Raw genomic sequence first — 127,891 nt, 5'->3', positions numbered from 1 at the left:
AAATGAATCGTTTTCCTGAAAGATATAATCAAATGCATAGTACTATTCATTAATAGAAACCACGTCTGTTTTTTTCTTCATGTATGTTGGCCTGGAGAGGGATGGGCGCCACCAAGGCTGTACTTGCCCGAGACACAAAACTGGAAATGGTGCCCCTACAACCCTAGTGGTTAAGGGATCCAACCAACCAACCAACCAACCAACCAACCAAACAACCAAACAAACAAACCAACCAAAATTTAAAGATGACTTTCTGTTTCTTCATTTTCTTACATTTGTTTCTGGCACCGTAAAAATAGTGTGATAACGATATAAAATTGAATGTATTTTCATATATTATATGTATCACAAGTGGTCTAGTGGTCAGGTTTCAGGGTTTTCATGGCTGCAACTTGGGTTATATTCCCATTGCATACAATGATTTGCGATTTTGGACAGCGATTGTTGTAATATATACCATGTTAAAAATGCGCAACGGTTATACATGGATAAATATGGTAGCTCTTCTTTTAGTTTAAAAGAGATGCAAGAAATTTAGAACTGTCTGACGCCATCTCCTAGCTATTGTCATCATTGCAGCCTCAGTCACCTCATTCATGATACTCGTGCAAGTACCTCAACTTCTTCGATGCACTCAAATCAATTCTTATTATTTCATCGTTCTTCAGGTTTTAGTTGGTGTTTGGACTCTACTTGAAGCAGGACGATTTTTATGCTACACTGACAAATAGAAATAAAATAAAAACCTGCGGGGACGAGAACATCCCTAATGTGCTCTGAACTCGAACAGCTCTGATAAAAGTAAGGGAATTGCAAATTTAAGACTAAGGGCTCTTTGAACTCAGTTTGGCATTGTAAACGCATACTTGATAGAGAAAATATTTAACCTTCAACTTTTTAGGTATATCTCAAATGACTCACTCCACCTTTAAATTCCATGTGTGTTATAGTCCAGTGGGCCTTAAATATCAAAAATCTAAGACATAAGACCACTTTTGGATCGTACGCCTTATAACCCAGTGTGCCTCGTAGTGCGGAAAACATGTAAGTCAAAGCATGTACTTACCACCCCGAGTAGACTCCGCAAAACTCGCGTGCTCACAATGTACAATCCTTTCCAAACACAAGACCTCTCTCTTTATAATTCTCTCTCTCCGCTCTCTCCCTCCCAAGATCTCACCCTGCATGCCACTGCAGAAGACTTCCCAGATGACAAGCGTCACCATAGAAACGCCCCCTCAGCCCTGTGCAAAAATCAATCCGCTGTTCGTTCAGGGCACCTGACCCTGTGAAGAACCCCCTTTGTTGTGATAAGGTCCCTTTTTACAGCTTTGGGTTGCGCAAATACGAATGAGAATAGTTCATCACCTCCACCTCTCAGACAATGTCCAGTGGTTCTGTGACACTTTTGTGTCTTTATCTTCCATTCCTCCCTCTCCTGTACTCGCGTGAAGGTAAAGAAGTGCACCAAAGAAGGATGGGAGTTCTTTCTCCTCTTTGGTCTCATTAGTCAACACCACGTTGTGCTCTCTAGATAAAGATCCCGTAAGCTCAGACAAATGTGCATCAAAAAAGCAGGGTCCAATAGCTGTCCTTGCCATTTGTGCAGTCCACTTGCTTACAGACCCTTAATTTCTGATGTGATTCTTCCTGTCAGGATGCCAGTGTCACGGTCGCTATGGCTACCAGTCTGCCGCGCCCCCGAACTCAGCTGCAGCAGATCAGCTGATTGCTGGTCTGCTATTTAAGGCTGGATTTTGGGTTTGGCGGGCGCTGGCTCATTACACAATCCCAGGTCTGTTATGCCTTTTCCTGTTTTAGGTTTAAACATTTTGTCCGTTCTGTTATGCCTTGTCCTGTTTAGTTGAGTTGAAAGAATCAACTGTTTGTTTTGTCATGTCCCAGAGTTTTGGACAACTTTTATTTTTGTGAATAAAAGTTTTTGGATCGTTACGCAATTGAGTTCTCCCTTCCTGCCTCCTGCCTCCGTTCTGGTCCGGTCACCCATTCCACTTCCCTCCACCACGCCTCGTGACAGAATGAGCCAGCCACGACAAGAACTCAGCGAACGATCCCAGCGCGATTTGGGGAGACCTGGAGAACGCAGCTTGGCAAGCGCCCACTGAGTCCGACTTCGACTCCCTGCCCGTTCGAACCACGGCCCCGCCCGTCGTGGCCATTGCTGTGCCTCGAATGGGGTCCCGGGAGGAATTGACGCCTGCCTGTTCGACTCTCATGCCTGCCTGCCCGACTCCCGTGCCGATTGCCTGCTATTCAGTCTCCCCTGCGTGCCGGGCCGACTCCGACTCCGCTGCCTGCCGGGCCGACTCCGACTCCGCTGCCTGCCAGGCCGACTCCGACTCCGCTGCCTGCCGGGCCGACTCCGACTCCGCTGCCTGCCGGGCCGACTCCGCTGCCTGTCGGGCCGACTCCGCTGCCTGCCAGTCCGTCTCCGCTGCCTGCCAGTCAGACTTTGCTGCCTGCCAGTCCGACTCCGCTGCCTGCCAGTCCGACTCCGCTGCTCCTGTTTTGCCGGTTCTGATTTTGACTCTCTCCTGTTTTGCCGGTTCTGATTTTGACTCTCTCCTGTTTTGCCGGTTCTGATTTTGACTCTCTCCTGTTTTGCCGGTCCTGATTTTGACTCTCGCCTGTTTTTGCCAATTTTGACTGTCCTCTGTGTTTGCCGGTTCTGAATCTCTGTCTGTCCTCTGTGTTTGCCGGTTCTGATTCCCTGTCTGTCCTCTGTGTTTGCCGGTTCTGATTCCCTGTCTGTCCTCTGTGTTTGCCGGTTCTGATTCCCTGTCTGTCCTCTGTGTTTGCCGGTTCTGATTCCCTGTCTGTCCTCGTGTTTGCCGGTCCAGTTTGCCTACCGCCCCCCCCCCCCCCAACCCTGCCGAGCGTCGAACCATTCCGGGGCGTGAGGTAGTATTTTATTTTATTTTTTCCTTTTTTGGGGACCTCAGGAGCTGTCCCTTAAAGGGGGGGCTCTGTCACGGTCGCCATGGCTACCAGTCTGCCGCGCCCCCGAACTCAGCTGCAGCAGATCAGCTCATTACACAATCCCAGGTCTGTTATGCCTTTTCCTGTTTTAGGTTTAAACATTTTGTCCGTTCTGTTATGCCTTGTCCTGTTTAGTTGAGTTGAAAGAATCAACTGTTTGTTTTGTCATGTCCCAGAGTTTTGGACAACTTTTATTTTTGTGAATAAAAGTTTTTGGATCGTTACGCAATTGAGTTCTACCTTCCTGCCTCCTGCCTCCGTTCTGGTCCGGTCACCCATTCCACTTCCCTCCACCACGCCTCGTGACAGCCAGTCCCTTTTTCCCATCATGCCTTCCAAACTCAAACTGCATTTCCAAACAGTTCTACAAAATGTACCCCATTTATTTTGTTTGATTGTGTAATAATTAATTTTGCACAAGTACAACCTAAATTGGGTCACATCGAAAAGATAAAAAGACTGTTGGAGCAACAGACAGACAGGTATACAGGTAGGTAGGTAGGTAGGTAGGTAGGTAGGTAGGTAGGTAGGTAGGTAGGTAGGTAGGTAGGTAGGTAGGTAAATAGTTGGTTGAAGTGGGTCATTTTTTAACATTTTTTTATATTTGGTCAACCAATTACCTAACTGGGTCCTTTTATAGAAAACAATTCTGAAGGGTTGTCCCAATTTAGTTGTAGTGTACACCTGAATGCATTCAGAGTGTATATACGCTTTTAGCTCTAGAGCAATAAACTAATCATTTTCAGTGTATTATGTTTACTCCCAGACATGAATGAAAGACTTATCTATCTTAATAATTCAGCATGCTGGCTTGGTGGTTCCATGCAGGGCTGAAATCCATTTACAATAGTAGAGCCACTGAACCTGGAACTAAGCTTGCAAGCTATTGCCTATCAGTGGGAGTGTTGGGGCAATAACATATCCTGCAATTAAACAGACTTTGTCCCTGCTGTGAGTGCATCTAACACCTTGTCACTCACTATGTGGCAAATGATGCAAGAGGTGATTGACACTTTGACCCCATACATACTAGTTCATGACATGCATTTCTGTTCTCTCCTAAATAGTAAGAAGTAAGCTAAGGTGTCCTGTTTTATTCACTTAAAAATTGGGTACTATTTCATGGCGCAGGCACCCCAGCCTCAATTTATTTACTGTCATTGACAGTTATAGACGTCAAAGATACAATTTGGCCTGGTCTGCTACACTAGTGCATCTTATTCCAGTGGGTGCCATTAATTGCTAACTATAGTTAATCAATCGATGACGGAAATAAATTCCTATAGCTCTTTCTTTGAGTTCCTCACTGAAATACAATCTGATATTTTTCCCTCTACACAGTTACATAAATGCTGCTGTGGAAAACAACCATAACAAGTTAAATTTTGCACAGATTGTCACTACTTTGAGCATTGTATTTGGATTAATAATCTGTTTCTAGAATTTGAGTTAAGAAGCAAAATTGTATCAAGTGAAGAACACAATCGAGTAGGCATCTGCTAACAACCAGTCATTTTTAACCTGCTCTCTGTAGCAGAACACTAGTAGCCAAGATGGCCAACCTCACAGAGGTATCAAAAAGTGGCTTCTTAACTCTCTACTCTCATACTATACAAACATACAGCAGACTAATAAGAACCCATACAACATAATAATGTTGGGAAGGTCTTGAACATGCTGGATGACAAAAAAGGACCGATAAGAAATAAGACGGAAAAAGAATGAACTATCGAACTGTTTTCAAACAACTCCCACCTTTTAATGCCTTCTGACATCGACAAATCCCATTGGAAGTGATCAAGTAAGACAACCTGATTTACAAACACATTTTGAAAGGCCAAAAGAAGCCAGATATTGTTCTTGATGACTCCACCCCAACAATTTATAGTGAACCATAGATGTGGCATTTACACACACAGCTGAATGCGCCTTCCCAACACCTATTAGTGCTGCAACATGTCAAGTCAAGTCACATTTATTTATATTGCCCTTAATCACAAAAATGTCTCAAAGGACTGCACAGGATTACAATTACAAAATTACACAATTACCTGATCTTAAACCAGCATGATCTTAAACCAGTCCATAAAATCCACATGACTAACTTTTGCTCTGACTTGTGAGGTCATGCGTAAGAGTCCACAAGTAGGCGTCCGTCACACAAACAAGTAGCACTGGTTCTGAGTTCTACTTGTATAGCGTGATGTTCTCTCATGCAGCAGCGAAAGAATGTAGGCATAAGATTGGACATGTAAGCAATTTGAGTTTATATAATTTAGCTAACAAGTATTTTCTCCTCCACCCTATTTCTTCTTAAGCCTTAGGGGAGTCAAGCTCTAGAAAAATGAAACGATGCATACAATGTGCTATTTTCTTAAGCACATGGTGTATGTGTTGTCTAGATTTCACACAGAGCCCTGTTGATAAACATCGGTACAGTCACATTTTATCTTGTTAAGCTGCATGATTTACTTCCTTAAACGCTTTGTATACTTATTGTTGATTTTATTTAAAGGAAAGCAATTCTATAAAACTTTCTAATGACTACAGACAGGACTGTTCACTTCTAATGGGAATCAAGCATGAAAATCACATCCTTTCTGTTAATCTCTCCTGACCTGCATCTGCAGGGTTCGGGTCAAAACGTGTGCAGTACTTACTACTTACAGACGAGCGGCGGACGAGTGGAAAATGCAAGTGAAAGAAATGAGAGAAATCTCTGTGGCTTTCCCTTGTTCTCTGTCTCCAGTCAACAGTGCGTCTTTATCTTTTGTTTAACCCTCCAGCGTGGCTCTGAAAGTAGGCGAGGGCGGGTAGGCGTGTATGTGAATGGCTTGTGTTTGCATGTGTGAGCGTGAGCGCACACTTTAGAGCTCATCAGGGAGATGGCGCACACTAATAGTTTCCATCCGCAGCTGGAAGTAATCGAGCTTCCCATTCAGGCCATTTGGGCTCTGCGGTACTGCCTTTATTCTCGGGTTCTAAGAGATGTGTCATATAATTGCCAAGGCCTATATGAAAAGCATCACACAATCATATACATATACAATCGTACAGAAGCAGTGGAGTCATATGGCATCAATATGGACCCATGTTGGTGTGTTTGAGTCCTGTGAATTAATTTATCTGTTTGTTCTTGTCCTGATGGACCTGTGGCTTCTGCCAAGGGGACAGTATGTCACCTATGATGTCCTCATCTCCTCTAAGGGAACAACACAGCAACAGTTATACTCCTGACCACTCAAAGGAGGTTTCTTTGTGGTTGGTGTAAGTTGAGCGCCCAAAAAACTGGTACGAGATGTCAAAATGATCTCAGTAGCTGGATAAAAAAGGATGGAGCGGAAAGAATTTCTGTCTTTTCACCACAGGCATAACTTGTTTGAACTGTTGCCCTCATGTAGATAATTTAGGAACTAATGAATTGAAAATCAGCTTCCTACCCTAAGGAAATAATCACCCCCAATGCTGCAAAATGCTTAGAGAGGAATATGCAATTCAGATCTTTATTTTTTTACGTGTTTATTGTTAATCAATATTACTTGTTTTTATACTATCATCCATTTACCTGTCATTTTACTCAGTAGTATTTTTCTATTCTATTCAGAGAGAGAGAGAGAGAGAGAGAGAGAGAGAGAGAGAGAGAGAGAGAGAGAGAGAGAGAGAGATTGTCAGAGACGTCGCAGTCCTTTTTTTAAAGATAGAAAATATATATCCTTGTAATCCTTGTAATTGTTCTTTTTTTGTTCTTTTGCTCATGCGTGTTTGCATGTATTTGTGCTCTTCGGTAAAAATCTTCATAGCACTTTAGCCGTGTATTTTTGACTCCTAACTGACTCAGGTAGTCAGGAAACGAGCAGAGGTGAAAGGCAGATGTAGCGGTGTAATACCAGATTCCAGCCTCATCAACAAAAAATGACAATAAAATTGGTGGGGAGGGGAGGGGCTGGTTGATGGGCCCTGTATGCATTTAAAAAATGGAAAACAATCAACATTACAGTATTTTGCTTACTTAAGATGAACATGAAATATACAGTATTCATAGATTCAAGGGGAGACTAAAAAAACTCAAGCCTCTCCTCATTTATGAGGTCCGCATGACTGTGGTAAAAGGCCTCGAATAGAAGGTGAAAATTCTCTTTGAAGGTGGCGGGGTTTGCCTTGAAGACTAAGCAGCAACAACAAGCTCAGTGAGAACACATAGTCGTGGCGGAATCATACTGTAAGGCTAGCCTATGGACATTGGCATGAGACAGAGCAGAATTTGGAAACCGACCTGCAAACAGTTTTGCCTGTGCCAGTGATAGAGACATGGTGCAAAGATGAAATAGGAGCGGGCAGAGTTATGAGACACCTAAATTGACATCTGGTAAAGGGATCCCCGGAAGAATAAGTAATTGTTCCACGGGGTATATAATCTCCTTCCACGACCATCTGACCTCAGCAAATAGGGCAAAATAGAAACACCTGCATGGCCCGTGTTCCCAAACAGGGACACTGGAACATATCCTGAGCAGCTGCTCCAAGGCGTTGATCAAGAGCTAGAGGCATGACCAGGCCCTCAAATCAATCGCTGCAGCAATCAGCAAGGAAAAAGCAGCCGATACACACAATAAACGACATCTAATTTATCAGAGAAGGACAAGCACTTGAAAAAGCATCTGCTCTGTAGGTTCGTTCTCCATGGTCTGAGCGTGAGGGATGACACTTCACCTTGAGAGGCAGTTGAAGATTCAACCACACTTAACCCAGTGCAGATTTAGACCTTCCATTATCTTGATCTCTGAACCTATAAAGCCATTTTTCTTGCTGGAATTGACAATTCTGTTGACAAGAAGATCGAGGAAGCCTATGAAAAATAGAAAAAGTACCAGGAGCAGGTGAAAGACAGCCATAGGAATAAAATAGCAGGCCCCGCTATGCTGTAGCCCAACATTGACATTCAAGGGTCACGTCATGATGGCGTAATTCTGTGAAGTTGGTGCACTGGGTCACTGGTGGGCTGTTCCACTGGGCACATTTTTGACAACGGTGATGCAAAATATTTAGACTGGTTTCGACAACATTTCAAGCAGAATGAATCGCTGGTGTCTGCCTCATAGAAGAGTTGCTCTCATCACATTAAAAGCTATCAACACATGTTTATTGATGATCGAAGGGACCTCCAACTAGGTCAATATTTTAGAATTGTTAACAGATTTTTGTTTTAAGCTTAACATTTTGCGGACATCTGTCTACTTCCAGATAAACTGTACACATTGCAAGCCAGGATAAACACGTAATAAAGATTTTTAGGTGTGGTGCATGGTTTAAGGTTTCCTTAAAAAGTTTAAAATAAATATTTTCTCTATTAAGTTTGTGTTAACAATGCCCAACTGAGTTCAAAGATCCACCGTACCTATCTACTTTTATCTTAATTTTACCTTTGGTGTTTAAACCACAGAGCGCATTAGTTAGATAGATAGATAGATACTTTGTTCATCCCCGAAGGGAAATTCACATTTCCAGCAGCATCCCTGAGCTGAGAACAATCGAGAACAATCGAAAATAACACGGGAGCTGCTGGAGTGGCTGCCATTCGTGAGGAAAGGAGGCATGAGTGATGGGTGGGAGGAAATGATTTCACACACTTGATAGATTTTCTTTTAATCTAGGATGAAAATGTTGAAGGAAAGAAAAGAACTGTTTACAATACGGTACAAATGCAAACCCCCAAAAAGATGATGAAGGAAACGTTTTTTCAAGCGCATCTAAGAAACTTACATACATGCGCAACAAAAGACCCTTTACAGAAGCTACAATGATGATTTCAGCCAGAAGATGACATTATTTTGAAGTTATGTGTCCACCATTAAAAGAAAAAATTAAGTTAAAATGAATGTTAGGATAAATAGGCAAACTTTTTACAAGTGTTTTGTGGTTGGAGACTAGCCTGTGGTTGTAAGTGTATTGTAACAATAGTGCAACACAATAATACAATTTTTTCTATACATAGGCAAGATAAATATTCTACACAGTCTTGTGTGCTTGTTCAGGGTGGTGATGGCCCTTTGGACAAAACTGTCTCTGAGCCTGTTAGTCCTTGTTTTAAAGGACTTGTAGCACCTACCAGAGGGCAGCAGGTCAAAGAGGCGGTGGCTGAGGTGAGAAGAGCGTTGGGTAAAGCCAGATTAGATTTTTTTCTTAATCACAGAAATCTTGTAATCATGAATAATAATCCTTACCTTGGTAACCTTGATGAATACACGTCACTGTTCCATGAAAATTATATTCTTGATAAGCTTTTTGCAATATTGTTGATTTTCCCCATGTGATACATTCTTATGGAGCAGAATGTTTCGCCTAACATTCTGATGAGACCGAATGAATGGTTCTCTATGTCATCTAGGTTTTTCCGTTTATTTGACTTTGTTGAACAGCTGTTTGTCTCCCACAGTTGCAATCACCTGACTGACGAATCTGATTTTCTCCATGGCAGAACTGTCAAATATATGTCAGAACTTGTTCACTCAAAGTCACCGGTAAATAGGTTCTTAACTGAATTTTCAATATTTAGAACGATGGTGTCAGGAAGGACCAGAACAGAGCAGGAGACCCCAGAGCGTTCGTACAATTCTTTATTTGGGGAAGCGTAAGGGTTAGCGGGAGACGTGATCAATCATAGCATGGGGGCGGAGGCAGGTCGAGTTTACCAGGACTGAAGAGAAGATCGTAGCGTGGGACGAAAGCAGGTCGAATCGGAGGCATGCAGGCAGAATCAGGTAAACAAGAAGGCACATGTAATCGGGAGAGTCTTACGGGGTACAGAAGTAATCCTCAGACCCAGAGTTCTCCGCGTAACGCGTTTAAAAAGGGAGCATTAACCAATCAGGAAGCACATTCCAGCGCGCCACCTGATTACCCCAGGTGGCTCCACTTGGGTAATCATGACAGAACCCCCCCCTCAAGGAACAGCTCCAGAAGTTCCCCAGGAAAAAAAATAAATAAACCCACGGCACGTCACAGGGTAACACAGGAAAATCAGGAGAGTCGGACTCAGAGGGGTCGGACTCAGGGGGGTCGGACTCAGGGGGGTCGGACTCAGGGGGGTCGGACTCAGGGGGGTCGGACTCAGGGGGGTCGGACTCAGAAGAGTCGGATTCAGAAGAGTCGGACTCAGGGGGGTCGGATTCAGGGCGGGCAGGATTCAGAAGAGTCGGACTCAGGGCGGGCAGGTTCAGAAGAGTCGGACTCAGGGCGGGCAGGTTCAGAAGAGTCGGACTCAGGGCGGGCAGGTTCAGAAGAGTCGGACTCAGGGCGGGCAGGTTCAGAAGAGTCGGACTCAGGGCGGGCAGGTTCAGAAGAGTCGGACTCAGGGCGGGCAGATTCAGAAGAGTCGGACTCAGGGCGGGCAGGCAGCGGAGTCGGAGTCAAACAGGTAGGCATGGGAGTCGAACAGGTAGGCATGGGAGTCGAACAGGCAGGCATGGGAGTCGAACAGGCAGGCATGGGAGTCGAACAGGCAGGCATAGGAGTCGAACAGGCAGGCATGGGAGTCGAACAGGCAGGCATGGGAGTCATTGCGCAGTCATACGGCCGGAGGTGCCTTAGCCAATTTTGCCACGTCGGAAAGGACTTGCCGAACTGCACATTCTGAAGGGGAATTGCGCTGCTGATTCAGGCTTTCATAGTAGTCAGGGGGCAAATGTACGAACGCGGGGTCCATTCTGGTCAGAGGATTCTGTCAGGAAGGACCAGAACAGAGCAGGAGACCCCAGAGCGTTCGTACAATTCTTTATTTGGGGAAGCGTAAGGGTTAGCGGGAGACGTGATCAATCGTAGCGTGGGGGCGGAGGCAGGTCGAGTTTACCAGGACTGAAGAGAAGATCGTAGCGTGGGACGAAAGCAGGTCGAATCGGAGGCAGGTCGGATCGGAGGCAGGCAGGCAGAATCAGGTAAACAAGAAGGCACATGTAATCGGGAGAGTCTTACGGGGTACAAAAGTAATCCTCAGACCCAGAGTTCTCCGCGTAACGCGTTTAAAAAGGGAGCATTAACCAATCAGGAAGCACATTCCAGCGCGCCACCTGATTACCCCAGGTGGCTCCACTTGGGTAATCATGACAGATGGTTCTCAAGTAGTCTGATGAAAGGACCCACCATCCCACACTAATGACAAGCTGTGCCCCAAATCAAGAAAAAGAATCCATTTCTCAAATGTATCGCATGAAAGGATTGTTCAGTTTAAAGCAGATATAGTAGAATATATTCACCTTTCTTTTTGAACAAATACCATACGTACTTGCATATAATCCTACTTCACATATAAGCCGATAAAATGTGTGCATAAACAACTATATTTCTATTTAATTATATAGATGATAAAAATGAATACACACACAATTTAGGTTGGATCCTCGTTTTACAATCTAGGAGACTTAATAACAAAGGACTCAAGTGAGGGCTTTTAGAACAGGTTGGAATTTATTATCTGAAGTTTGGGCCCCCTTACCGTTTCTCCTTGTAACTTCTAAGTCCATTGATGTTTTCTCTCCTTATTTTAGACTTTAAATGTGTCACATATGTATTTCTGTGTTTGTTCTGGCAGCTATTTGTTGTATTTGGCTTTTTCTTTATCGGTGTCTCAAATTTCAAAGGCACTCGTGAATAAAGCAAGACAATGAAATATTTGTACTTTGTTTCTTCCACCACCAGGAGGCAGAACTTCAGGAAAAAAAATTAAGAATGTTGGAAGTACAATGCTTTGACATTCGTCTGTGTGTGAGTGTGTGTTTTTGCAGGAGGGCTTATCATGGCAAACTCCTCACTGACAGGAAACACCACGTGCATGCACATGTCAGAGGCCACATGCTAGAACGACTGGGCCCGAGGTTTCAGCCGTTTCAGCTGTAGGTGAAGGCATTTTTGACCATCACACTATGCATAAAACTAAAAAATGAGAACTTTTTCCTGAAAATATCTGCTGGAACTAGTTCTAGGACATTAATTGAGACGCAGGAAATCAATAATTTTGGTTCTAACCCTTACAGATTGGGAGAAAAGTGTGTTCTTAAATGTGGTTTGGGTGTTTTAGCTGATAGTGAGGGCATTTTTGACAGTAACACTATGCATAACGGCTCAAAACTAAAAAAATGACAACTTTTTCCAGGAAAGTTCTGCTGTAACTAGCTTGAGGACATTACATGCACCATGGAATTTTGTTGTAGCCCTTTCAGTTATGTGAAAATTGTGTTCTGACATGATTGATTTTTAGCTGTTTTATCTCAAGGTGAGGGCATTTTTGACAGCTATACTAAAATTTCCAGGAACTTTCTGCTGGAACTACCTTCGAGACATTAAATGTGTAGGGCAAACAAAGCCCATCACAACATTGACTATTCCATTCTTCTTTTTCTACTTTTTATGTTAGTCACGGACCCGAAAGAACCCTTTTTCTTTACAATCCCTCCTTTTTTTCGTTTCAATTAAACTATTCGGACTACGTACGCCTTCGTTTCGTCAGGATCACCTTTCCCCCTTTTTTTCCCGTAACCACAACAGAACTGAACATTTGCATTCCACCCCAGTTCAAAGAAGTCAGGCCTTTGGGATGGACAGTTCCTTGACATTCCCTGGTCTCCACACAGAGACCACAAATCCGCAGTGGATTACAATAAAGTATGATACAATGAAGTTTGTGATTGTAATTAAAACATTAATGACTATTTAAGAAAAAATGATGAATGTTGCAACTTGTTATTAATGTGTGTGTCATGCTAAGCTATTCTTATGACCAGCTATTTAATTTGAATAATCCGCCATAGGCTACAAAACTATATATCATCAAATGGATTCACCCCTGAAGCTCACTGGGGAAGTATCAGCTTTCCCCCAAACACACCCCTGGGTCTGGATTAATAAACTCATGTCACTGCCCCTTTAAAAGGAATTTAACTCTTTTTACCGGTCAGGCAAATACATCTAGTAACCACAGAAGCCATATGAATGATTAGTTGCTCTAACAGCATGTTGTCTCGCACTGTAAGACTGCTCAATCCCGACTGCCATCCTCCTTGTGTACCAGCCGAGACGTTAAACTTCAAGGCATAAAACAACTCAACAAAGTGACAGTCTTAATTTATAAACTTTATGCTGTGAGGTTCTATAGGCTGGGTAACATTAGCAGAAACTTCTATACAGTACAAATGAATATCTTAAATTAACCCTATCGGAATTCAAATCTCGTTCCATTTAGATAATATATTTATTTTATTCCCTTGCTCCTACCCTCGTGCCAGACACTCACCAAAGCAGGAAAACAAAAATTTAGCTGTTTCAGCTGATGGTGAGGGCATTTTTGACAATTACTCTATGCATAACGGCTCAAAACTAAAAGACAAGAACTTTTTCAAGGATTTTTATGCTAGAACTAGCTTCAAGACATTAAAGCAAACACAGGAAAGCTAGATGTCTGCTAGAAATATTTTCAGCTTAGTCACTGCAATACAGGACAGCAAGAATTTAGTTTCTTGTTTTGGATAAAATGCGTTCTTAGATTATTGTGTTTTAGCTGATTCAGCTCATGGTGAGGGCATTTTTATTTTATATATTTTTTTACAGTTTTTTCATCCAGGTTACGCTTTGTAAAGTGGCTTAAAAGTAAAAATTGAGAACTTTTTCCAGGAACTGTTTGCTGGAACTAGCTTGAGCTTTTTTTGTCTGTTTCACGTCGAGAAATGCTCAAATTCACATGTTTTGACAACCAGTCACATATTTTTAAATCTTTACATAACTAAAAAATGTAAACCTTTTCCAACAAATCGCTGCTTAATATACAGTATTCAGGTGATTATTATCAATGGAAAGTATGTTTTGTTATTCAAGTACTTATTGTTCGGGAGAAGATATTTAGTCAATACACTGAGATTTGTATTGTTAAAAAATAATATATATTTTTTGCGCTCCTCTACAAATTTGTGTTTGAAAGTCCAATGTAACTATTATTGGCAACTTTGTGTGAGCTCGTTGATTAAGATTGTCAGCTCCATGCGCAGTCTGCAGTGTCTTACTCATGATACAAAGTGTTATTTTAAATTATTAGACAGTACTAAATGCTCTAGTTTGGCTTTGTACTCCTTTGGCATGTCATTACTGACATGAAGTTGCTTTAGTTTTCACTTTTCTCTCTCTTTTTTGTTTCTCTCTTTCCTTCAATTTGTTTTTCTCACTCACTTTCTCTTTTGTTGTTTTTCCTCTTTGTCTCTTTTTTTTCTATATTTTTCTCTCTTTCTTTTTTACTCTATCTTTTTATATATTTCTCTTTCCCTCTCTTTTATTCTATCTCTATTTCTTTCTCTCTTCACCCTTTCTCTCTCTAATTTACTAGTCCAGCCTGTTAGTGTTTATTCTACCATATAGCCCCTAAGCTCAAATGAGTTTGACCCCCTCTTTCCTCAAGCAGTGCTTTTCAATTATTTTCTGTCAGTTTTTTTAATCGTTTACCATGAAGGAGCACACATGCAAATATGAGCTACCACGTTTGCTTAACCTTAAAAAGTAGCTGTGTGAACCAATTCAATTTTTTCCGTCCAGCTGGCGCTAAATTTGTTCATCGTCCGCAAATCTCTGACTAATCAGTGGTTGGCAGTGACTAATGTATGTTTAAGTCCCCAGGACAGTGTTTTGGAACCTCGATAGAGGTGGTACGAAAACAGTGGTACCTGGTACCAAGAACCAGGTACATTTTCATTATGGAAAACTAAATAAGGGTAGGCGAGGCAGGCTTGAACCGTGTGGTGGAAAAGCGCTATTAGCCTCCACTCTGCTATATGCAATGGAGGCTACATGTAAACAAAAGACTATGCCAATGAAAGAGCCACTCCCTAGTGTATTGGAGGTGCAATTGCACTTGAAACTGTAATGTATTGCTTTCTGATCTCCCGATGTCTAGCATTAAAAGTTTGCAGCTGGTTCCGAATGCGGCAGCTAGACTTTTGACTAAGACCAAAAGGTTTGAGCATATTACTCCTTTATTGGCCAACTTGCACTGGCTCCCAGTCCACTTAAGATGTGACTTTAAGGTTCTCTTATTAACATATAAATGTTTGCATGGACTTGCACCCTCTTATCTCTCGGATTAGATTTCCCCCTATGTTCCCGCACGGAGTCTGCGCTCGGAAAATACCGGTGTACTTGTGACTGCGAAAGCCAAGAAGTCTGCAGGCTCGAGAGCGTTCTCCATCTAGGCCCCGGTGTTATGGAACACCCTGCCTCCGGAGATAAGATCTGCGACCTCAATGGAAGTTTTTAAATCGAGGGTTAAGACACACTTCTATTCCAAAGCTTATGATTAATGCCCACCTCATATACTGTATTGTCCTGTCTTTTTCCGACTGCCTGCCTGGCTGATACGAAGGAGAAGGACGATTTGAGATGTCAGTCAGCGGACCAGCGTCTGACCTGAAGCATGTCAACCCCTGCATTTACAAGCTGGCAGAGATGGGAAGCTGCGTCGTGGCCGTCATAGACTTTCTGGACTAGTTTACAGGCTGCGGGCGTCGTTGGTGTCATGCTTTTTCCGGACATCTTCAACATCTTACCTAATGTTTACTATTCTGTGTACAGTAATGCTAATGGTAATTCACCCTGGTCAATCCTGGACGGGGGATTACCACGTGTGAGGTCCTTTCTCAAGGTTTCACTTTTTTCCTCACACTGAGGTTTTTGAGTTGTTCCTTGCCCGCATGCGGGCTAAGGATCGGGTAATTGTGCAATTTTGTAATTGTAATCCCGTGCAGTCCTTAGAGACATTTTTGTGATTAAGGGCTATATAAATAAATGTTACTTGACTTGAAAAGTAAGGGGAAAAAAGTTCCCCAGGGTAAAACGCGCCTGCGCCCCCCTTGCCAATCAATATTCCTAAATAAACACATAATACAGACTACCATCACGACAAGCATAGTTCAGGTGAAGGGGAATCAGATTTTTCAAGGGAGTCGGATATAGCCTTAACTTTTTAGGCACAACACCGGCTCATAGAGCCGTTTCGTTTGCCCAGTTACTGTAAAAATAACGCCGTTACATAACTTACCGTTATTCCCAACACTGATGAAGATCATCTCAGGGCCCGTAGAAAACCTTCTCGCCAGCTACATCTGACTTCGATATAAGTGTCATACCGGTGTGTTTAAAAAACATCAACATCTCGTTCTCGTTTTAAAGGGCGGGGCTGGTACCATGACAACCAGCTCTTGGTCACGTGACATCGATTTCCTTAGCTACGACGGTAAGCGTCGCTGACTCTTTCATCTCTAGGGAAGAAAACTCGTTAAAAACTTAAGTGTTTATTTATTTGTTGTATTTGTTCAGTTTCAAACAGCCATGGCATCCGTGGAGAAGAATTCAAAGGGGTTTAGATGAAGATTCGAGCGAGTCTGAACACGTCAGAGCGCCGAATGTGAGGGTTGAAGCTTGCTTAGCATGCTTGGTGGCTAGCGGAAGACTCGTGGCTGGAGTGTAAGGTACACACAATACTATATGACAAATATTGTACAGAACACCGACAAACTTTTCTAAACGTCTTCATTAATGTTGGTATAAGCAGCTGTCAGTTTGGTTGGCGGTTTGGGTTTTCTAATTCCCTGCAACAGTAATAGGATTAAAATGCTTAAGAAGCTAAGAGGTCCACTGAGTGTCTGGGGCGTGAGGACGTCACCACAAATTTATAAAAAAATGGTCAAGTCCAAATTAGTCAAAGTTGAACCGTTAAACTAATACTTAAAAATTAGAGATGTTTTTTTCAGATTGATACCCAATCAATACCAACATCACATATCAATGCTATGATTACATAAACGCAATCTTCCCCAAGACTGTCTGCTATTTAATTGTTCAATATATTGGACGTCAGTATTGGTATTGGATTGGTAAAAGCTCCAGAAAACTACTGTATTATAAAAAAAAAACCATAGCGAAATAAAAGTAAAATACTACTGTGAAAAAAATCATGTTGGCGTTTATAACCTTTAATTTTCTGTGTTGTTGTGGAAGAAAGTCGAGTCATCTTTATTTCTACAGCTGTTAATCACAAGAAATTCCAAAGGGCTGACAGACTATCGCAGAATAAAGACTAATATAACACCAACTATTACAGACGACAGACTCTGAATATTATTAAAACAATTATATGAATGACTAAAAACGTGATACTGTTTTATACTCCGCGCTCTAGATAGATGCAAATAATGTATTTGCGATTTTGAAAGTTATCTCATCTGTAAAAATAAACTAAAGCTGATGATTAAAGTTATTAAAAGTTATCCGATTTCTTGTTCAAACAAATTGATCTCGGTGTACTTAATAAATTATGGTAGTAAAGAAAAAGTAAGTGTTTTTTGTACATCCCAAATTCTCTGTGTGTGGCCCTTAGAAGAAAATTAATTTTACTATAAAAATTGATCCCCGCGACCCTTCTGAGGATAAGCGGCGCAGAAAATGGATGGATGGATGGATAAGTATTGATCGACATCAGCTCTGATATCGATGAGCAGTATCAGTACTCACTAATTAATGTTTACCTGTATGCTTGAAGAAAGAAAATATAATTAAAATAAATATAAAAACAATCATTATTGTTATAAAAAGTCTGTAAAAAGTTCCCAAAAGTATTTTGAGTTTTATTGCAGATCACAGGATCCAGATATGGGAAAATTGCAGAGCAAGTTCCGCAAGAGGTCTGACTTGTACAGGTTAGTTTTCCTTTACTTTGTATCCAAAATAATCAAATTATAACATACGTTATTGTGCTCCCTTGTTTTTTGCCGTTAATCTATTCCACAACCAACCACATGAAGTAAATTTCTAGCAAAGAAAACGATACAAAAATCTATACCAAAACTATAACTGGTTCTAAAAATATCTCATCATTTGATATCAAACTGGCACGAGAAATAATTTAAATTACTAGTGTCTTAAATTACATAACAATTTTTACCATATTTTTAAATCGACTATAATTTATATTATGTAAAAAATTTAGTGTGTGTATGTACAAGACAAATGTTTTAGTGGTTGACTGTGCCAATTTTAACCGTACTTTTAATTATATCGACCTGGTAATAACATAATAACAACATAGTAATAACATGGTGACCCCACTATAGTATAGAGCAGGGTTCTCCAAAGGATGCCCCCTAAGGACAGATGAGGTGCCTCGGGACCTGTTCTGAAAATAGCTTACTAGTTCTAGGTCATTGTGATTTTCGAGTAAAATGATTGTTTTAGTAGTTGACTGTGTTTATTTAACCCTACTTCCAATACTAAATCTTGTAACAGATAAGTACAAAATAGTAATACATTTACAAGTTTTTATTTAAAAAATGCATATCAAACTGGGTGCCCTATTCTCTAATTAGTAACAAAAAGTAGCCCTCAGCTTGGTTGTAAACCCCTGGTATAGAATAACATAATTTGTTTAGTTGTGCAGTTTCATTCTTTAAGTCTAATCTCGAAACGGCGAGGGAATACTTTATGAGGATATCATATATTTTCTCAATGTCCAGGGCCCCCGAGAATGAAAAAGCAGACATTGCATTAGACAGTCAAGTCGTTCAGTACGAACCGGCTCACTGTGGCTCCGTCAACACTGTCACAAACCTCAGCGCTGATCTGTGTGTTTCCGGAGGCGCTGATCAGGTTGATAAGTTTATGTCTGTTTTCACTTGGGTAGCTTGTAAAACTTGTCACAATTTTCTAAAGGTTGTGGTGGTGTATGACTGGAAACAAGGCCATGCGTGTCAATCATTCCCGGGCCACAACAGAGAGATTACCAAGGTAATGGTGATGCATGGGTAGGCCAGAAATGAATTGTTTTAATCTATAGGACGTCTTTTTGCGTTTTTTTGGATGCAGGTAGTGTGTTATCCGGGCAGCACATGGATCTTCAGTGCCTCACGTGACAAGACGGTCCTGATGTGGGACTTGAACCAAGGGGACGAGCCTATTCAGGAGTTTTTTGGGCACCAGTTAGTGGTCAATGGGATTGCGGTCAGCCCTGGTAATCAAGACACAAACACGGTACCTTCGCTATATAGTAGACCCACCGACCCCCCCGCCCCCGAAATAAAATGTTCTGGCCTTGCGACACCTTTGGGCACTAATTTCATTGTCTTTTTTTTGGGGGGGGGGGGGGGGGGGGGATTAATTCAGAAAAAGTGAAATACAAAAATCTAATTGTTCCTGTGTAGATGGCAGGAAACTGTGTACAGGTTCCCGCGACAACTGCATGTGCCTCTGGGACATTGAATCTGCAAAATGTGTGCACAGGCACACCATCTCCAGAAACCTGGTGAGAAAATATAAAGCATGCTTGTTCTGTTAAATTTGTTGAATGCTTTTTAACCATTTTACCTGTGCAGGTGACTCACGTGTGCTGGGTGCCCGGCAGCTCCTCAGTGGTACAGACGTCAGAGGACAAAACCATACGGTAGAGCACACAGGTTGACAAAAAAACTTAATTCCATAATATACAATATTGATTTGAATAATAAGAACACATCATCCATTCATCCATTACCTGCACTGCTTGTCCTCAGTAGCGTCGCGGGGGTGCTGGAGCCCGTCCCAGCCGTCTTCGGGCAGTGGGCAGGGGACACCCTGAAATGGTTGCCAACCAGTCGCAGGGCACACAGAGACAGACAACTCACTCGCTCATTCGTACCTAGGGACAATTCAGACCGGGCAATTAACCTGACATGCATGTTTTTGGAATGTGGGAGGAAACCGAAGTGCCTGGAGGAAACCCGCGCAGGCACGGGGAGAACATGCAAACTCCACACGGGGAGGCTGCGATAGCTGGGCTCAAACCCTCAAACCTCTGCACCGTGGAGCTGTGCGCTAATCACCCAGCTGCCGTGCCGCCAAGAAAACATCATTTATCATATAAATACTCTTCGATTGAGAAAATAGTACTTATTTTACATAACGTGAGGCTCACCTAAAGGGGGCTGACATGATTGTCCGCCATCTTGCTGCTAATTGTACTCTCAAAAAACAAATCTTTCTGAATGGCTGGGCAAGAAAATAAGAAAAATGGTGAAAATGCATCTTCATATAATACCAGATTAATGGAATAATAGTAGTACAGTAGACCCCTGTGATCAAGCGACCCCGCCTTACGGCATTTTCACTTTACAGTGTTGAATATTGTGTTTTTTCATCCGCTCTTTTATTTTACATTTTTAACAATATACAACATCAACAACACATTTTCACGTAGGCTATTGGTTGTGATCATAGAAAATGCTGGGTCACTATATCATGAAAATGCAAATACGCTATTGAGTAGAATAGAATAAAATGAACTTTATCCTCATTAAACAGTACGAAATTGGATGGCCTCTAATAAAAGTAAGATTCAGTTAAAAAGTTACAAATATGTAAAAAGATAAAAATGTAAAAAACAATTTCTTAAAGATATTGGCTTAAACAACCTCCCACTATACCCTTCTATGTTCAGTTCAGAATCTTGCATGCTTCACAGTGTTTGTGAGTAGGAGATACCGTATTTTTTAGATTTGAATCCCAAGGCCTGCAGTGATGATAAATGGAAAAGCCATAACATAAACTTAAAACAAATTGAAGATCAGGACTATCGTTAAAAAATAACGAAGCAGTTGAAGCAAGGAAATATTTTAAGGGTAAGACGATACACACAAGGGGAGGTTTTAAAATCTTTTTTATATATACTAGCTAAAGCACAGGTGTCAAACAGGCGGCCCGCGGGCCAAGTTAGGCCCGTTAGGGGATTGAATCCGGCCGCGAGACAACACTCAGAGAAGCGCAAGAGAAAAACAAGTTGCAGGTTGAAATATGTCAACTCGATGTTGCCAAAGAAAGGTGCCTCGAACAAAGACACTGTACTTGTATTTCTTTTTCTTTCTTTCTCTCTCTCGCTCTCTCTCTTTTCCACCCCTTTTCTCCCACTCTCGGTTTCTGTCTGTTTCACTCTCTGTGTCTCTCTTTTTCTCTTTGTTGCTCTTTGTCTCTTTCTCTTTTCTGACACCTATAGTAGAGGTGCAATCTGTGTTTATTTTGGGAAAGATAAAAAAAGGTTCCTGAGGTCAAACACACCTGCGCACCACTCGACGGAGCCCTGCGCCTCACTATTTGAGAACGACAGTGCATTAATATAGCCTTCTATCACCAGCTATACGGCAATTTCACTTTACAATTCTCACCTCGGAACAGATTAATGTCGTATCCCGGGGGTCTGCTTTATTGTACGGGTGGAAACGACAACGTGTGGTCATAGAATTTGCCACTTGGGGTTTTGCATCTTTTGTAATGGGTGACAGTTGACTCTTGTTGTCTCTACAGAGTCTGGGACAGCCGTGCATGGCAGGTGACCAACACATTCCCGGCCAAGCAATACATCCAGACTCACTGTGACGTTTCTGATAATGGAAATTACCTGGTGTCCAGCAGCAACGGATTTGGAGGCCAAGGTTGTGAAGCCACGGTGAGAAAAAAATGAGGACATATTTCTATTTGATTCTAAATTTCTTGAAACTCATTTACCTTAAATCCCAGATTATAAGCTGCTACTTATTTTTTGCATTTTAAACACTGCTGTTTTAATACGGTGCAGTTTTTTTTGTGTGTGTAAAAATAAAATCCACTCCTGCTATATCTTTCTCTGTGAAAAGCTGAGCAATACTTATGAAAACAAGAAGTGCATGTGTAAAAAAACACACCTCCCATAAATGCTTCGTACTGGATTGTTAAATGATAGCATGCATATGCTAACATCGACAAGAGCAAGTAATTAGGGAAAGCAATTTTTGAAAGAATTGCTTGGTAGACCCTCTCAAAGTGTACTTGATCTTATCAAGTTTTTTAAAACTTTTTTGGTGAACACCACAAATGACGCACCCTACCTTTAAGCCTGTGGCTTAAAACTCAGTGAGGCTTGTACAAAGACAAAATTGAGTTATGTTCTTAAATTGACTCATGCGGCTTTCAATCAGTTGCGCTCTGTAGTACAGAATATACTGTTAAAATTTACATGAAGTTTTATTTCTCAGCTGTGGGATCTGCGTCAGCCAGGCTGCAAAGTGACAGAGTATCGAGGTCACCTGCAAACCACGGCGTGTTGCGTCTTCCTACCGCCAGCGACAGGCCGCAGTGGAGCCGCCCTGGTGGCCACGTCCTCCCATGACAGCTCGGTTAAAGTGTGGGATCAGAATTCAGGAGGTAGGATGTGCATTTTTAGTCCTCAGTTTTAGGTACATTAATGAAAAACAGTAATTAGTTACAGTTACCTGTTACTCCATTTTGTAACAATGACCATAAAGGTATATTCTATTCTATTCTAATGCAGTTACCCCCCAGATTACGGACACCAAAAAGTAGCGCGTTATCCTGAAAGTAACTATCTTGTTATAAATTATCGTATATACTCGCATATAATCTGACCACCTAAAACTGCTTAGTAACAGAAATAGAAGAAGATGTGTACACAAACCTCTGGAAGCAATAAAGGCTTCATATTTCACGGCCTGTGCTATCTTAAGTGCTTCCAACCAAACACTTAGGCGAGACACTCCATAACCATTTTGTCTTGGGTTCAAACCACATCTTTTACTTTTATGGGTACTCTCCTTGATCTTTTAATTTTTCTAAAGGCGTGGTTTATGGCAAAAAATAATTTTTCAAATTAAACAACTAAAATTCAGCACACTTATGTGCTTATGTTAGCCCCATTGATTTTGTTGTTCCTGTGTAAGCCACGCCCGCTACCCCACACACTGCCGATACTTCGCTAGACACAACCAAATATGCGCATATGAACTGACCACGGATTTCAGTATTTTATTTTATAGTTGAAAATTCTGCTTAGATGCAAGTATTCCTTTTAACCTGTTATTCCCAGCACTGGTTTTTACTACTGGCAGTTGTAATACAGTCATTGCTGTAATAAAAACAAAGTAAATCAACAAAAAGAAAACTAAATCACGTTTTTTCCCCTAAAACTGGGGTCGGCAACTCATAATTTTGAAAGCAATATTGGACCAAAAAACAAATTTGTCTAGAGCCGAAAAATAATGAAAAGCCTTATATAAGCCTTATGCATCTATTTTAGTTATATTAGCCTACTGTCAAAATGTCTGAGTTGGATGCAGCACCTTCTGTGGGAAAGGATGCACTACGTGAGTACTCTGTTGCAGGATACCGCTTTAAATTTGACTTTGAAATTAATGAATAACATTGTTTCATTGCTTTGATAAATTAAAGTAATGCAATTGTTAATGTCATTTCTTTGAGGCGAATTCGGAAAAAAAACAAAAAACATACATAATAGGCCCCTTATCTGAGCAACAAAAAGAGTGCAATAAAACACATACTTTTATAGAAATAAATTAGCAACATTTTAAAAAGTTAAGGTGAATATTTTCCTCTTTTTACCCTTGGGGTCCATGGCGAATCAAACACCCAGCAGTTGGTTTAAAATGACTTCCTGTCTGGCTTGTGATGGTGCCCCTTTAAAAGGGGCGGAGCTTGGGCTGCACAGCTCTTGTAAAACATACAGTGGAGGGAGAGGAAAACGTGCCAAGGAGAGCAGTCCCAGTGTTTAGTATTCAGGGTTCCTACAGCTTAAGGCAGGTTAGATTTAAGACTTTTTAAAATAGTTTTTTTAAATCAAATGTAAGACCCAGCCGACAAAGAGATAAACAACAATTGCGACAAACGGAACAAAAATAAATAAATATATTTCTTGCACACAATACATCGTGTCTCATACACATGACCTGGCACAGCTTTTAGCCATGGGGTAAAACGTTCGTCGGACAGCCACTTCTCATTAAATGGACACTTTCCGGGCATGGTCCAAAGTAAACGTCTCTGTCCGAAGTTGCTATGTGTATTGTAGGTAGAACTAAGACATGCGTTTGCTCTAAAAGGCCCGACTGAAACCACATCACCGTTTTGACAGTTCCGGTATTGTGGTCACGCCATGCTGCCATGAAAGTAAATCGGTGAATTATTTAAAAATAAGACAAATGATAAATCTTACTAAATCTTTTTAGTTCAAATAAATATATGTATTAATGTGTTTTTATTTGTACAACTGTCGAAAATTGGATTTAAGACATCTAGTTCAGTCATTAATTGGATTCAAGACATCTAGTTCAATGCCTTTTAAGACTTTTCAAGGATTTGCAGAAAACCCTGGTATCTCAGCAAAGTTCTCCAGCCGGGAGTTCAAACCTGAGAACCACGACGTTACGTCACAATATATCTTTGCTACGTTCGAGGTGACAATCTGTATCCCGTGTTTTTACTACCTGATACCAGCTGGAGAGCAACTGTCAAACCAGTCACTTCTTGCATGTGAACTCATACCAGATGATCTTCCCTCTCATCTCCAGAAGTTGTAGTTGAAATGTAATATTTGTTCTATGCATTTTTACAGCATTGGAAAACGTTAAAAGTGGTTGTATCATGTTTTGTCCTCCTACAGAAACCATATTGAAAGAAAAATACATATTCCCACCCCAATATTTTTCAATTGATAAACATTTTTGGAAAAGTTCCAGTCAGCATCAGGTTGCCAACCCCCCGCCCTACATTGTGCGGTACTAGCACTAAATAATATAACCCCCTCACCTATGTTGCTCTCTTCTAGCGTGTTTGGCCACATTGTCGCTAGATGGCGCTGGTCCTCTCGTATCTTTAGCGCCCAGCGACGCTTCCAACGTGCTCTGTGCCAGCTTCAACAGTGGAATTTATCACATCCAACTCCTCCAAGCCTCAAGCAGCGCCACAGGAGCAGCCAACAATGCAGAACTTAGAGTGCTGTCCCGCTTCTAAAAGGTACTGGTTTTAGGGAGAAATGTGAGTCTAAAATCCAGATGTACAAGTAACAACTTCTGTGTTCCTGCGATTGGAGCTGCCAAGTCAAGTCACATTTCTTTATCTAGCTCCAAATTCCCTAAACAAAGTTTTATTTAATCGGTATATTAGAATATTTACTTTAATTTTGACAACCTGGAAGTCTACCTGTGCAGGATTTTTGGGATAGCAATACTTTCAATTTTATTTTGACATTCTGTGGCACAAACAGTGCTAGACATAGACGGAAGCACTTAAGGTTTAAAGTGACTCAAACTACGTGAACTGCTTGACTGCCATTGACCAAGATTGCTTGGGCATGAACGTTGAAAATGTGAATTATTTTGTAATGCTACTTGCACTTTAGCCAAATAGAATAGTTTTGTAGATTTTTCTTCTATTTTTTATGTTTACATATAAATGACGCAGAACTACTATGCAATGATTACATGAAGTGAATAGAACCATGTAGACTGACTGGGAAATGCAAAATAAAACTGTTGCCATCATGCTATGCTAACTGTTTGATTGACGATAATGTTTTTCGATGCGTCTTATCTGGTCCTAGATTCATTTAGCTAATAAGAACGGGGGTTTCTAACATTTTGTTACTGACTGACATGCATTCTATTTCTATTTTATTATTACTTTTTTACCATTCTGTAATTATTAATTGTAGGGTAAAAAGGTTGTCAACCACTACAAATTCTGCTTTGTATAAGGGCACTGAGTGATTAACATATATAAATAATAGGCAAATTTAGAAAATTATTTTATGGCCATCTAGATAAGACACTTTAAAAAATGATTTCTTGACAACGACCCATCACTTGTAAGCCATTTTCAGAACTGGTCCATGGGCAACATTTATATTTGACATTGTCCGATACTGAAATGTATACAGTAAATTAAAAAAAATATATATATATATTTATTTACATACATATATTGGCACCCTCTTGTGTACCAAAAATGGGGTCGTCTTCTTGAAAAAAAAATCTGAAAAAGCTCATTAACTGACAAAAAAAATTAGCTTCATTGTCAATTAATTTGTTTAAAAAGAGCATTTTTTTCTCTCTACTGAAAATAAGCTTCATCTTCTGCATCCAACATTTTGTCTTCTCCCCAAGAATGTGCGCATTTTATATTTGCATTGAAAGACACTGATTATAATAATTGTGCATGCCAGTTTGAAATCTAATTTTCTAGATCATTTCAATATCGCATGCCACTGAGAAATCAAATGTCTTAGAAAGTCACAATGACCCACCACTGGTCAACTCTTTTCAGAATCAGTTCACGGGCTACTCTGGTATTCTTCGGGAGCTACCTAGGGTTCCCTGGTGTAGAATCTGGAAATCTGAGCACAAAACACACTTTCCATTTTGCATTTGAATTTATTTAAATAGGGAAAACAAGATTCCATCACCATGTTTGCATATAAACTCACCAACACATACACAGAAAATCACAGTTTTCAACTTTCCACGTGGACTATTTCTACATATACAATATATAAACAAATGGAGAAAAAAAGATAGAAATTTGAATTAAAAAACGGCTTTAGGTTCGTTTATGTGCAGGTAATAATCAGATCGAAAATTGACTGTTGAGAGTATTTCAACTGTGAAGCCATGTACACACGCACACTAATCCAATTAAGCTCTTGATCCGCCTACTAGTATTTCAATTGAATTGAATGGGTTACTCTTTGCATTTTCTGGGTAGTTGTTCACAGCGAACCATTGTTTATCACGTCGGCTACGTTTCAAAAAGTACACAATCTAGGAAAAATCTGTCGATAACCTTTATTTCTGCAATTATTATAAAATTTAAAATTCAATAGTACATTGAAACCAAATAGGAAACCCTTTTAAATCCTCAAACATTTGTGAAACAAATCAAAGTATGGTATTAACCAGTTTTCTTTTTATAGAAATAACTATTGTGCTGTCAAATAACATTTAGAAGAGTGCTTAGCCAATCAAAACGCAGAACACATTGCAAATCAAGTTAAGAAGTGAGACAGTGAAGAGTAAGCCGCCTTATAGTGGGGGGTTCACTGTATATGCATTAGGGTAGTCTGGCGTGCAGTTTCCCCTCATTCGGGAAATGCTGATGCTGCAAAGCATTGTGGGAGTTGAAGTACAGAGATGAATCAAACACGCAACCTCCGCTCTAAAAAAAAGTCATGTGTATCAGTTGATTCCTCTGGGACGTTCCAGTTCTATTTTCAATTCATTCGTATCCATCCAGAAATCTCAAATTCAGTTTCCGATCCGATTATTGCCTGGTGTAAACGTAATCATTGATTCAAGTTGGCACATAACATAAACAAAGTTGTATGGAATGACAATAACAGCAAAGAGACTTTCCAATGCTTTTTTATTTTTTTAAATAAATGCAATATTAACCATTTTCAATAAATTACTGTGCATTTATTCCTGTTACTAGTTACTTCACTTCTCACTAATTCTGTAAACCTGACCCTTTTCCAGTGTAAGACCACTACTATAAATTCAGTTTCATTGCAAAAAATAAACCAACAACATGCCGTTAGTACTAAAACATCAGTCATACGCAACAAAATGAAGCTAACTTGTACATATATACAACTACAGGTGACCAGCTAGTCTACGGGACACAACATTCTGCCATGCGGTTCTCCAAATCTTTACGAAAGCACCCCGAAAACGCACAATAAAAATGTTTACTTCATAAATTTCGCTTTATGAAAACAAAGCCCAACACTGGAATACATACTTTTTTTCTTGTATTTTCACAAAAATAAAAATCTTAAAACAGTAACCAATGAAAGAATTGTTTTTGGGGACAATTTAAAAAAACTTTAAAAACACAACTTGTTTGGACTACGCCATAAACAAAAATATTTCAAGCAGAGACAACTAAAAACAAAACTTAATTTACTTTTGTATTTTTCCAATCAGTCCCTGAGAATAGTTTTTGTGTATCCACGATGGCAGACTTTCCAGTAAGATATATTGACAGTAAAATATTCTTAACCATGGGATGTTTTGACTTCCTACTTGGTGGGGCGCCCTGATACTTTTGCACATTTAGGTTAAAATTGAAAACTATTATTCACAGTATGCACAGAAAAGAAAATTGGTCTTTTTGGGGGGAGGAAATAAAATGTACACATCGGCCCGTGTTCTTGCATGCACCCATAGTTTTTGTGATAAATAGTATAATGGTACCTACAAACTAACTTGTAAATTGTAAGGGGAAATCATCCTTTAATAACTATACAGTCTATGATGTCAGCGACCTTCATTTAACCCTAGTCAGCATAAAAACATTCAAGCTAGTCAACCGATTGGTTTGCTCAATTGAGTGAGTAAACTTGTACAACCCAAATTTATTAACTTGGCCATATTAACTTCAGTCTGGTTCACATTAACCCTTGCCAAAATTGAAAAGATCCTTTATTTTTTCTCTTATTTTAATAAGAGCACCCCTAGTGGTCAAACAAAATAAATCACAATGTGTACAGTACCCTAGGGAAAGTGTTTTTCAACCCTTTTTGAACCAAGGTATACTTTTGTTTATAAAAAAAGTTCGAGACACACTGTCCGTCAAAAATGTTTGAAAATGAAGTTATGTCAAATATTTCACTGTACTACCTCATAAGCAGATAATTGGTATATAAAAAGAAAATACTTAAAATAAAAAAGAATGATGTGCTTTGTTTTTATTTTTTACAGTGCAATCTTGAACTGCTTTGTTAAACAAATTAAGGTATTAAATGTACTGTGCTACCTCAAGAGCAGATAATTAGTCCATTAAAAGTATATAAAAATCTACTGCCACCTACTGACATGGATGACTATTATAGTGAAAATATTGAATAATGGCGTGCTTTTTTGGAAAGATAAAATTGGGCAAATTCCAGCGGCACACTAGGCAAGGTCTCACAGCACACTAGTGGGCCCCGACACACTGGTTGAAAAACACTGACCTAGGGTACAATGTTATTAGTCTCTGAGGTTGAGATGGCAAAGTGAAATTGCCGTAGAGGGGGATTATTAACTAATGAGTACAGTCTGCATAAAATCATTAAAATAACAAAATTCTATGTTATATTGTTGAAATATTGTGAGTAGGTTGTCAATATTAGTAAAATACTGTTAAACCTCCCGCTTTGCTGCTATTATGCATTATATGAATATTGTTGGCAAAGACTTGGGCTAATTTTTCTTTTAGGAGGTCATTATGAATGTTTCCGGGCTCCACCAGGTTGTTTTGTGTTTAGAGCGCATGCGTTGTGGAAAAGATCAGCTCGCAGCTTTCCTTGGTTCCAACCCAAAATAAAAGGAATAAGATTTACGTATTTAAAGTCGCAGTGTTTAAAATGTAGCCAAAGAGTGGCGGCTTGCAGTCCCGAATTTACGGTAGTAAACACGAGGCTAAAGTAAAGTCTTGAAATCTCAAGGAAAACATACGAACGTGGTGTAACGGCCGCTACTCTTCGACGTGCTCCAGACTGTCGATAATCCGACTGAGTCGTATGTTGAGCAGTCGGATTTGCGTGTCCATGTGGTCGATCTTCTCCTCCAGCGATCCGCTGCCGCGACGCCAGTAGACTCCTACCGGGCCCGTCATGAAGTAGAGCGCCATGATGGAGCACAGCGGCAGGACGGCGCGTTCGGGGTCGCCCTCGAATTTGTGCAAAACGTACAGGCAGGCTAGCGCCAGCAGCAATACCCTCGCCAGCCAGAAGAAGCGGCCTAGGACTACCTGGAGGACCTGGAAAATGGCGCCCAGGATCACCGACGACAACCAGAGTGCTGCCAACCCGCCCGCCAGGACGGGCAAAGCCCGAGCTGGATTGCTGCTAAGGGATGCTGGGCTCAGGTAGTGGCTCAGGTTGGAAGCTGTTGAAATATTGCAGATGAAGATGTCAAACATCAAAAATTGGAAATTTTGCCAAGTTTTGATAACAACTTGGTGACAATTATAAGCTTTCCAGAAATATTCCCATATTTCTAAATTTAGTGTTTTGCGGAATTAAAATCATTACTAGGCCCTTAATCGCTGCAAAATTTGAAAGATAATTTTATTTAATAAAGTATTTAAAGTCCATTATGGTGTCTGATCTTTTTTCACAGCATGTTTTCTGTATTATAACTTTATGATATATTTTTAAAAATAGTTATTATTTAATTGTTTTTTTTCTATCCCTTAACGTATACATATTTTTATTTTAATGTTTTAAAAATGTTGGTGGGTATCCTTCTGGGGCTAAAAATTACTTTTTATGTTTAATTTGAAAATAACTACAACTTTAATTGTTTTTTGAATCACCCATCATTTTAATAAACAGCTGCAAAATTAGGAACTGAATTATGTTGTTTAAAACTGAATTGAATTATCTTTATTGTCCTTGATATAAACGTTGTGAAAAATCGTATGCAACAAGATTGGACATGGCACTCCTGGGTAAACATCTAATAAAGACTTTGAAGAGAGAAGACTATCAGGATAAAAGGCAGAAAAAAATAGTCACAACATAGATACTCTTGGGATCTTTTGGGTCTGTGTGAGACCCAAAAACTTTGCAGAGACGTCAACTGATTATAGTGGGGAAGCTATATGGTGTGGGATTCATGGTCCACAAGAACATCTAGGCTTCTGTATTAGGATGTGGCCCAATCTCAAGAAGGCTAATCACAATAGGCCTCAATGCCTTGCCGTTCAACATCACAGTCATCCAGGGCTTTGCACCAACCTTAGAACACAGTGACGAAGAAACAGAGGGTTTGTATGCCCAGGTTCAAGACATCATGGACAAAGGACCAAATAAAGATATAATCATCCTGTAAAGCGACTGGAACACCTAAATTAGTATAAATGCTCATAGAAACTGGAAGAAAACACGTGGTACAAGCTGTAACTCACAAACCAATGTTAGAGGAGAAAGTATTCTTGAACTTGCTAGCTACAACAACCTGTCCCTGGCAAACACACTTGGCAACCACAATAACTCCAGTAAATGGACATGACACCACTGGGATAGAATCTACCAAAGTCAGGTTGACTACATCATGATCCAACAAAGTTTCAAAATTGGTATCAAGACAGCAAGCACACGCACATATCCAGGGGCCAACGTGGGAAGCGATCATAACTTGGTCCACGTTCGCCTCCAGAAGCTCAAGAACTCACATAACCCTCTGATCTAGTTTGACCTTTAGCGACTGAAAGATCCACTGGTGGTAGAGAGCTTCCATATCTGTATTGGCAGGGAGTTTGCTCCTTTGCTCACCTTGGAATAAAATGTCAAAATCTTTACCACCAAGTTCTCAAGAGACGATGACTGAAGCAGCAAAAATAAATTGTAGGAAAACATCGAAAGAAAAAGAAAGCTGTGGATCACAAATGAAATTCTCCAACAGTGCGACACAAGGCGAGAACTAAAGAAAAGAAACAGCAATGGAGGAGCAGCCAAGTTTAAAGTAGCCAACAAGAAAATTTAAAAAAAAGCTTGGGAGAAGTAAAGGAGAAATGGATCGAAGGACGAAGTTAGAAAAGTGCCTCAACAAGAACAATTCAAAGAAAACCTTGCACATTGTAAAATACCTCACACAAACAAAACATGCAAAAGTGAGCAGCGTTCAAAATGAGGCAAGGAATAAGCTGACTGATGAAAAAGAGATAATGTATAGAAGGACAGAATACTGCTCCAACCTCTACAACCATATGGCACAGGAGGACCCTGAGGTCTTTAATAATTTTGGCCCAGGGGAAAGTGATGACTTCCCTATCCCCTGAGAAGAAGAGAGGCAGCAATTAAATCGCTGAAGAACGGAGTCTTCAGGAATCAACAACATCCTGTGAGAACTCACACGAGATGGTGGTAAGCAAACTATAGACATCTTGACAAAGATTTGCAGAAAAATCTGGTAAACAGAACAGTGGCCATCTGCATGGACAAAATCGCTAGTAATTATGCGACCAAAGAAAGGAAACCTTCAACTATGCTCCAACTACAGAACTATCGCTCTCATCATCCATGCGAGTAAAGTTATGCTAAAAGTCCTACTGAACAGACTGAAACCACAGGCTGAAAACATCCTAGCCATATTCATTTCCTCCTTCTTATCCATTCTCTCTCTCGCTCTTTATTCAAAATTTTCCTGGAGAGGATCATGTCCGAAGCTGTGGAGCAGAAGTCAGCAACCTATGACACGCGTGCCAGCAGTGGCACGCGAGGCGTTAACCAGTGGCACTCAAATAATACAAATAATAATGATTTTTCTAAAGCGCATTTTTACCTGAAAATTAGATATTTTCAGTTGCGCGCCATGTTTAGCGCCCCTCCTTTTCTGTTTCGTGTGTGAGTGCGTGTCTGTGCCGCGCGTCGCAGAGGAGAGCTCCGTGTTTTAACGCAGCCAACGAAACACGCGCGTGAAAAATGAACAAATCATGACAGCTCCTCGGACGAAAAAATCTGGTTCTTCCCAGCCAGCATGGACAGACGAATGAGGCTTTGTGACAAAAATGACCGTGCTGTTTTGTGCATTATGCCTCGAGAGCGTTGTACCTCGCACAGCAAGTGTTAAACGTCGTTACGAGACGAAACATGAACATGAATGCAAGTAGGAGTCCGACATGGCGGAGACATGACAACGCCCTGTGGCCAGGTACGGCAAACAAACACAGACCCTGAAAAACTTTGTCACCGCTAAAAACACCACTACTGAAGCAAGTCAACACATTTCTCACTGCATAGCAAAGCACAGAAAACCATTTACTGATTGCGAATCTTTTTAAGAAGCATGTGTGTGCGTGTATACGCGCGCATGCCTTCTGCTTTGCTTTCAAGTTTTGATATTTTCTGCAACAAGATATCATTGGTGAATGGTATGATAGCTGTCCATAGCACTTGCTTTTTGATTGTAGTTCATTTTTAATGAAAAATGGTTGATTCTGGGTAATTCTTGTGGCAAAATGTTGAAGTCATGGATGGCTACAGACCTTTCCACTTGTTATTCATATTCATTTTTAGTTGATTGATGAACAAGAATAGTGGAAGATAAATTGGTCAGTTATACCAGTGTTTTTCAACCAGTGTGCCATAGGACCTTGTCTAGTGTGCCGCTGGAATTTTATCTTTCCAAGAAATCAGGCCATTATTCAGTATTTTTGCAATCTTCAGACGAGGAATTTAATAGTCATCCATATCAAACTATGGTTACCTTGTTGTTATTGTTGCTATTATTATATCAGAACTGTTATTATAAGTATTGTGTTTATTTTTATTATTATCACTGGTGCCGCAGTGACATTATGCGCATTATGACATTGAGGGATGGTATTGCGAAGATTAGTGTATAAAATATGTGATTATTGTAACTATTATAATTATTGATATCTGACCCATGTAATAAGTATATCCATGAGATTTTGTTGTATTGGACACAAGAGGAGCTATCTATAAAATGTATTTAATAAGGAAGATAAAGGGGTTGGAAAATTAAGCATCTGCTTCTGACTACCCCTTTTCGAACATGTTATGTGACATTATTCTGTTGTTGACTTATTGTTTTTGTCCTGTTTTTATTTTTATGTTCGAAATAAAAGTTTTCATTCATTCATACATATCAGTAGGTGGCAGTAGATTTTTATCTACTTTTTATGTACTAATTATCTGCTCTTGAGGTAGCACAGTACATTTAATAACTTAATTTGTTTAACAAAGCGGTTTAAGATTGCACTGTAAAAAATAAAATCATAAAGTACATCATTCTTTTTTATTTTAAGTATTATTTTCTTCTTTTTATATACTAATTACCTGCTTATGGGTAGTACAGTGAAATATGACATAACTTCATTTTCAAACATTTTTGACGGACGGTATGCCTCTGAACTTTTTTATAAATCAAAAAGGCTTGAAAAACATTGAGTTATACGATTAAAATGTATATCAATGTTGTATGTTTGGACTGGTGTAAAATTACAGCTCTGTTAGATATTAAAAAAAATATCGTGCTAGTCATTGATCTTGGTGTGGCACACTGATTTTCAAGGAAATTTGAAAGTGGCACTCCACACCAAAAAGGTTGCTGACCCCTGCTCTGGAGTAACATAAAGGTACATGCAGAATTCGGGGACACAAAATCACTAACATCTGTAAAGCAGGATTGTCAGGAGAAACACAGGAGCTCAGCAATCCGGTCAATCGCCTGGACAAAGCATCAACCCAGTATGGGATGGAAATCAGCACCGAAAAAACTAAAGTAATGACCAATAATCCCCAATCCACAAACAATGCCATCAACCATCAATAGCTTGGAACTGTCACCAAATTACAATTTCTTGGAGCTGTCACATAAGTAGAGGGGTCACAACTAGGATTCATTGCCAGGATAGCTCAAACCACAGTAGCATTTGCCAGAGATAAACCCATCGGGGGACAAGAACAAGAAATCTAATCTCAGACTCATGTAAGTGCTGGTGACTTCCACATTCCTGTACACTTGCGAAACATGGACTCTCACGGCAAACTGGAAAGGAAAATTCAGGCCATAGAAATGTGATACTACAGGAAACTTTGAGGTACAGCTACATAACCTATGTGACAAACAAAACAGCAGGCAATACCATCAGAGGGCGCATTGGGACCCTACGAAGAACTGTTGTCAACTGTGCGCAGATGAAAACTTCAGTTGTATGATCACGTCACAAGATCATCAGGACTGACCAAGATAATTCTCCAGGGCACAGTCCAATGGGGCATGAGGAGATTAAGATCCTAAGGAATGGACTGGTGCCGACTTTGCCATGACCCAAAAACAGGCCAGGAACCGTCAACAGTGGAGAAAGCGGTCCAGCATTGCGCCCTCATGGCGACTCGACGACCCAGGCCATTAAATGAACTGTGAGTAATAAGAGACTGGCCTAAATTATAATAGTGCAATCTTGATGATAGAAAAAAAAAGAAGCATGGAATCAATAGTGGAATGAAAACAAGTGCCATTACATTTTGCAGCAACAACGAACAACAAAATAAGTCACAAAGTGTGTATTTTCAGTTTACATTAAAATTTTGCGGCAACAAAACAAGAAAAACCCAAGATAAGTCGCAAGATGTTTTGTGCGCTCATTTAGGGAGGTGATGGCCCTGGGGAAGAAGCTTTCTTCTAGCCTGTTTGTTTTAAGGCATTTGTAGAACCTAAATCTTGAAAATATTTTCTAATTTGGGGGTCAAAAGATACATTTCAATTGTGTATTATATATTTATTTAAAAATATATATATATCCTACTGCAATCACCCAGAATGTTTGCAAAAATTGAGATGATGTTTTTGAGGCTTATTTGGAAACGTCTATGTGATGGTTTGCATTTTGCTGAAAGGGACAGCATGTACTGTATTTTTTTGACTTTCAGCTCTTGTATTGAGTAATACAACTGAAAAAAGAGCTAAGAAGCACAAGGAAGAATACAAACTACAGATACTCAAAGTGACCAATTTTCTTCTAACATTTATTGGAGGGGTACCCTTTGTAGCAAGATGTCAGACAATTATGTTATTCTTTGGTCCATTCAAAAATTGTCGGTAAGCAACAAGCTGACACCAGGTCGTTTGATGCCCCCCCCTCTGTACCAAGACATCACACTTACAGTCAACTCCCATCACATCCAGAAGATCGGTCCAGATCTTCCACATGGTGTCGAGGAACGAGTCCACGCCATGAACAAAACGCTCCGTTGTCTTAGAGAAGAACTTAAACAAAAGAATAAAATGTATAAGTAAATGTTTGTATGTATATTTATATCACACATACGTATAAAGGTTGACCGCTTTTTGGGCGGCCTATTATCAGCACCGATATTTGAAGGATGTCAGTTTCGGCATTTTTATTTATTCAATGGGCGGATTATTTAGGCTCAGATGCAGTCGAACCTCTCTATGCCTCCCTTTCCTCCTCCTTTCTGTCTCGGATGCTACCCACCAGCCCCTTCTAATTAGATAAGCGAACAGGGGGAAACCACAGAAGCAGGAAGAATGGCGTTAGAGCGAACTGAGTCACAATATATATATATATATATATATATATATATATATATATATATATAGATGTGTGTGTGTGTGTGAATGATAATTCATGTATTTTTAGCTAGTATTCAAATGATTTTTAATTAGTTTTTGTAGCAATAAAAAGCACAAAATATTACACACTGCCCCTTTAAAATAGGCAAAACGTTTCCCCCCCTTTCCGTGATTTTTTTTTCGAATTTATCACTATTGTTTCCTTTGTTTTTAGTTTGATGTCTTTTAGATTTAAAAAAAAATTGAGTTTAAAGTGCCTTTCGGGTTCGCAATTTGTTTAATAAACCAAAAAAAGCTATTACTGACACCGGAAGTGACACAAATTCACGGTTAGCAGGCATCGTGTAGCGTTATGATTTAATTAGGCTATTCTTTCAGAAGCATAGTAAACACGATAAGTTTACGAGTTTAACTTTATTAATAGACGATCTTTTGCCTTTTTCATTATCTTTTATGCTGAATATATATGTTTCGATAATGAAAAACGTGTAATTTGTATTTAAATGCCCCACCCCCTTTTGTGGAGTGAGCTGGTTCCTCAATCGTAAAAAAATATATATATAAAATAAAGCTATCAACGAGAGTATGAAATAAAAATACTATGTATAAACGATCTTTGTGGATGGCTAACCTTATGCAGGCCTCGAACGTTCTCCTCTCCGATAAGGTTGCTGAGCGTCTGGTAGACGCCGTTAGCCGCCCGTCGGAAGCTGTTCTGGTTACCGGTTCGGCTCCTCGCCGCGTGGACCGCCGACAGCACGCATGCGGAAAGAACCAGGAGAAACAAAACACCCGTTGTCGCCTTCATGGCCCGTTTAAATCTGTTCGAAGATGCTCTCAGTCGTCGCGTACCACCTTTACCGTACTGGAGCTCGTGTTACGTTCAGTGGTCCTCGTAAATTGCTCTAACCTATTATCAACAACAAGGATGGGAGTAAAATGTTTACATCAGAATACAAATCATTTCGTTCTTCTTTCTTAGTACAATCTTTATTGAGAAAATGTTTTATCAAAGTGATCTATATGTTGTCTTTTATATCAGGTATTCGTTAAAAAACACAGAAGTCCGATGAAGATGTTGCCTGTGAATACGCCAAATCGACTCGCCTTAAACTCACCACTACCCTCTATTGAGTGCAACTGAGAGCAACGGTTGATGCGCATGCGCAGATAGTAAACCTCTAACGACTTTTTGGGTGTGTATTCCAGAATAATTTGGTGAATATAAAACCCGGGATGAAATTGAAAACTTCTTCTAATTAATTTGATCTGTAAAGCAATGGCTGGTGTTTATCGTTTCTGTCTATTTGCCTTTTTTTGCACGAGATGCAAGTCTCAAAGGGCTGCACAAACCACAGACTATTATTACACCCCTGATCTAAAACCTACATGAGGGCAAGGAAAAACTCAAAAACTGCAACATGAGGAAAATGAAGAAACCTTGAGAAGGGACTGCACATGAGGTAACGCCCCCTCCAGGATGACCAAAACGGTTTATTTTATTAAATGAATTACAGAACTCTTGGTCTTCCATAATGTTGACGATAATAGATAATTTTATACGAATATTTAAAAATAAAGAGCACAATGATGTGTCTGGATTTGTTTTAGAGAGTTTGTATTTTCTGAAGCATTTTAAACTTGATCTACATACTCAATAATACTACAATTTGATGCATTTAGCAGCCACCTTTCTACCCTTAAAAACACCAGCATGTATTTATCGACTAATCCTTGTTTTGTTTCAGGGTTTTTTCAAATTTAAGTTACAACATAAACATTCTTGACTTGTGACTAATATTTCAGTCTATGGCTCCTTTATTTTGAAGAGAAAATCAACTTTGTTCGTGAATAAACAGCTCCAAAAATCGCATTAGTGTCCCGTTTCGATCAAAGTTTGCCACTTCCAGTTTTAAACTAACACATAAATACCTGCCATCACAACCGCTTTGCGTGTTTGACTTCCAATTTTCGCTCTTTGAAAACACCTACAGCTTTTCTGAAAAACGCTGTCAAATTCAAACAAAAAAATCTTAAAATCTCCAAAAGCTGATTGGCTAAACCAACAGTTTTATCGTCACTGATGTTATGCCTCACGGCCTTCAGAACTGATTGTGAAGGCCTAATGGTATGATCTGACTTTGGCCACAAGTAATGGCTAAAATGTGATTGGTTAAATGCTTGAATATTAAAACACTCATCAGGGGGCAGCACAACCAGGGAAAAGCAATGGAATGAATCTGAAAATATTTAACAAGTATTCAGGGACAAAATATAATCAACAACACATGATTAAGATATTTCTTAGGCCAGCAGATAAGGCTTTGCAGGCCCTGATGGCCCACTACTGTTGTTTTTAGAGTAAATGTGTATTCAAGTTTGTACTGACTGAGTTGGAAACAAAAATATCGTTTTTCACCACTAGGAAGCAGTATTGGACAAGAGATGCCTTCGCCGTTAAAATACAGCAATAAGATTGTGCACAGCGTCCATTGGTATCCTAGCAACAGAAGCCAGATAAGATTTCTTAATAGAGCTCCAGGTAAGATCCTGGAAACTGAATGCAAAATAAACAGACGCTGACTTCATCAAGAACATGTTAAGCCGTTCTCCAAGGATAACTTTCCTGCCAAATAGTGAGACATCAGCCACAGTGGGACCGGGATCTTACAATCTCGATTCTAGAAGAAACTCCACAAGTAAGATTGCAGTAATCCCTTGCAATAATGCGTTGCACTTTTCCCGGTCTCATTATTTTTCATGGAATTTCATCATGCACTGTGAAAATCTGCATCATGATTGGCTGAGGAGTATAATTGGTACATGTTTACAGGTATAGTAGGCGTTACTATTTCGGAAGATTCAAATGAAACTGACTTCCACTTGAGATTGTCATGCCTTTAAATGTTTTCTTTGCTTTAATCGATCGCCTTCTTATTTATATTATTAGTCCTGATTGTCGATTGCTAACAACCATGCAATTTTGTGAAGGTAGTGCCTTATTCATAACCTAAACCTATAACCTAAACTTCTTATATGTAATAACTTGTGAAGCCCTTTAAGATTATTTGTGATTAAGGGCTATACAAATAAAAATGACATGACTTGACTATTCATATTTCTTGATAGTCTGAATATTGTTATTCATGGTTATCATATTTGTTTGCTTCTTCCTTTAGCATCAGAGCAAGCCATGGACCTATACCGAATAGCTACAGGCCAGCATATTGTATAGCTGACTCGCAAATTGTCGAGTTATTCTGAACCGACCGAAAAAAGCGAAAGGCATTGTGGGAGGTAATTCAACCTATAGCAGACCAGAATTTTATTAGGTGTTGACTAATAACAGACAGGTATTTTACCATATCAAAATCTTCACAGTAAGAATTGTAAATATGTTTGGGCTTGCCAAATAATTTGTAGTCGATGTTGTATGATGGAGAAAAAGACATTAGGAGGGGATTAAAAAAAACATCTTATTTCACACAGTAAGGTGAAAATGTTGCAAGGCGGGTACAACGGGTCTCTTTAATTTATTCATTTTATTACCAATGCCTACTCTTCTTAGGGACTCATGAGCCAATCAGAATGCATAACCCCATATTTGATCGAGCTGAAAATGAAAAACGTGGTAAGCGAACTGCATTATAGCGGGGGATTACTGCTTTGAATCGTTATAAAGTCACCAAAATGTTTCAAAATAAAATGCTTCTTTGTCATTGCATAGTCGGCTACGCTCCGTTTTTGTCCTTGGCTAGCAGGCTAACGACAATCAATGAGTCCGATGAAACACTTCCAGGACCTGGATCCTATAATATTTCTCCTGTCAAGGTAAGAAGATATGCTGGGGGTCCGCAACAAGCGGCTCTGGGGCCGCATGTGGCTCTTTGCTAACTTGTCTTAGCTTTTGGCCATAGTTAATTTAATTGTTAATGCCAATGTTGACTATAAGCATGATTGGCACGCCTATGACTGACAATTTCAGTAAATGAGTTCTCATCTGTCTTTTTAGTCAAATATCCACGGCGGCTGCAGTCTTCGAAGCCGCTCTAAGCGCTTCCAGGACCCCGAATGCGAAGGGCCGGGCCCGGGAGCCTACCAGGTTTTTTTGCTGCCGGACAACACCAAAAAACCTTGTAGAAAAGATGCCGTGCTTAGCAATAGAAGGGTAAATTGAAAAAAGGAAAGTAATAAGTAATAATGTTACTTGACTTCTTGTGTGAAGTGGGAGTCATGTATATTTTAGAATGTTATTCTGATTTGTATTTTCTGTTGTGGTTTTTAGTTTTCATAAATTTTAATGATTAAGAAAGTCAGTGCAAGCAGCAAAGTTGCTACAGGTGAAAAAGAAAAGTAGTGCGTACAACTATTGCATTTAAGAAATAAATAATAGCAAAATATCAAGGAGGTGTGCGAGTGTCTGGTCTTGCTAGGGAATACCCCACCGTCCACCTGCGCCTTCTGCTGACCACCACAAAGGTAAGAAATCCTATGCATAATTCTTTTCTTTATCCTTTTTTTTAATTTTTACACGTTCATGTTAGCGTAATCTTTCGTACGGAAGATTACGATAACGCGAACGTACGATTATCCTGGGTTGGCTTCATGTTTACGTTAAACATTCAAAACATTCAGGGTGTTGGGATGCAGCCCCCTTTCCAGTGAACTGCTCACCACTTGTTGTGGAGACCCGGGTTCTAAATGACTTGTAAACGACCTGACTTTTTTTATTTTTACACGTTCATTTTAGCGTAATCTTTTGTACTGAAGATTACGATAAAGCGAACGTACGATTAGCCTGGGTTAGCTTTATGTTTACGTTAAACATTCAAGGTAAACATTCAGGGTGTTGGAACGGATTAAAACGATTTACATTATTTTTAATTAGAAAAATGATTTCGGTGATCGAACAAAACGGTTTTCGAACAGGGTTCTGGAACGGATTATGGTCGAGAACCGAGGTTCCACTGTGTATATATATATATATATATATATATACACAATATATATATTGTAAATTGTATCTTATATTTAGATATGTTATTCTATTGTTATTATAGTTTCTCTTTAAAAAAAACAGAATCTAATTTCACAAAAATTGTCTTTTGCAGCCTCAGCTTGCTAAAAGTTTCATGGAGCAGGCCTCTATCCAGCCCTTGGTTCCGTCCATCCCGTCGTCCAGACAGAACAGTGGCTACGTGGAGGGCCCACTTGGGGCCCTCCGCAAAGAGGAGCCCCAAAATCGAGACCCCAGCTTAGGCCCCGCCTACTACAGCCCCGTAAGTCTGACTTTTTATTGTTGTCGTGTCGCAACCGAGACCACTCTAGGAGCCGGTTATGAAATGAAATGATCTGCATTTATATAGCGCTTTTCAAGTCAATGACTTCCCAAAACGCTTTACAATGTGCTTCACATTTTCCCAATAGCAGCCATGTAAGGCGCTAACCTGCTTATTGGGGGTAATTGGGGGTTCAATGTCTTACCCAAGGACACTTCGACATGTAACACGGACAAGCCGGGATTCGAACTGGGATCCCTTAATCCTAAAACGATCGCTGTAGAGCTCAGATCGTCCTGAGCTACTGCCGCCCCAATCTTCCTCACCAATCAGAAGCTGGCTCCCTTCCAAGATACAATTTTCTTTGCTTTTTGGTTCCTTTTTCTCGTTTTTTCCCTTTTCTTTCCTTTTTAAATTTCTATTTATTTGGTTTATTTTCCTTTTGTTCTTTTTTCCTTCTATCTTTTTTTCTTACTTTTTCATTTTTTCTTGATTTTTCTTTTTTCAAATCTCTTTTTTACTTCTTTTTTTTTAACTTCTTCTCATTTTGTTTTCCCTTTTTTGTCCTTTTCCCTCTGATAAAAAGGTTTATTTGTATCTGTTTCATTGAATTTACATATTTTTTTCTTGCCTTTTTCCTTTTATTTTTTTCTTTATCTTTTTGTTTCTATTTCATTTAGCTTTTATTTTTCCTCATTTTTTTCTTTTTTTCTTTTATTTTTTGCTTCTTTTTGCTCCGCTATCCTTCTTTTTTTGCTTTATTATTCCCACCTTTAAGTCATTTCGTGCATTATGTTACATAATACTTGGTCATACTGTATATGGATTAAAGCAACAAAAACATTCAGAGGAGCCGTTCGGGAGCCAAATGAGACGGCTCGTTTTAGTGAGCCAAGCCAAATGATTCGGTTCTCGAAAGCGAGACTGAATTCTTATCAATTCTACTTTTGCCTGACCCAATACATTTGCATCATCTCCTAATGAGTGAAGCTTTATTCTGGCTGCCGCAGTGCTCATCTATTTTACATGCGAGCCATGAAGAAGAAAAAAAGAAAAGTGTGTTCGTAATTATTCTGCAGTCACCACACACATCAAATGAAGTGGTCAGATAATGACCGGGAAGGGGGCCCACTGGGCCCCCCGGCGTCCTTCACTGTTTGCCTAAATTGCGCCGGCGTACATGATGATGAAAAAGTTTGCTGCAAAAAAAAAAATCCCGTGTCCTAGTTTTTGCTTCACACTAATCAACTGCTGCCTTTATTCTTCAATTATTGTTATAATTTTACTAGAAAATTATGTTAAATACTAAATACAGATCAAACTAGAGTTAAAATTCCTGTTTTATTTTACAAGAGACACCTTTTAATTATAAAATGAGGAGAGAAAAACCTCAAATCACAAAGCACTGCGAAGAAAAAAGGGCATTATGGTAGGAGATTGTAACTAACCAGAAGAGCAGCATATAAAGAGTGATGTGATTGTATTGGAGGATGTAATCATTTGATTAAAAGCTGATTTTGTCAATGATTGGATAAATGCTATTTTTCTTAGAGCAAAATCAATTCATAACATTTTAAAACATATGGAAAAAAATGTGATAAACTATGCTTTGTGATATCTTTTATTCTATCCTCAGACACTGAAAATCAAAATAAATAATTACAATTGGGGAATTTGACAATAGCTGGAGTTGGTCAGAGTCGGTGGAAGGGAGAAACAGTAAAATAAGCGGCAAGGGCTCAGAATCACGGAACTCGGCAACCATCACGTGCAGGGCTCAGCTGTGGGAGGCAAGTGATCTATCGGTTAGCCGCATGCAATAGCCTGCAGCCAGGTAGCTAACATAAGTGGCTAGAGAAGGAAGTGGTGAAAAAGAGTGAAGTATGCTGGCGGTGTAGCACGGCATTCTGTCACATTCATTTGCATGAAACTGAGTGAATGACATTGAAGGAAGAAGAAGGACCAGCTAACAATAACAAAAGCGGTTAGCCACAAGCAATAGCCTGCAGCCAAATAGCTAACATGAGTGGCTAGAGAAGGAAACAGGGAAAAAAAGTGAAGTATGCTGGTGGAGGATCACGGCATTCTGCAACATTCATTTGAATGAAATTGAGCGACTGACACTCAAGGCCGAGGCAGGAGCAGCAAACGATAGCAGCAATTGAAAGCTTGCAGCCAAGTGGCTAACATGAGTGGCTAGAGCAATAAATAGTGGAAAAAGATGCTGGAATTATGGGACTTGGCAATGTATGCATGCATAACCCCCGTGTAGAAGGCGAGTACCATCAAAGGATGAAGCAAGACCATCTAATAATAACAATAGCAGCTAGCAGTGAGCCATATCCTGCAGTGGATGGCATCAGTGGCTTAAGAAAGAAACAGTGGGAAAAAAAGCACAGAATGTCTGAATCACGGGACACAGTAGCCATCACATGCGGGACTCTGCTTTGGAAGTGCCACTGATAGATAGAGCATATCCAGCTGACAATAACAATAACGGCTAGTGGTGTGCTACAGCTCACAGTCTAGTGGCTAGAGAAGGAAACAGAGGAAAAATATCAGAAGATGCCAGAATCACTAGGCTCGACACCATTCGCTTGCTTGACCTTCCCTCGGAAGGTTAGTGATATTGACGAACAAAGCTCAAACCAAGTGGCTAACATGAGTGGCAAGGGAAGGAAGCAGTGGAAAATAGGGAAGGAAGCAGTGCAAAATGCCTGAATATTGGGATCAGGTTTATGAGATAGTATATGATTTTCTAATTATTTGAATCAATTGTTATTTAAAGGATGAAGTATTTCTACACCATCAAAAGTTGCTATATAATACACACTGGGACTTTAAAGCCAATTTAACAGTGAGAAACGTTGAATTATTATTCTCTCCAGGCTGAAATATCCAACAAATACAAAGGCATCCACTTCGGCAAAATGGCGCCCAGGCAAAGTCACATGACCAGGGAAGAAGTTCCAGGCCCCGCCCACTATCACCCTGAGACGTGAGTGTCACCTCTCTACACCAAAGGATGTTTTTCCCGACTTTTGTCTAAATTTTCTTCTCGTTTTTTCCCCTTCAGCGTTTCCGAAACGCGCTACCAAAACGTTAATGTACGAAAGGAGCGGCGCAACAGGGCGGAGCTTATCATCCCTCGATACCATCAACTGATACCTCAACAGGAGCTTAAGAAAGTGACTGATACTTTTTTATTATTTCAAATTCTAAAATTCCTAGAGCCACTTTAATAATGATCAAATTAATAATTAATAGATGCCCGAACCACCTCAGCTCCATGCGGAGGAGCAGCGACTCGTCACTAAGTCCCTCCCGGATGACCGAGTTTTTCACCCTCTTTAACCCCTCTTTAAGATTTGCTGCCCTCTAGTGACTGTTTTTTTTAAAGAAAAATAATGACAAATTACGGGATTACTAAATATAATTCCGATTGATTTATTCCAATTTTAAGGGTTTTTTAATTTAGAGGAAGAGAATTGTATGTCATGTTTTATTTCCTTAATCATATTTATGTATCTTTCTTCATGTCTTTATTTTGTTTAACGTCTTTTTATCTCTTTCCTTTCTCTCTTCATTGTAAAATTCAGTTTGATAAAGGAAAAAATTATCCGTTTTACCTAAGTATTTTGGATTTTATTTTTTCGCCCTGAGATATTATGATTAATTTGTCCTCTAGAGGACAGTAAAGTGCCGCGTTGAAGCTGCCTTGTCAAAACCGCACGTTTTTGTGTGAAATTACAAAATAAAATCTGCGTGTGAAGCACAGTTGCCCCCCCCCCCACACTTCCCCGACCACCCTTTCTCCACTCCTTACCCAATACAAAAAAAACAAACAAAAAAAAAACAATCACAGATCATTTGTAGGGAACCCTGCTGTGGCATGTTTTCAATTTCTCCCTCCTCCGGCATGGCTGCAGCTTATCGGCAAGGTGTGTAGGAGTAAGATCATGATCTTGTTTTGAAAATCAGCTGTGTTTGAGGAAGGGGTGGTGGGAGTCAGAAGGGTCGATACATAAGGAGGAACAGGGACACTGCTTCTGCACACCCGATTCTTATGATGGGAATTCCTTTGAGTGAACAACAGTGAGTAGCCCCCCTCTTGACCACCCTGCTCAATTTCCCACCCAATGAAAATAAAATCAAATCTCATTGCTAGGGAACCCTGCTGAGGCATGTTTTCAATTGCTCCCTCCCCCGACACTGCTAAAGCTCATCGGCAAGGTGTTGGAGTGTGACTTTGATCTTGTTTGGAAAATCATCTGTATCAGAGGGGGTACAGGAGGAGGGGACAGAAAGGTCGATAACTAAGAGGCACTAGTGACACTGGTTTTTACACCTAATTCCTATGATGGGTATTCCTTCATGTGAACCACACTAAGTTGTTCTATTTTTGTATGATTCTCTAAATTTCTAAATCTCTCTTTTGTGTCTCTCTTTCTCTGTTTCCCTCACTTTCTTGTTCTTGTTATTCTGTCCTTCTATTGCTGTCTCTCTCTGTCTTTCTTATTCTCTCTTTCTCACCATTTCTTTCTCTTTTTTCTCTTTCCCACTTTCTTTTGAGCTGTTTTTTCATTTTTTCTTTCACTTTCCCTTTTGTTCTTTCTTTCTTTCTTTCTCACCCTACCTATATTTTGTTGTCTCTTTTCCTCCTCTTTTTCACTCTTCCTTTCCTCTCTTTTATTTCTTTCTCCCCTTCTCTTCCTTTGTCTTTCTCTTTCTATTCTCTCTTTGTCACTTTCGTTTTCTCTCTCTCTCTTTTGCTATTCATTTTTCATTCTCTCTTTCTGACTGTCTCTCCTGGTCTTTCCTTGTATTTTATTCTTTACACCGCTCTCCCTCACCCTTTCTTTCATTTTTCTCTTTTTTATCTTGTCCAGGACACCATATAAGATTTGAAGTCCTAGAAGAGTCAAAACCTTGTCCTTCAGCTGACCCGTTGCCATGACGAATGAACTGGGTGCTCCATGAATGCTGTCTTTTATCGAGTACCAACGATCCAGTTAAAAAGACACAGACTTTGTTTAACTCGCACTGCAGCCTTGCAAACCCGGGCTCAATTCTCATCGCACATCCCATCATACGTTCGGTCTCAAACACAGTCGGCCCCTGACTCATTGTGTTTGCTCGCAGGAGTACTATAAATATATTTATTTTTCGTCTTTGCCAAAAACCAAGCTTGTTTTTGCACACGTTCCAAAATAACAATTTTCTTTTCTTGCTGGAGACGACGTGTCGACATTTTTTGTCAATCGAAAAAAGACGGCGCTACAAAAAGGTGTTGCGGGGAAACACATCAAAACAAGTGTCTGATATATATGTATATATATTTAGCACTGCCAAAACAAACCAGACATGCTTAAAATTAGAGTTATATACCAAACTATGTAGGAAGAGAATTGTGTTTATTTTCAGGGTGCTTTTTATTATTGTACTAAAGTAATATGTTGGAATACCTTTAAATGAACAAAAAATAAATTCTTCAAAATGAATTGAATAAATATAAATCAGAAAAATAGTGTGAATTGCAAAAAAGAAGTTTTCACATAAGTATTGTTTTAAATATTGTGGTTGAAAATATTTCTTAAAGTTACGCTTATACACCAAGCTATGAAGTAGAGAAATGTTTGTGATGACTTTAGTCATATAAAATAAGTACAATGATTTTAAAATTAGCGACAAGTAGGTAATAGTAAAAATACAATTTATTTCATTTTTCTCTGAATAGAAAATACAACTTTCTTTTGCTTTTTTATCGGACCGTAAAGTTGTTTTTTTTCATAAAAACAAATTCAATATCTCATAATCCAAATAAAAAAACTTAAAATGAGCAAAAATCTCTTTCCCAAGGGAAATTTATTTAGTTTATCTCATTGTATTTTTGCAAGAAAAAATAAGTTAATCAAAATCAATTATATTAAAACAGAAATAAACTCGAAATGACCAAAATTATTTCACAAATGTGTAATTTAATTGAATTTTTGCTTTCTAATCTGAGAAATATTTTTTTGAAATTATTCTAAATGGAAAGCGAGGATTGTATGAAGGTTTGGTGGTGCCAACAGTGATGTATGGCTTATAAGTGAAGGATTTGAAAGTAAATGAGCCTTATTTATTAGATGTCTTTTAAATGAGACGTTTGTGTTTTATGTGTGGAGTGACACGACTAGGATAGGTTGAGAAATGGGGAAGTAAGGAGAAGAACTAGTGTGGTGAAAGAGCTTACTGAGAGGGTTGATGAAAATGTTCTGAGATGGTTTGGACGTATGGAAAGAATGGATGAAGGCCATTTGAGAATAAGTAGTGAAAAGTGGTGGGAAATAGAATAAGAGGAGGGCCTAAAAATGGTTGAATGGATCGGGTGAAACATGCTCCGGATGTGAGGTCAGTCAATTTAACAGATGCAAGAGTGTGTGCTAGGGAGAGGTGTGAATGGCAAAGGAGTGTTAAGAATGACTGATATGGATGCTGTTGGGAATTAAACTATTAAAAGTGTAGCATTGTAGCATTTACCAAATTGTTCGAATTAGTTATCTGACTCCATTAACCAAACATAACCTTCATTCACCCAACAATGCATGCTCGTTTCTTCTCGGGGAAATATGGGCAAGAGACCGGCATTTCCACGCGGGGCAGATTTAATTTCTTAAATAATAAACTAAGTGAATCCCATCGATTTAGCCAAATTAGTGTCACTCTTCGTCGAGCCTCTCTCTCTCGATTGTCCCTCGCGATCGTTCTTTCGAAGCTCTTCTTCTGCCCACGCCTCTCTCCCACGCCGGCGTGTCGCCCACCCCCATGGACGGGCCAGGAACGCCCATGTGGGCTCCACCTCGTCGCCACCTCGTCTGGAGAAACTCAAAACAACTCCAAGCGCTTCCACTTCCTCAGGGCCTTCTTCTCCAAACATCGCCCGCTATCTGCGTCAGAACTCTGTTATCGACAGAACTAAACAAAACATTCGCATTCGAAACGGCGCGACCTGTCATTGACCTTAAGCCTTCTATGTGAAAAATCTTCATTGCATTCAATAAATGTAACTTGTATAAAATCCTTTATAGTAAAATGTATAAAATATAAAATCATTCAATGCATATGATGCAGAGGAGGTAAACCAGTGTATCCTTTTGGGCCTCTCTGCTGACGAAGGGTTGCATGGCAAGCAACTCACCCCTTTTTGTGCTGTGTGCTTAATGTTGGGTGCCAGGTTAGGAAGAGCAAAGGGAAATGAATTTTTGTGAATGTGAGTGTGCCATCTTTGGTAGTTTGATTGATTGATTGATTGAAATGAGAAAATAATAAACTTAAAATGAGCAAATTTTTCTTTGAGATGGGTTATTCAGTGAGGTTTATTTTGTGCATTGCATTTTAGCGAGAATTTTGTATTCCCCCAGAACGTTCCCGGTCCCGGCCACTATGACATCAGAGGACAATTTGAGGGACTCCGTGAACAAAAGCAGCAAATCTCCGCCTCCTTTTTGTCAAAGAGTGAGGTACGATTCAATTTCTACGACAAACACATTATTTATAATTAATTTTTGTTTTAAACTTTTAATTTTTATTTCATTATTTTTATTATTTTAACTTTTGCTGTGTATTTTTAAAATGTCTTAATATCTATATTACTTTTTATTTTAGTTTTCTTTTTTTTTGTTTTTTGAATACTTACAGTATTTCATTTTTTTCATTAATTTTGTTTCATTTTATTGTTGTTTTTTAATTTTTTTTTTTTTTTTTTGAATGACCATAATGAATTCCCTTTCTAACTATTTGGTCAGGTCAAGTCACATTTATTTGTACTTGTCAAAGATTAGCATATTATTTAATATGATTGTTTATTTTTAACGTTTAATTTTTAATATTTAAATTTCTTAATTGCTATTGTTCTATATACATTTTATTTTTTGGTTATTTTAATTCATTTTGTCGTTATTTTTAATTTAATTCAATTTATTTCTAGTAATTTCATTCACATTTTGTATATTTCTTTAAATTTTATTTTTGTTTTATTTCCTTTTATTGTTGTTATTTATTTACTTATATTATGTTAATTTATATTATTTTTACTTATTTTTTTTCTAGTTTTTTTCCCTTTTCCCCCAATTGTAACTTTTATCTTTTAATGTTATTATTTTCTTTTCTTTTAACTGTATTTTTTTTTATATTTTTGTATTTGGATTCCCTTTTTAATTTTTATATTATCTTTATTTCTATAATTTTGAATTTTCTTTAAGGCCTCACCGTGAATAAGAACAAAGAGTCGATTCCGCTGTCCCAGATAAGCAAATGAGGCCGCATTCAGGAAAACGAGTCGGCATAATGCAGACACAGAAAATATTACCGATATAATCTGTGAGATAAACTAGCTCAATTAGCTTCTTGTCCAAGCGTCACACATTTTTTTGGTTGCTGTTCCAACAGTTGAGGTCAAAGTCAGTTTATTAGCTCATTTAATTATTTTTTTTCTAGTCGAAGTAGAAAATACTTGAGCGGAATAATCTATCATTGGCTTTTGAAAATAATTTTGCCCATAATAAGGAGGAATGGTGTCATAATAGTCTGCAGTTTGCAATAGTCTTTGATCTCTGCAGCCCTTTGAGACTCTTTGTCATTAAGGGCTATACAAATAAAACATGACTTGACTTGACTTCACTTGAATTTTTCCGTCATCCATTCATTATCTGCACCGCTTATCCTCAGTAGGGTCGCGGGGGTGCTGGAGCCCATCCCAGCTATCTACGGGCAGTGGGCATGGGACACCCTCAACTGGTTGCAGGGTACACAGAGACAGACAAATTCACTAGCTCATTCACACCTAGGGACAAAACCCACGCAGGCACGGGGAGAACATGCAAACTCCGCACGGTATTGCTGGAATCAAACCCAGGACCTGTGCACCGTGGGGCTGCCTGCTAACCACCCTGCCGCCATGTCACCATTCCTATTTTAAGATATTTTAGCTTATTTCTTGAACCTAAAATCCCCAAACTACCTGATGTAAAGTTATCAAATTAATTTGTTATTTTTTTCAATTTGTTTTATAGTTATTATTATTTTTATAGATTTTTTAATGTATTCGTTTATGTTTTATTTTTTTAATCTTTAATTTTTTTGTTCTTTATTTTACTAACAATATCTGCTTTCTTTTATAAATGTCTTTACGAACTTTTATTTATTTAATTTATCAACAAGATGAGTTTCAAAATGACTTGCTTTATTTAAATTGTTTATTAATATTATATGTATTTATTATTAATTTCTTATTTTTTAATCTTAACTTTTTAATATGATTTTGTATTATTCTTTTAATCATATATTTTAGGCTAATTTTGTATTCTTTTATTATTACTTTTATTTTTAATCTTTGTTTTCATTCTATAATTTTAATTGTTTTCTTTCTCAATCTCTTATTCTTAATTTACAACTTTTGATTTCAATTATTTTGTTTATTTTTATCTTAATTATTATTTTTATGTTCTAACTAAATAGATGTTTTATATTTCAATATTTTATTTTATTTTTATTATTTTATTTTTTAATTTTTAATTTGTTTTAAGATTCCTATAATTTTGAAATACTGTAATCATTTTTATTTTGTTTTATTTTTTTCAAATTCTTTATTTTGTTTTCATTTACATTTTTTCTTTTTCTTTTTGATGATTATTTTATTTTCATTTTATATTTTGTTCTTTCATTTTTATTTGTAATATGTAATTTTTTATTTTCTTATTGTCTATTTTCAACTTTCAAATTTGTATTAATTTATTTTCCCAATTTTAATTTTTAATTTATTGTAGTTTTTTAATTTCTTATATTATTTTATTTGTATTTGCATCTCTTTTATCTGTATTTGATTCATTTTCTATTTTTCGTTTATATTTATTTTCTATTTTATTTTATTCATTCATATATGTATTATTTTTTAATTTTTTATGCTATTTTATCTTTAGGTATTCAATTTTCATTTTTATATTCTCTACTTAAATGTATTATTTAATTTTAATTTTAATATATATATATATATATATATATATATATATACTGGACTGTCTCAGAAAATTAGAATATTGTGATAAAGTTCTTTATTTTCTGTAATGCAATTAAAAAAACAAAAATGTCATACATTCTGGATTCATTACACATCAACTGAACTATTTCAAGCCTTTTATTATTTTAATATTGCTGAATTTGGCTTACAGCTTAAGAAAACTCAAAAATCCTATCTCAAAATATTAGAATATCATGAAAAAGTATACAAGTAGGCTATTCAACTAATCACCTGAATCATCTAATTAACTCGAAACACCTTGCGAGGGTTTCCTGAGCCTTAAAAACACTCAGCTTGGTTCAGTAAACTAAATGACTGCTGATCTGACTGCTGTCCAGAGGACCATCATTGATACCCTCCATCAGGAGGGTAAGACACAAAAAGAAATTTCTCAAAGAGCAGGCTGTTCACAGAGTGCAGTTTCAAAGCATATCCACAAAAAGCCTGTTGGAAGGGAAAAATGTGGCCGGAAACGCTGCACAACCAAGAGAGATGACCGCAGCCTTAACAAAATTGTGAAGAAGAGCCGCTTCCAGAATTTGGGGGAGCTTCAAAGACAGTGGACTGAAGCTGGAGTCCAGGTATCAAAAGCCACAGTTCACAGACGTGTCCGGGAAATGGGCTACAATAGCCGTATTCCCATGGTCAAGCCACTTCTGAACTCAAGACAACGGAAGAAGCGTCTGACTTGGGCTATGGAGAAGAAGCACTGGACAGTTGCAGAGTGGTCCAAAGTCCTCTTTTCAGACGAAAGCAAGTTTTGCATTTCATTTGGAAGTCAAGGCGCCAGAGTCTGGAGAAAGGCTGGAGAGGAGCAAAATCCAAGTTGCTTGAAATCCAGTGTGAAGTTCCCCCAGTCAGCAATGGTTTGGGGAGCCATGTCAGCTGCTGGTGTTGGTCCACTGTGTTTCATCAAGTCCAGAGTAAATGCAACTGTGTACCAAGAGATTTTAGAGCACTACATGCTTCCATCTGCTGAAGAGCTCTATGGAGATGAGGATTTCATTTTCCAGCATGATCTGGCACCTGCCCACAGTGCCAAAACCACCAGTAACTGGTGCACTGACCATGGCATCACAGTCCTTGATTGGCCTGCTAATTCCCCTGACCTGAACCCCATCGAGAATTTGTGGGGTATAGTTAAGAAGAAGATGAAAGACACCAGACCTACAAATGCAAATGAGCTGAAGGCCACTATCGAAGCATCCTGGGCATAAATAACACCTCAGCAATGCCACAGGCTGATTGCCTCCATGCCACGCCGGATTGATGCAGTAATCCGTGCGAAAGGATTCCCAACCAAGTACTGAGTGCATCAATGGACATTTTCAAATGTTTGATTTAGTTTTGCTGTTATAAAATTATTTTTTGACTTGGTCTGAGGAAGTATTCTAATATTTTGAGATAGGATTTTTCAGTTTTTTTCAGCTGTAAGCCAAATTCAGCAATATTCAAATAATAAAAGGCTTGAAATAGTTCAGTTGATGTGTAATGAATCCAGAATGTATGACATTTTTGTTTTTTTAATTGCATTACAGAAAATAAAGAACTTTATCACAATATTCTAATTTTCTGAGACAGTCCAGTATATATATTTTAATCCTACTCATTTGTTTATTAGAAAATGTAATTTTAAGTGGTCTTTAGTTTAGAATGTGTTTTTTTTAATTTATGGGAAATTCCAAAGTATTCTGATTTCTGACTTATATACATTTATTTAATGAAATATGTATCATTTATTTATGGAAATATGATTATAAATAAGGGATTTAACCAGAAAACAATGTTCAAATTTCGGCGAGAGTTTAAGAAAGGATAATCCGACCCTATGATATGGCATAAAAAACACGTTCCTGCACATAGAATTTGTAATTTCCTGACCTCATTTCCGGGGGAGCTTGCTGGCGCCATTTTTCTTAGCTGTTCATCTCTTGCCGTGTTCTCCTGCAGAGAGGAAACAAGGTAAAGAACCAAGAAACTTTAAGAAGCGCTGCTCTGTGATTCCACCATTGTTTTTTTTTTTCATGCCAAAATCTTTCGGACAAACACCACGGGCGGGATTTTTTTTGCAGAATTAAATTCAAATAAGCTTCTGTAACAAAGCTCAGTTGGGAGTCGTTTTTGTTTTGTTTTAGTCCTTAAAATGTTAAGAGCCTGGAGCTGCCAGGCAGATAGAAGATTAGATTGGTCTGCTTGGAGTGGTCGGGAGCTGCAGTACTGAATTTGGCCGCCAGGAGGGCGTGAGGGACCCCATGAAAGTAGACCACACGAAAGCAGATGTATAATGATTTTTTTGGTATCTGATGACCTTGACAAGAAACCCAGCTAAAGACACTCGCAAAGGCCTGAAGTACTACTGTTTACTTTTCACTAAAATCGGTTTAGCCGTTTCCTAAACCTAAAAGACACACACACAAACACATACTAATCGGGATTCCTGAAGTTTTTTTAGATTTTTCTCAGAAAAGGAGAATAACACACCTACTATGCCCTGCCTTCAAGGAAAACTAACTGTTTTCCCTCACCTGTTTGACTTTTTCACAATTTTTTTCTTCAACGCTGCGAGAAGCACAATTACTCACTCACTCACTCTCTCCTTCTGTATTTTTCGCTCTCTCTTGCTATTTCATTTTCTCTTTTTTGTTCTCTCTTCCCTTCTTCTCTATCCATTTTTCCTCTATAACTCTTTTTCTTTCTCTTTCTCTTCCATTTTTTCTCAATTTTTTATTCTCTCCTTTTCTCTCCCCCTTCTCTCTCTCTCTTTGTTTTTTCTTTCTTTCTTTCTTTCTTTCTTTCTTTCTTTCTTTCTTTCTTTCTTTCTTTCTTTCTTTCTCTCTTTCTCTCACTTTATTCAACTGGTTTGGCCCGTTTGCTCCCATGCGGCTTTCGACTCTACCCTTTCCTATTCACTTATTTTAACAACAAAAGGTATTGTGATATTGCTTTCATAAAAACAAAAAACAAACAAAAAAACATAAACATTGTATTTTTAGTGGAATTATACCGTTTTTAGGTGATGTAATTTTCAATTAATTATTTATTTTACAAAATATCACATGATATAAAATACATATTTTTGATATATTTATATGTATTTTTATGTAATTGGGTGTCCCCTGCCCACTGCCCGATGATTGCTGGGATGGGCTCCAGCACCCCCGCGACCCTACTGAGGATAAGCGGTGCAGCTAATGAGATGAGATGAGATATTACCAATTATGTTTCTTTTTTACATGACAGCACCGATATGCAAAGATAAGATTATTTTACTTATTTTAAGAATGAATTTGACACATTAATGATCATTTGTTTGTAGTTATTATTTTCAAAATATTTTTATATTTTGTTTCTCTGTTTGTTTTTATATATTCATTGTTTCTCTAAAAAAACAATACACAATTGTGCTGCATTAATTGTGACATCACAAACATGTATATATTAAAATGTATTAGAATTAAAATCAGATTATATAAAAAAAATTTAAAACACCAAAGTTGTGAGTCTTCAATGCAAAAAATGCAAGATTTTTCTTATTTCAAGATTTTTCCCTTTGTTTTTTTACGTAAAATAAGACAAGGGATACTTCAAATAGCCCAATCTTGTCTTATTTAGTCAAAAATATGTAAAAAAAAAATAAAAAAAATAAAATTAATATTACAATTATACAATTTAGTATTTTTTAATCAAAATATGATTTTTTTCTAAAAAATATTTGAGAATGTGTATTCATATTTATAATATTTGCTTTATAAAACATATGGAATAGTTTATGTTTTTTTTAATTGAATTATTTGTTAATTTTATATATTACGTATATTCAAAAAGCAGATTTGGTAATTTATATTCAAATAAATACATTCTAAAATATTGTAAATGTATATATTCAAATTTGTTCTAAAAACATACACTTTTTTGATGTTGTCATTGTAGTATTTTGTTTAATCCAAAACCAATTTGATATTTGAGATATTTTTTTGATTTTTTATGTTTTACGGAATTATTTTTTTCAAAGACTTGACAATGTATAATGATTAAGGAAATATTTATTTTTATAAGATCAGTAGCCTAGATGGTAGGGCGCCCGCTTTGAGACTGGGAGGTCGCTGGTTCGCTCCTCGGCCGAGTCATACCTAAGACTTATAACATTGGTAAAATGGCGGCGCCCTCTGTTGGCTGCGGCTGCATCGGCTCGCTACAACGGGTCAGGTGTATCGACATTTTGTTCTTACAAAAAAAGAATGACAATACAAAGGAAATTATTATTATTATTATTATTATTATTATTATAACTAAAAAATAAAATAATATTTTTCAAACCAGCTCGGTGGACTTGGGTTGGGCACCCGCCCCGGGACTGTGAGGGCACGGGTTCAAGCTTCGGCCGAGTTATACCTAAGACTTACAAAATTGGTACCCGTTTTCTCCCTCATTGGCACTCGGCATTAGGGGTTGGAATTGGGGGGCTTGGTCACCCAATGACTGAAAATTCCATTAAAATTCTGGTTTACTTTAAAATATGTTTTTTTATATATCTATTCATTCACTTTTAGGATAAACGCAGTTGTATTTTGATATTTAAATTTGTTAGAGATTTAAACTGGCCAAGGAGGAATGGCCACCAGTCTCTACTTATACCGATGGCCGTGATACCATGGAAATCCAGAAGGGGGCGAAAAAAAGCCCGTTTGGCACCTCGGCTGAGCGTTTCCCGCGCACACGCAACAGAGACCCCACCCCAGGTCAGTACATTGCTTTTTTCATGTTTACTGAAAAACAGTCACTTCTTTTCCAGACTATTTGTCGCTCGGGAGTAGAAGTCGCATCAGCCCCCAAAAATGCATAACATATATAAGTCGCACCTGGAGTATTAGTCGCATGTTTCCGGGAAATGTATTTAATAAGATCCAAAAACCGAAAACATACATCCCAAAAGGCTATTTAAAATTAAAATAAAATAGAGGGCAACAGGCTGAATGAGTGTACAGTATACTACCATACTACCATTGCGTGATTGACATGCCTGGTCAGTAACAGCGTGACATATAAGGAGTTATTTGAGCGCGTTGGTATGAATGAAAGTTATTCAGTTACAAATTGGCAATCATGACAATATCCATATATGTTTTTAGGTTAATTCATTCACTATTAATATTTGTTACTAAATAAGTATAATTATCATTGGAATCAAATTTTTTTTGTGTCATCTGCAAATACGACAAATTCTATTGATTTTGAAACATTAAATATATCGTTAATACAGTGGAACCTCGGTTTTCGAACGCCTCTCAGTTCGAACACATCGGTTACATCGGTTCTCGACCAAAAATTTCGAGAGATTCTTGCTTCGCTTTTCGTTCAAAAAATCGGAGTTCGAACGCCGGTACGCTAGGGGGGATGCTGAGCGGCGTACGGGTGTAAATTGCCCCCACCCCTCGTGAAGAACTGTTGTCACGTGAGCGCGCACTTCTTTTTGCTTCCATATTTAATATCGCTGAACGGAGTGTTTTAACCCCTAATTATGCCTCGGAAGAAGTTTGGTGCAAGCAGCAAAGTTGCTACAGGTGAAAAAAGAAGAGTAGTGCGTACAACTATTGCATTTAAGAAAGAAATAATAGCAAAATATGAAGAAGGTGTGCGAGTTTCCGATCTTGCTATACATACAGCATGGCTTCTGCTGAGCACCACGAAGGTAAGAAATCCTATTCATAATTCTTTTCTTTATCCTTTAACCGCTCACCACTTGTTGTGGAGACCCGGGTGCTAAATGACGTGTAAACGACCTGACTTTTTTATTTTTACACGTTCATGTTAGCGTAATCTTTTGTACGGAAGATTACGCTAACGCGAACGTACGATTAGCCTGGGTTAGCTTCATGTTTACGGTTATGGTAAACATTCAAGGGTGTTGGAACGGATTAAAACGATTTTACATTACTTTTAATGGGAAAAGCGATTTTCGGTGATCGACCAAATCGGTTTTCGAACAGGGTTCTGGAACGGATTATGGTCGAGAACCGAGGTTCCACTGTATATGAATTAAATAGCTTTGGACCCAGGACGGAATCCTGTGGTACTCCACAATTGATGTCCAAATATCCAAATGTCAACTCTCTTATTTTCAGGTTTTGTTGCCTCCCAGTCAAATAGCTTTGAATCCGTCCCGGAGCCACTCCCTTGATGTCATAACGGTCCATTTTTTTGAAATGTATTTTCTGAATAATGGTATCAAATGCTTTTTTTAAGTCAATAAATATCCCAGCTGCGTATGTATTATTTTCAATGCTATTGGTAATTTCTTCTACCACATCAATAACGGCCATTTTGGTTGTTGATATGTCTGCTCTGAAATCATATTGACTTTTGTTAATTAATTTATGATTATCTAAAAAAAAATTCTTGTCTATTATTATAAAGTTTCTCTAATATCATTGAGAACTGAGGAACAAACTGTAGTTAGTGAAAATGTGTTTTTTCCCCATTTTTGCATATTGGTGTAACTTTTACTCTTTTCGTTTTATTCGAAAATTTCCCTGGTAGAAATGATGGATTAAAAATGAAGGTTAATGGTTTAACGATGCTGTGTATAACTACTGTATAACTATTACCCTGTCTATGTCAAAGCATCACTAGATGTTTCATTCTTACAGTTTTTTATGTGTCTATTATCTCTGATTCCCTTACTCCATCCAAAAACATGGTTTTTGAATTCATTTTTTTTATCAGGGACTCAAATTGTTTACTACTGCACGCTCTTTCCTGTCCAATATTTACAAAATAACTATTCCGATTTTCCACAATTTGATCTGAATTATCATTTTCACAGTTCTTATCAATGAAATATTTTGATATGCATTACTTACTTAATTACCTTTTATTATAGTATTTAATAATCCCCAAACGCCTTTAATACTTTTTTTTGTTGTTATGTAATAATTTTGTGTAATATAATACCTTACTAGCTCTAAATATGTCAGACAATTTGTTTTTATTTGTTTTATATCGGGATTCGGCTTTTTTGGTTCTTAGTTAAATACATTTTCTACATAAAGTGTTTTTCTTCTTGCAAGCATTGTTTAAGCCCTTAGTTATCCATGGATGCTTTCCTGATTTAATGTCAATATTAATTTGTCTCAATTGCTATAAAGATTTACTTTAGTTTGTTATTCCTGGATGAACCACGCCCTCTTCCCCACGAGCGGCCACTATTTGCTTTGGTGTCACACAACGAAATATTTACATTAAAACTGAGTCCCTGATTTCAGAATTTAATTGTACAGCTATATAGAGTATTCAGCTTAGATGCGAGTATACACAACAGAGAGAATATCTCCATGAGGAGAAATTCAGCACCCTACACTGTGTGCTTGAAACAGTGCCACCACAATTGAAGCAAGAGTACTCAACAATCTGACTACAGATTGTCTGAGTACAATCAATGATCTGCATTTATAAAGGACAGTGACCTAGTGACACTATGAGTAGTAACTACAGTAAAGTTGGAAAATGTTATTAATAATGTCTTGCAGTACTCATTACTGAAAAGATTATAGTAATTGTATTCCAGTACAGGTTCCTTTGTAACATATTATCGTCAATACTGTTGACAGAAGCTCAGCAGTAGTTTTTCGAAGTGTTTTTGGTGCAGTTAAACCTCCCTATGGTTCCAGGTCCCGGCTCCTACAACGTCCCGGATTCTGGTTTGGTCCGAAAAGCTTCGTACGAGACATTTTTGGAGCGAGACAGGAAGTTAAATTTGGGCTTCGGCTCAAGCACAAAACGTGAGACCGTCTTCTTCAACAAGGATGCCTTACAAGGACCTGGCCCGGGAGATTACAAGGTAGAATGAATATTTTATATATATATATATATATATATATATATATATATATATATATGAAAACAATTACATAGAACAATTTTCTTTTTGTTGTTGAAATGTGTCCCCAGTTGGAAAAACATCCACAGGATCTTTGCAAAATTGCCCTAACAGCTGCGTTCAGATCAACTACACAACGCCTGGCAGACATGGGGACTTGAGACTTAGTGACTTGGACTCGAGTCGACTCGAGTCGCTGTTTTTATGACTTGTGACTTGACTTGGACTTGGCAATCTAAGACTCGGGACTTGACTTGTGACTTGACTTGCCCAAGAAAAAAATACTTGGGACTTACTTGGGACTTGAAGGTGAAGACTTGAGACTTACTTGAGACTTGCACATGTGTGACTTGGTCCCATGTCTGACGCCTGGCACCATCAACTGCGGCCAAAGTAAGTTGCATTTCGTCCATGATTTTCTTCAACTTCCTACTCAACAAAAAGTTAAGAAAAGACTAATTTGCCAATTTTCCGACTTTATTAAGTGGGACATTGCGTCAACAGTATTACATTTTTTCCCGGTGTGGATGCCAACTTTTATCTTTTGCGCTTTCCTAACTTTGATTTCCTGACTTGTTTTCCCTCCCTTCCAAGAGCTTATTTTTGAAATACAATTCCAGTTAAACACATTTTATATGGACTGTATAAAGAAAAAAAAATAACGGTACCATTGCCGCTTAGATTTTGTTAATCATATTATTGTTATTATTATTATTGCCGAATTGTATTGCAATATGTATTCTGTGTAGCACTATCTAGATACTCTATACAACACGCTACAGTGGGTATAAGCACGTCACATTGGGTATTTGTATATTGTATTCTTTTTGCTTTATTATTGTATTGTTTCTCAGCACAGGGATGCTGCTGGAAATGTGAATTTCCCTCCGGGGATGAATAAAGTATCTATCTATCTATCTATCTATTATTACTATTGTTATTATTAGTATTTACTGTTTTTAAACACACATTTTTGAAAACACACACACACACATATATATATATATATATATTATCTAAAAAACAAATGCCATATATATATATATATATATATATATATATATATATATATATTTCCATTAACTTCTACTTATCTGGGGTCAGGTCACGGGGAACGCAGCCTGAGTAAAGAATCCCAGACGGCCCTATCCATAGCCTCTTCATCCAGTTTATCAAGCACGCCCTGGGTCGTCCCAAGGCCTCCGGCCTGTGGGACGTGCCCAGAAGACCTCACGAGGGAGATGTCCTGGAGGCAATCTCAGATGCCCGAGCCACCTCTGCTGCTTCATGTCATTGCAGAGGAGCAGCGGCTGACCGAATTTCTCACTCTCTCTAGGGGAGAGCCCAGCCACCCTGTGGAGGAAACTGATTTCAGCAGCTTGTAGCTGGGATATTGTTCTTTCGGTCATGACCCATAGTTTATTTTCATAGGTGAAGGTAGGATCCTAGAGGGACCGGTAAATCGAGAGCTTTGCATTTCAGCTCATCTCATTCTTTGCCACGACAGACCAGTTTAGGCTTCACATGACAGCAGACGCTGAACCTATCTGTGTGTCGTTCTCCTGTTCTATCCTACCCTCGCTTGTGAACAAAACCTAGAGATACTAGAACTCCTCCACTTCGGACTGGATCTTATCCACAACCCTGAAAGAGCATGCGACCCTTTTCTGGCTGAGAACCATTGTCTCAGACTTGAAGGTGCTAATCTTCAAACCGGTTGCTTCACACTCGGCTGTGAACTGCTCAGTGAGAGCTGAAGATCATGGCTTGAGGAAGCCAACACCATCAAATCATCTGCAAAAAGCAGAGATGCAATGCTGAGGCTTCAAAATCTGACCCCCTGTTGCCAAGGCTGCGCCTGGAAATTCTGTTCACAAAAGTAATGAACTGAATCGGAGACAAAGAACAGCCTTGGCAACTCACACTGGAAACATATCCAACTTACTCCCAGCAATGCGGACCAAAATGTGCCACTGGTCATATAGGGACCTCACAGCCGGGATAAAACTGTCTGGTACTCTACACTCACAGAGCACCCCCCCAGGGACCACAGTCGAATGCCTTCTCCAAGTGCACAACACACATGTAGACCTTATGGAACCTGCAGAGTGTGTAGAGCTGGTCCACTGTTCCATGGCCCCCTAATAGACCTTACCAGGAAGGCTGAGGAGTGTAATACCTCTGTAGTTGAAACTCACCCTCCAGTCCCTCTTCTTCAAAAGGGGGACAGACACCCCAGTCTGCCTGTCAAGTGGTACTGTCCCTTATGTGTACGTGAGCCACACATAAAATCTAGCCAGCCCACAAAAATGAGGGCTCAAAATTACTCATTAAGAAGCGACTTAAGTCAAAGTTACAGTGCATGAAGGTAAAAATACACGGGTTCCCCTGACGTTGTGTCCTAAATGCGGTATTTTGAAGTCGAACGAAGTTGAGTAAAGTTAGTAGATTATGTCGAGAACCGGCTTCTTCAACTCGGCTCACTAAAAAGGAACCGGCTCTTTTGGGTCCTAAGCGGCTCTTCAGGTTGTTTTTGCTTCTTTAATCCCAACATGACCAAATATGAGATTTTTTTAAAAATATATTTTTTTAAAAAGTAGAAAAAAACACAGAAAAAAGAATAAAACGTTTGTGTTGCATTCAAATAATTTCCAATTATATCAAGTGAATCTTGTTGCCAACATTGTACTTCCACTAAAAATGTGATTAAGTACAGTTCTGTATCTTACAACCGACTAAATAAGCCCCCCAAAATGTTAATATTATGCGACAAAATATATCAGGAAATAAAAACAAATGGATATCTTGTGAAAGAATTGTAAAAACAAATGACGTTTGTAGGCCGTGCAACCTTTGCAATAGTACATGAGTCAATTCATTCAAAAGAGAAAAATAATTTTGCATTGCCGAAAACTCAGCAAAATGTAACTTGGTGTCAAGTTTTGGACATGTTTGATAATTACTTATCTTGCCACACTTGGGATTATGGTGGCTCACTGTTGTTTCAAGCATTGCTCACCGACTTTGTGTGAACGCTCAGACCCGTGGAAAATTAGAGGGAACATTGGTCCCAACAGAGATCTATGGGTCCCCAAAATTTAGTGTTATCGAGGTTGAAATTGTCAATCGGCGACAAATATATCAATAAATATATAAATCTGTATATTCATTCAGTTTTAATCATCACACTTAATTGGTGATACAAAGCAGTAATCACTTCAGATTTTTCAGTTCACAAAAATATTGTACATTATACAAAATAATATTGCTGAAATATTAGTCTAAATATTCATGCGGTTTTAATCACTTTTTCATCTTCTTAATTTATACTGTATCCAAATTTCTTATAAAGTGTACGTTTAATATTTTTTTATCTTAATGGAGTATTTAATTTTGTGCGTTAGGTTAAATATTGGTATTTATATATTTATTAGATTTGACAATGGATAATGATAATAAATAAAATATTTATTCAATAAAATATACATTAGTTTTTTTACTTAATAATAATCCATTAGAATTTCCCATTTCCTTTAAAATAGAATCTTTGTTAAGTATTTATACCATCAAGACAATTGTATTTTTCTCTTTCAGGCGAACAGCATGCGGCCGTATAAATAAACTGCGGCGATAATGAGAACGGCATGAAGAAAGTAGCTTTTTTTTTTCCGGCGAGTCAATAAGTTTGTGTGCTGCACAGATGGCCGTCTTGCGTGTTGTGCATTTTCAGAGTTTACGAGGCGACTTAAGCGTTTTCAACTCCAAAAGTGAGAAAATCTCCGATGAGTGCTGCTCCTTTTTGCTTTCCTGCTGCTTGCCCGTCTAAAAATAACAAAACAAAACAAAAAACCTCGGTTTAACACTGCAATAGTGTGAATCGAGCCTTATTCGTAGAATATGATCTCTCTTTTGTGTGAAAACAAATGCTTTTATAAATATTTTTATTTTGTTTATTTTATGTGTTTATTTTTTTAATGAATTGATTGTTCGTTTTTTAGTTCTGGAGTTCATCTACTGATCCACCTGAACAGACCATTAGTAATATTACTGGGTTCCTATGGAGTTTCGGATCAAAACATTAAACACTCTCAGCCAGGGAGAGGTAAGATATTGGGCCTGAGCCCGAACCCGACCCGACCGAGCCCAAAATTTAGACCGGGTTCGGGCTTAAAATATCAACCATAAATAAATAATCAATCATAGGGACTCTGCCCTAAGTAAACACCAAGCTTCGTAGTTCAGCCGAAACGCAAAGTTTGGTCCTGAAGTACGTATGGCCGGGGTAAAGCTTCGTGTTTACTTTGGCGTGAAATTAAAGCTTTGTGTTTATTTCGGGCTCGGTTATTAAATCAAGAAAATCTGTCTGGTTTGGGCGAGTTCGGGATTATATACATGCGACTCGGGTCGAGTCGGGCTGAATTTTCCAGGCCTCATCTTACCTCCACAGCCAGGTGACCCAGCCGCGGGCGCTTGAACCCGCAACTTGTGGTCAGGTGGCCATATCCAGGCAATTTCAACTGCTTCTGTGGTGTTATTATGACTCTGCTCCTTGCTGTTCTCGTACTGCCCTAGACACTTAAAGCTTTGCGGACCGAGTGGCCCACAAATCCTTCGATTTAGATCAGATTCTGAATTTTTTTTCGTCATTGCAATTTGGGTGGTCGATAAATTATTTCAACAAAAACTTTATAAACAATTCAATAAGACAGCCGAGTTTATTCTTTTTAAACCTGTCTCGCGTTTTTGGAGCACCCCATTTGTTTTTTAGATAATCATATTATAAGGAAACAGAATGAAAAAACGATTCAGTATCGTAATTTGAAGGATTGGCTACTCACAAATTAATGTGAATTCTCTTTACCGTTTTTGATAGTTCAATATACTTTAATGAAGACACACACACACACACACACACACACACACGCACACACACTTTTTTAGAGTTTTCTCTTACTAAGCAGCTATAAAAGAAACTTGAACATGAATTAATTTAAAATGGTCTGCATTTATGTAGCGCTTTTCAAGTCAATGAAGACTTCCCAAAGCGCTTTACAATGTGCTTCACACACTCACATACCGATAAAAGTGTCAGCCATGAAAGCCAACTACCTGCTTATCGGGGGCATCAGGGATTCATTGTTTTGCCCAAAGACACTTGGACATATATTATGGAGGAGCTGGAAATCAAACCTGGAACTTCTTGATCCCAAGACGAGCGCTTTACCTCCTGGGCTACACCACACAAAGAGAACAAGAAACAGAAAGATAGTATCTGTGATTTTAGCTGGTACCATTAATATGTAAGCCAAGTACTCCAAAATATTATTAATTATCAATTTTGCAATCCATGACAATTATCAATTGATCAGTCCAAAGAAAAAAATTTATTGGTACACAAACGAATGAGTAACTTGTGGTGTTAAAACAATCAACTTGTTTAGAGGATCGGAAATTCTTTCATAGCATGTCAGACGTGAAATATTATGTTCAACAGCATTTCATACTTTCATTTTTCAATCTAATTCAAACAAGAAAAAAAAAATCACATTTTTTTGTCTCATTATGAACAGGGTTGGGTAGGGTTACTTTAACTGGATTATTTTCAATTACTTTTGGATTACTCCAATACCAAATATGCTATTAAAAGACGAAAGAAACTAAATATGAATAAAATTACTAAATTTTGTGCAGGCTTGGGGAGTAACGGAATACATGGAACGGCAAAAATGATGTTGGCAAGCTGTTTGGATTTATTTTCATTTTGTTTCTGTCGCATTTTATGTTAGTTTTGCCGGAGATCCAAGGGATCAAAGCCAGGAGAGAAAGCTTACCACGCGTTGTGACTCATAATTTATTTATGGCGGCAGTGGCTCAGGAGGTAGAGAGCTCGTCTTGGGATCAAGAGATCGCAGGTTCGATTCCCGGCTCCTCCATGTTACATGTCGAAGTGTCCTTGGGTAAGACACTGAACCCCTAATACCCCCAATAAGCAGGTTAGCGCCTTACATGGCTGCACGGCCGCTATTGGGAAATGTGAAGCACACTGTAAAGCGCTTTGGGAAGTCTTGACTTGAAAAGCGCTATATAAATGCAAATCATTTCATTTTCATTTAATTTAATTTCATTTCATTCATATTTAGTTTCTTTTGTCTTTTATTAGCATATTTGGTATTGGAGTAATCCAAAAGTAATTGAAAGTAATCCAGTTAAAGTAACCCTACCCAACCCTGATTATAAACATAAATCATGATTAAACATATGATGATATTTTCAGTTTCATTTAAAAAAGTAAAACACATCAGATAAATTATCTCATTGTAATTACAAATTTGGATTTTCTTATGGAAGTGAAAAACATCTGATTATTTTGCCAATTTGAAATATTAGTTTGGATTTAGTATTTCATTTTTTGAATATTACTAAATCAGTACAATAGATCTGATTCTTTGCATATTTTAGAAATTAGTTAGGACTTAATGTTTTACATTTTTAATAATATAAATATGTCTGACAATTTTTTTCATTTTACATTAAATTTACTAAAGTAGAAAATAAGGTAGGTATTATTTGACCAATCTTAGTATAAAAATACGTTTCAATCCGAAAAACAATTTCATCAATGCATTTAAAAAAAAAATCACTCACGTTGGCAATTGTTATTTTCTCAATTCTTATTTTATAATATGCCTTTTATAATTTGTTTATGGATTATATTTTAAATAATATTTCATATTCACAAAATTTTGTAATATATAATATTTTATTCAAACATTAACATTTGAATTTCAATTAATTGAAATCATTTGATTCAATATACTTTAATATAATTATTACAGTAAGATTTTCCTTGGGTGCCAGCTGCAGAGGGCAGATGTTTTGGCGTTGACTTGGCAACGGCAGGTGTGCACATTTGCTTTCTTGGATACACAACAGATGTTGAGCTCTGATTAATAAAGACGTCCAATGAAAAAGGCGAGATGCTCCATTTTCTCAAGTGGGCCCCCTGAGGGCGTTCTTTTGAGGGCCGTCCAGGTGTGTATTTGCTGATGTTTGTACTGGATGCTTCCAGACTACAGTGACGGGAATTCGGCCTCTTTTAAGAGAACCGGGTTTTTTGGCTTGACTCACTTTACTCAGTTAATTCTTTCGGTTCCTGAACAGACCATCAGATTTTGTCGTAATTGCCTTCACTGATATACTACCAAGGTAGGGAAGGTTATTCTAAATATATAATCCGATAAAGTTGCTAGGTACCTGTTAAAAAATGTAAAATCAGTAACGTTACACCATAATATTGTAGCAATGTACCTTCATTACATTCAATTACCTTTGTATTACTCTAACAGCAAATATGCTAATGAAATAAAAAAATAAACTAAATATAAATAAAATTACTACATTTTGTTTAAGCTATATGAACAATGTAACCTTGAAAAAGACATAGAGGAAACCAAGATCAGGTAGTTTCTTGTCCAACAAAAAAAGTGCTCACTTTTTAACCACGTAGTATAGTGTAGTAAGCAAACATGGCGGACAAATTATGATCTGTTTTTGTTTACATTAAGAGCCAAACATTATTTCAAACACATCCAGTGTTCACTTTCTAACTTTCTAACCAACTCTGGGATGTCTTGTCATCTATTTCTGTGTTTTCTAGTGTTAGGGATTGAAATAATGATGGACACAATTGTCTAATAGCACATAATGTACAGTGTATGTAAATGTGAGACACATCCGAATGACTGAATGAATGGATGCTTGAAAGGATGCTGTGAAATAGGAGCCCATCCCTGAGCCTTTTAAACTGAGAGGTAATGAAACTAAGTTGCTCCTGTTTGTTAATTTCATTCATTTAGGTTAACGTTGGATCATTCAGTAGTCATCAAGGAACTTCTGAAGTCAGTTGGCTGAGCTCAGAACACAGGGGGGGGCAATGTTTTCGCAATGCCTACATATGAGTTTTTATTGTAAATAAATGATAAAACGATGGAATAAATCGGTTCCAATTCTTTTTTTTTTTAAACTTTAAATTGGAATCCTGAAATTTGGCAATATGACTAAATGTTTCTAGGGCAACAATACTTTCGCTAGGCACTGTATATCCTCCTATTTCGTTCTATGTCCAGTCCAGCCTTCTATTTCCACCCACATACACTATTCTAATCCTTAAAATGTGAAGTATGGTGTTACCCGATTTGATTTAGTCTGTACTTTATCGTGGCTGCGTTCTGTCACTTTTCTTCCCGGCGTGTCTGTAAACTAAAAGTCAAATCACAAGCCCCAGTTAGAGATGATTAAAGATGGAAGAAGCGCTCGGAGCAACGCAAAGTCTAATCGGACGGCCCTCGCCATCAATTATTCACGCCACGAGACGGATTCTTCTCGCGGGCTTCTTTTCGTTGACAACATTTTTGTCATTCCGATGGTGTGAAAACGGTCGTTGTTTGATCGGGAGAAAAAGCCAGTTTACAGAAAAAAAAGGTTTTGTTTGTCTCTGTTAGCAAGCAGCACGTGGCCATATGTTAGCTAATCGGCCAACAAGACTGGCTCTGTCCTCTACCGAACAGATGGCAACAAAAGTGGAGACCATAATAATAAAAAACTCTCATATTTAGTTTCATTTTGTTCTAGTGGCCACTTGTTTACGCTCTCAGACACAACGTTTCCATGCAGGTTGTTTTTTACCCTCAGGATTGCCCTGCGCCAAATGCGTACGACATCACTGGGGAGCCGATGGGACGTTCGGCACCTCGGAGTGAAGAAGCCACGAAACGGCAGAGCAGCTTTTTGACAACTGTGCCGAGAAATTCTCACAACTTCCTCGGTTGTGGTCATCAAAGATCAGGTGTGAATTATTTCTATATACTGTATCTATCTGTTGATCTATCAGTCGTTAGGTCAATGGTGTTGTTTGATCGACCTATCAACCCCTCGACCTATCGGTCTATCTATTGACTTATCGTTCTATCTATAGCCCTGTTATCGATCGACCTAAGTTTCTATGGATCAACTTATAATTCGATTGACCTACAGTATCTATTTGTCCTTTTATCACTGTTCTTCTATTCCTCTGTTTTTTATCTCTCTGTTCTCTATCACTCAATACTTATTTCTATCTCATCTCATCCATCCATCTTTCCATCCGTCTACCTCGATCTTTACACCCTTCTCTCTACCCCTCTATCTGTCCTTCTTACTCCAGCTATCTGTCATTTATACTTTAGCTATTCCATCTCCATCAAGCCTTCTTTATCCATCTTTCCTTCACTATGTCCCTCTATCTCACTAAGCGTTTTCTCTGTCCTTCTATCGTCATCTTTCTCCATCTATCTCCATCAATTAATTTTCCATCTACTATTTCTATTTATTTTTTTATCCATCTATCTCCAAATCTATCTTAGTATTACTATCACCATTTATATTGCTACCTGCCATTCTATCGTCATTTATCTATCCTTCTATCTCATCTAGCCTTCTTTCTATCATTCTATCTTCATCTGTCCTTTTATCCCTATTTAGGCCTCTTTCGGTCCTATTACCATCTAGCCTTCTATCTGCATAGATTTATCATTGTAAGTGTCCTTCCTCCTCCATGTATCTGTCTTTCTATCTCCATCTAGCTGTCCTTCTGTTTATTGTTAGCTAAAGGATATTCCGAAGTCTCGCAGCGTGTTCTTTTCCGGCACCAGACCGAGTATTCAAACTTTGGAAAAATAGAGCTGGAGAGAAGCATTGAAGTTGAGGATATTTATTACAAAATTTCAAAATAAAGATAAAACAGAGTACACTCCGTACCAATCGATGGAGACGCGTCTTCCAAGAAAGGCATCGAAATTTGTTAGTCACAGTTTATGTAGGAAAGGGGTTTGCATTTGCAAAATGGAACATGAAATTTCAACAGGCAAAGAAAGGAACTCACATCTCATTCTTTGTTAAAACTGGTCGCAGCTTTATTTTGAAGGTTGTACAATAAAATAAAGGCCGACTCATCAGAAGACCATTGCTGGCAAAGTACTGTTATGAAAGGATACAGCAGGTAAACATAAATGCATTTATAACAACTAAATGAGTAATGTTATTTTTGAAGTAATGCTGTGATGATCAAATAATAAACCTTGATATAGCTGGAAAACTCAGAAAACTCAAGTTATGGTGACAACATACTCAGTGACCTATTCTAATAATATAACATTCCCTCTCTCTGGCACTTTAAAGAGCTCAAAATGCATGCTCAAAATCTTTAAAGGAAAACATTGTAAGATGTTCACTATCCTTCTTTATCACATCGTGAAGTATGCTGACGACACAACAGTGGTGGGCCTCATCAGGGATGACAACGACCTGGCCTACAGAGAGGAGGTGGAGCAGTTGGTGGGCTGGTGCAGGGACAACAGCCTGGTCCTGAATGTCGACAAAACTAAAGAGATCATTGTCGACTTTAGGAAAAACCAGCCCAACCATGCCCCACTTTGCATCAACAACAAGGCTGTGGAGGTTGTCAGCAGTATCAAGTTCCTAGGGGTGCACATTACAAACAAACTCACCTGGTCCGTAAACACTGCATCACTGGTTAAGAGGGCACAGCAGCGCCTGTACTTCCTGCGGAGGATGAGGAGAGCCCACCTTCCCCCACCCTCCCTCATTACATTCTACAGGGGCACCATAGAGAGTATCCTGACCAACTGTATCTCTGTGTGGTGTGGAGGCTGCAGCGCTACCGACTGGGGTAGTGTGAGGAGGGTAACGAGGACAGCAAAGAAAATAATCGGGACTACACTTCCCTCCATTCAGGACATTGGCCAAAAGCACTGCCTATCCCATGCAAAAAACATTACCGGGGACCCCTCTCACCCCCATCATGGACTGTTCACTCTGCTAGCCTCTGGGAAGAGGTACTGCAGTGTGCGGTGCAGGACCACCAGGCTCCGCAATAGTCTAGTCCCCCTGGCCATTAGACTGTTAAATGGTCAATCTAACATATAGTTAACTTAAATCTAAACGGCTGCTAATCTGACTTTTGCACTACTGGCAGTTTTTTTTTTTTTTTTTTTTTTAATAGCTTGCCACTCCTTGCACATTGCTCTCTGCACTATAGTAATTACAGCGTTATTGTTACAGTGTTAATGTTACTGTGTACCTGACTTGTTAACCTGACTGCCCATTTTGCACATCTGGTTAGCTACTCTTCTTGCACTATCGGCACTATGGTAAAATACTACACGTAGCCAAAATACAATACAACATTATTTATATCTGTACATTCAAGGAAACTGTGGGGGTCAGATGCATCGACATTTCGTTCTGTATACACGTGTACTAGAATGACAATAAAGTAGATCTGAATCTGAATCTGAATCTGAATATGATTTTTTTTCTCTATAATTGTATTTATATATGTGTTTTAATTTCAATCTATTCTTCTTTTTGTCACTCTTTCTCCATCTGACATTCTTTATCCATTTATCATTTGTTCTATCTTTCTAGCTATTCTTCCATCCATCCCACTTCAATCAATGTTTGTCTCTCACATATCCTTCTATTTGTATCCACCCAAATACGCTTCTATCCTTCCATCTCTTTATCCATTATCCTTCTATATTTTGCTATGTTTTATCTCATTTTATCTCCATGTATCTATTACATGATATAAACATTGTATTTTTTCCTCTATTCATATTCCATTTGTCCATCCATCCACCCCGAAGCCCCGCCCACTGCCATCATATTTCCTTTACCACTGCAAGTATCTCCTTGACATTTCATGCTGTCCTTGCTCTTCCCCATTAACCGATAATTCAAAGTTTAGTTCCGAGCAGCAGAGTCCTATCAACACGTCCGGTCACCGTTGTAGAAACTGCAGAACTGCCTCCCCACCCCCAAAATTAGCCTGTGATCTCTGTGGGCCTCGAGCTAATATTGACTTCAATTACAGTCTCAATGAATAAAATGTTGTTTCAAAAACGAATACGTTCCTGACTCTGTTGGATAATTTATGACTCGGCCCCCATCCTGGCTTGGGACCTCGAACTGTTTAACCCAAATTCTAATTTGCATATAAATAGATTTGCACTGTTTGTTTCCGTCGCACGCTCATATTCTCCATTACGGAATTTGCATTTATGAAAAGGACCGCAGTGGGTGGACCATTAGGGAGGATTGTATTCTAAAAAAACACGTCGTTAAAAGTTGTCACAAGATTTTCTTTTTGTAATAGAAACTGCAAAGCTACTAGTGCCAGCACATAGCAAATGACAACATAACAAAGCTCCTAGAAACTGCATAGCAACTGACACCATGATCTTTCTCATTAACATAATCACGAATGCCATAGCAATTGCTAGCAAATTGACATCGTAATCATCGTTACGACCTCAACATCACATAGTAACTGAAAACATGAGCGTCACAGGGGTTCTCACAACTTCATGGCAACTGACACCATCTGTTAGGTCTATTACCTTAAATCTCTGAATAAAACACAAAACAAGTGAGACAAAACGAGACCAAAATTTTTACACATGAGTCAAAGCCTAATTCACATCTGACCAGAACTGCAACAGCTCCCCTATTTTTATTTTAACAGTTGAGTTACAGGGTTGATGTAGGAGGAGAGTTTAACATAGCCAGAGGACACCATAAAAGAATCAAACAGACCACCGTAAAACAAGAAACATCAAACATCAAACAAAACTGAGAAAGCTTATCTTCTAGGGCAAATGGTTGAGTGGTTCACAAGGTGATTAAACTCTTCGAAGCAAGGAAAACATTTTACCCAACTGTTGGATCCCTATATAATTCAGACAATTCTAATTCCAATTATAATTCTAGCATTGTAGTAAATGAATATGAAATGTATTTACAATCAACCCATCACCATCATTAACATAATCATTAACACGCTCACAAATGTAGCAACTACTAAGAAGTTCACAGCATCATGATCATCCTTACATTAACATAATAATAGACATTGAACAGAATAGCGATTGACCACGCAGGTCTGAGCAGCTGCATGGCAACCAACATCAACATCACTTTCATTAACTTATCAAGAATGCTATAGTAACTGCTAGCAAATTGACAGCTCTGTAGTCATCGTTAGGATCAACCTCACAATGGCAATTAAAGCAGCATAGCGACTGATCATCATCATTAACATGAGCACAAATGCCAAAGAAACAGGTGGGAAATTGACAGCACCGTAATCATCGTCACAACATCACAATAGACATTGAAAAAAAACATGGCAACTGAAAACACCAACTTTACAGGTGTCTTAGCAGCTGAAAACAACATTTTAAATGACATAAAAACTTGATAGTAACTGCAAAAATCAACATCAGGAGTCCAAGCTATTTCATCGAAACTGACAAGCTCATTGGTATTATAAGGCACAGAGCTAAGGCTAGCAAAGTGACAGGATCGTAATTATCGTTACAACATCTCATCACAATGGGCATTGAAACATCATAGCAATTGAAATCATCACAAGGGTCCTGAAAGCTGCATGACAACTGACAAATCTTCATTGTAATCATCATCATAAAAACTATCACAAATGCTGTAGCAACTGCTGGCAACTTGACAGCATCATCCTCACAACATGAACATAACACTGGACATTTAAACACTATAGCAACTAAAAACATCACCATAACTTGGGTCATAGCAACTGACACCAGCATCACAAATGTTCTAGAAATGCATGGCAACAACCCCATCATCATGATCCTTGTCATCACATCAACACCATTAAAATAGTCCCAAGGGACATAGTAACTGCATTGCAATTGACACCATAAGCATCACAAATGTAATAGCAACTGATAACTTCAGCATCATGTAGAGACAATACCCCTAGCTGACTCCACCTAAAAAACAAGACATTCACAGGAAGTAACTCTTCAGCTGTATAATAAAGATATGAAACCCCAAAGTGTTTATATGTAATGAAAATATTAATGCATCTGTGTATTATGTTCATGCCAGGAATTAGTGTCAAAATGATATTTTGCCTGATATCAACAATTATAATTATTATAATAATTATAATCCACCAGTCGGAGAACTTTATTTTGGAAAGAATCAACAGGAACTCACTGGTGCCCAAGTTCCAATATTCCTTTTCTTCTCTTCCTGCTTCCTTCACATGTGCTCGGTGGGGAGGAGGCTTAGCCGGCCTGGGCTGTCTGGGGACAATAGCGACCGAGAAGGCCAAAAACCACAGCCTCAAGGATTTCACTCCAAACTTTTTTTGTGCAGTGGCAAATGATAGTTCATATCTGACACGCTATGAAAATACATCCTGATCATTTAAATAAGTTGACTGGGTTTATGGATCAGTAATTTCACTATTGCTACCGAATTCCTTTCCCCGTTCCTGTATTCCAAGACTGCGAGGGCTTGTGTTCATTCTTTTGTGTGATTCAATTTTCCTTGTCTTGAAAATAAATGTAGTTTGTTAGTATCAAACACGTGTATTATTTGTTTGTGCGTCTCTACTCTATTCCTTCTGGACCAATCAATCATTATCATTATCCATATCAATGAACTGAAAAATCCTCAATTTGAAGCTACGTGCAAAAGTTTGCTGATGACACTGCGATCGTGGGATATATCAGAAGTGGGCAGGAGGAGAAGGACAGGAAATTGATTCAGGACTTTGTCCGATGGAGCGACGCAAACCACCTGCACCTGAACACCACCAAGACCAGGGAGATGGTGGTGGACTTCAGGAGAACTAAAACTCACCCGGTTCCTGTAACCATCGAAGGAGAATGTGTAGAATTTGTCCAGACCTACAAATACCTGGGTGTGCAGCTGGACAACAAACTGGACTGGACTGCCAACACAGAAGCTCTATGTAGGAAAGGTCAAAGCCGACTTTACTTCCTCAGAAGGCCTGCCTCATTCAACATCTGCAAAAAAGTTCCTGAAAATATTCTATGAGACAGTTGTGGCAAGCGCCCTCTTCTATGTGGCAGCGTGTTGGGGAGGCAGCGTCATGAAGAAGGATGCCTCTCGTCTCAATAAACTGGCGAGGAAAGCGAGCTCTTTTGTGGGCACAGAGCTGGACAGCCTGACAACAGTAGCTGAGAGACGGGCACTGAAAAAGCTGCGGTCAATCATGGACAATTCATCACATCCACTACACAGCATTATGTCCAGACAGAAGAGCAGCTTCAGCGAAAGACTACTGTCACTGTCTTGTACCACGGACAGACTGAAGAGATCTTTTCTTCCTCGTGCCATGAGGCTCTTTAACTCCACCCGGCGGAGTAAAAGCCCACATTAAACCACACCCCCTACATTGCATATTACCGTATTTTCATTGCAGTGTGTATTTCATGTAGCACTATTTAAATACTCTATACAACATGCTACAGTGGGTATTAGCACGTCACTTTGGGTATTTGTATATTGTATTCCTTTTGCTTTATTATTGTATTGTTCTCAGCGCAGGGAAGCTGCTGGAAATGTGAATTTCTCTGCGGGGATGAATAAAGTATCTATCTATCTATCTAAAATTAAAATAAACTTAAGAGTATTGCTTCCTTCGTGCTAAATGCTAGACACAACAAGAGCTTATGTTGAAATAATTCGGGTGGGAAACCGTGCGCACTAGCTACTGGCCGAATAGGAAACCACCAAATTAGATTCTGGGCCAAAATAATATAATATAAAGCAATGTCTCTACAATCACAAAGGTCCAAGCAACTGCATGGCAATCAACCCCATCATCATGATCATTGTCATCATATCAACACCGTTAACATAGTCCCAAGGGACCAATGTTGGGCATGTTTCTTTCAAGAAGTAGTAAGTTATAGTTACTTATTACCTCCTTTATATATATCAGAGTTAGTAACTGATTCACTCTATAGTAAAAGTAACTAGTGAACAATGGAAGTAAGTCTTTCCGTTACGTAAAAATTAAGTAGTTATATGTCAAAGAATTTAACATTTTCTGAGCAGTATTCAAGTCAGTTGAACCTTGTCATATTTATTGCACCTTACCAGTGACAGATGTATCCTACACTTGAAGTGCAACACATAAAAGGAGTAAACAATAAAATAAAATAACAATCTGCAGTAAAAAATATAAAGTGAGTTTAATAAACTAAATGAAGAAAATTGGAAAAAAATTAACAAAAGAAAAATACAATAACAAAAAAGAGATGAAATAAGGAAAAAGAATAAACTTTACATTTTTATATAAACGCATTAACACTAAAAGGCACAGGAAAAAAATAAAATAAATTATAAATGTAGAAAAAAAAACCTACAGAATTATTTCAACCTTTTTTATGCTCAACAAATTTAAAATCAACAACACAGAATCCCCCCCAAAAATGCATAAGAGCAAAAAGGCGTCTCGTAGGGAACCGACTGCTGATCAGTGGGGAGCAAGCTCTCTTTGTACACTTCCAAGAGCCGGCCTGTAGAGACGTTTCGTTTGCTAATGACACGAGTTGGTTGACACCCCATCCACCAATGACAACAGCGCAGGGTCTTTAAAATATTGGCCTCACATTTTTGGCGACGCAGCCTTTATTTACCTTTTCTTTTGGCAAATTGGTAAACATTGTATTTGTAATTTCTGTTTAATTTCATGGTAGACGCTATTTGAATAGTGACATCATGTGAGGTAAACAACTCGGAGGAGAGTGGAAAGCCCCACCCTTGAAAACAGCGCCACGATTGTGGGGGGCACACTGCCCTTGGCGTTCTGCAACAAAAGTAACACGCTGTTTTTGACCGTCAGTCACAATAACGGCGTAAAAAATAATGAGTTAGATTGACCCGATTAGATTGAAAAATAACAACGTTACGTAACATCGGTATTTATGACGCCGTTATCCCCAACACTGCAATGTACATAGCAACTGCATAGCAATCAACATTATTAGCATCACAAAGGTCGTAACAACTGACAAAATCAAAATGAAAATGGCATAGCAATTTAGTAAAAATGCAATTGTTGGTCCACTAGGTCCTGCTGATTACGACCCACGTTTGAGATGTTCCCCCTCGCATGTCTGATGGCCTCCAAAGGAGAATACTTCAAGGAAATCATTGAGGACATTTCGAGACCTCTTGCTTACCTTCAATACTGAAAAATAAGAAAAATATCGAAACGATAAAAAGATTTTCAAAATGTATTTTATTTATTTTTTCACAATCATATATTTGATATAGAAATGTATAAACATAAAATGAATATATATATATATATATATATATATATATATATATATATATATATATATATATATATATATATATATATATATATATATACACACACACATGTTCATTGTGTATTATGCGTATGTTTAATTCTAAGTAAGTTAAACTATACTAAAAGAAAAAAAAATACTTACAAACCATTATCTACCAATATTAAGTATTCAGAATATTTGAAATTATTCCTTTACACAATTTTTGTGTTACTAATAATTAAAATGAGATAAAATAACAAATACCATGAAATATCTGCTAATTTTAGGTTTAATTTTGATTCTAATTTAATAAATAATAAATTAAAAATAAATAATTTTTTTACTGTTTAATTTGTAATTTTTCTTTTATTAATAAATGTATTTATTCCCTTTAAAATAAGGATCTTAAGAATTAGCCGAAAATATGTCTTGTTCTAAGTATGATTTTCTTAACGGACTACAACAATTGTAATAAATGTATATGGATATATAATGTGGCATATTTTAAGTTTTTTGATCATTTTCTGAATTCCTTTGTTTCTTTTTTTCTTCTAGTTTTAAGTATTATATTTCTTATTTGGCTACAAAATATTACCAATGAACGAAAAATAATCCCCCAAATTAGAAGATAATGAAATCAAAAAATCAATGCTTAATAGTTTTATTATTTCTTTTAATTATTGCATATGGAGTGCTCAGCAAAGGTACAGGTAAGGGTAGGAAAATAGATCAATTGGGAAATCGAGAACTTTGCAATTCGGCTCAGTTTCTTCTTCACCACGACCGCCCGGTACAGGGTCCCAATGAAAGCAGACGCTGCACTGATCCGTCTGCCGATCTCCAGTTCCATCTTAACCTCAATCGTGAACAAGAACCTGAGATACTTGAACTCCTCCACTCCACCTGGGACAGGATCTCATTCCCAACCCAGAATCAGCTGAGAACCATGATCTTGGACTTAGAGGTGCTGTTTTTCATCCCAGTGGCTTCACACTCTGCTGGGAACCATTCCAGTGAAGGCTGAAGATCACAACTTGAGGAAGCAAACAGCACCACATCACATGCAAAAAGCAGAGATGCAATAATCAGACTCCAAACTGGATCCATTCGTCGCCAAGGCTTCACCTAGAAAGTCTGTCCATGAGAGTTGAAAGCTTTGACGGAGTCCAATTTCACTGGAAACGAATCGAACTTACTGCTCTCAATGCGGACCAAATTCTGGCATACAGGGCCCGCATACAGGGACCGCATAGTCTGGATAAGACTGTACGTTACCATGTATTCCCAAAGCATAGTCCAGAGTTCTCCCTTAGGAACACATTCCAATAGCTCAGGAAGTAGAGCGCTCGTCTTAGAACTGTGAATCGAAGGTTCGTTTCCCAGCTCCTCCGGATTAAATGTTGAGGTTCCCCTGATGCCAATAAGCAGGTAGGTGTATGGCTGACGCCGCTATGGATAAGTGTGAAGCACATTGTAAAGCGCTTTGGGGGGTCTTCAGTGACTTGAAATGCGCTGTATAAAAGCAGACAATTCACCATTCACTATTTGTCTTCTCCAAGTCCACAACACACATGTAAAGAGGATAGGCAAACCCCCATGCACCCTCAAGGACCATGCAGAGTGTGTTGAGCTGGTCCAGTCTTTCAAAGGAAAACCAAATTACTACTCCGGAATCCATGTGATTGAGGAGGTCTTCAAAGTATTCTACCCACCGCTTCACAGTGTCCCAGGTTGAAGTCAGCAGCGCGCCATCTCCACTATACACAGTGTTGATGCCACACCACTTTCTGCTTAAGACGCGGGATGGTGGACCAAAATTTTTCCTTCATCAACTTACCACCAGTGTTGGGCACTTTAAAAAAGTTATTGATTATAGTTACTCACTACCTATTCAAAAGAAGTAAGTAAGTTACCAAATTACAAGTAAAAGTAACTTGTTACCAGGAAAAGTAGCCGTTTTTTTAAAAAGAATTTGTTGTATGTTAAAAAAGTTGAACTTTTCTGAGCAGTATTCAAGTCTGTTGAATAAAGAAAAACAAATAAGTAGTTGTGTCATAGAACCTCATATTTATTGCACCTCCCTGTCAACATATTCCTCCTTCACTTGAAGTGCAACACAAAAAACAGTAAACAATATCACAAATAACAATCAGAAATTAACTATATAAAGTGAGTTTAATAAGTTAAATCTAACTCTCACAACCTGAGAAAACTGATCAAGTAGACATTCGCTACTGTACTTCTAGTATTCCCTGTAACTGTAAAACAAAATGAAGTGAGTTTCACTTTTAATAGAAAAAAAAAATCACAATTTGTAGTCCGACAACTGGTCAAGTAGACACAGGCTACTTTACTGTAAGTATTTTCACACAACAATGTTAAACACTTCAATAATATAAAGTATGTTACAGTGCAGTGTAAAATGAATTAATCAAACTCTCACAACCGGCATTGTGCCAGGGGTAACACTTTCGCTAGGCACTTAATAATGTTACGTCAAATGAGTCACCATATCTGATAATTGTGTCATATTTGATAATTGTACAAAAAAAGGTATTGTTAAATCAAAAAAACTACCAGATAATCTTCAATCATTGTATTAATCACCTAATTGTATGTATTATTAATGATTAAGTATTATCTTAAATATTGGACTACAAAGATATTGTAAAATAAGAAAACTTTAAAAGGAGAAAAAAACTGACATTGTGGGAAAAAATGTGGTGAAAGAGTTGCCGTGGCTGAGAAATGTTCCCGACTTTGGAAAGAGTTCCGGCAAATCTCTAACGCTTCTTCCTCCCGAAGAGTTTGACACACGTGCTGAAAACCGAATTTTCTCTGCGTAGTAATTAGCATTTAGCTTACAAAGCTAGCGTTTTCTTTCAAGCGTGTGGCATAACACGTGTGTGTTGTGGGAAAGCGGTATCGGCATTCCGACCCACTAACACCGATACTCCCCTTCCTGACCTAGCCAAACATCCCATAATCTCACTCATCATTGCCATGCCGATAGTGCGGCGGCTTCCAAAAGGCTCTTAAGCGTCCGCCTGGGGTGCACCCCCTCCCAGGGTGACCCGGAGTTGAACCCACAACCCCCTTCCCTTCAGGATCAAGATGCAGATCTCAGTGCTCCGGACTCTCGGGCCTAAATCCTCCATGCACCGTTTCGGGCATACTGATGATGTGCGCCGTCACTGGGAGGTCACAGTGAGGAAAAAAAGAAGCTAGTAGGAAGTGCTTCCTGGAAATGAAAGCATAGAAACTTACATGGAAAAGAACTCGGTCACTTCAACACAACAGGTTCCAAGACTAATCATCTAAGGAACATAAAAACTGTATGGAAACTGATGACATCATAATCACAAGGCACATAGCAACTCACAGCAACACATATACTGCACACTGACAAGAGCAACGCAAAGGGAAAAACAACTGTATATCAACTGAAAACATGACAATCTCAAGACCACTAAAATCTGCACTTCCACTGACACCATCATCAGCATCATAAGGAACATCGCAACTGCAGTCTCTCTAACCTGGGGGAAGTTTGCCAGAGACTGGATTATGCACTCGGTTCAATAGCGCAAGAGCTGAGCTCGTGTCTCACTGCCCTGATAAAGACGGAGAAGGAAGCGGAGGTCAGAAGAGCTGCTGTCCATGTTATCGCCCTGCTGCTACGAGGCCTCAGTGACAAAACCACACAGGTCCTCAGCGATGTTTTGTTGGACCTGTACCGAGCTCTGAAGTGGGCGGTTCGATGCGACTCGGACCAGGTGGTAGTGCTTCACGCCCGGCTGGCTCTGGAGGAGCTGGACGATGTTATGAGAAGCTTCATCTTCCCCAAACAGAGGCTGGAGAAGAAGATAGTTGTCTTGCCTTAGATGTTTGATGACGCTATTATGACAGAATCATCACACATCGTGTTTTTCAAGACTGGATCATCTTGGTATATAGCAGGGGTCTCCAACGTGGTGCTGAAAATAGCTCACCAGTGATTTTTGTATCCAAATCCAGCTTTAAACTACTCCACAACAGTATCTCGGACCTGCCTGGTGTGTTCCTCGTTCCTAATGATGCTTTAAACCACAGGTGTCAAACAAGGCGGCCCGTGGGCCTGATTAGGCCCGCGAATGGATTGAATCCGGCCCGCGAGACAACACTCAGAGAAGCGCAAGAGAAAAACAAGCTGGAGATTGAAATATGTCAACTTGATGTTGCAAAAGAAAGGTGCCTTGTCTACATCAAAAAGATCTTAGAAACTGCACGACAACTGACACCATACTCAGCATTAAAAGGAACATAGCAAGTGTGGGGATATTTAGAGCACCAATACTGCAAAGGACATTAAAACTGACAACACGTGGACATACTAATCTCATAACAAATCATAAGAGCAGCCCCAGAGGGGTCCTAGCGACCAACGGAAAACTCAACATCACAAAAGCATGTTAAAGTCCTATAGCAACTGAAAACATTAGTATCATTAACATGATGACAAATACCATAGCAACTGGTGCCAAAATGAAAACATAGTAATCGTCGTCTCAACATCACATTGGACTTTGAAACAGCATGAAAAAAACCATCAACATCACAGGGGCCATGGCAACTGACAACACTAACATCGCATGAGGAGACATACTAATTTTATGACAACTCATACTATCAGCATCACTCGGATCATAGCAACTAACACAGCATCATTAACATTGTCACAAAAGACAAAGCAAAAGCATACTAACTAAAAACATCAACATCACAAAAGTCATAATCACTGCATACCAACTGATAGCTTCATCAGCATCGCAAGGCACATGGCAAGTGGTCAGCAATTGACAACATCATAATCATCTTAAGGGACATTGAAATCGACAACATCAGCACTACAACGGTCATAGAAACTGCATAGCAACTGACAGCATTGGAAGTAACATCATCACAAGAACCATAACAAAGAGAGACAGAGAGTGTGTGAGGGAGGAGAGAAACAAAGAGAGAAAAAGAAAAAAAATAGACGAAAAGACGGAGAGAGAGAGAGAGAGAGAGAGAGAGAGACACCTAGAGAAAAGTAGCAAGGGAAAGAAAGACACAGAAAAAATAGAGGGATAGAGAGGTAGCAATAGAGAGAGAGAGAGAAAGCAAGATAGTGGGAGAGAGAGAGAATAGAGTTAGAAAGAGAGTAATCCATTCAATATGTGGACTGAGCAATTTGGGAAAAACACTGGACTATGTGTAATGTAAGATCAAACATCAAACATTCCGGTTGTATCCACCAACTCTGTTGAGAGATAGTTGACGAATTGTTTGCTTGATTATATTCATCCATCCATTATCCGTACCGCTTATCCTCAGTAGGGTCGCGGGGTTGATTATATTCATCCTTCAATACATTTTTAAAATGAATCATTTTTTTGGGGCTGCACTTACATTAAAGGGACAATATGTTTTTTTGACCACTAAATTTTGTTGTATTGTGCAGTGCAACCAAAAAGTGCAAAAAAGCACAATGAACAATACAAACAACGGAGACTCAGAGTAACCAAAGCGCAGCATTTTATTTTCTCAATCTATTGTCCGTCCTTTCACAAAGAAAGAAAAAAACAGACGAGACAAAAAAAGAGAAAAAAAGGAAATAAAGAGAAAAGCGAGAAAATCGGAATAAGAGAAGAAAACAGAAGAACAAAATGAAAGAAATGGAAAAGGAAAAAACATTTTTCATTTATTTTCGGGTATCCTTGCCTGCATGATGGCGGACAATTAGTTCATGTGACATCAAATGAATGCAAACTTCTCCACCTACATGTATTTAAAGCACATATGTTAACATTATAGTTCATGTAATTTTGCTTTTCTTTGAATCAATTTCTTGTTTTAAAGGAAATACTTGTTTACCACTAGGAGGTTTATAAGAATACACACTGTCCCTTTTCACTTTCATATAAAAGCGTGTGCCTCAAACTGTCCTCTTTTGGACCGAAATTGGCACCCGGGCCACAACTTTAAAACACATGTGCTGCCCCAACCTGCTATTTCAATAAATAACCTAAATACAAGTGAATTTAAAACGCAGTAACGCTAACATACCACTAGAGAAAGCTTCCCTCCTGTGATCTTGCTGCAAATACATCGTAAATAAAGGCAATTTTGTGCGCGAGCACGTAGTAGATGAGAAAAATCGGCTGGAATTTACACCTCCCTCGACGATGGTCTGTAAATGTGCGAGCTGTTTTACATCACACATCTAATAAAAGAAAATAAATCTCGGGGAGAAGAAAACCCCCCACACTTACCCGAGTCCTGGACTGTCTCCGATGAGGCCCCCCCTCGATTGTATAAATCTCTAATAGGGCCCGTTAGGCCCCGCATCACTCACCTCATTTATTGTGAAAAAAAAATTGCCAAAAAGAAGAAACCCCAAAAATAATGAATGGCGGAAAGGATGGCGACGGAGACCCTCGTGCCGGTTTTGATTGATTTCTTTTTTGAGGTGATCGGCCGTCCGCTAGATTGGACGATATCGGCCAACGTGAGGTTAATCAGGACGTGTTTTTACGATGTTAACAAAATGGCCGCCAGCCGGTGGAGTGGCCACTTAGGGATGATGATTCCGTATGCTAATTAGCATAAATTTACGACGGGACGTAAAACACGATGACTTTTAGGATGTAGTTGTATTATAAAAAGAAATGTGATTTGTCCTTTTTGGTCCTCAACCACAAGATGGAATATGAAATTGATGGATAGGATGAGAATGAGATGCATAACTTAGTATTTTATCTATTATTATGATTATTATGATTTACTTTTATTATGATATAAACACACCACACACGCAAAAAATACAATATATAACATAATATATATACATATATATATATATATATATATATATATATATATATATAAACATATATATATATATATATATATATATATATATATATATATGTCTGATCTCATCTCATTGGCTGCACCGCTTATCTTCAGTAGGGTCGCGGGGGTGCTGGAGCCCATCCCAGCTATCTTCGGGCAGTGGGCAGGGGACACCTTGAACTAGTTGCCAGCCAGTCGCTGACTGATTCAAATGATGATTGACACATTGGTTAGGTTTTAAAGCGAAACGGTCTGCCTAAACGTGTTTCTCTTTTCTGTCGCTAGCGTGCTACGCCACGTTAGCCTCACAAAACGAAAGTCAAGCCAAGTCATTTTGACACTCGGTGTGTGCCCAGGGCTACACTCTGGGAAAATTCCTCAATTTGTTGTTGCTCGGACAATTATTGTCTGTAAGTATGAAACAGATTGTGACGACTTTCTGAAAGTACTGTTTTCTGTTTATTGTAGGATTTTGTATACATTCACGTACTTTTTTGTGACTCGGTATTAGCCTGTGTTAGCTTAGCATGAAATGTTTCTGTAAAGTTAGCAAGATAACGGCACCGATTGGTCTTTTGTTCCAGGTTTAAGGAAGACTTTATAAAGGTAGTGGTTGAGGCCGTTGCCAATGTCGCAGGTTCAATTCACGGCTTCTCCATGTTATATGTCGAAGTGTCCTTGGGCAAGACACTGAATCCCTAATGCACCCAATAAGCAGGTCGGCGCCTTGCATGGCTGACTCCCTATTGGTGTGTGAGTGTGTGTGTGAATGGGTAAGTATCTAGCACATTGTAAAGCGCTTTGGGAGGTCTTCATTGACTTGAAAAGCGGTATTTAAATGCAGATTATTTACCGTATATGTACATATAGATATGTATATATAGATGCGTATGTGGATGGGTGGATGGATACATTGATATAAGATAAATGTATATATGTATATATATATATATATATATATATATATATATATATATATATATATATATATATATATATATATAAACTATGTACCACTGTCAGTCTTTTTTTTTCTTACGTCTGGATTTTGCAGGTTGTCGTGGTTCCTCACCCACGTTGTCAAAAAGTCAAAGTCATCAGAGCTTTAAGTGCTTTTAAATTAATACCCACCCCCCAACCCCACCCCTTCGCTCACCTTACAATGCTTTTGATCGATACATGCAAATGAAAAAGCTTGCAACGTACTTAGCCAAACGTCATCCGGAGGTGACAGCTTCGCAATGGGATGCCAGATTAGCTTGCGTCTTTAATTACATTGGAGGTGGGGGGGCGGCTAATGCGGATGGGGTCCATGCGGAGGTTAATAAGTGCCGACAAGCACGTGTCAGATGAGAGCACAACAACCACAAAAAAATGCCAAATTCACTTTTTACTGTAACTGGGTAAGAAAAGCGACTCGATGTATACGGGAAAAACAGTTTTCCATAAGCTCCACATGATAATATAGCATATGTACATGGATAATATTTATTATATTTATATTAATATGTAGAGGCAGCACGGCGGCGCAGTGGTTAGCGCTTGTGCGGCACAGTTCATGTCATGGGAACCTGTCGTGGGTTCAAATCCAGCTCCAGACTTCCTGTGCGGAGTTTGCATGTTCTCCCCGTGCTTGCGTGGGTTTTCTCCGGGCACTCTGGTTTCGTCCCACGTTCCAAAAACATGCATTTCAGGTGAATTGGCCGGTCCAAATTGTCCCTAGGTGTGAATGAGCGAATGAGTTGTCTGTCCCTGTGTGCCCTGCGATTGGCTGGCAACCAGTTCAGGGTGTCCCCTGCCCACTGCCCGGAGATGGCTGGGATGGGCTCCAGCCCCCCCGCGACCCTAATGAGGATAAGCGGTACGGCTGATGAGATGAGATGAGATAAGATGAGATTAATATGTAGATCTTAATTTGATTTTTTTTGCAGTACAAGCAAACTTTTGGTCAAAAAGTGAATAAATCAACATCTTTTTACAAGTACATGAGTCTAATATTTCCAAATACGTTTGAACACATCAGAAAAATCGGGAGAAAAAAGCAAGTCGTATTCTCATGGGTAAAGATTTGTGGCTTGAATTTTGCCGGCCATTCATCAGCCCAACGCATTTAAGCGATGGTGTCCGATTCCTTCTGGCGGCCGAGCTCATTTCATAGATAAACTCTGTGATTTACGAGCTTCCGTTTATTGCCAGGATGCCATGGACGATGAGGCGCTCGGAAAGATTTTCTTGGCCGCCTCCAACTTGATGTCATTTGATGACTAAGAAATTGACCGGACGACTGGAGGACGCCGATAACACCGATTTTGCTTGAGTCACTTAATGTCACTCCCAACATTAGGGTTGAATTATTTGACTAATTTCTTAGTTTTTCTCAATAGCTTTATTGGTTTTTAAAAAGTACTTCTACAATCTTGAAAATACTGTATCACGAGTTCCCAACTAAAAAGCAACTCATGTGTTTGACCAAGATGCTTTTGGTACATGGTTTGGTACAATTCTCTGCTGTTTCCAACATTATCAGCTGCATCTGTCATGTTGGTCACAGTACAATATCATGGGTCACTATTAAATTGTCTCATGACCCGCAACATTTAGTCATTAGCTCATTGCTTATACATTCATGCAAAAATTGTTGAACATGTCGTTAAAATATACATGTGTGTGCTCATTTTTAAACATTTTCATTACTTATTTTCTAAAGCAGTCTTAAATTGGTCATTTGCTACCAGGTGAATCTCTTTCTCTTACATATCTGTGCTCACCTACCATTCCGGAGTAACTAATCAGGAAAAACGGGGGATTTCCCGATGGCCAACTTAAGCCATGCTCGAGTTAGGGCTGGCTGGATGAGAAAATTAATTTGAACCTGAATCAGTCACTTGCACTATCCAACCTTACTTGTCCATTTATTATCTAATCAGCCATTTGGCCACATTCAGTGCAACCGATGAGGTGAGTTTTACAATCTGGAGGAATTCCCCCCTCCCAAGTTTAAGGTGTGTTTGGCCCACCACCACTCTTCTTTTCTGTAGTGATAAAATTAACACAGAATTGCGTGAAATTAAAAGAGTCAGGTACGATGGAGGGCAGAAAGGTGCTGGTTGAAGCCAGGAAAAGAAAAGTAAGGACTGATAGCATTCATTTTACTCATCTTGCTTTTTCCGCTGGTCATCTATGTTGGGTGTATGTTGTACTCCGTGTATCTCCTCTAAGCAATGTTCCCTCTAATTTTCCACAGGTCTGAGCGTTCACACAAAGTCGGTGAGCAACGCTTGAAACAACAGTGAGCAACAGCAATCCCAAGTGTGGCAACTAATCCATTGTCAAACATGTCTCTATTTACCTTTTTCACTTGTTTCTTTCTTTTCTTTTTTTCTGGCTTTTTTTCTGAAATTTTCCTTTTTTCTCTTCTTTTTGTTGCCTTTTTCTCAGCTTTTTACTACTTTTTTGGGGGGTATTTTTTTCTTTTGTGTTCTATTCCCCCCTTCCTTTAAGTCATTTTGTTCATAATTTTACATAATATTTGGTCATATAGGGATGAAAGAAGCAAAAACAACCTGAAGAGCCGTTTAGGACCCGAAAGACCCGGTTCCTTTTAGTGAGCCGAGCCGAAGAAGCCTCTTTACTCAACTTTGTTCTACTTCGACCTTGACTTCCAAATACCGCATTTAGAACACAACGTCAGGGGAACCCTTGTATTTTTACTTTAATGCACTGTAACCTTGACTTAATTTGCTTCTTAATTAGCAATTTCGAGCCCTGATTTTTGTGAGCTGGCTAGATTTTCTTGTGCGCGGAAAAGCTCTGGGTAGTGCGCACACGCAGCTTAGAGGGAACATTGCCTCTAACATACATAAGATCGTAGTGATGGGAGTTCCGTCTCTTTTTCGAGAAGCGGCTTACTCAGATTGTTTTTGTTGCTTTTATCCATACAATAAAAATTATTATGTGACATTATGCACAAAAATTACTTTTGGGGGACAAATACAGCTGAACAAGAAATAGGACAACAATGAAAAAAGAAAAATAACAGTGGTAAAATAAGATAAATACAAACAGAGAGAAAAAAGAAGAATCAACAATAAGGGAAAGAAAAAAAATCATAAAAAATTAGAAAAGTCAAAAGAATACAAGGAAACTGAGAAAATTGGAGAAAAAAAGCGAAAAAAAATATAAAAAAGTAGGAAAAATGCTAGCAAAAAAAAAGAAAAAAAATTAAAGAAATGGAAAAGAAGAACAAATAAGGTCCTCTCTCAATGTAACCTCCTCACAGATGCTCACCATGTCATTGGGTTGGCATATAAGTTCCTGTTGAGCCTTTCCTGTACTCAGGTTGCTTGTGAGTGAAGCGTCTCTGCTTTAAAAAATGTGAAAACTAGGTTAAGGATTTTACAGTCTCCATAACTTTTGGAGGCCTTCATGCTTATGTACATGCTAAAGTACACTAAACAGGAAATTTCTATCTCTATAGACAATGTTATTATCATCAACAAAGTTGCGGAATCCAGTGTTTTGCTTAGGAGGATTTTGAGGTTTTAAGTAGCCTTAAAATTTGTGTAGTGAAGCTACTTCATTAGAGTTATGAGTTTAGTGTACAGCCTAACAATCTGTCGGGAAAGCAAATGCAGTTTTGATTTCAAACTACTGATACTGTACATAGGTAAATACGTTTTCATCTCTATCGGAATCTTTATATTGTTTTTCCTAAGAATTAAGATGGTAAATTGTTTCCTGTTAACTTATCATCATATATTTCTTCCTAATAAAAATGCATAAAAAGACCATGCTGCTGTTCCATTACTTCAAATTCCTCCTTAGCTAAGCTTTGGGTAGAAATTTCCCGGGTCAAAAAAGGGGCCCACTGTGGCCCTGCTCACCTATATTGCCATCATGGGGTCTTTCAACACAGAACATCTCGTCTAATTTTCAGACACACTCTAAGAAGACCTCCTGAACACAAGAACACGAGAGGAATCAGATTGGCGATAACCTGCCAAAATTTGTAGTAGTCCGAGACAACTTGACTTTCCACCACTCCAAAATAATAAGGGAATGGTTTTCAACCCACAATGCAATGGTTCCTCCAAGCATACTCGCCATTCTGCAATCCCATCAAATCATTTTTCTCCACATGGAGATGGCAGGTGTATAATCGGCAGACTCATACTCAAATGACTCTTCATGGATGCAGCATGCAGTCACATCACAGCAGATGACTGCAGAGGCGGGATCAAGCATTCAAGAAGATTATTTCCACGCTGTATAGAAAGAAAGGACATTCATTGTGACATGGATGTATATTTGTGGCCCAAGAGAGAGGAACGTGAAGATTTGTATATTCTGACATCACTCCAAGTTTACTCGAGCTAATTGTCCTATGGTCACATTCATATTTTTGCTTTTGTTTTTTTGTTTTTACATTCTTTACTGTCGTTTGATCCCGGTTTTGTAATCACATGGTCCGTCAATAATTTGTAAAAACAGTAAGTCTTGTCCAGTCTCTTGAAATTGAGGTATGGCTAAGCCCTGTCCAATAATGATAATAATAATAATAATATAATACATTCTACTTCCGAGCGCTTTTCAGGAGACTCAAGGTCGCTGTACACAGAAAACCAAGAATAAAACCAGCAAGTAATAAATAGCAGATAAAAACACAGTAAAGTTAAAAGGGGCTGTATGTGAGGCAGATGATCATGAAAAGGCAAGTCTGAAGAGATGGGTTTTGAGTCAGGATTTAAAGGTGGACAGGGTGGCAGAATTCTGGAGGTCAGGCGGCAATGAGTTCCAGAGCTCGGGGCAGAGAGGCTGAAAGCTCACTGCCCATGGAGCTGAGACGAGCCGCGGAAATAAATTGGGGGAGGGAGGGAGGCGGTCGATCTGAGGGCGCGGGATGGATTAAACGAAAGCAAGCTTTTGACATGTCAAGAGATGTAAGCTTTTAACCTGATTCAACAGAAAAACATACAAGTACTTAACCTTTCAACATAAATATCATCCCAGTACCCAGTATATGTTTTTTGATCATTTCAAATTGTGTAAAAGTTAAGTCAAGTCTATGTGTATAGCTCTGTATCACGAACACTCTCAAAGGGCTGATAATACACACACTTCATGGACATGAAATATAGTTAATAACAGAATGTCCAGTTGACAGCTTCCTACATTCTGTGTTGAGCGCTATGGCAAGTGTCACAGTAAGAGGCATTTAGTAGAATGCAATTGATGCTTTGTGGGCCCAGAAGGATCAGCTATCAACTCAAAGTCACCAAAAGGCCCCGAACTATGCATTGGAGGGTTATATTCATGATTTCATTGTTGAGGTCGACAAACAGCTGCAGCTTCAGGCAAAAATGTACCGTTCACTATGGAAACGTGATGAACCGCATCGTGTGGTCATCACCAACTTAAACAACACTATAAAAGATCATCATTGTTAAACTTCAACCAATTAACCTAACTTGACATGACTTGTAAAACAGGGTTTGTTATTGCAAGAAGCTTTTATTAATCTAAAACGAGTTTTAAAGCTCTGTCTTAGCCTCACTACGTTTTTTTCTGCTGGAACAGAGTCTAATGACATACTAGGCTTTTGTAAATATCTGTTCATACACACCCACAAGTTCAATGTCATTGATCTGACACATTATTAGGATTAAATCTAAAGGGAACTGGGTTACTGGTCCGTTCCATTATATGGAACAGCTGTGGGGGAAGCAAGCTAAGCTCCAAAAGTTAACGTTATTATGACTAGAGCCCTTCCGACAACAGCTAACAATCACATATGATTACCAACATACAAAACTAGCACATAACAGGAAACTGAACTCCCAGGAAACAAATTGGAGTGATGTACAACTAAGCTAAGAGCCAACGTTAGCCAATGTCAGCCTAATGTTAGAGATGTTATTGGTATGAATAACTTGTATTTCTTTTCAGCAAAGTCACGATATGTTGCCTCAAGTATGATGTTAACTTGGAACAGATGTAAACATCCTTATTAAAGTTATGCAAGTTGAGTTGGTGCTGTGGTTGACTCGATTTAAATGTGGCTTGGGAAAGGATAAGAAATATATACCCCATCACCCAGCCTCTCACGATACCTCCTATCAGATTTGCATATACCCTATGCACACCCTTTGACCGTTTTAAAGTTTAAAATATGGGAAAATAAGACAAAAAAATGAATGGAAACTGACGAACTGCAGTGCATTTAAACGAACATACCAACACAGAATGTCAGAGTGTATTGGCTAGGCTATGCGCACTGTGATCGTCTCATCGTGTTTTGGTACTTGTTCCATGTGTTTTGAGAAATTATGAATTGTTTTTGGGAATTTCAAATCAGATCTGAGAAACGTACTCAAGAAATTGATAAAAACTGTACTTGCTGGTGGAACACCCCCATTTCCCTTTACAAAAAGGTTTCCTTACAGTTCAGTCCCTTCCGCATAGCCCTTTGGGACTTTAACTTCATGCCTCAAAAATGAAAACTGTACAAAATGATTTTTAATGATATGATAATCAAGGGTGGCACGGCGGATGAATGGTTAGCACAGTTTTAAAGTCATGAAATCAAATCCAGCTACCGGCCTTCCTGTGTGGAGTTTGCATGTTCTCCCCATGTGTTTTGCTTAGCAAACTGTCAAAGAACTATTCCAATAGCATGTATTTGTGTTTTGTATCCAAATTATGCCTGCTTTCTATCTACAAAGGCTATGTTAACACTGCAATTCTAATTTTTGGGTGCCCACTGCCCAAAGATGGCTGGGATGGGCTCCAGCACCCCTGTGACCCTACTGATAATAAGTGGTGCAGATAATGCTAACTTAAAATTTTTCTTTTATTCAGATATCTTGTTAGAAGAAAACAACAATTCCCCGTATAAGAAATAAGAAAAAAATCCAACTTTTAACGTGAGTTCCTCGCCATTCCTTCACTCTCCCTCTGCCACCAGTCCGTTCGATCTGTTTCTTCTCATCTTTTTTTCACCTTAATGTCCGCCACCAAGTTTTTTTCCCAACATCCTGCTTGAGTTCCACCAGCTTGTCAGAGCATGACTGATTGATGACTAGCCGCAAGGGAAGAGTAGCGTTCATGTCAGGTAGGCAAGACCGTAGCAAAATTCAGCAAGGGGAGGGGAGATTGATGTCTCTTTTTCCTGGGCCCCCTTCTTCTCTTTCCATCTTTATCGCTAGCTTCCACTCTCCTCCAACCCCCCGTTGATCACCGGGAGGGATTCAGAAGCGTTTCCTTGGAAGGAGATACTCTGGAATTTTTTTTTTTTTTTTTGGTGGTATATATTGTTCGTTTTCATGGTCACGGGTTTTCTCCCCCCCACCATCACCACCACTTTGGGAAACAGAGCCAGCGGCGTTGGATTAGAAGGGGATGGATGCTTTTTTTATTCAAGTGGTGACGACGACCAAAAATCGCTAACAATATTTAGATAAGATCCTAAAGCATTTTTTTCAGAAACAATACCTAGTTGATGATACCACAAGAACATCATAAGTGTTCCCTCAAAATAAAATGACAAAAATTTCTATGATCAATACATTTTAATTTAATGTTCATTTATTCATTTTTTTTATTGATTACAAAAAGACGCATTGTTTTGATAAACAAAAAGACAAAATTAAGAATATAGTTTATTCACAAATCCAGAATTCCATCCATCTATCTATTATCTGCAACGCTTATCCTCAGTAGGGCCGCAGGGGTGCTGCAGCCCATGCCAGCTATCGCAGGGCACACAGACTGACAACTCACTCGCTCATTCACACCCGAGGACAATTTGGACCGGCCAATTAACCTGACATGCATGTTTTTGGAATGTGGAAGGAAACCGGAGAGCCCTGAGGAAACCAACGCAGGCACGGGGAGAACATGCAAACTTCACACAGGGGGGTTGATCTCACGACCTCAGAACTGTGCCGCACACGCGCAAACCATTGCGCCGCCGTGCTGCCCCAATTCTAGAATCAATTGTTGATTTTTTTTCAATCATGATTTTCTTGGGAGAGGCTTGGCGCAACGTATTCTCTAGAATTATATATATATCCCTTTTTTTTAAATTTCCATATAAACATCCTCCTTTTGAAATATTTAGTCAGCAGTCCCATTCAAAATCTTATTCTAAATATGGATTGTATTTTAATTATGCATTTTTTCGGCGGTGGGAGTCGGGTTTGGGGTTTAATGGGTGTGTTTTTGAAATATACTGTATACTCCAGATTGATTGGTAGTTTATTTTTTATTTTGACAATTTTGTTGATAAATATCCTGCTATAATTTTTTTTTCTCTAATTATTTTTGAATTTTCATATTTGGTCTGATGTATAATCCAAAACGATTTATACGTTAGGTTTTCTTATTTTTGGCAAATTTGTTTAAAACATCCCATCTTTGAACTATTCATCAAGATGTCCTATTTCAGATATGTCAATCTTTTGTTGTAATTGCTTTTTAATGATCCTTTTTTCTGGGCTTCTTAGATGGTGTTAGAGGTTTTGTCAACTTTTATAAGAATGTTATTATACTTATAAATGATAAATCGTGCCTTAACTGGATGGCAACCATTTGAGGGTGTCCCCTGCCCACTGCCTGAAGACAGCTGGGATGGGCTTCAGCCCCCCCCCCCCTGCGACCCAAGTGAGGATAAGTTGTGCAGAACATACAAGGATGGATGATAGATCCAGGCCCAGGTAACAGAGTGTTGTTGCTCAACCTGAGTATTGCACAATGTGAGAGTTCTGCAGTAGTTGGGTCAGGCTTCTATACAAATTTCCGACCCAGAATAAACCTGAGTCTGAACATCAAATGTGTATGTTAAGTCAACAACAAAAAAAACATTTCTACCATTTTTGGGGGAAAAATAAAATGTAGTAATTTTACAATGCTTGGTCCTACAGTGTGAAAATCGATGTCAATTGTAAGAATGCAAATCATAATTTGGGGATTTTTGATTGTCTGATTAAGAGTGTTGAGTTTCTTGTTTCTCTGGGAAATAAACCCAAGGTGTAGTCCCTCGGGAAGGGAAAAAAAAGAAGTGACGCTTGCAAAACAACATATTGCTTCATGTTTTAATTAGAGGCGCTTAATGTTCCGTCAAGTCGTCCCCGAGACAAGCTGTTCTGATCCGAGAGCGTGCACGCTTGCAAAAAAAAAAAAAAAAATGGCGTGCGTGTAGCAAGCCTCCGGGAGAGTCTACTGCAATAAACATTTTTTCTTCTTTTTTCGATCGAATCTTGAGAAACTTTCGAGTCACTCAAATAACTACCCAGGTGGTACAGTATTATATATAAGTTTAAAGCCACGGTGTGGAAATGTTTCCAAAAAATCTTATTTAGCATTTATCTAGAAAAATGCCAAGTAACGGTCCTGCCACTGTGTAGATGGATTTCTTTTCTATAAAGCTAAATAATATACAAACTATTTAAATATAATTTTTTCAAATAAGTAATTATTAGTAGAAGAAGAGCCGAGTTTAATCTTTTAAACTCAGATTTCTGTATTTCAGTACTAAACACTTGTTTTCACGATTTTATCAGAAAAACAGATGAAAAACCTGTTAGTTAATCTTAATTATTGGCTATAAACAATTTTAATCGAATTATTTTCAACAGTTTTGACATACTTTAATCAAGACAAACACTCTCGGCTTAAGGAATTTTCTTTCCTAATTATCTACAGAGAAAATGTGACGAGAGCACGAAACAAAACAAGGTTAAGAACATAAACCAAGGAAAAATAGAAGTAGGAATCTTGGCTGTTACTATTGGGAACTTTGTAATTTTATGAAATTCCCCTGAAGACTCACTAATCGATACCTGGCAAAATTAGGTGAAGATCTGTTTTATTTTGATAATGGTGGAGGCCAGTTTTGATGTTCAAGGCGGCGGAGCTGCAGTCCTCAAGTCTGTAGACCCAGGCTGGACCAGAATCACTGCAGGGCGTTGAAGCTAAGGTTCTTGGCTTTAACAACGAATCTCCAATGACAACAGTTTGTTTAACCCGCTTGAACCTTTGCTGACGGATAAACTCGAAAATAAATAAATAAAATTAGATTCAATATTTTTTAGAGTAAATATGTAAAGAAAAAAAATATTCAAGGTGATATTAAGTAAATATTGAGTCAATGTGAAATAAATAAATATATTTTTTTTTAAATCATGGAATTTTAATTATGAAAAGTATAAAAAGTGATTAATTTTTTTTTTTTTAATTTAATCTACATAAAAAATAAATGTTGTTTTTTAATTATGGATTTGTTAAAAATAGTTTTTATAAGTAGAATAAACTGTTAAAAAAATCAAAATATTTTCTAAAATGACCTTAATGAGTAAATATCAAAAAGTGAAAAACATATATTTTTCGATTATTTTTATGAGCAAAAGAAAATTAAAAGGATGAAATATATATATTTTGAAATTGTTTTTATGAGTAAATATTGAACGCTAAAAAAGAATAAAAGTCACAGAAAGAATAACAGCTATTCCAGTAGATGGCACTTTGGCGAAATGAAGCCTTTCCTTAGAATTTTTTCACCAACAAACTCCAAATGTTATTTCTTGATTTTTGCATTTATTGTTTTTAATACATTTTAACAAAACATGCAAAAACAAATAATAACAAACAAATTGGAGCCATGCTTTTTTCAGTATCAGTACTCAGGAAATGACATCAGTATCAGCCTGGGAAAAAATGTCTTAATGACGGCTGGCCAATGGCCACAGTTTGTTTACAGTAAACTTAAAAATCAAGTTGGTCTTTTTACGAGCGCCAGCTAAACGTACGGGGATGTCCGCGTTTGGTCATCATTTGGCCTACTTTGAGGACAAACATGTTGCGGGGCCCTACCAAGCGTTTATAGGGCCCAATAACCTTTTATGACCGTTCCCGACAACCTCTCGTAAAAAATAAAATAAAAAAACGTTTTCCATTCGTGTCCTTGGCCTGAGCCGCCATCGGCTACCACGAGGTGCTCTAGAGTGGCCGATCTGCTCAAATGTGTCAAGCGGGTCCCCTGGGGGCCTTAGGGACCAGGGCTTGGGTTATCAAAAGAGTCATCTGCTGACAGGATCGGTTTGGACAGCCAAACTAGCTTTTAGCACTGAGTTGTAGTCCGGTGTAGCTGTAATCTCGATCAACGCTCATTTAAAGCGACGGCATTTTTTTTCAAAAACCTTGTGAAAATTGTTACTGCAGATTTTTAGTACTGTTGTCGGAATCCAAAATCCATAAAAAGTACAATATTAGCACATGTTAACATTCATCCTTGTTTACTAAAAAAACATAAGAAAAGATAGCATCACACAAAAATGTTGGGGAATTTCCTTCTGACATTTTGAATGGGACCACTGACCATTATCTTCCACTTATCCAGACAGGGAATAATCAGACTGAAGTCAAAGAAATCTTGAATAGATGTACAGAATACTGCTCCAAACTCTACAACCACCTGACAGAGAGAGACCCTGAGGTCCTTAACAATTCCGGCCCAGGGGAAAGTGACGACTTCCCTTTCCTCAGAGAAGAAGTACAGGCAGCAGTTAACTCACTGAAGAAAGAAAAGTCTCCGGGAATAAACAACATCCCTTCAGAATTCACACGAGATAGTGGTGAGCAAACTATAGACATTTTGACAAAGATTTGCAGAAACACCTGGTTAACAAGACAGTGGCCATTTGCATGGACAAAATCACCAGTAATTATGCTATCAAAGGAAGGAAACCTTCAACTATGCTCCAACTAGAGAACCATTAGTCTCATCAGCCATGCAAGTAAAGTTATGCTAAAAGTCTTACTGAACAGACCGAAACCACAGGCTGAAAACATCCTACCAGAAGAACATGTGGCTATCAGAAAGAGAAGGAACATCACAGAAGAGAATCTCTGCATCCTATATAAGAGGTTTCAACAACACCAGAGAAACATTTATCACGTTTTTATTGATTTCAAGAAGGCGTTTACCAGAGTATGGCAAGACGCTTTATGGGCCACCATGCGGAAGTACAACATGGTCCAGAAAGTAGTTCAGACCATTGAACGACTGTTTACCAATGCCAAAAGTACAGTACTGATCAATGGTACCATTGGAGTGTGGTTTTGAACCACAGTCGGTGTGAGACAAGGGTGTATTATCTCTCTAACTTAATTCAACATTTTACTGGAGAGGCTCATGTCCAAAGCTCTGGAGAAACATGAAGGTATAGTAACTATTGGGGGACACAACATCGATTACCTCTGTTTTGCTGATGATATTGCCGGATTGGCAGGAGACGAGAGAGACTCAGAGATCTGGTCAATTGCCTGGACAAATCATCGAGGCAATATTGGATGGAAATCAGCACAGAAAAAAAAACAAGGTAATGACCAACAATCTCCAAAGAATCACCACAAACATCTCCATCAACCACAGAGAGCTAGAACCTGTCACTGAATTTGAATATTTTGCAGCTGTCATATCAAAAGAGGGGACAGAACCAGATCTCAAAGCCAGGATAGCTCAAACCACAGCTGCACATGTCAGACTTACTGTAAACCTCTCTGGAGTGACAAGAACATAGCAGTGAAATAAAAAATCAGAGTCACGCAAGCACTGGGTCCTTGCATCTTCCTCTACACTTGCGAGTCATGGACTCTCAGAGCAAAAATGGAAAGGAAAATCCAAGCCATGGAGATTTTATTTAGCCCATGTGACAAATGAAACATCAGAGGACGCATTGAACCCTTCGGAGAACTGTTGTCAACTGTGTGCAGACGGAAACTTCAGTGGTATGGTCACGTCACAAGATCATCAGGACCTACCAAGATAATTCTCCAGGGCAAAGTCCAAGATGGTAGGAGGAAAGGAAAACCAGAAAAGATCAAGGCCGACAATATTAACTTTGTCTTGACCCAAGAACACGCCAGGGACCGTCAACAGTGCAGAAGGCTGTCCAGAGTTGCGTCCTCATCCGTGCCCTGACGACCTATGCGGTTAAGGGATCCGAGAACTGTGACGGATTTCCTAAATTGTTGTATTGAATAAAATAAATCCAACAAAAATTAATTAAACATTTATATTTTATTATTATTTTTAAAGAGTAAATATAAAAAGTAAATATGTATTTTTAGTATGGATTTTTTCAAATATTAATTCAATAAATAAAATTAAAAAGAGCACATTATATTTTCAAGATTTGTTTTAGTGTAAATATAAAAAGTAAGTAAGAAAAAAATTAATTTGTAATAGTTTTTTTTTAAGAAAGTCAAAATCAATCAAAAGTAAAATAGGAACTGGATTAATTAAGTCATTCTTTAAAATATTTTTTAGCAGTGAATATTAAGTAAATATAATTTTGTATTCATTGATTTTTTTGAGGAAATATATATTTTTTATTATCATTTTTAAACAGTAATTTTGAAATATTTTTATGAACATATGTAAAAAGTTATAAACATACAAAAATATATTTAAAAATATTTTGTAAATAAACATACAAAGAAAAGAACATAAAAAATAATATTCTTCAACTCTTTTTATTGGCAAATATAAAAAAGTTAAAAGAATGAAAAAAAATCCATGACATTTTTTCAAGAGTAAAAAAAACTGATAATCTAACTTTTTTTTAGTATAAAATAAAGCGTGTTTGTACAGCCATTTCAAAATATTCATTTTTTTTTCAATAAATTTTTTTCTAAAGAATGTTGTTTTTATTTATTGTGTAAGAACGAACAAAGAGCTTAAAAGCAACAGGGCAGTGACTGCACCTTCCACTAAATTTATTCCAGGCTTGGAGCTGAATTTGATTGAATTGGAAAAACGATCACTGATACGTTAGCGCTGCACAGAAATAAAAAAAAAAGGCTTATGTTTTATTTTATTTGTTTGTTATGACGGCAAGAGTTTAATTTTTACGTAAACTCCTGCAGGGAAAAAAACGTCAAGACCACTTTCAGCTTTTGACACATTTGCTTGTGACTTGGCCGCGAAACAGCCGGAAGGTTAAACGTTGTGACAAAGGCAAATGCTGTTTATTTTTTTATTTTTGGGACGATGGAACGTGTCATATCTCGGGGGGAGTGGTCTGGTATGGCACGACCGCTGACGAGGCCTCGGGTAAGATGTCGTGTCCCGTTAGACTCTCGCCGCCACCCGTTATTTTGCCAACTTTGCAGTCGTGCTGCTTTAAAAAAATGAATAATAAGAAATTAAATGAATGATGATAAAATGTTATAAATGATAGTCATATAGATAATAATAAACATTTAACAAACAATAATGTTTTTATTTAATATAATATAATATAATATAATATATAATTCTCGTGCCGGCGTGATGAAGGGGCCTATCATGGAAGAAGAGCCGGAGCTAGCGAAGCGGCTAGCGGCGTTAGAAGTCTTCGGTACCATCCGTAATCATGGTAAATGCGAACTCACGACCAAATAAGATCATCGAGTGCTGGTGGAAAACATCGAAGCCCACAGGGAGCGCAGTTGCTGTGTTTTGCGGAAACGTGGCTCACGTTTAGCATTCCGGACGCTAACGTGTAGCCACCCGGAGCTACCCGGAGCAATCCGGCTTCAACGCCGCTAAACAGAGACACGAAAGCCGGGGGGAATCGGAGAGGAGGCGGACTTGCTAACACGAGGTGGTGTATCCCTGGATTTTCACAAAGAAAAGTTTTCCATCTGCCGCAGGGATGTCGAACTTTTGGACTGGCGTGACGTCATCCACTCCGCTACAAGCACCCCTAGGGCATCATGTTCATCTGTTAATAAACAACGGGGTAGACTGCTGGAAATGTGAATTTCCCTACGGGGATGATTAAAGTATCTATCTATCTATCTATCTATCTATCTATCTATCTATCTATCTATCTATCTATCTATCTATCTATCTATCTATCTATCTATCTATCTATCTATCTATATAATATAATATAATATAATATAATATAATATAATATAATATAATATAATATAATATAATATAATATAATATAATATAATATAATATAATATAATATAATATAATATAATATAATATAATATAATATAATATGATATAATTTTTACAAATAAATAATTAAAATGAGAAAAATACGACTAAAATGAAAAAGATAAAATATACTACTAAAATCCGCAGAATATATATTGTCTATTATAAGTTTGCGTAGAAAGAGATAGAATGGAGTAAAACGTAATCAATACTTTTTTCTATTTTTACTGTTTATTTACTCTGTATCAATATAATTATTTGATATTACTATCATTATTTGATATTAATAGATAGTATAGTCGATTGATATGACCAGGGTAGAGAGATATTAGATAGATAGATAGATAGATTAATATCATTATTTATCAATTTTTTAAAATGGTTGTTTTTTTTCTCATTCATCATTGTTTTTTAAACACTTATTTTTCTTACTTTTTTTGTAATACTTTTTATTTATCTTCAAAACATTATATATACATATAAAATGGTGAATAAATGTGAATAAAAGTAAATAAGGAAAACAGTGTGAGGTAAAACTAAAAACAATGACACTAGTGCATCTAACTAAATGTGTTTTTTTTGTTGGTGTTGTTTACTTTCTCTTTCAATTCTGCTTCTAGAGTTAATGGGCCTTTAACCTGGTGTCAATAGCTTGGGGCTCATCACAATTACCCCCCTAATTAGCGAGGCCACGGGAATGTGTGGAGGCGGCCATTTTCTTTTCATGACAGCGATAATGAGAGACAGTTACAAGCAATTATGATCATAACAATAATAATGTAGACGGATAGATTCTTACCGAGGGCTTTTCGGGATAATTTGAGACGATTATGAGCAAGATTCGGTGCGATTAGCCTGGTCGCACACATTAATTCACGTCGTCTGGGGGTTTGATGCATTATCACTTTTTTTGCAGTGGCTCGTCTTCACAGGCTGACTAAAAGATGGCAGAATACATGTGTCTGATAAATATTCAACACACCACTCACGCAGTAGCTTGCACACATCCTCTTTTCCTGCACTTGGGGTCGCCTTACCCGGAAGACTGACGATTAGCTTAACGTACATACAGTATGTACATTACTTTATTCATTATTTATTACTTCATTCAACGTATTCTGGGAGAGGATCATGATGAAGCTTTGCAAAAACATATACGTAAAGTCAGCATCGGGGGACACAACGTCGCTAACCTCAATTTTGCTGACGATGTTGCCGGAGGGCAGGAGAACAGGAACTAACAGATCGGGTCAATCGGCTGGACAAATCATCAACTCAGTATGGGATGGAAATGAGCACAGAAAAAAACAAAAGTAATGACTAGCAACCCCCAAGGTATTGCAACAAACATCACCATCAACCACCAAGCGCTTGAACCTGTCACCAACTTTAAATATCTTGGAACTGTCATTTCAGAAGAGGGGTCAGAACCAGAAATCGTGGCCAGGATAGCTCAAACCACGGTAGCATTTGCCAGACTGAAACCCATTCGGAGGGTTAAGTACAAAACTATGAAATCAAATATCAGACTGAAGCAAGTGCTGGTGACTTCCACATTCCTGTACACTTGCGAAACATGGACTCTCACAGCAAAACTGGAAATGAAAATCCAGTCCATGGAGATGTGATGCCACAGGAAACATCTAGTCAACAGTTGCAGGGCCCATGCTTCAAACAAACTGGTGCGCATCATCAGAGGGCAAATCGGGCCCTACAAAGAACTCTTGTCAACTGTGCATAAATGGAAATTTCAGTGCTTTATTCATGTCACAAGATCATCAGGACTGGCCAAGATAAATCTCCAGGGCAGAGTCCAAGGAAACAGGAGGAGAGGAAGACAGAAAAAGAACTGGGCTGACAACATTAAGAAATGGATTGGTGCCAACTTTGCTACGACCCAAGAACAGACCAGGAACCGCCAACAGTGGAGAAAGCTGTCCAGAGTTGTGTCCTTATTAGTGCTCCGAAGTGATCTGTGAACCGTGAAATAAAGTCATTCTCGTCAGCTGGCGGTGTTGCTTTATCGCGGTTTACTGCTCAGGGACTTTGCAGGCAGACACAAAACCCCTTATTTACCAAGTATCATACAATCCACTTGAAATTTTTTGGTTATTTTGGTCATGAAGGAGTCAGAAATTATGTTATGGGCTATTACTTTTGGCCCCTTTTTTAAGAAATATCCCCAATATCTGCAAATATACACCATAAATATGTGTTAACATTATAAGAAGTCGAGACTGTAATTGAACATGAACACATTAAAAGAGGACTTAAACTAGAAATATGAACTGTTCTAAATATACACCCCAAAACGTTTTTGAGCCTTTTTCTCAGTTGTCCATACATTATCAATTCGTTTTCACCATGACCGTGCGTTTCATGGGCCATATGCCCGTATATGCCATTTCTTTCCTGTGATTAGTCTGTTGCCACACATGGACGCCTGTGAGATACAATTACGGGAAGTTTGCACTTGTGAAACGGGGCGTCAGCGCCCCAATGTTAATGCTAGTGGCAGAATGTACTTATGTGTGCTCTATATCCAACACTTACTCACACAGTAGCTCCAACACAGAAGCTTGCGTCAACTAGGATGTGAAACCCTCATCCCGGTTTCGTGCTCAGTGGGTTGCCTTCACAGGTAGACTGAAGATTAGCGGAATGTATGTTTGTGTTTTACACAGCCAGCCCATTATTATGCTGCAAAAAGTCAACCATCCCAACTGGAACCAAGTGCATAAGGGAAAGCTGGAAGGAAGTGCTCATATGGTTACGATACAAAGAAATGCTGGTTCAAAAGAAGCTTCAGCAAATGAGCGTGGAAGTCCAAAAACATTTTCTGAAATAAACAAAAAAGGGCCATTTCTGCCACTCGACTCGTTTACTGCACTGTCAAAACAATGAAAACACCTTTCGGATGTTTGCAACCTTTTTTCAAAGGTGAGGACATGCAAATTGTAGCCCTCAATTTAAAGAGTAGTAGCATGATTTAAAAACAAGTCCCTCAGAAATTTAGATTGTATTATGAATATGGAATGAACCCTGTAGGTGTAAATAAATGGAAACATTGGTTCCTCATTCTTTTAGTACATTCACCATGTTAATGGCCTCATGCGGTGCTTGCATGTTCTCCTTGTGTCTGCTTTGCATGCAACAACCTTTTTCCACTGTTAGGCATATAAATTATTTCACAGCAATTTTTTTTGGTGCAGTGGCAAATAATATTTCATATCTGACACGCTATGAAAATATATTCTTATTATTTGAATACGTTGATAATCTAAACCGGGTTTATGGATCAGTAATTTCAGTATTACTACAAAATTTCTTTCCCCGTTCTAGTCTTCTAAGACTAAGAAGGCTTGTGTCAACAGTGTCCTTTATGTTTTTGTGTGATTCAAATTTCCATTCCATGCAGATGATAGTAGTTTTTTTAGTATCACACACGTGCAACATGTATTTGTGTGTCTCTACTATTTTCTTTCTGGAATTATCTATCATTATCCATATCAATAAACTAAAATAAATTATTGAAAGTTGAAATCAAAATGTGTTTAGAATTTTGCTTTCGCCGTGATAAAAGCTAAGCACAATTTTAGGCTATGTCAACGTAATTCTGGTGGGAAACCGTGGGAACTACCTGCTGACCAAATCAATAGCCAGCATACTATATTCTAATATCTATCTATCTATCTATCTATCTATCTATCTATCTATCTATCTATCTATCTATCTATCTATCTATCTATCTATCTATCTATCTATCTATCTATCTATCTATCTAATATATATATATATATATATATATATATATATATATATATATATATATATATATATATATATATATATATATATATATATATATATATATATATATATATATATATATGTATATATATAGATTCAGCCCTTCTTACAAACGAGGTTCGTTTTGTTTGTGAAGGCACTGAAGAAAATGGCGAGCTGCTCTTTTCCACAACATATAAGCTCTTAATACAAAGCATCTCGGTGACGTCTCGAAACATCATGACACAGTTTTAGAGGAGAAATTTGTTGATGTGTTTGTCATCATTACAGACGCTACCTGAATTACGAACGAGATAGGTTCCAGATGATCGTTGGTAAGTGTCAGAGATCGACATTATTAAGACTATTTAGTGGCTATATTTGCACACATAAAATACATGTCTCATCATCTCATCTCATCAGCTGCACCGCTTATCCTCAGTAGGGTCGCGGGGGTGCTGGAGCCCATCCCAGCAATCATCGGGCAGTGGGCAGGGGACACCCTGAACTGGTTGCCAGCCAATCGCAGGGCACACAGGGACAGACAACTCATTCGCTCATTCACACCTAGGGACAATTTGGACCGGCCAATTCACCTGAAATGCATGTTTTTGGAACGTGGGAGGAAACCAGAGTGCCCGGAGGAAACCCACGCAAGCACGGGGAGAACATACAAACTCCGCACAGGAAGTCTGGAGCTGGATTTGAACCCACGACAGGTTCCCATGACATGAACTGTGCCGCAAATACATGTATATAGTTTAATTCTACATGATGGTGGCTGCAAAGAACTTACGTCCTTCCTGGGTGAAGTCCAACAGAGAGAGGGAGTGGTTTATTTTGCATCAGAGAAATCAGTACACACAAGAACATGACTTCAAAATAAAAGAATACAAGATTGATAAACGTACAAGAGATATAATTACACTCATTGTTGAAACGTTACTTCATATGTGTGTGTGCATGAGAAACATTGTTTTTATATTTAGTAATATAAAAACAAGCTAATTACCTTGAGACAGAAATTCAAGAGATTTACATTGAAAACCTGACAGTAAGTTAAATTTGTTTGTAAGTTGCTTCCGTGCAATATTTTGTATGTTTAAGGTTCATATAAGTATGTTTAAGGCTTGTATAAGTACCCTGTATTGTTTTGCACTAAAAATAATGTGCTCTGTAAAGCTAAATAAAGTTTAACTTACTTTTGGAAAATGAACTTCAAAAGTTAGGCTCCTCTTCTGTGGTATGAAGTGGCCGAAAAAAAAGCGATCCGACCATACTCTCAACCGCATCAAGCTTTCTTAATCCTATTTCATTTAGAAAGGAACGGCTCGCCTTTTTTTACACTTTACACCAACCATATTGAATGGATGCATGAGATATTAAAGAATAAAAATGTCAGCGTTCTTAGCACGCTGGAGATACAGGATAGAATGTTTACACACGAACTACGAAGAGGAAGCGGATTTCTTCTTCGGTGTGGATGCTGGGTGAGCTCTCACAGCGCCACACGCCGATAGCGGCGGAAAGAAGCACTACAGTACTGTCCTGTACTCGGAAAAGTGTGCACACGATATAAAATCCAACTTACAGCAATGTCCGGATATTTTTCAAAATCACGGAACAAAAAATCGTATCTACCGTTTTACACAAGTCGAATGGTCGTAAGTAGAGGAGTCATATTGTCATCATGTGTGTGTGTGTCATTCAACAGGAGTGTTTTGAAGAAGTGTCAAAAAAGTCGCTCCAAAAATAAAAATAGAATCGTGCCGCTGACAACTGCACAAGCGACAGGGGTTGATTTAAAAGCCCAAAGGAAAAAAAAAGAATATTTTGTGCCATCAGCTTTTTTCCCCCATCGTTTTGACTTTACCCTTCCCCGGAATATCTCCTCATCTCAGCTCATATACTTTACGCACTCATTAAATTCGCTCAACTCACCTTTTCTGACTCACTCTCTCTTGCACTTTTTTTTTCTCCGAAAGACTTTTCCTGGCTGACACACGTCAAATTTTTTTCATCAGGATAAAAAAAATAAAGGATAAAAGGCCACGTTTTCCTTTAAGTGCTGCAATTAGTTGCAGACTTTTTTGGAAGGATTAATCTGTTAAATGTCAGCAGAGGGGGGGACAAATTCAAAAATCCAATTTGGATTTAGAATATCATGAACAGCAGTGGTTAGCGGGTGTGTGGCACAGTTTTGAGGTCATGGAATCAAACCTTCCTATGCGGAGTTTGCATGTTCTTCCCGTGCTTGCATGGGTTTCCTCTGGGCACTGCAGTTTCCTCCCACATTCCCCAAAACATGCATGTCAGGTGAATTGGCCGATTAAAATTGTCCCTAGGTCTAAATGAGCGAGTTAGTTGTCGCCCTGTGATTGGCTGGCAACCAGTTCAGGGCGTCCCCTGCCCACTGCCCGAAGATGGCTGGGATGGGCTCCAGCGACCCTAATGAGGATAAGCGGTGCAGATGATGGATTTTATGAACAATAATTTGTCATTTCTATCACTTTAAATCTACAAAGTGTTTAGAAATGAGTTTTCTATCCGTCCATTCTTCCATCAAAACATCCATCCTTCCCCTCTACCATTATCCATCCATCCATTCATCCATCCTTACATGCATTCTTCCTACCTATCCTATAATTCACCCAGACATCCATCTATACATACAACTGTCCTTTTGTCCATTTTTTCTTCCATCCATCCATCCATCCTTACATGTATGCTTCCTACATATCCTTGAATTTATCCAGTCATCCATTCATCCATCCATCTGTCCTTTCATCCATCTCTTCTTCCATCCCGCCATCCATTCATCTATCCATACATGCATGATTTCTACCTATCCTTGAATTCATCCAACCAACCATCCATCCATCCATCCATCCATCCATCCATCCATCCATCCATCCATCCATCCATCATTTAATTTGTTCTCAGTCCATCCATATTTATTCCTCTCATCATTCTGCCCATCAGTCCTACCATCAATCCATCCATCCACCTTTTCACCCATAAATGAATAATTTAATGACTTTCATATACATCCATCCATATAAATATATATAATGAAGTTATTTTTGTCAGGACCAGTACGGAAACAGGACCCACTTGCGTGACATTTAACACAAGTTTTATTGAAAGAGAGGGAAGAGGCTGAGCCCACAATCAGGTGTTCACTGGGCGCGGGAAGCAAGTCGCTCTAGTACTGGGATTGTGATCCTAACACTGAAGTGAATCTTCCGTAGCAAGCGATGGCGGTGTCAGGGACGGAAAAAACGGTCGATTGCCGGGACAGGAGAGCAAAAACGTCGTCAGGAACAAAAACGAGTCGTAAGCCAAGACCAGAGAGCAGACGTGGTTGGATCAAAAAACGGGTCGTAAGTCGGGACGGGAGAGCAGACGTGGTCGGCATAAAAATAGGTCCTAGCCGGAGACAAACGGGAGCAAAAACGGGACAGGCGGGAGTCAGGGTCAAAAAGGCTTGCCCAGTATACACAGAGATTCTCAGAGGGACTGACAACAGGGGATTGACAGGACTGGGTTCAAATAGTGACAGGGAGCCAATTAGACCCCGCGGTGGTTGGCGCCAAATGAGCGGGCACAAGTGATTCACATCGGTAATCATGACAATTTTCTTTTTTTGTGGCTGCTCAATGTTACTGCACTTTTTTAAATTGCACTTTTGTTACAATGCACAATTCTTTTTCGTTGCAGTATTAATACAATTTAGGCCAGTCTGTCACTCATAACTGACAAATCCCTTACCCGCCAGCATCGTAAGGGCACCACTTCTTGTGCTGTGTCTTGGGCAGCTCCAGCCTGACAGCTCCCATCCCTCTCCAGGCTGTTGTTTTGGGGTAGAGGTCTGATTTCCCAAATGCAACACTCGTTCCATGGTTACCAGTAGAAAAAGAAGCCTTCTGATCCGACTCAGATACAGCACCTTCATCATCTGATCTCCGTTTTTTTTTTGTGTGCGCAAGCATCATCCTGCTCTTCAGAGATGAACCTGACCACGGCAATTATGGGCAGTGACATCTGTGTGACAGTACCTATACTAAGTCATAAATCAATGGGGAAAAACTACACTGTTCCAAAATTTCGAGTCTCACATTCTCAAATATGCCTTGTATCATTTGTGGCTTTTCATATATTTTGTGGTGAGGACATGGCATCTTTTTGTGACATATTAAAGGCGCAACTACATGTCTTTGATTCCTGCACTTTATTTAAGGTAATTTATTGTAAATAAATTAGTCAATATCCGAACTTTAGAGTTGCAGCAAAGGAAACTCAATAAATAATGACCACAAATAATATTAAACTGACTAACTTCAAACTTAAATCCTCATTAAAGTATTTGTGCATAGTGTTAATTGTAATATACCGTATTTTCCGCACTATAGGTCGCACCGGGTTATAGGGCGCACCCCCCAAAAATAGTTTTTGGTCCTATATCTTCCATAGATAAGGCGCACCGGATTATAAGGCGCTACAGTGGGAACGTCGACAAAACAGTCAGATGATTCTGTCAAACTGATTACCCCCTTAACATTCCCAAAGCTTGCAAAGAAGCAAATACGTGTCGTAGACACGTGCGGATGCGGTGTCCGTACGATGTCACTCAAATGCATCATTTCAAATATCATTCGGAAGGTTAAAGTCTTGGGATTCAAGAAATGCCAACCATTCCTCAGTTTGTATTTTCTTTTTCGCTCGCAACTTTACTGTGCATATGACAATAAACACTTGGAATTGAGTTTAATTCACTCAACTCATCACAGCAACATCAAGATCGTTCTAAAACAAGATACCGGGAAAATATAAAGCCGCATAGCTCACCTAAGTTCTCACGTTCAATAATGATACGCAATCATGGTCTTCTTACAACCGTGAGTGAAGTAAATCCAGGAGAGTAAAATATTTACAAATACAGACTAATGAAACATGTTTCTTTATGGCGTACTTTAGCAAGCTTGCTAAGCTTGCTACGCCATTGCTAAACTCGGCCAATTGCAGAGTTTGTTTTGGCCATCTAGCCAATCCGAGGCTCTGAATAACTTCAGCCAATAGCGATCGATTTAACGGATGATTCACACATCTTTTTTGGCCAATTGCAGGGTTTGTTTTGGCGCTCTAGCCAATCCGAGGCTCCGAATAACTTTAGCCAATAGTGATCGATTTAACGGATGATTGACACATCTTTTTCGGCCAATTGCAGGGTTTGTTTCGGCCCTCTAGCCTATCCGAGGCTCCGAATAACTTTAGCCAATAGTGATCGATTCAAATGATGATTGACACATTGGTTAGCCAATGAAACGCCGGTATATTAATCCCAGCATACACCGCGGACTACTCCACGTTCGGGGGAAAATCGAGTCGGCGGCTGTTGCGTAAGTTACGAGACCTTGCGATTTAATGTTGAGCCATATATAAGGCGCACTGTATTATAAGGCGCATGGTCAGCTTTTGAAAAAAAATAAGACTTTCGGTTGCGCCTTATAGTGCGGAAAATACGGTACTTTATAATCATGTAAGTAAAATTATTCTCACTGTATGAATAACAATACATGGATGCATTATTACATAGTACAGTAGTGATAAATGAGCTGGTTAAATTGCAAATATTCGTTATGCATTTTATCCTTTTTTTCTTTAAAGTATTTCTTATATGTGTCCATTGGGGAGGTGTCATGTCTGATTTCCTTGCATTTAACAACTATGATAGTAATGATAATAAAGACAATTCATTTCCACACAGTTCAAATGTTAAAGTTACTTTTATTTTGTGTAATCCGGCCCTGACAAAATTCCAAATTTCTTGCTTAAAAAGCTAGCTGACTTTTTATGTGAACCATTATTTTACCTGTTTTCTAGATCTTTTGAGGATTCACAGCTGCCTGAGGACTGGCTTAGTGCTATTGTCACAACAAGTGCAGCCAACTATAGACCAGTTAGCTTGACTAGCTGCGTCTGTAAAGTGTTTGAGAAAATTATCTCAAATGCCATATGGAAATTTATACAGGAGCACAATCTTTTTACGTTTAAGCAACATGGGTTTAGGTCCGGACATTCTACCATGACTAACTTGATAGCTCATTTGAATAATATTACCAGTATGTTTTTTGTTCACAATATGGCTGGTCATGTTGTTTACTTAGACTTTTGCAAGGCTTTTGATAAATGCTATGGTATTAGTGGAAAACTGCTTGAATGGAGAACTACATATTTGTCAAATCGTAAACAATGCGTAAAAATTGATGATGTTCTTTCAGCGTGGTCGGAGGTTTGTAGTGGGGTACCACAGGGCTCAGTACTAGGACCATTGTTATTTCTGTTTTTTGTGAACGACCTACCTGAGGCCATTCAAAGTAGTGACATCTCAATTTTTGCCGATGATGCTAAACTGTCGGCTTTCTTACCAAAAACTTGCAGGAACAATTGATTCTCTCCAAAATGACATTAAATCAGTTTTTCTTTGGTCCGAACAGTGGCAACTGTCATCTCATAAATGCTTAGCACAGTCTTTTTTTCATGGTTCTGTTCCGCTGTATAACATGAATGATCATGATTTGCATGTTGTTACTGAACATAAGGATCTGGGTGTCACTCTTACTTCAAACCTAAAGTTTATCACGCATATCGCCAAAATTACCAACAAAGCCAATAACATAGCATCAAACATTTACAGACACTTTTAAAACAAGAACCCAGCATTCTTAGTTCGAATGTTTTGCGTTTATGTTAGACCCGGGTTAGAATATAATAGCGTTGTGTCGAACCCTAACTTACTCAAGGACATTAACCTACTGGAAGGAGTTCAACGTCGGTATACGAAGCGGATACCTGGGATGCACAACTTGTCATATCCGGAAAGACTACAAAGACTGAACTTGGACTTTTTGGAGCTCCGCAGAATTCAATTTCATTTAATTTTTGTGTTCAAAGTACTGCATGGAATGATCGATGTGCCTTTTGATCCATTTTTTGAGTTCTGTCGTGTTGATGGTTTACGTGGTCACAGATATAAGTTACGGGTGCCTAGACCTACCAGCAACTTGCATGGAAACTTTATTTCTTTCAGGATACCAAAAATTTGGAATTTTTTGCCTGACCGGGTTATTAGTGCAAATACGGTGCAAACCTTTAAGCAAATGTTGGCAGAAATAGATTTGTCAAATTTTCTTAGGGGAGGGGGCGTAAGGTGACCATATTTGGCCATGCTCACTCTCAGCATTAGTTTTTTTTTCTTTGTGTCATGTTTTGATTAATGTATCCAACAATACCTTCAATAAACATTTCATTTCATTTCATTTCATTTAATCCCTATTTTATTCTATTTTTTTTGCTCTTTTCCTATTATTTTAAAATAAGATTTATCATTATAATAATCTTTGTGGAATTTATTTTAAAATAAAGTAAGTAAAATATATAGGAATATATAAGAGCTTTTTTGAGCCACCATACACAAACGACGTTTTTATTTTAAATGGCGGGATTTGACAAAGGGGTTCAGTGTCATTTGTCGTTAAGCCCCGCCCCCTGCGCCTGATTGGACGCCAAACGTCACCACAAGCGTCACGTCAAAGCCTATAAAACGCAATGACGGGCCGCTAAGATTGCAGCCATAAATCATTTGTCACATGCTTTTCAAGTCTATCTGTGGTCCACACAAACACACACTCACACACTTACACTCACACACACGTTCAGATATTTATTATAATTTTTTTCACATTTTTCATACATCGGAATCCGACTTTTGTAAAAACATCGGATAATATCTCCGTTGAAACAGCCAGTGTCGTATGTCACGGACCCACCCTAGATTGTATTCTGTCTGGGGGCCCGCCATCCATCACCGCGGCCCGGCTGGTAAATGGCTTATGTAATTCAGTTCCAGATGAACGGCGATGGAAGAAAAGTGTCAGCGCTAACGTTATTGTGATGTATACAGTGTTGGTGGGTGCAAAGGGGTTCTTAAAGCGTAGGGGGGAGGTTGATGACAGAAAAATGCTTCAAGGCGGGTGGGTAAGAAACGGAGGTACCGGCAGATTCACCGATATTCCAAATGTAGGGAGACTTTTCGCCAAAATGAATGAAAGAAGGGGTCATAAATCAACAAACACTGCCAACAGAACAAACCCGCAAGAGGTAAAATTTGGAGATGGCTGAAAAGAAAAGAAAAATGTTGAAAATTACAGCTCGCTATTTAAAAGGCTTTAGTTGCCTAACAAAAAATGTTTTTCTCATTTTTTGTAGTTTACATTAGCATGTGAACTTTAGAATTGATAACGCTAGCTCCCTCATCACTAAACTTAAATACAGGTGGCAGCTTCTCCAAATGTAGCAGTTAATGCTAATGTCGGCAACATACAAAATGTCGTACGACTTTCGCTTCAGTGAATTAAGGAGAGGGTCATAAATCTACAGGTATGACAGAAAAAAGGGAAAACACACAAGAGTCTGCCGAAGGAGATCATTAAAAGAACATTAATATAAAAGCCGCTAATGCTGGCTCCCTGAACCTTAACTTATGATACTGGCGCCAGCATCACTGAAGATAAGTGCTAATGATAGTGTTGGCAGAAATCTAAATCTATAAAGACTTTTTGCCACAATGAATGAAGATCCATCCATCCATCCATCCATCCATTATCTACACCGCCTATCTTCAGTAGGGTCGCGGGGGTGCTGGAGCCCATCCCAGCTGCCTTCGGGCAGTGGGCAGGAGACACCTTGAACTGGTTGCCACCAGGGCACACAGGGTCAACTCATTCACTCATTCATACCTAAGGACAATTTTAACCGGTCAATCAACCTGACATGCATGTTTTTGGAATGTGGGAGGAAACCGGAGTACCCGGGAGAAAACAACGCAGGCACGGGGAGAACATGCAAACTCCACACAGGGAGGCTGCGGTAGCTAGATTTGAACCCTGAACCTCTGCAGCGTGCGGCTGTGTGCTAACCACCCAGCCGCCATGCCGCCCATGAATGAAGATGAGGGTCATAAATCGACACCAAGCGACAAAATGAGAAAATCCACAAAAGGCAACAGGTGCAGATCATTAAAAAAAAGAAATAGTATATTACTATTTGAAAGGCTGCAACTTTCTTACAGAAAAAACGTTTTGTTCCTTTTTCATACATTCGTTGTTTGAAGGAAACAAATAACTGTTTTTCATTTTTTGTGTTTACGTTTAAATTAGCATTAGAACTTTTAAAATGCTAAAGCAAGCTGCCTGAATGCTAACTCCCAATACTAACGGCTGCGTAATAGCTGTGAATGCCAGCGTCAGCAGAGTTTGAAATGTAAGACGACTTTTTGCCACAATGACTAAAGAAGTGGGTCATAAATCAACAGGAAGTGACAAAAGGGAAAACCAGCAATCACTTAAAGGTGGACAGCGTTAAAAAAATGTTGAAATAAAAGCCGCCTTTAAAATCTAAGGCGACTTTTTGAATAAATGAAGAAGGAGGTCATCAATCAAAAGAAAATCTTTTAGATGGATGGGAAAACCCACGAGAGGCAACAGGTGGGGATAGTTAATAAGAAGAATAGCTCGCTATTTGAAAGGCTGCTATTGGTTTGTTCATTTTTTATGAACGAATACATTTCACAATGTATGTTAGTGTTAGCATGATCAATTTTGACTCGTTGTATAGTTTGGTTATACGGGTTAATTTTTAAGTAATACTTTTAGGTTCATAAATTTTGAACAGTTCGGAGGTGTTTGAAAAGTATGTAGTACACCATTCAAGCTAACAAGTAACCTAACTACTTGCTAGCACTGGAAAAAATTACCCACAATTGACATTTTTTTCATCCAAATCATATAAATATTTCATTTTCCGTTATAGAGAATACATTAATTACAACCACTAACAACTGTATTTTGATTGTAACATTTTGCATACAAACCAGCTAGCTGCTAATGCTAGTTCCTTATCTTTCCATACTACCGAAAGCATCACTCAAGTAGCTAGCTGCCAATTCTACCATCTACAGTGCTAGCTTTTAATGTTCGCTCCCTCGTCTGGTAATCCATTTGTTAATGCAGCTAGTAGCCGTGTCAGTAAAGCGGTTTTAATACTTATTTTCTTTTTCATACTTTTTCACATTGATACAAAATAAATAAAGTTTGATTTTTTTACTGATAATTACCAATTGACATATTTTTACGTTTAGCTCATCAACAAAATCTGTCTGCCGATAATGCAAGCTCCTTGAACGCTAGCTTCCAATACTGCTCACTTATTTGCCAAAGATAGCTAGTCATATTAGCTGCTTATGCTGGCCTATTTTTTAATACTGGTAAATATGTTGCTGGAGTTAGCTTTTGGTCGTGTCAGCAGCGCTACCCTTTAAAAAAAAAACTCCTGCACAAGGGAAACTAATTGCATTAGAAGCTAGGCAAGTCAGAAAAGTGGTTTCAATACATAGCTCCATTTTTAAAGTGTTATTTTTTGGAGAGTTTACAGTGGTATTCTTTCATGACCCCCTCGTTTAATCATCTCAAAGAATAACAAAGGAATTGAAGTAGTTGGCCGAGTGTCGCAGGGAAAGGAAATAGCCATTGTGATAGCGTTTTTCTTTCTTTAATCTCTAACTTGACACAGCAAATTGTTCGGTACAAGGGCGATGACAAAGCCCCCCCTCCACAAAAAGCAGCTTCCATAAAAGAGAAGTCGAAATAATCATTTCGACCTTTAAGCGTCTTATTAAGCGCTGTTATCTGGAAAATGCTTGCTCGGAGATTAAACGGGAGGAACACTAGGGGGTTAGAAGAATTTTTGGGGACTTAATTGTACTTCAAGGGGTGATAGTGCTTTTATTTATTTTGATAGATGGCTATAGAGATGACCGTTATCCCACTCAAAGGGATACCCGGATTCTTAAATATACAAAATGTGAGAAAATAGTACATGTTTTTTGCATAACATCTGTGTATATGTCATTGGTATAGTCCAATTGTTTTCTGGGATAAAATATTTTGAAGACTGTCTCGTCTTTGAGTCCCTGACCACAGACATCATGTGAAGCACACCAGCACCCATATCAAGCCTGTCACCCTATTACAACAAACACATACCCAGTTGGGAGAAAAAAAACAATGATCACGGCCGGCAAGCCAGCTAGCCGACTGCTAACAAACTAACCTAGACCAAATGGAACATGAAGCCTTTGGGAGCCAGCATGCTAACGGGGGAGCTATCTGGACAATATTATAATAATTGTAAAACACCTGGCAAAAAACAAGGAAGGAAAGGTCAACATCTCATACCTAGAAGGAGGCAAAGGCAAAGAAGGAACACATGCTGTACAAGATGCTAAGTAGACTGATCGGACACAGCAAGAGGCTCGGACAAAACAGAGGGCCCCCATCGACACGCTAAGCAAAGCACCAATTACTCCAAGCTGAAATAAGTACTATGCATTCACTGATTTCTACAATCGCTGTCTGTATTTCAACTTGGCGCGCTCTGGTTTTGGTTCTCGTTGTCAAACGGTGACATCGCAGCTTTGGGGCTATGAAGTCAAACTGTCTACTTTAAAAAATGATTCATTGAGATCCATGGTGCATGGAATGTTTCGGAACATATCTACATGATTGTGGGGAGGAACACTGCATGTTCTGTGCCTAACTGAAAAAAAAATTGGGTCTTTTGTAATCCCTTTAACTAGGCTGCCTTATACAGCTATAGAATAAAAAGATCTATTTAAGCTAGACTCCTATACACTGAGATTGATGCAAAAATCCTTTCTAGCTAGGCTGCCATAGACAGCCATAGAGGACAAACAGCCGTATACAGGTATAGACCTCAAAGATATCATCTAGCTTAAGCTGCCATTGATGACTATAGACCTCAACGATTCATTTTGGCTAGGCTGCATTATATAGGTATGGTATGGAAAGATCTATTCTAGGTAGGCTGCAATAAAAAAGCTACAGACGTCACAGATCCATTTGACCTAGCCTGCCATGAACCGCTGTAGTCGTCAAATATCAATTTTTAGTGAGGCTCCTATATACTCTAATTGATAACAGAGATACATTCTAGATAAGTTGCCAAACAAGAGTACGGACATCAAAGATACTTTGTGTTAGGCTCCTATAGATGATATCTCGCATAGCTAGTCTGCCATATACAGGTATAGATCTCAGATATGCCGTAGACAGCTTAGACAACCACTATCCCATTTAGCTAGGCCACCAAAAAGCAGGAAGGATGTCAAATATCTATTCTCGCTAGGTTGCCGTAGACGGCAACAGACATCAAAGATCCCTATGAGCTAGTGTTAAATAAACAGGTACAGATGTCAAAGATCATGGACAGCTACTGACATCAAAGTTTCATTTTGCTTAGGCTGTCATACTGGCTATGACAGCTACAGATCAATTGAAGCTAGGCTGCCATTGACGGCTATCGACAACCAAGAGCTCGCTTAGCTAGGCTGCAATATACATGTGAGTACGTCGAAATTCAATTCTAGCTAGGATGCCATAGGTGGCTAATGAGGTCTAAATTCCCATTTAGGAAGACTGCCATAAACAGTTACAGACGTCAATGATCCATTCTAGCAAGGCTGCTATAGATAGCAACAGGCGTCAAAGATTAATTATAGCTTGGAGGCCAAAGACAGCTTTAGATGTCAAAAACTATTCTAGCTGGGCTACCATAGATGGATATAAACATCATAGATCCATTATAGTTAGGCTGTAATATACAGCTTTAGACGACAAAGTATCTGTTTCCATTTATCATCGAGGCTCTTTTCTTCTTGCTCCGTTTTCTTTTACGTTCATTTTTCATCCACGAGTGACAAATAACCCCTTTCAGGTAAAAAAGACTCGTTGTGACGGGAGCTAAATACATAGTGACGGCACCGCTGATGCTAACGTTACCGTTTTGTCAGCAACAGGTGGAGTAAGCAGAGGTGGGTAGAATAGCTAAAAAAATAGACTCAAGTAAAAGTACTATTCCATCAGAATAATATGACTCAAGTAGAAGTAAAAACCAGTCCTTCAAATAAATACTTAAGAAAAAAACTAACTCAAATACTGAGTAACATCCATTCATAAGATCATCAAATCATCAAGGTCCATGCAATCAATAATACATAATATTCAATTTAATCATAGATTAAAATAATTAAGGTAAATATTGGTGAAAACAACGAAATAATAATGGTCTTAATCAAATAAATATATTAAGCACAAGCAGCATATTTAAAGTCCCAGTACTTTTTGCAAACAGGTACTGCGGGCAGACCAACAAGCTAGCCCAGGGGTTGACAACCTAAAATGTTGAAAAAGCCATATGAGACAAAATAAAAAATGCAAAAAATAAAAAACAAAAATTAAAAAATTTGTAAGCAGCCCCCCAAAAAAAAGTAAAGCTTCATATGAAATGAAATGAAATTAAATGATCTGCATTTCTATAGTGCTTTTCAAGTCAATGACTTCCCAAAGCGCTTTACATTGTGTTTCACATTTCCCAATAGCAGCCGTGATCTGTGCAGCCATGTAAGGCGCTAACCTGCTTATTGGGGGTTCAGTGTCTTACCCAAGGACACTTCGGCATGTAACACGGACAAGCCGGGATTCGAACTGGGATCCCTTAATCCTAAAACGATCGCTCTACCTCCTGAGCTACTGCCGCCCCAATAAGCCTTATAATATGCTCAAAATATATAGGCCTTATTTCAAAATGACTAAGTTGGAGGCAGCACATCCTATTGAGAATATAGTGAAGATTTAATTGTTTTGATCCAATTCAAGAAATGCGATCAGGAAATTCAATTTTTGAAGTCATTTTTATTTTGAGGGTTGGAAAAAAACAATAACATAAGTTCATAATGTGCCCCTTACCTGGGTAAAAAAAGGATGCTATAAAACGCAGCCCGCCTTGAAAAAGTAAAGTAAATACAATTTATTTCTGTACGGTTATTTTTCTCTTTTTACCTTTGAGCGCCAATTGTCACACATGTAAAGCCAAAGCGATGCACACTGTTAAAAGGTTTGGTCGGTTTGCAGTAAATGTGTCACACCAACAAACCACGTTTTGGCTGTAAATCACTAAATAATCTTTTTTATCGAAGCTCATTAAATAATCGAGACACTTAACGATGAAAAACTACTCAACACACTTCAATTACCCAAAAGGACGGGACCCAATTGCGTTCGTTTTACTCAGTTTTATTTAGAAGGGGGAAAGGACTTGCACCCACAATCCAGGGATCGTCGTTCACGGGTAGCAGAACACTGGGAACGCGGAAGTGGCACTTCCGTGTCGAGCACAGGCAATGTCAAGAGCGAGGAAAAACAGGTCAATAGCCGGGACGGAGGAGCAAAAACATAAAAGGGTCCAGAAAATAGGTCGGCAACGGGAATCAGACAGAACAACAGGGCAAGATAGAGTCAGGAGTCACAAAAGTTTGCCTAGCGTGTAGTTTAGGTTCACAAACGTTCCGACAAGTGTTATCAGGAAGGCGGGGGTTTAAAAAAGAGGAAGCAGCCAATCAGTGTCCGCGGCTGTTGGCGCCAACAGAGCAGACTCAGGTGCCCCGCATCAGTAATCATGACAAGTAGTCCCCCCTGACATGAAGTCCCCACCTTACGACATTTTCACTTTATGATACGGCATAAAATATTTTTCGGACACTCTTAAGGAAATTCTTTCCCACTATACTGCACAACCCATTATCTGCACTGCTTATCCTCAGTAGGGTCGCGGGGGTGCTGGAGCCCATGCCAGCTGTTCTCGGGCAAAGAGCAGGGGACACCCTTAACTGGTTACCACTATGCAACATCAACAACGAATATTACAGGAATGTAATTATCTCCCATATATTCCGAATGCTGAATACAGTAGACCCCACTTCTAATGTTTATACTTGATGGTACGGAATAAGATGTTTTTGGCCCCTCTTTATAGCATTTCCACACTATATATTTTGGCCCCTCTTCATGGCATTGACCTCATATATGACATGCAAAACAAATTATATCAAAATATGATTTTTAGACTCGGGAAAACTAAATACAGGGGATCCTTCGGATACAGAGTCCTCGCCTTAGGAAATTATTACCTTATGGTGTAGAATAACATTTTTGACCCCTTCTTAATGGTATTATGGCAACCTGTTGGAGTTTATAAAGATATAAACTCATTGCTGACAAGAATATTCAAGTAGAGGCATTTTTAATAGAGTTTAACTATGCGCATGTAGTGAGCCCGGCCCGGCAGCCATTTTGCTTGGCCGCCCAGGCCGTTCTACTACATCCGGGTCAGCAGACGTATTTATTGAAAGGTCACGCATGCGCAGTAATATACAATGGAGTCGCGCATTGGTATTACATTTCATACAACGGAAAAACATTGAAAACGTATTAAAAACAATGGAATTAGACTGAACACGTAGATCTTTGAAAATGTGACTGTGTGTGTGTGTGATGATTACTTGTGCATTGAAAATAGAAAAACAAGTTAAACAAGTTAATTTCATAGCATAGGAATCTGAGAAATACACAACTAAAAGTAGCTTACTTTACACAACCCAAGGTCCCACCCTACGAGGCAGGTGGGCTTACATGCCCATTCTCTGTGAAAAAAACGTTATCTCCCAGTACATGCTCTACAATCAATTGTCTCATGGGAGTGGTCTTATCTGAGGCTAATCCACTAATTGACTAGGAAGTTGTATTTAAGGGCAGCTTCGCAGAAAGTAAAGGGAAGATGACCAGAAGTGAAGCCAACATTCCCTCTACACCTCTGGGGTAAGGAGCCAGTGGATGAATCTTTTACCAGAAGTATGACGAGGAACCTCATTTCTGTTTGGGCTGAAGATGAGCCAGAACCCTAGATTTTGGGAGCGCTTGAAGACTTCCTTGAATTGTCACATACTGTTTACTTTGTCTCTGCCCAAGGGGTTTTCGCCCCAGGAGGGGGAGACAAAATGACCCTTGAAACCCCTGGCCAAAGGCTCGACCGACCACCAAAGCCTACCTCGGATTGGAGAAGGACCTCACTTTTTTGGGACTTCACCCCCATCTGGCCGGACCATTTTAGGTAGTTAATAAACCTTTCTTTGTTCAATTCTAGAAAACTGTCTCTTTGTCGTGTGTTTAATGAGTCTAAGTCTTACCCTGGATTTCCCGGGTAGCCACACTACTTCTCTCACTAAATGGCATCAAAAACAAATTATATTAAAATATGATCATCCTTGACAGACGACAAACTAAGTACAATCGACCCCAGAATGCAGAGTACCCCACCTTATGTTTTCGCTTTATGGTGCGGAAGAAAAGAGAAAGAAATGCTGACAGCCCCAAAATCTGTAACAAAATGAATGTAATTAAACTATAAGCCCAGGAAAATAATCGTTTGAGATCACTGCGGGTGTTTAATTGAATCGGCCATTTACGAACGGTTTCTTTAATTGCCTCTTTCGGCGCTGTCTCTACACTTCATGGTCAGTTCATTGTGAAAGGAATGTAATGGAAAAAATACTCGTCTGTTTTATTTTGAAGGTGAACCAATCCTTATTAATTTATTTAATTTTGTAGATCATGATAACGGCCTGGCCTGTTTAAATAAGCATTCCTGAACAAAGACGACGCGAGTTCGTCTTTGTTCGTTTTTCTATTATCGCGCTTCCCAGCAGAGAACAATTAGTGTACTCATTAAAACTCTGTGTGATGCTTTTGTAGCCGTCGTAGCGGTCGAAAGTGATAACAACCTATTTCAATTATTCTACGAAAAAAACTGAGAAAAAAATGGAGCATTATTATAACAGAATGGCATTTTTTTGGGTGAATTTTAAGGAAAGTTGGTCTTTCTTTAATATATATTTCCAGCCTTTTTTTGAGGTCAAATAAAAATATCACAAAAAATTATTTTGCGAATTTAAAGTCATAATTTTTCTCATTTGAATGTTTTTGCTTAATTTCCGTGTCACATAGAAAAAGATACCAAAACCTATTTTACTGTTTTAAAGTCACATTTTGAATGAATGAATAAATGAATGAAAACTTTTATTTCAAACATAAAAATAAAAACAGGACAAAAACAATGAGTCAACAACAAAATAATGTCACATAACATGTTCGAAAAGGGGTAGTCAGAAGCAGATGCTTATTTTTCCTACCCCTTTATCTTCCCTATTAAATACATTTTATAGATTGCTCCTCTTGTGTCCAATACAACAAAATCTCATGGATATACTTATTACATAGGTCAGATTTCAATAATTATAATAGTTACAATAATCACATATTTTATACACTAATCTTCGCAATACCCATCCCTCAACGTCATAATGCACATACAGTAATGTCACTGTGGCACCAGTGATAATAACAATAAGAATAAACACAATATTTATAATAACAGTTCTTTAAATTTAAATACATATTTTACTTAATTTTTTTCATTGGGTCAAATAGGGCACAAATACTAAAATATTATGTTCATTTCTAGTCTCATTTTTCTTCTTTTAATATATATTTTTACTTTGTTTTTGGGGTTGAATGGGAAAAAAATAATACTACGAATACATTTGTTAATCGAAACTTGTTTTTCTGGTTTTAGTATTTTTTTTATCTTGTTTTTAAGTCAAATAGGGAAAAAAATACTCATAATTTTCTTTCCTCAATTGAAGTTTTAATATATATATTTTGCCTGTTGTAGGGTCTAATAGAAAAAAATGATGCTGATTTATTTGCTGAATCAAAGGGAAAGTACATGTATATTTTAGCTTGTTATTCAAATCAAATAGGAAAAAAATAATAAAACTAAATATATCTTGGTAAATTAAAGTTACATGTTTATGGCTTGAATATGTTTTATTTTCTTATTTATGGGGGGTCGAGAAGGAAAACCAAATACTACAAATAATTTTGTTAATTTGAAGTCACGTCAATTAATCTTTTAGTTTGTGTTTGGGTCAAATAGTAAAAAAAATATAAATAATATTTAATGTGTTATGTTTTCTAGTTAAAATAGAAAAACAATATTTGGATATATTGTTGTTATTATTCTATGTATGTTTGTATTGTTTTTTTATTAAAAGGAAAATACAATTTTAGAAAAAAGCAAATGAATCAAATATTTCTATATGTATCTGTACCATTCTCTTGTTTTCAAGGAGTGTCAAACATTTTTTTGTGGCACTGCGTTTATTAGTTTACTGTATGCATCACTTGTTTTTTTCTAATTAAATAAGGAAAAAATATATATGTCTTTTATTATTTTACTATATCATTGTTTGATTTTTTTGTTGCGAAAATGTATCAAATATGGTTGATGGTGGACAATGATACTTATTTTAAGAGCTTTTCTTATTTTCACTAAATAATTTACTCACTTCTCATAGATAAAAGTATTTTTCAAAGTATTTTTTCTAATTATTTTACACTTTTTTTTACTTATTCCTTGACTTATTTTTTCACAGTTTTGTATAAATCTTATCTTTTCTCATCAAATAGATGACAAATAATACTTGAAATAGTAAAACACAATTAAAAGTCAACAAAACCAACATTGCTGTGTCAGCTTTTTGTCCTATTTTTCACATCTAGGGTAACCTACCTCGTTGCCTGTGATAAATAATCGTAAAAATACATTACAATTGGGTGCAAAGATCCTCTGTTTACAAAAATATCAACTATTATCCAGTTCAAACACTTTGACCTTGCTATTGACCTGTGCATCATTTCTGTCACACGAATTCAATTACTCCTAAAGCAGCAGTAGCGGGCAAAGATAATTTTTCTAACTGGCTGTTTACTGCTCGTACGTTTGTTCACGATGCTGTGTGTATGACACACCGCCAAGGACATCAGCGACGATCGATAATCGGCCGAGCAGACTCTAAACGTGAATTGAAAATGCAATTCTCTGATGTCTAATTGTTCATATTTTGTGAAGGTAAAACAGAAAGAACTTCCAGTAAGTTCTGAAAACTGAAAAGAATTAAACGGATCACATCAAACTCAAGTTAGAGATGCTAGCTATGACGCTATTTGAACTGAAACTTGTGAAAATGGAAACTGATGATTGACCGAAGCATTTCTTTTAATTTCATTTTGTCAAACATTAATTTGTAACATTGGAGCGAGTTTAAGTCAAGTCACATTTATTTATATAGCCCTTAATCACAAAAATGTCTCAAAGGACTGCACAGGATTACAATTACAAAATTACACAATTACCTGATCTTAAACCAGAGTATTTTGTGTAAAATATTGACGAATGACCGACTTTCTTTTCATTTTACATTATTTTGAATTAAACCTTTTCAAGGCAGCTGATAGTAATTTGATACATGACTTTCTAGAGTGATAACTAAGGTGGCTAAATAGCTAGAGCTAGTTAGAGAAATATCTACCGATACATATTTTTTTTTTCTATCTCTCGACAGCCATATCTCCATATGTTTATTTATTCTCGGTAAATAAGCCCAGCACAACAACAACTACCCCATTTTTCTTTTCTTCTTTTTTATGTTGGCCTGCCCCCATTTTCTTTTCAAAGACTCTCTTTTTTGTTTTCACAAGACTACGTACACTTTTGTTTCTTCAGGAATACCTTTTTCCTTTCATATATCCATTACCACCGACAGAAATGAATATTCGCGTTTCACCCCAGGTAAAAGAACTCAGACCTTTGGAATGGGGGGAATAACTGTGCCCTCTGATAGACAGTTCCTGGACGTACCCAGGTCTCCTCACAGAGACCACAAATCCGCAGTGGATTACACTAAAGTCTGATAACATGAAGTTGATTCTAAATTTCCACCCGTTGACTTAAAAAACAATTTTGTTGAGGGCCCATTGGCCCACCGTCAATTTCAGACCTAACGTCAATCAATTTCAAACCTAATGTCACCTATATAACCCTAGAGTCAATCTACTTCAAATGTCAACTATGTCACCCTGACGTCAATCATTGTCAAACCTGATGTCACACTATCAGATATGGATGACACCTTCCCCATGTAAAGGTATAAAGGAATCACAGACAATTTTAGTGCAGCGTCAATGCCCTTTCAAAAAGAAATGTCATTTAGAATTCACCCTCTTTTCTTCATGGACAACTTGCTCGCCAGCCACACTAACCATGCCAGCATGCATTACTGCCTTCCATTGACAACTGACATAAGTGCTGGAAACCCTCGGAATATGAAGGAGAACAACTCAAGAGAATTCAAGACGCAACTTCTAAGGTGACGGTTTAAACTACAGGACTGTCTCAGAAAATTAGAATATTGTGATAAAGTTCTTTATTTTCTGTAATGTGGCATTGCTGAGGTGTTATTGATGCCCAGGATGCTTCGATAGCGGCCTTCAGCTCATTTGCATTTGTAGGTCTGGTGTCTTTCATCTTCTTCTTAACTATACCCCACAAATTCTTAATGGGGTTCAGGTCAGGGGAATTAGCAGGCCAATCAAGGACAGTGATGCCATGGTCATTGCACCAGTTACTGGTGGTTTTGGCACTGTGGGCAGGTGCCAGATCATGCTGGAAAATGAAATCCTCATCTCCATAGAGCTTTTCAGCAGATGGAAGCATGTAGTGCTCTAAAATCTCTTGGTACACAGTTGCATTTACTCTGGACTTGATGAAACACAGTGGACCAACACCAGCAGCTGACATGGCTCCCCAAACCATTGCTGACTGTGGGAACTTCACACTGGATTTCAAGCAACTTGGATTTTGCTCCTCTCCAGCCTTTCTCCAGACTCTGGCGCCTTGACTTCCAAATGAAATGCAAAACTTGCTTTCGTCTGAAAATAGGACTTTGGACCACTCTGCAACTGTCCAGTGCTTCTTCTCCATAGCCCAAGTCAGACGCTTCTTCCGTTGTCTTGAGTTCAGAAGTGGCTTGACCATGGGAATACGGCTATTGTAGCCCATTTCCCGGACACGTCTGTGAACTGTGGCTTTTGATACCTGGACTCCAGCTTCAGCCCACTGTCTTTGAAGCTCCCCCAAATTCTGGAAGCGGCTCTTCTTCACAATTTTGTTAAGGCTGCGGTCATCTCTCTTGGTTGTGCAGCGTTTCCGGCCACATTTTTCCCTTCCAACAGACTTTTTGTGGATATGCTTTGAAACTGCACTCTGTGAACAGCCTGCTCTTTGAGAAATTTCTTTTTGTGTCTTACCCACCTGATGGAGGGTATCAATGATGGTCCTCTGGACAGCAGTCAGATCAGCAGTCTTCCCCATACTTGTGATTTAGTTTACTGAACCAAGCTGAGTGTTTTTAAGGCTCAGGAAACCCTCGCAAGGTGTTTCGAGTTAATTAGATGATTCAGGTGATTAGTTGAATAGCCTACTTGTATACTTTTTCATGATATTCTAATATTTTGAGATAGGATTTTTGAGTTTTCTTAAGCTGTAAGCCAAATTCAGCAATATTCAAATAATAAAAGGCTTGAAATAGTTCAGTTGATGTGTAATGAATCCAGAATGTATGACATTTTTGTTTTTTTAATTGCATTACAGAAAATAAAGAACTTTATCACAATATTCTAATTTTCCTAGACAGTCCTGTAAACATCACACTGTTGGTTCCTGGGGATAGTATACGCTGAATTTTCTTTACCAAGGAATTTCATCAAATTGATTAGCATTAAGGCGGGCATCCTTTGGTTTCTTTTGCCAGTAACTCAACCTTTTTATCGGTTGATGTTCCCAGTGTCCTTTGCGTTTTCTTTATCTTGTTTCTTGTTGATTAGGTGTATTAATAAATTGCTTTGTTACATGTTATCCTGCCTGGTTCCATTGCTTTCTGCATTAGTAATTTGGATAAGAATTCCAAGATCTGAGTGTGATAGTTTAACTTAAAACTTAATTTTCAGTCAGATGTTGCTCTTCAAATTAAATCTCTGCATCTATGTATCGACCTATATATGTTCTTCTATCTACGCAAAAATATTTATCTCTAAATCTACATATCCATACATAAATATACATACATACATACATACATACAGTATATGAACTGTTTCCTTTTGTTGACACAATCGTTTACGGTTCGTACCGCTTTCGATACTTCGCCATCTGTTAATCTCTCACTTTCTCTATATCAATCCCAATCTAGCTCTCTGTTTCTATCTCTGTCTTTATCTCCATACTTATCTATCTCTGTCTTTATATCTATATCTGTATATCCATTACCGTATTTAAATCTATACATATGTATCTTTCTCTTTATATCCAGCAGCAAAATCGTAACTAATCTGCTAAGCTAACAGTCCATGTTGTTGAGTTAATTTAGTGTCCATCAGTGACTCCTTTTTTATTGGAATTGTTTAAGCTTCGTACAGCTTTCTATACTTGGCTGAAGACACGGTCTTTTCAATTCATTAGCGGCGGCTAACACGCCCGTTAACGTGGCTCGCGGTGGCCAAGCGGATGTTTTCCAGACTTTCTCGTTTCATTGATGCGAATTTCGATAATCAAAATGGCAGACGGCCAAATTGTCATTTTTTTCCCTCGACCCTAGCATTTTTATTCAGGAGCCTTCGCGCTAAGTGCTTTTTGTCGTATGAAAAAAAACAGAACAGCCCATTTTCCTCCCGCAGAGACGGCGCTTACTGGAATCAAAGCCAGATCACGCTTGTCACAATAATATTCGCCCGTTTACTGCCAAAGTGAACGTGTACAGGGCACCGATAACACGATGCTGCCGATTATGAAACAAAAAAAAAACAAATAAGAGGAATGATTTATGACAGGATAAACCGTTGGTGGTAAACAAAACCATTTGGAGGTTATTTCCAGGGCTAAAAATTGTCTTTATCAATATACAATAACTAATGAGCCAATGGTTATCAAACTAAAATATGACGTTGTGGTTATCAAAAAAAATATGAGTATGAGTCACTTGACGCCTCGTTATAATATTCAATCAGCCAGTACCACTTTTTAGAAAGATTCAATTAATTTACAGTGACGTGAAAAAATATTTTTCCCCTTTCTGATTTCTGTATTTTTTGCATATTTATTACTCACAAAAGCTTAAGATCAACAAACTTATTTCAATTTCACTCATCGAGGAAATTACAAAAGTTTTGCGATGTTGATCTAATTTATTAAGGCCCTTTGTGTAAATAAAATCATCCCTTAACCTAAAAGCCAGTTTTAGCATCGATAACAGATCAAATGTGTACAAAAATTGCTAATGAGTCTTTCACAACGTTGTGGAGGAATTTTGACCTACTCTTCTTTGCAAAATTGTTTCAAATCTGACATACCCGAGGGTTTTCTTGCAACTGCCCATTGAAGTCATACCACCAAATCTCTATTGGATTTCAATCTGGACTTTGACACGGCCACTCAAGAACCTTCTTTTTGTTTGATGAGCCATTCAGAGGTGGACATGCTGGTGTGTTTCTGATCGTTGTCCTGCTGCATGACCTAAGAGAACTTAAGTTTGAGGGCTCAAACTGATGGCCAGATCTTCTGTTAAACATCAGTATTCATTATTACGTCAACCGCAGCAAGTTGTCCTGGTCCTGTAGCAGCAAAGCAGCGCCAGACCATCACACTGCCCCCACCTTGCTTTACTGTTGGCCTCATGTTCTTTGTGTCAAATGCTGTGCCAATTTTACGCCAAATATAACAGGCTGCAAACCTTCCAGAGATTTTATTTTTTGATCGATGAGTCCACAGAAGGTTTTTTTTTTTTTTCAAAAGACTTGAGGATAATCAAGATGCTTTCGGCAAATGACTATTTGTGTTCTTTTGTGACGGCAGTGGTTTTCACCAGGGAACTCTTCAATGGATGCTATTTTTGGCCAGTGTCTTTCTTATAGTGGAGTTGTGAATGCTGACCTTAACTGAGGCAGGCAGGGCCTGCAGTTCCTTGGATGTTTTTTTTTTGAGGTTATTTTGTAACCGCCTGGACGAGCTCTCGTCTCACTCTTGGAGTAATATTAGTCCACCATTGGTCCACCATTCCTGGGAAGGTTTGCTACTGTTGCCAGTTTTCTCTATTTGTGGATAATGGCTCTGACAGTGGTTCACTGGAGCCACACAGCCTTGAAAATGCCTTTCTTATCTTCTAAGGACTGATAGATTTCTTTTACTTCTTAAAAAAAAAATCCTGGAATTTCTTTGGACCGTTGGCATGACAGTTGCGTTCTTGACATTTTTTAGCCAATTTCACTTTTTCTTACAGATTCAATCTAAGTGATTTCTTGTTTCAAAACAGGTGGTGGTAATCGGTGTGGTCTGTAAAATCTTCTTCAAGGGTCCACGACCTTTGTGAGGCCAAGAGCAACCTCAAGGCACAGAGTAACACAAAGGGCACTTTGATAACGCATTTCCAAAACAAAAACTTTAATTGAATTAATCAATAAATAATTGTTTTTATCTTAATGAGATTTTCCGTAAAAACTGATTTTTCATCTCTCATCTCATCTCACCTCATTAGCTACACCGCTTATCCTCAGTAGGGTTGCGGGGGTGCTGGAGCCCATCCCAGCAATCATCGGTTAGTAGGCAGGGGACACCCTGAACTGGTTGCCAGCCAATCGCAGGGCACACGGGGACAGACAACTCACTCGCCCATTCACACCTAGGGACAATTTGGACCGGCCAATTCACCTGAAATGCATGTTTTTGGAATGTGGGAGGAAACCGGAGTGCTCCGTGGAAACCCACGCAAGCATGGGGAGAACATACAAACTCCGCACAGGAAGTCTGGAGCTGGATTCGAACCCACGCAGGAGGTTACCAAGACATGAACTATGCCACACATGCGCTAACCACTGCCCCTCCGTGCTGCCCAAAACTGATTATTAATGATTACTAATTATTCAGAATGATTCGA

General features: G+C 38.5%; 4 protein-coding genes across 5 annotated transcripts; 3 read left to right on the top strand and 1 right to left on the bottom strand.

The window, feature by feature from the left end:
* Positions 1 to 16,118: 16,118 nt before the first annotated feature.
* Positions 16,119 to 25,386, top strand: wdr31 (WD repeat domain 31). Of its 2 annotated transcripts, none has more exons than XM_088335773.1 (11): positions 16,119 to 16,261; positions 16,345 to 16,491; positions 17,661 to 17,723; positions 18,537 to 18,669; positions 18,733 to 18,807; positions 18,886 to 19,030; positions 19,221 to 19,321; positions 19,392 to 19,459; positions 21,352 to 21,493; positions 22,059 to 22,227; positions 24,662 to 25,386. In XM_088335773.1, exons 3-11 carry the CDS (start codon positions 17,677 to 17,679, stop codon positions 24,844 to 24,846), a joined length of 1,065 nt encoding a protein of 354 aa, XP_088191899.1. In that variant the 5' UTR covers positions 16,119 to 16,261; positions 16,345 to 16,491; positions 17,661 to 17,676; the 3' UTR covers positions 24,847 to 25,386. The 2 variants fall into 2 exon arrangements, with proteins under 2 accessions (XP_088191899.1, XP_088191898.1); XM_088335772.1 differs by having other exon boundaries at positions 16,120 to 16,261; positions 16,345 to 16,496.
* Positions 25,387 to 26,244: 858 nt separating this feature from the next.
* Positions 26,245 to 37,026, bottom strand: bri3bp (bri3 binding protein). The gene is made up of 3 exons (XM_088335774.1): positions 36,574 to 37,026; positions 35,513 to 35,615; positions 26,245 to 29,762 (listed from the first exon to the last, which is right to left on the bottom strand). Exons 1-3 carry the CDS (start codon positions 36,748 to 36,750, stop codon positions 29,350 to 29,352), a joined length of 693 nt encoding a protein of 230 aa, XP_088191900.1. The 5' UTR covers positions 36,751 to 37,026; the 3' UTR covers positions 26,245 to 29,349.
* Positions 37,027 to 39,530: 2,504 nt separating this feature from the next.
* Positions 39,531 to 44,575, top strand: LOC148365451 (sperm-tail PG-rich repeat-containing protein 2-like). Its single transcript, XM_088334976.1, has 7 exons — positions 39,531 to 39,573; positions 39,670 to 39,773; positions 39,955 to 40,110; positions 41,054 to 41,221; positions 44,110 to 44,219; positions 44,298 to 44,409; positions 44,489 to 44,575. Exons 1-7 carry the CDS (start codon positions 39,531 to 39,533, stop codon positions 44,573 to 44,575), a joined length of 780 nt encoding a protein of 259 aa, XP_088191102.1.
* Positions 44,576 to 46,133: 1,558 nt separating this feature from the next.
* LOC148365450 (sperm-tail PG-rich repeat-containing protein 2-like) lies at positions 46,134 to 59,315 on the top strand. Its single transcript, XM_088334975.1, has 5 exons — positions 46,134 to 46,232; positions 48,625 to 48,723; positions 55,867 to 56,017; positions 58,946 to 59,115; positions 59,226 to 59,315. The coding sequence occupies exons 1-5, from the start codon at positions 46,182 to 46,184 to the stop codon at positions 59,313 to 59,315; spliced, it is 561 nt and encodes a 186-aa protein (XP_088191101.1). The 5' UTR covers positions 46,134 to 46,181.
* Positions 59,316 to 127,891: the final 68,576 nt, after the last annotated feature.

Source organism: Urocampus carinirostris, chromosome 5, assembly GCF_059441175.1.
Source record: "Urocampus carinirostris isolate Australia breed hairy pipefish chromosome 5, RoL_Ucar_1.0, whole genome shotgun sequence".
NCBI lineage: Eukaryota > Metazoa > Chordata > Actinopteri > Syngnathiformes > Syngnathidae > Urocampus > Urocampus carinirostris.
Note: the sequence above shows the minus strand (reverse complement) of the source record. Positions and strands in the feature narration are given on the sequence as shown.

Bases quoted from the DNA above. Each gene is read 5' to 3' on its own strand.
- wdr31 (XM_088335773.1), top strand. From the start codon at position 17,677: ATGGGAAAATTGCAGAGCAAGTTCCGCAAGAGGTCTGACTTGTACAG. The intron at 18,808-18,885 runs GTAATGGTGATG...TTTTGGATGCAG, and splicing joins ACAACAGAGAGATTACCAAG to GTAGTGTGTTATCCGGGCAG. The intron at 19,322-19,391 runs GTGAGAAAATAT...TTACCTGTGCAG, and splicing joins ACACCATCTCCAGAAACCTG to GTGACTCACGTGTGCTGGGT.
- bri3bp (XM_088335774.1), bottom strand. From the start codon at position 36,750: ATGAAGGCGACAACGGGTGTTTTGTTTCTCCTGGTTCTTTCCGCATGC. The intron at 35,616-36,573 runs GTTAGCCATCCA...CTTTTGTTTAAG, and splicing joins ACGTTCGAGGCCTGCATAAG to TTCTTCTCTAAGACAACGGA. The intron at 29,763-35,512 runs GTAAGTGTGATG...ATATTTCAACAG, and splicing joins GGATGTGATGGGAGTTGACT to CTTCCAACCTGAGCCACTAC.
- LOC148365451 (XM_088334976.1), top strand. From the start codon at position 39,531: ATGCATAACCCCATATTTGATCGAGCTGAAAATGAAAAACGTG. The intron at 39,574-39,669 runs GTAAGCGAACTG...GTCATTGCATAG, and splicing joins AGCTGAAAATGAAAAACGTG to TCGGCTACGCTCCGTTTTTG. The intron at 39,774-39,954 runs GTAAGAAGATAT...CTGTCTTTTTAG, and splicing joins ATAATATTTCTCCTGTCAAG to TCAAATATCCACGGCGGCTG.
- LOC148365450 (XM_088334975.1), top strand. From the start codon at position 46,182: ATGAACTGGGTGCTCCATGAATGCTGTCTTTTATCGAGTACCAACGAT. The intron at 48,724-55,866 runs GTACGATTCAAT...TAAATTTGTTAG, and splicing joins CCTTTTTGTCAAAGAGTGAG to AGATTTAAACTGGCCAAGGA. The intron at 59,116-59,225 runs GTAGAATGAATA...ATGTGTCCCCAG, and splicing joins CTGGCCCGGGAGATTACAAG to TTGGAAAAACATCCACAGGA.